The 144,179-nt window shown below is 39.3% G+C and overlaps 4 protein-coding genes and 1 pseudogene across 9 annotated transcripts; all 5 read left to right on the top strand.

Moving 5' to 3' along the window:
• The first annotated feature begins 2,061 nt into the window (after window positions 1-2,061).
• Window positions 2,062-4,455, top strand: LOC131236740 (12-oxophytodienoate reductase 2-like; annotated as a pseudogene).
• Window positions 4,456-19,376: 14,921 nt separating this feature from the next.
• LOC131236738 (putative 12-oxophytodienoate reductase 11) lies at window positions 19,377-31,063 on the top strand. The gene is made up of 5 exons (XM_058234136.1): window positions 19,377-19,518; window positions 23,615-23,755; window positions 25,450-25,580; window positions 29,035-29,211; window positions 30,228-31,063. The coding sequence occupies exons 1-5, from the start codon at window positions 19,460-19,462 to the stop codon at window positions 30,818-30,820; spliced, it is 1,101 nt and encodes a 366-aa protein (XP_058090119.1). The 5' UTR covers window positions 19,377-19,459; the 3' UTR covers window positions 30,821-31,063.
• Window positions 31,064-40,224: 9,161 nt separating this feature from the next.
• Window positions 40,225-97,100, top strand: LOC131236731 (putative 12-oxophytodienoate reductase 11). 5 transcript variants are annotated; one of them, XM_058234122.1, is made up of 5 exons: window positions 40,225-40,373; window positions 92,487-92,627; window positions 93,793-93,923; window positions 95,120-95,296; window positions 96,309-97,100. In XM_058234122.1, exons 1-5 carry the CDS (start codon window positions 40,240-40,242, stop codon window positions 96,899-96,901), a joined length of 1,176 nt encoding a protein of 391 aa, XP_058090105.1. In that variant the 5' UTR covers window positions 40,225-40,239; the 3' UTR covers window positions 96,902-97,100. The 5 variants fall into 5 exon arrangements, with proteins under 5 accessions (XP_058090105.1, XP_058090104.1, XP_058090103.1 ...); XM_058234121.1 differs by lacking the exon at window positions 92,487-92,627 and adding an exon at window positions 43,428-43,568; XM_058234120.1 differs by lacking the exons at window positions 92,487-92,627; window positions 93,793-93,923 and adding exons at window positions 43,428-43,568; window positions 54,939-55,069.
• Window positions 97,101-112,318: 15,218 nt separating this feature from the next.
• LOC131236732 (putative 12-oxophytodienoate reductase 11) lies at window positions 112,319-120,283 on the top strand. Of its 2 annotated transcripts, XM_058234125.1 has the most exons (5): window positions 112,323-112,518; window positions 115,056-115,196; window positions 116,373-116,503; window positions 118,224-118,400; window positions 119,442-120,283. In XM_058234125.1, exons 1-5 carry the CDS (start codon window positions 112,460-112,462, stop codon window positions 120,032-120,034), a joined length of 1,101 nt encoding a protein of 366 aa, XP_058090108.1. In that variant the 5' UTR covers window positions 112,323-112,459; the 3' UTR covers window positions 120,035-120,283. The 2 variants fall into 2 exon arrangements, with proteins under 2 accessions (XP_058090109.1, XP_058090108.1); XM_058234126.1 differs by lacking the exon at window positions 115,056-115,196 and having other exon boundaries at window positions 112,319-112,518.
• Window positions 120,284-130,072: 9,789 nt separating this feature from the next.
• On the top strand, window positions 130,073-132,122 carry LOC131236736 (putative 12-oxophytodienoate reductase 11; the record flags this gene model as incomplete). The annotated part of the gene is made up of 2 exons (XM_058234135.1): window positions 130,073-130,262; window positions 131,281-132,122. Coding segments are annotated over 2 exons (783 nt in total), but the record flags the coding sequence as incomplete, so codon positions are not given.
• Between the last annotated feature and the right edge of the window lie 12,057 nt (window positions 132,123-144,179).

Here is a 144,179-nt window from a genome sequence, read left to right as displayed (position 1 = left end):
CACAACTGTTTAGCCTTGGAGATCTACATATTATGGGGTCTTATAGATCAATAAAACAACAAACAAAAGATCTAGAAGATGTTAAGATAAGATCAAGATTTAATGTACCAATAGTAGTTGGTTTACATCTGCTACATTGCCCGATCCAATGATCATCTCAACCTTTCAGTTATGATGTCGTTTTCCTTCTTCATCATTGTCATTTTCATTTTCATCATCATAGCATTGTCCCAGGCATTTGGGGTCAGCTTTGTCGGTTTTGTTGTCCTAGTGCAAAGAAAATAAGGGGTAGGATCAGTTAGTCTAAATTTCTCAACTATTGAAAAGATCATTGGAGAAATTAATCCCTTCAGTTCCCGAGAACTGTGGAAACTGCTTGTAGGCTGCTGAAACTTACCAATTTGAATAGCTTTCATTGATGGGGTAGAGATACACTTGATTATTTATATCGGCTGATATTCCCATGTTCTTCAGGATTAGAGAACTTTAGAGGATCTCATTTGTAAATATTTTTGGTGTTCCCAACTGTATATTTCTTGAATTCTAAGAACCTCGGAATCTTTTGTCAACCATCACTAAAGTGAGCTATTTGTGACTTGTTCACATTATATGCTAATCCTTTCTTTGTTTGTGATTTTTTTTTTTTTTTCAAATCTTTTTACTTAAAGAAATATATGTGGTGCCCATGTACAAGTTCTAGACAGTTCGTCCAATGGCCAGGATGAGGAGATGCCAATTTGCCACAAACCACACTGATTTGCTGGTGTGGATCATACAATGGATAGCCTACAAATGGAAATCTAACAGCAAATATTTGAATGAGCAGCAGTCCTCATTCAATGGGCAGAAACTCATCACTTAGCCAGGATTTAGCAATTTGATTTTGGGCATCCTAAAAATGGTGGGCCCCACAGAATTAACAGTTTAGATCTCTTACATGCATGCCAATGTGTGTGGTTGTAAATCAAGGGCAGCACATTTTGTGACACACAAGTATAGCCCTTTATTTTTTTACTGTTTTTTTCCCCTTATGTGAAGGCGAGGATGGATCAAATGAAGTGGAACTATCTACCTTGTCGGAGTCAACAATGCCCAACTCAAGAAACTCTTTCCCTTTTTTTCTTTTTTTTTTGGCAGAATAGCTTTGGCTCTGTTGACAAGACAGAGATCTTATGGAAATGTCCCGCAACCACATGCCATCTTGTTTTACTCTCAGAGAACCACCGAAGGGGGACTTTTAATAACTGAAGCCACCGGTGTTTCTGATTCAGCTCAAGGGTGAAACTTGAAGTTGCAACTTATCTTTTTATTTTTTGTGTTTGCTTCTGATTTATTTGGAGGCAATGATCTTGTATCCTGTGTAACACGAATCTGTACATAAACCACCTCTACCATCTGACAATGCACATACTCCTTGACTAATGGATGGACATCTAATTGGTGAATTTTAGGTATTGTCATCCAATAGGTGGCCATTAATTTCATTATCCAGATTCACAGGCATATGCAATGGTTGGACAGAGGAGATGGCTTACATATAGAGGTTCATGCATAGTTTATAGTTTATACTTTGCACAGTTATAACTATAACTGCATTTCTATGTCCTAGTGGATTTTAATTAGTTCAGGCCCTGTTTGGCAGACACCTAAGAATGAGTTTATCTCATTTTATTTATTTAACAGTAATTATATATTTGAAATCTTCATCTCTATTACATAATTACTGTTAACTAAAATGAGATGAATTCATTTTTAGGCATCTACCAAACAAGGCCTTAGTCTTCATATCATGGGACTAGGCTCCAAACTGCAATTACATTACTTTCAAGTTGGTCTTGAAAAGAAGGTGCTCTACTTTGAGGGTTGCTTCTTCATTATGAATACTAGAAAACACCTACAGTTTGTTCTTTTCCTTGCGAATGAACTGAGTGTTTACAGCTCAACTCATGGAGAATTATTGGATCTCTTACACGTCACAATGCAAATAACTTCCTGATGTTCCTGTTCCGTACAAGTGGGGCTCATGTTTCATTGATCTCATGATCTCGTCGGATCCATTGCAAATGGGAGATGACCCGAAAATCTGCCATATTGGAAGATCATAGTTATCAACCCATTGGATTTTTTTTGGGGCCATTGTTGCATTTTTGTTAACCATCTATTTGTGGGCTGAAATAATCAAAGTGACCCGATGCAGAGAATGGACCACAATATATGGTCTGGATGACTGGAACAGACCCCATTTGCATATAATGGTGCATTAGGATACCATTCACGTTCCGAGGCATCAGAACTTTATGGCTCCTCTTCAATTCATTTGATCATCCAAATGCAGCCCAAGTTTTTTTTTTTCCTGATCTCTCTGTAATTTTCTTCCCTATCTTGAAGGGATGCAAACACACCTGGGATTTGGACAAAAGAGCAGGTGGAAGCCTGGAAACCAATTGTGGATGCTGTTCATGAGAAGGGTGGCATTTTCTTTTGTCAACTTTGGCATGTGGGGAGGGTTTCTAATTATGGTGTGGTTGAGTTTTTTAATCTCTTTATCATCTTGTTTTTCTTGTTTCCCAAAACGACCATGTGCCACAACTCCTGAAATAGAAATCACTGTTTTTTGAGGAAAACCGTGGAAATGGAAATCAATTTCCAGTTTTCCAAAGATAAATATGTTCTCGCAAACAGTGGAAAACGTCACATTTGTGGAAATCAATTTCATTTCCATGGCTTTTTTCCATAGGATTCCACCAATCCAAACAACCCCTTGTTTCTTCCTCCTTGCAAATGTGGTCATTTCAGGAAACCCATTCCTTGTTTGATCCATTTGTTAGTTTAGTAGGACTACTAAGGCCCGCCCCATTTCGTTTGTCATTGAAATATTTTTATCTAATTCCTATTTATAGGATTTTAGCCTAATGAGCAAGCTCCAATGTTGTGTAATGAGAGGCCAATGTCACCTCCGTTTCATGACAATGATTTCAGAATTGAAGAGATCTCACCTCCACGACGGTTGAGGGCAGATGAAATTCCTTTAACTCGTCAATGATTCTAGAGTTGCTGCAAGGAATGCTGTAGAAACAGGTACGATTTTCATTTCATACACAGCATGAGATAAGAATTTCAAATTCCACAACTTCAGTTTGTCTATACATTCATCTTGGATTGAAGAGTTATGTCATGTCAATCAATCGTGGATGGGACACAGCTCATTAATCGTTCACAATAAACCTCTCTTGTTGGTATGAGCAAATGGGCCATTAAAAACAAATACAACTGACTCTTCAATCCAGTGAGCCCTTGTCCATCAGATGGTTATGGTTATCCGATATGTATTGTATTTGGATCGTGGCCTGAAAAATGTGGCCTGTTAAGTAAACAGGCCAGGCTGATTGCCCCCAACCCACTTATAAGAAACTTATAAATTGTAACAGACTAACAGGTGTTTTGATATCAAAAATGTCTTTATCAGTGCCATTGGGCCTCAAAATGAGGAACACAAACTAAATGGGTCAAGCCAAGTGGAGCTTGGCCTTCATAAATTTTTTTTTTACAGCTCGGGCCATGGGCCTAAATTATAGACCAGTTTAGTAAATGGGTCTAGTTTGGGTTGCTGGGAGGTCAGATGCCAAACCCCTCCCATTGTCACCCCTAGTTGATTAGTTCCTCCACAGTAGTAAAATGTGCACGCATGAGTCTGAATCTGTCTGCATTGTGAATTTTCTTTGGTATATACAGGTTTTGATGGAGTGGAAATCGCCGCAGCCAATGGTTTCCTAATCGATCAGTTCATGAAAGACCAAGTCAATGACAGAACTGATGAGTATGGTGGAAGCTTGGAGAACCGTTGCCGCTTTGCTTTAGAAATAGTTGAGGCCATTGCCAATGAGATCGGAGCTGATAGAGTCGGTATCAGGCTTGCTCCTTTTGCCACTTATATCGATTCGGGGGACTCAAACCCAGAAGTTATTGGCCTTTACATGGCTCAATCACTAAACAAGTATAAAATTCTCTATTGCCACATGGTCGAGCCAAGGATGGCCACGGTAGGTGGGAAGCCCAAAACTCCCCACAGCCTTTTACCAATGAGGAAGGCTTTCAAGGAACTTTCATTGTCGCAGGAGGCTATGAAGCTATTGCTAGTAATTACGCCTATCTAATTGCGTATGGCTGCTTGTTCTTGGCTAACCCTGACCTGCCTAAGAGATTCGAGCTCGATGCGCCACTTAACAAGTACGATAGAAGCAGTTTCTATAACCTGATCTCGTGGGGTACACCAACTACCCATTCCTTGAATCCATGGCCTAGATTTGCAGTTATGTGAGACAAGGGAGCTGCATTTTTGTTTTCCTGATGGTCTTACAGAAGGTTCTTGAGGTCACATGAATTGCAAGTTACAATAAAGCATTTAGTGTAAGTTGTTGTGTTTTAGATGATAGGCTATTGAGATTGTTTGTAATTGTATTTTTTTTCCTTTGGTGAACATACCAAGTAAATTGCAATGCATTTATGTGTATTTGTATATGTGATTCATGTCACACCTGATGGGCAATTCTTAGGGAGTAGATGTTGAAAAACTAATGGACTGTTTGGTAGATGCCTAAAGATGAGCTCATTTAACCACAATTATGCATAAGAGATCATATATCTTTTCAGTAAGGATTAAAAACAATCTTGATAACCAATAATAATTAGACGAACTCATTTTTAGGTGTCTACCCAACAGGTATTAAGACTATCCATAGCAAACTATATTGAAAGAAATTTCCTCATTGTGTGATAAATGTCAGAGAATTAAAAAAGGAATTTGGAAAAGAATGATTCTTCACTATGTTAAATTGTATTAGAATACATTGGAATTTATAAAGGGGATTGAATCAAATCCTCTAATCAAATCTTTAAATGGAGACTAAAATGGAATACAGTAAAAAAATACAATCAATAAAAAAGGAAAATAGGCAAATAAGGTAAGGGAGAGTAATGAGTAGCTTAATACTCTCCCTCAAGTTGGCGGGTGGAGATCTATAACACCAAACTTGCCAATTAAAAGTTGGAAGTGGTCCCTCCCAAGTGCCTTGGTGAAGACATCTGCAAGCTAATGCTAGGAAGGGATGTAGCATGTGCGGAGGATGCCAAACGATAATTTTTCCTAAACAATGTGACAATCAATCTCTTTGTGCTTGATGCACCGGTGGAAACATGATTATTGGCAATGTGAAAAGCAGCTTGATTGTTACAATAATGGGCCGTTTGATTTTCCAAATTCCCTGTAAATGCATTGTAAATGGGTAATAATTACTTCCTCAAGAAATTACCGCATTGTTCCCTATGCTGGATTTGACCCATACTTTTTTAACGCCAAAAACGAGGGCATTGTGAAATATGTGGGACCCACCATGATGTATGTGGCGTCTCCACACCCTCCATCCATTATGCCAGCTGAATTAAGGGCATGAGAAAAAAAATGAGAAAGATCCAAAGCTCAAGTGGACCACACCACGGGAAAAAGGAAATCAAACATCTACCATAAAAAACTTCTTGGAAACTATTTCCTTTGGTGTGGGCCACCTGAGTGTTGAATCTGCCTCATTTTTCGTCTTGTGCCTCAAAATGTTCTACTAAAATAGATAAATGGAGTGGATATATCATATATATCACAGTGGGGTCCACACATTTAAACAAGTCCTTTTGGATTGGTTTGCAAGCAGAAATACAAGCTACTTTTGAAAAAGGATGAAAAGGTAATAATTGCTTATTTACATGATATTTACAGAGGATTTGGAAAATCAAACAGGCCCTAAAAGGTCCAGGGGTTGAGAATGGTGAGCCCCGAGATCATGAAGAAGAGATTTTAGCCTAATGAGTTTTGATGTGGCATTGGCCATGGCTTGATATTCAGCCTGAGCAGATGACCATGAAACAATAGTATTTTTTTTTTTCCAAGAAAGTGGACTTTGGCCAGGCATAATGAAATATCCTATAATAGATCATAGTATTTGTGCACAACTGGTCCAATTGGAGTCCGAATTAGCGGAGATCTGAAGAGAGCAAGGTAGGTTGAGCTCCAAGATTACCACTGCCTTTGATAATGCCAAGAACATACTTGCATTGGCTTAAGAAAATTCCCTTAGGCAGCGGGTCACCTCAATGCCTAAAAAGTATTTGGTTCAAGATGTTTAATGTGGAACTTGGTATGGAGAAAGACTTTCAAGGTAGAAATGGCAAAGAGGTCATTCCTTATTAAGATGATATCGTCGACATAAACAAGCACTGCAGTAAAGCTAATTCTAGTTAAGCATGTGATAAATTTCAGAGAATAAAAAAGGATTTTGGAGAAGAATAATTTTTACTATGTTAAATTATATTACAATACATTGGAATTTATAGAGGAGGAGATTGAGTCAAATCCCCCTAATCAAATCTCTAATTGGAGACTAAAATAAAATATAATAAAAGATACAATCAATAAAAAAGAAAAATAAAGAAAGAATGTGGGAGAGTAATGATTTGCCTAATACTGTGTAACAATGTATTATGTAAGTAGGACGTATTTGAATGGCGATGTACTTAGTGGGGCTGTTTGGATGTCATCTACCACTAAAAAAGAATTGATGGGATTTGAAGTTAAACTGTGCAATGTGGGTTGCACTTGAGAGGTCAGATCCATCCATTTGTTGGGCTCTATTAAGGATTGCTTATGTTGAGAAGATCAAACCTAACAGAGGATCCTATCCATCACTTTTCTTCTTACCATTAACCATTTTATTTTCTATCATCATTTTAATGAACACCGATCAATGAATGAAAATGTCTGGTAATTGTATTTTTTGATACACATGCCATCCATTTTTTATACATAAGTACAATCTTTGAGTATTGGAATGCTGCGGGCCCTTTATTGGAGTGTTTGATTGCAATTCTCATAGGGCTTCTCTATCTTCAAAATTTGCAGGATGATCATGGCTTGATTATGGGTTGATCATAAGCAGATTCTTGTCTGTTTTTCTCAGTGTATTTTATCAAATTTGGGTTGTTCCCTTCTCTTTCTGGCAGATTTCGTGGTAGCTTTCTTAGATGATTTTTAGGGGCAGATTATGGGAAGCATGATGATATTTTGCTCACTCTCATTTTAGTGGCATGGACAAAATTCAGGTGGGCCTCACTGGGAACCCCACCATCAAAACCTTTCAAATTGTACGTGCAGCACACTGTATTTTTCATATGCCATCTATTCCATTCATAAGATGCATCCAACCAGTATGAATTAACACCCAACAATAAGGCCATTCCAAAACTCAGGTGGACCACAACACTGATTTTAGAGATTTCTAGGCATGGATTTACATGGTGTGGGCCGCCCGAGTTTTGTATCAACCTGAATTCTCGGATCCAAGGAGGATAGGAGGGGGAACACATGATGGACGGATTGGATTTCACTAAAACATTAGACTGGGCAGCACACTTCAATTTCTACATCAAGCTTATCCTAGAAACGTGTGAACTGGATCCAGCCTCTTATTCACGTGGGCTGCTCTTTTCGGTTTCTTTGATTCATTAGAGCCGCCCTCCTCAAAGATACCCTTGTTGGGACCTGAAACTCTTCTCTGGGCAATGGTTCATGGTCGGGTCCTCTTGGGTCTGGCCCTTTAATTTAGTCCCTTGTATAAGAAAGATTTGAATGCATTGTGAACTTTTTTTTACTATGGCCCATGTAACTCTAACCCAGCCAGACTCATGAACTTTTCTAGCTTAGACCCACCTGGTCCATCTACTAACCTAATATTTAGCAATTGCTGCAAGGATCTGGACAGGAAATTCCTTGGTGTACGGGTCCAAAGACCACTACAAAAAGTGATCTTCACCTTCCCACCATACACGTGTCACATACCTATTCAAACCCACCAATTGATGGGTGCACTTGGGATGGACCGTTGCAAGAAAACTGCACAAGTTGTTTTCTACCCCTCTTAGACAATCTTAAGCAGTTAAGCTGTCTCCTCAAGGTAAATGGTTAAGCGGTATGCGGCAACTGTCCATATTCAAATGAAAAGATCAATAGATTACTTGAATGGTGGTTGGGATCTCCCAATCTGATGGACATTGATGTGACCGAACCATGACGCCACTGTAGAATTGAAAACTCTTGTTTACTGTGGTTCCTTTGTATTATTTCTATCATTATCTGCATTGAATTAAAGTCAAACCTAAGCATTCTTCTAAAAAGAAAGCGATTTTACGAAGAACAAAAAACAGCGCATGTATTGATTGGAGAAGGGCCGGGGGTGGAAGTGGACGAGGCAAAGGCTGGGATGGGATGGCCTTGGCCTAACCTTAGTCCCCTTAGCTCTAGCCCCAGCTCGAACACTCCCTAATTAGGCTAAAAAGGCCTGGGTTCTACCACTAGCCAGGCCTTGTACTAAAGGAAAAGAGTGACATGGTCAAAGGTGTGAAATAGTCTAAACCCAATTAAAAAATAAAATTCAACATACCCTCCATCCACTAATTCTCATTTATGTGATTTTATTTATTTATTTATATAGAAACATGACCTTCAATCCAAAAGTACTTTTAAACTACATGAGTTGAACGAGATATCTCTCAAATGTGTCTTCAAATTATTCATTCTTTTATTTAACAATGACCCAACTTAATGATTGAACTAGGCCAACAGGCAAGTTAGGCCGGACTAGCTCGAACACCAAACCTAGATTTCAAGCTCAAGCCCAGCCCACAGGCCAAGGTACGGGGCCATTGCTAGGCCTAGATTGGAGAATCCTTTTGGATATTTTTGTTATCACATGGTTGTAAAACATGGTGATAAATAACCCCTTATTTCTTTAGCTTTTACTGAGTGAGAAAAGTTTCTTTTATTTTTAAGTCTTTTGTTTCCATAAGGCAATCATCAAGTTGATATATTATTGAGATTATATGAGAAAAATCAAATAAAATTTTATCATCGTCTAATAAATATGAAAATTTCATTTGTTCTAATTCAAACAGATACATAAAAATAAAATTCATTTTTTAATAATGTTTATGAACACAATCATATAATAATAATTATTTAATAAATATGAAACTTTTCTTGTATAATGATATAACATGCTTTGTAATCCTCAACCATTTTTATAGACTTGTTGGATACGAAGATTCTAAAATTGAAGACCTGTGTGTGCGCCAAGATGCTGGCAGCTGCGTATCATTAGCTCTCTCTGGAAAAAAGTTGTGGCCTTGTATGTGAATGGCTCATGCAATCTCATCCTTTTCTAACTGCACGCTTGCATTTAAATTCACAGAGCAGCATCACCATCATCACCAATTACAGGCATGCTTCATCTTGTACAAAAGGAGGCTGCTCCACTCATCAAGAGGGATGGCTGTGGGTCAGATAGGCCTCAAAGATACTGAAGCTCGGCCCGAAATGATGATAAGGGTGTAGTTAAAATGGGTGCCTTTGCGATTTGTGATGTTAGTTTGAGCCTGATAATTAATGGTTGGGATGTGTCTGTAGGTATACTCTACCCATATCCAAACTCGTGCCATGATTATATTATATTATATATTTCTATGCACGCCATAATAATAATAATTTATAGTTTTTAATTAACAAAAATTTAAAAAAAATGCTGATTCCATTACAATGTTGTAAGTTTAACATATTCTACAACACTTTGCACACGAGGCTCTCCATAGCGTGTGCAGCACTCAGCTGATCTAGCCATCATGTGGACAACCAAGCAAAATCAGAGGTTTTTGGGTGGTTGTTCATTATTTTTTATGGTGTGACCCATCTCAATTTTAGATAGTGCTAATTTGTAAGGCTACACTTGATGTGCAGGTTGGATGATATATACATGTGACAATGTGGCCAAAGTGCAAAGAGCCTCAAAAAGGAAATTGGAAAGTGGAGAGGAAAAACTCTATATTCTAGTAATGTGGTATGGATTGATGATTGTTCATTGTCCATAGTAATAGCAGTACGCATGTGTACCGTTTTCTCAAAGCATAATTCTACTTATATGAATTTGTTGTTTGTGGTTCAATAATTTTCAAACAATTCATTTGGGTAGCCTCATTTAATTAGCATTTTCATTTGTCCATAGTTTGACTTTGCTTATACATCAGCAAGGCGTTGTAGCTCAACTTGGCTTGATCTTGTTTGTATAGCCTTTGTTACAACTTCAACAAACAAATGGTCATTAATCCAAGGTTAGGATTGGTTAATCATGCTTTTCGATAATGATCAATCTATCTTGAGTCTACCTTGTAGGGAAGAGTGAAAAAATGAAGAGGAAGATCAATAAAACTCAAGTATTTTTATTGAATAATGTTTATTGTGAATGATTTCTCGAATATTCTACTAATAAATTAAAAAAAAAAACTCTAATTCAAAATTAATCAAAATAGTTAAATTCTAAATTTAATGGAAGTTCTAATTCACTTAGAACAGAACTTACCCAATAAGTTTTGTCAAAAATAAAAAGTTTTAAATTAACCTTACCAATTTGATTATAATCAATCTCTAAAAAAATTGAAAACCTAAAAATCTAATAAAAGAAATACAACAAAAATTAAAATTACTAAAACCAGTATTTTTTACTAAAATTTCAATTTTTGAATGGGAGTATGCGTTTTCTTGTGAAACAGATGGATACAACTATGTGGGTCGACTGATCCTAAATAGCCTGCTAGATAAAGATCAATAAGTCATGTGTGTCCTATAACGATACCTGAATTAAAAGTTATGATCAATTTATGATTTATACTTCAAATGACAATTTCTTTATATTAAGAATGATTTTTTTTTTTGTCAAACTGAATGTGTCTAGGCTTGGGTATACCCGTGTCCTATGTGATATTGGCCCGATTCTAATGGATTACTTTCACTTCTGTTTAACTTTTTTTCAGTCCAATCATGCTAAGAGTATACTTGTGTGCCACGTCCTACATCACGATCTCACATTTTTTATGATTTAACTTGAGTTAATATATGACAAATATAAAATTTTCATCCCAAGTACACTGTATTCACCCTTCATCTCAGCACAAAGTTTAAGAAAATTCCATGCCATAGATAACACTGTCCTTTGTACTGAGGTCAAACCCAACAATATTATGCAAGAAAGAAACAAAAAAAGAACTAAAAAGATAGAAAAGAGAAAACCTTTAATACTCTTAACTTGGGTGATGGATGATACACAGGCATATAAAATCTACCATTTGGAATACTACTCATTCAATTAAACTGTCCAAATTATGCTTCCGAGTTTAGATGTATCCTAACCTAAAATGCTTACCTCATCATCAGACCATTGGATTGGTGGACAGATATTGGATGGTCAAAATGAAAATATCCCATGGTCCAATGTCAACAAACAAGCATTCATAAAACAGAGGTTAGGATTGCTAGACGAATCTGATTCAGTACTACTCACCTCAGGGAGTTCCACGGTTACACTTTTGCCAGCTCATTTGTGATTGAACCATTAAAAACTTTCTGAGGCCCACTGTAAAGTTTATTTGCCATCCAAACCGTTGATTAGGTCACACGCATCTGGATGAAAGTAAACCACAAATATAGGCTTGATCCAAAACTTTTGTTCTCTCAGGAAGTTTTCAATGGTGGGCGGTTAATCACTACTGTTTCATGTTATGTGGTCCACCTGATATTAGGCTCATGCAATTAGTCTGGACGGTTTGGCTAGAACATATACACCGCGAAGGGCCGCGGATTTCCCGTGAAAGCCTTTAAGCAGGGAGTTGCTGCGCAAGGATACTGGGTGGGGCCACTGCAATTAAATGTATGTTAGAAATCCATCCCTTCCATCCGTTTTGAGAGATCATTTTAAGAGGTAAGACCACAACTTAGGTGGATACAAAACTCAAGTGGCTCACACGGGAGGTAAAATTGGGGAAAGAAATTTCTACCGTTGAAACCTCCCCGAGCTCAACCTTAATGTTTATATGCTATTCAAACCATTTATAAGGTTATTCCGAATGAGATGAAGTGAAAACACTAAAAATATAGCCTGATATAGAAAAAAAATTAAATAAATAAAATAAAATTGGCCATAGGAATCCTTCAACGGCGCTCACTTAATTCCCACTGTTTCCTCCCGTGTTGCCCACTTGAATGTTGTATACACCTAATTTTTTGTATCATTATAAAATGAGATCTCAAAGCGGATGGACGGGATGGATTTCTAACATACATTGTAGTAGGCCGATCTCAAAGCGGATGGACAGGATGGATTTCTAACTTACATTGTAGTAGGCCCCACACGACATACTTGCAAAGGAACTTCCCGTGAAAGGCTTTCGAGGAAATCCGCGTCACCCTGCTCTCTTCTTTACAGTGGGAACGGATTGACAACTCCCCTGCCACGAGCCTCGTAGCTGATGGTCCGTGCTTTGTGGACCCCACCAACCCCACCATGATGTATGTGTTTCATTCATTCTATTCATCCATTTTTACAGATCATTTTAGGAGTTGATCTTAAAACTGATAGGAGTATAAATCTCAGGTGGACCACACCACAGGAAAACAATAGTGATTGGATATCCACCATTAAAATCCTCTTAAGGTCCACTGTATTGTTTATTTGACATCCAATCTGTTGATTAGGCCATACAGACCCAGATGATGGGAAAAAAAACAAAAACAAGAAAACAAAGATCCCCTTGATCCAAAACTTTTATAGCCCCTAAAATCTTTTTAATGGCCGATGTTTATTCAACACTATTTCCTGTAATGTGGTCCACTGAGATTGGTATATATCTCATCTTTTTTAATCTCGTATCATAAAATGATATAGAAAAATAGATGAATGGCATGGATGAAACACATACATCATTTGAAGGCCACGTAGCACTGGACATCAGCCATTAGCTGGTGGCAGGGGAGTACCCAATCCGTTTCGGAAGCGGATTGGCTGGTGCACCACACACAGCTATATAGCTGGTGCATTGACGTCAGCAAGTTACGTGGGTTCCATCATGAGGTAGGTGTTATATCCAAACAGTTCATCTATTTTTTAACTCGTCATAAGCCTTCAAACTAAAAATAAAATATATCTAACAATCAAATGGACCACACAAAAAAGCAATGCGGGATTGCACGTCTGTCATTGAAACCAGGTCTTCACGACGTTATGAACAGATTGGATGTAAAATAAACGTTATGGTAGGCCCTACAAAATTTTCAATGGTAAAAATATTATCTCTGCTACTATTTGCGGTGTGGTCCAGTTGATCTTCGGGTATGATTAACTTTTGATATAGTACTCTAAAATGATTTGGATGAACGGTGTAGATATAATAAATACATCATTGTGGGCCCACGTAACTTTGATCTCCTTTGAACCGTTCGTACAACTTGTACCACCGCTATATTGGCTGGTACACCAGCTAATCCGCTTCCATCGGTTTCCCACCTGAAGGGACGCGGATTTCCAACGGAAGGTTTTCGCTGGAAGATCCTGCCCAAGGATATTGCGTGGGGCTGTGGAGATGTTTGTGAGAAATTTACCACGTTCATCCGTGATGAAATTCGATAAAAAAATGAGGTGGATTCAAAGCTCAAGTTGGTAATATGAAAGAGAAATTTGGGAAATGAAATTCCTAGCGTTAAAACCTTCCTGACATGCCATCCAAACGATTTACAAGGTCATTACCACGGGGATGAAGTGAAAAAAAATAATAATATATATATATATATATATATATATATATATATATATATACATACATGACACACAAATTTTATGGCCTTAGAATGTTTCAACGATTCACATTGAATTCCGCTGTTTCCTCTCATGTGACCCACTTAACTTTTAAATACTTATTGTTTTTTGTTGTGTGTCCTACAATTATCTTCTAAAGAGAATGAACGGGGTGGATTTCTCACAAACAATTTGGTAAACCCTACCCAACGTCCTATGGCAGGAACTTCCTGCGGAGGGACGCGGATTTCCGAGAAAGCCTTTAACAGGTAGTTTATCCTTAACGATGATGGGTGGTGCCCAGTACAATGTATGTTAGAAATCCATTCCGTCCGTCCTCCTTTACGAGAGATCATTTTTGGAGGTGATGCCAAAACTTAGGTAGATATAAAACTCAAGTGGGTCGCACAAGAGGTAAAATCGGGGAAAGAAATTCCTAACATTGAAGCCTTCCTAGCTCGACCTTGGTGTTTATATGCTATCCACACCGTTTATAAGGTCATACCCAATGGGATGAAGTAAAAACACTGAGAATATAGCCTGCTACAAAAAAATTGGCCATCAGAATCCTTCAACGGTGCTCACTAATTTCCCACTTTTCCTCTCATGTAGCCCACTTGAATTTTGTATACACCTAATTTTCGATCTCTCATTATAAAATGAGCTCTCAAAACGGACGAACGGACTAGATTTCTAACATACATTGTAGTGGGCCCACCCGGCATCCTTGCGCAGGAACTTCCCGGGAAAGGCTTTTGCAGTTATGTACAGCAACAACGCGTCGGTACACGACACAGATTGCGTCACCGTCCGGGCAGGGCTCTGCGGGGTCTAAAATGATGCAAGTGTTTTATCCATGCCGTTAATCGTTTTTCTCAGATCAATTTTAAGATATGATCCAAAAAGTGAGGCAGGTCCGAGGATTAAGTGGATCACAAGGTGAGTATTGAATGTACACCATTAAAAACTTCTTGAGAGCTGGAGAAGTTTTAGATCAAGTCTAAATTTGTGTTTTCACTTCATCCACGTCTAAGTGACCTTATTAATAGATTGGATAGTAAAAAAACATCACGTTGGCACTTAGAAAGGTTTCAACGGTGAGTGTCATTATAACTGCAACTTCCTTTGGTGTGGTCCACTGGAGCTGTATTACTGCTTCATTTTTGCAATTACGTCTTAAAATGATCTGAGAAAATCGATTAACGGCGTGGATAAAACACTTACATCACGATGGGCCCCACAGACCCCCGCCCACCCAGTGTGACGCAATCCGCGTCCGTCGGTTCAGAGGTCACTACCGAACCCGGGTTTCGTGGTTACCCATCATCATGTAGCTATGGGGAGCGGATTAGCTGTTACCCGGGCAACACCTACGAAGGTGTTACCCTTACCATTTGGGTCCACATTGATGAATGTATTCTATATCCACGCCACCCATCATTTTTATCATATCATTTCATAATTTTGTTCCAAAAATTAAGAAGATCCAAATCTCAGGTGAACCACATCACTGTAAAAAGTGGTGAATAATCATTAAAAGCTTTTTGTAATGCCAATAAGCTTTAGATCAAGCTGATATTTGTATTTTTCCTCTTTTACATTATTAACGTGTGGATACCAAATAAAAGTTATATATTTTCATAAGGTGGCCCAGGAAAGTTTTTAATGGCGAGCATTCAATCACCATTGTTTCTCTTGTTGTGATGTAACGCCCTAAAATTCGGGAGTCGAGCATAACTCAACTCCCGAGTTCCAAAACATCACTTATGCAACATATTGAATGATAGATGTATGTTGTCTGTATGAGTACATAAAACATGGAATAGATTAAGCCAAATTGCCAATATAATTCAGGGATAAGTGAAAGAACGCAAGCGGAAGACTTACCGAATCATAAGTGTACATGTGCAAATCCCTGAAGTACATATACATACCAGGTCATACTTACAAGTGTTACAAGTGTTACTATCAAAATTACAAGCATCAAATGACATCATCTATTCCCAAAAAGAAATCCCAGAATCCTACGTATCAGAATAAGGCTCACTAGAACTCTCCTGAAAACTGCATGAAAGAAAATACAGCCTCATCATCCTCGAACTCCTGCTCTGCCTCAGGGGTCGCGTCAATATCTGCATCTAAGACAGAATCTGGTGGGTGTTTAAACACCGTCCCAAAACGTGGGAGTGAGTGATCAACTCAGTGGAACAATAAAGCAAATGTTAACATGTTATCAATTCAATCAAGCAGTAATGATAAAGCAGAACAATCAAACATGTCCTAAATACTCTTGTTAGTGCAAGGATGTATATAGAATGATGCGTGCCCTCGCGCGTACACCCTCTTCGTCTTCATCTTACGTTATGCATGACACCACCTCAAGTGCTCCACCTCTTCCAGGCACATGCAAATGTGGTGCATGAACATGATTACCAAGTTGTTATTAGTCCTTTTTCATACAACAGGATTGGGAAGCTAAGGTACCTTCCTCATGTCACTATCCAAACAGTGATCCATTCTAGGGTTGTCAGCCCTAGATCATCTCATACGATCACATGGTTTTAGGTCGTTGCAAAGGGTTCGTCACCAATCAATGCACGCATATCATACCTTCATTACTACAATAAGGCTCGTCACCTCAATGCGGTATCCAGGTATGCTCGAGGTCACTACAAAGGGCTCGTCACCAATCAATGTAGGCCGACAGCACGAACATAGTGTCCCATACCACCATAATCGGCTCACGAGTTTGGTTCCTCACTGGTCACTACGGGGAGGCTTGTCACCCCAGCGTAGGCCGACAGCTCGACCACGGTGTCCCATACCACCATGTCCGGCTCATGAGTCTTAGCGGATCAGGGTACAATGGTTAACAGGATTTGCACTGGTAAGTTTGGTACCTTAGATTCATACAATAGCGTCCATACATGGTGAACATGCATCGGACAATCGAGTTACTTGACGAACTTGACTAGCGCGAGCGCACGTTGGGTTGAACGACATAGAATGCACAAACACTTCGCGTGGCCAAACCACTGCCGTCGACTCTAATACGATTCGGGTTCGTCAATTCACGTCTTTCGTGGCGAAAGCAACCTCAGCCACGAACTCAAGGCCGATTACCGATTTCCTGGACTAATTTATAGTCCCAAACATATTCCACTACAACAGATATTCATATCAACAATTTAGAATAGTAATGGAACAACAATTTCAACCATGTAGCATATGAGCATTTGAAGAATATCAACTTAACATGGATTTACACATAAGTAATACAGGAAGTTAAACAACAAGGAATATGACTTGCATGTAGGAAATCATACACATCAATAGGAGAGTTGAGAATCACTTCTCAACTCCCGCAATTAGGATCACATATTACACTTTAGATCATTCAGATATTTCTACAAACACTTAAGCTACATAGTTCAACATACATGACGCAAGTTGAAAAACACGCATTTAGACAATTCCTTTTGCCAAGGAGTTGTCACACATACATCTAGCACAAATACACGACAAATAATCATGGCAAACACATATTCATATTTTATACGTATACGGTACCTTCTACATATACATAGAATACACAAATCTCTACACAAAGCATATATATCAGAAATACAATACAAACATAACATTTGGCATGTGAAATTGCACCCACAACAAGAATAAACCATTATCTGACATTGAAAGCCTTGAAAACCATAACCTATACGATTAAAGTCCGCACCTTAAATCAGAAATAGAGCACCGAACTGATTCAGACGATATGTCTTTGTCAACGGCGACAGGATAACCTAAGACAAGAATAAAAATGATTTATGACAATACATATACTATTCGAAGCTCTAAAACAGATTAGGGTTAGGTTAACTTACTCAAGGATGAACTTAGAATCGCCGGAATAACGATTCAAAAGGGATGGTGTAAGGATGTAAAGTAATAGGAAAGAATCTAAGATGATTCACCAACTTCTCTCTCACTTTCTCTTTCTTTTCTTTTCTCTTTCTTAGCTAGGGTTAGGAAATTCGTATGGAAAAGAGAGTTAGGGTTTTAAGGTCTTTATATAGGCCTAATATTGATGAAAATAACCCCAGGGCCAAGGTATACTTAGGTTATAACCAAAACAAGCCTCTCTCGATCCAATGAAGTACTTCTGGTGGGCCTTTTTTCACGAGCGGTCGGACTTAAGCTCACTGACCATGGATCTAGGTTAGGCTGAGTTTTCGTACCAATCGGCTTTACAGATCAGCCATGGCGGACCACACTCAATTCAACGATCACCGAAACTCGATCAGGTCTGCAAGCACTATGACATGCCAGGGCCATCTTTCCTGATCAGATGGTGAAATTGGGTCAGAATCTAACGGTCAGATTGCTTAAAATCGTCGCGCAAGCGACACAACTCAGATTTCATAAAATCACGTTTAATTTTCACCATTCTCACACTCTTCACTCCGGACTCAATCAAATCGACCTAGAACATCATCTGGACTTGATTTTTGAGGTGATGACCAAGTCCAACATGGTGACAAATACTGACTAAAATCATCGCTATCGGACTTTCGACGTGTGGTCCAGGTCCGATCCAAAAATTCTAAAAATTCCTAAGAGCAACTGGATTTAGCGATGAATCCCAGATTTCAGAGTAACATAGCGCTAACTATTCTACACATTTTGAGTCATGCAGATCGAATTTAAAGTGATTTATGCTAATTTCACAAGCAATCGAGTTTAACGCTAATTACACCTCAATTAGCTTCTAAGGAAAATAGAGGTAGTATTCGGATCTTGGCATAAAATTTTCCGGGTCATTACATGTGATCCTTAAATCTGCTTAAATTTTAAGACCATGTGTTAAATTGTGCTTGCAAAACTAATAAAAAATTATCTAGGTGAGCCCACATTAACGGTAACACCCACCAAGCTGTTACCGGTAACATCACCAGTAAGCCTCTCGAGGAGCCGATTAACTCGTGTACCACACACCGGCTAGTTGTGTGGGTCTCATCATGAGGTATGTGTTATATTTAAACTGTCCATCCATTTGGCGAGCTCATCACAAGTCTTGAGACTAAAAATAAGATAGTTCTAAAGATAAAGTGGACCACACTGCAAAAAGCAGTAGAGGATTAAACGTCTACCCTTGAAACCCTTTTAGGGGTCACAGAAGTTTTGGATCAACATAAAATTTGTTTTTACTCTTCATACAATTATTTTTAACCTTATAAAAAGATTAGATAAGAAAGAAATGTTATGGTAGGCCCTAAAAATTTTTTAACGGTGAAAATCATGATCACCGCTGCTATTTCTGGTGTGGTTCATTTGAGCTTTGGATATGATTCATTTTTTGGCTAATGCTTTAAAATGATCTCGAAAAATTGATGAACGGTTTGGATATAATAAATACATCATTGTGGGGTTCATGTAACTTTGACCTCCTTTGAACCGTTCGTACAACTAAGAGCTCGAGGAGCGTCCGCGCTCGTCTTCGCACGACACGTATCTACAACAGCTATGTATCTGGTGTGTGGTACACTAGCCAATCCTCTTCCTCCGCTCCCGTAGCTACCCAGGTGTTGTCTGTGGCCAGTACTATGCTATAGCCTATATGTATTTGAAAGAAATTATATAAAAAGCATTCTTTAATGCTGATTCGAAAGAAATTATATCTAACCAAACACACCCAAAGTATATCCAAAGCTCAGGTAGACAAAAGCTAATTGTTAAGAAAGAAAATGTCAGAAATCCCCCTCTTAACTCCATACAAGATGGGAAATTTCCTTCTTTCTCACAGGTCTCTTTCAAATCCAACGCCTTATTTCCATGCAAACCAACTTCAAATTTTCGGTTGAATCTCACTTTCCTTCTTCCTTCTTCCTTTTTGGAAATATTTGGTGCTTCTTCTCTCTCGTTGCAGGATTTTCTCTTCTTCTTCTTATTTAACAGTTATTTGTACTTCGTACTATTGCTTGAATTTTGGAGAATGGTTGTTTTTACTCTTCTTTTGAGTAAAGGCAGATTGTAGGCCTTCTGATTTCTTGAGGCCTGGTCCACTGTTTCTTCGCAGATGGTTGATGATTCCTACCATCCAACAGATGGAGTATACAGTGGATCCACGGCTGTACAAATATCGCTTTATTTATTTTGTATGGTCGTTCGACAGGCGGTCTTTGGAAAGGGTAGTCATAGGCAGAGTGGTCTCTGGATCCATCTTCAATGTTGAGAATTATGTGTCTTGAATTGTCCCATATCTGTTTTATACAGTTGATTATCAGGTGGAGCCCACCATGTATGGGTCTACCAAGGGCAATCCAGCGGTTATGCCTATTGATTGCTCGTTGCTAGGCTGGCATTAGGTGGTTGTAATGTTCTAAATATTGGCGATATTATCGATCATCGGTATTGCCAGTCAGTGATATTTAAAATGCTGGCAGTTTGAAATTTTCTATTACAGTAATATTTGACGATTTTATCGATACTTGCGACATTTGAGAAGAATCTCTTATAAAAGTACCCTGTTATCGGTATCAGCGATACCATCGATAATATCCCTGATACCAGCGATAATATCCCCAATAACAGGGAAACGCTCATCCGTAAATAGGCAAAAATTGATAGAAAATTGGGAAAATTTAGAAACCCAAAAACTGTTCTTTTTTTCTTTTTTTTTTTTGATATTTTTTTTTTCTTAAAATTTTATTTTGTGTCTTAGGATATTTTGATCATTCTTGGTTTTTATTGAATCAAAATTTATCTTTCGGGATAATTCTTGAGTTGAGAAAAAGATGAGCTGGAACTCAAATTCATATATATATATATATATATATATATATATATATATATATATATATAGATATTGAATGTTAGCATGAATTGCAATGGAAATCATGTCTATGCGTGATTCTCATGAATTAACATAGATTTGGGCAAAAAAATAAATAAAATAATAACATTTAAGTGAAAAATAGGAAAAATCGGTGAATTCCTAAAATTTCCATTTTTTATATTTGAAAGTATGTGTTTTTTTTATTGTTAATTAATATGAAACTTTTTTATATTAATGACTATTAGCTGATCTATTGGTTGGCTACAAACTGTATCTATTTATTTTATACTAATTTGTTTGACAACATATGGTTAGGCCCCTATAAAATGGAAACTTACCATGTCTAGTTATTTTTTGCAATATTTAATTCTTACATGCATAAACATGTCTTTTAACATCTCCTAAATTTTCACTGCAAAATTCCACCTTTTTCCCAATGTTTTCCTCATACAACGATATTTTTTTGAGTATTGGCAATAATATCAGCGATACCGATACATGTTTTTGTATCCCCGATCTTTGATACATGCAGTGTTCGAAATATCGGTATCGTTTTAAGTATCACACCCTTGGGATACAGATATGTATCGGTTATCGCACGGGATATATTGTTTGTATTGGGTAATTTATCGCACCTTTTAGGGAACATGGGGAAACATTGGATTTTTCAATGAAACTTTAGGAATTGTTAAAAAAGACATTTATATACACTTTTAAATCATAACATCTTTAAAAAGAAGTGCCTATTTAAAGATGTGCCTATAATAGGTTTCCTTTGTATAGGGTCCTAACCAATGCACTATCTGACTGGACTACTGCAACTATATTCAAATTGAATGGATAACATCTAGAGTTTATGTGACGGTTATTTCATTAAACACTCCTAAACACTTCGAAATTAGTCTCAATTGATAGCTAGTTGAAGAAAATTATTGAAAAAAAAAACATGGAGAACATGAAGAACCAATGGATTTGTAACCATTTGACACTGATTTAAAATAATTTTAATAATAATAATAATAAAAGAGATCAAAAATTGAAAATGCTCACCAGATTGAACATATGGGATATATCGCCACTACCTGTGCATTTCGTATCGCAAAATTGGGATACAAGATATATCGTGGGATATATCGGTCGATATCGTTGATATTTAAAACATTGGATACATGTAACGATGCTAATACGCTAAACATTGGTGACCTTGTCTATGCAGATTGCCAGTGTATCATTTAAATGAGATTTTCACTTAACAAGCCTCCTTTCGGCTTTGATTTGCATGTTCTTCAATGATAAGATGAAATTGACTGAAATTTCTGGTTTCTACATTCGACTTTGTGAATATTTGTGGACTTGTTCTTGTCATGATTTTGTCCTCAATCACCTGAGGACAGTGGAATTCTACAGACTAAAGCTTAGTGTCAGAACATGATTAACTTAATGACCAAAACTGTAACAATCTGCCTTAAACCATGTCAACTCCTTGTCGGCTCATTTGGGAGGCATACAGGTTTGTGGGGGATGACTTGCTCTCTTCTCTACGAAAGCAATGCAACTCAGTTTTGGGCGAGTTTTGGTTCCATGGAAGAAGCATTGAATCTGGAAAATAGCCTTCCCAATCTCTTTTGGTTTTGTCTACTAGTTCTCAGAGTGAGAAAGCTTTTAGTTTTCAAATCTAGGGTTATACTATATACAATGCGTGGGCTGAGAGGCTGTACAAGGGGGCACACTTGGTTTGGTAACCAGAGCTGTTTATATGATTGGTTCTATTTTAGATGGCCAATGAATCAAACATCTCTCTGATGTGAAAATCCTAACCCTTCAATATGCCTGTGGAAACCGACCGCTAAGAAAGAAAATGCAGCAACATTCCACATTCAACCCAAACAGGGCCAGAGATTGATGGATAGTATCTTCAAATCTTGGAGATTTTCAGCACATGGACCATCCATGTGCAGACCCTTCATCATATAATTGGATCATTGAAGCATAGGCCTCACCTGTGCATACTGTAAACCCAAGCTCACTAGACAGCTCTTGGCCCAGGCATTTTCCTTGTTCACCACAATCGTTGTCATTGTCATGTTTTTCTCCCATCTATTTGAGGTTGCCTTTGATGTTTTCCTTGTTCTTCCAGAAAAAAGAAAATAAAAGAAACGAAAAGAGAGAAATGATTAAATCAGTTAGTTGAAGGTTCTTAACATTTGAAGAGATCAGTGGAGAAATTACTTTCTGAAGTTCCCGTGAACAATGGGAACTGCTCTTAGAACACTGAAGGTGGTACTTGAATAACTTTCAATGATCAATTTCACGTTCTGGGTCAAGATACACTTGATTATTTTATCAGCTGATGCCTCATGCTATCTAGGATAAGAGAACATCAAAGGACTTCTTGTTTTCTTCTTCTCTGATTTTGTAAAGGATTTTGGTGTTATAACTTATAAGCTGTATATCTTTTGAATTCTTCAAAACTTTGTCTTCTCTTGTCGACCATCACTTAAAAGTTCAGCTATTTGTTACTTGTTCACATTATAACCAGATTTTTTTTTTTTTTTTTTCAATTTTCCTTTTTTACTTAAAGAATGTATGTGGTAGTGTTACCCATCTATGAGATGTAGATGATTCTTCAGATGGACATACTGTGGAGATTCCATAGCCTGAAAATTGTGCCATTCCGATGATGAGGTCTGTCCAACGGATGGGTTACTTAAACGAAAATATGAGCTGCAGTCCGTATCCACTGGGAAAAGGTTCATCAATCAGACAGGATTTGGCTATCATCTCATTTTGGTGTGTCTACTCTAGACAATGATGGACCCTGCAGAATTAATTGTTTAGATCTCTTACATGCATGTCATGTTTATGGCTGTAGAGTGAGCCCCACCACATGTTGCGAAACAAAGTATTGCCCTTATTTTTACTGTTTTTTTCTTTCTTTCTTTTCTTTTCTTGTTAGAAGGCGAGGTTTGTTTGAAGGAAATGTAACTACCTAGTACCTACCTTGTTCGGGAATCAGTAATGCCCAACTCATGAAACTGTACTTTTTTTCTTTTTTTTTTTCCAGAATAGTTTTGGCACCATTGACGAGGCAGAGGTCTTATGGAAATGTCCCTCAACCACATGCCATCTTGTATTACTCTCAAAGAACCACCAAAGGGGGCCTTTTAATAGCTGAAGCTACTGTGATATCTGAAACAGCTCGGGGGTAAAACTTATCTTCTTCTTCTTCTTATTTATTTATTTACTGTCTTTGTTTTTAATTTGCTAAGAGTCAATGATCTTGTGTATATACAATATCACCGGATGCTGTATGTAAACCACATCTACCATCTGACCAGTGCATGTACTCGTCAATTAATGGATATCCCCAAAAATCTCATCAACTCAATATCCAAACCATCTGATCAATGGATTCATTTTATGGGTTGTCACCCTTAACTTCTGATGGTGCTCCAAAAGCAGGCTATGGTCAGAGTGTTAAGAGCATATAACTTATTTCGTTTAGGCTTTGTCATCAAATAGGTGGCCCATTGATTGCATGATCTGGATTCATGAACATGTGCACTGGTTGGACAGCGGGGATGGTTTACATATGGAGGTTAATGCATGTTTTATGCTTTACACAGGAATAAAAGTCTGTGTTTGGATGCGCCATTGGATTGCATTGCCTTTATTAGTTCAATAATGTGGAAATAGTCAAATTATAGTTGCACCCCTTACCATTCATTTAAAAGGACTAGGCTCCAAACTGCAATCACATTACTTTGATTTAGGACTTGAAAGGAATGTATCACAATTAACAGTACTAGAAAATAATATTACATTTACTCATGATTAAAGTGTTCACAATTCAACCCATGTGGAAGTGTTGCATCATGGTGCATCTGAAATTCAAAATCATCTTAAGCTGCAATTTTGGACAAGTGGGGCATATGGTTCATTGATTTTGTGGGATTCATTGCAAAAGGGCGATGAGCCAAAGCTTCGTCAGATTAGATTAGAAGATACTTGTCTTTGAACCATTGGCTATTTTTTGAACAGTAGCTGTATTTTTTCTTAACCTTCCATTTGTAGGCTACTCATCAAAACCATAGGGAACATCTAGTCTGGTAGAATTTTGAGGAATCCCCTATAACAGTATTGACCATAACACCAACGGTTTGGATGACCGAAACATGGGTCCCATTAAGTATATAATGGTGAATTAGGTCTCTACTGACATTTTGATGCACTGAGACTTATATTGTTCTTCCCAAACTTGTGCACCCAAATGCAACAAAGCATTTGTTTTTCTTGATGCAGATCTGGTGGTTTTGCCAGCACCACCCCTGGCGGAGGTGTGTCAATGTGTTGGGTGCTGTGGGCCGCTACATGATGTATGTGTTTTATATCCACACTGTATATCCATTCTTCTGCCCCCTCATTTTAGGGTGTGATTCCAAAAATGAAGCAAATCTGAAGCTCAAGTGGACCACACTATAGGAAACAGTGGTGATTGAATGCCCACCATTAAAAACTTCCTGGGGGCCACGGAAGTTTTGGATCAGGCTGATATTTGTGTTTGTCCTTCGTCCAGGTCTGAGTGACATTATTAACATGCTGGATGACAAAAGAACATTACGGCAGGCCCTAGAAAGGTTTCAACCAGGCGTGTCATTATCGCCACTGTTTGCTGTGGTGTGGTCCACTTGAGCTTTGGATCTGCTTCATTTTTGGGTTCATGCCCTAAAATGAGCCGGAAAAAAGATGGCCGGCGTGGATATAAAACACACACATCACATTGGGCTCCACAGTGCCCAACACATTCAACACAGCACTGCCTAGGGTGGTGTTGGCAACACCACCTAATCTGCATCCTGTTTTTCTGATGTCTGTGTATTTTTCTTCCCTATCTTGAAGGTACCCCGAGACACCTGGAATTTGGACAAAAGAGCAGGTGGAAGCATGGAAACCTATTGTGGATGCTGTTCATGAGAAGGGTGGTATTTTCTTTTGCCAACTTTGGCATGTGGGAAGGGTTTCTAATTATGGTATGTTTGAGTTCTTTTAACTTCTTTATCATCTTCTTTTCAATTGATTTCCATGACATGTAACCCAAAACTAGCCAAAGGATTACTACCGAAACTTGAGATGGTTTGCCAGTGCATGTGTAATTTATCAGTGAATGTTGGAAAAGACATGGCTTGATGGGCTTTTCATTGTTTTTTTTTTTTTGCCATTAGTTGACATAGGGAATTGATTAGAGCTGCCACTTGGGTTTGGGTTAACCCAAACTTGACTGACCCAACCCAAGTTTGGGTTGGATCAGGTTGCCAGGGTCTTTGGGTTGGGCTAGGGTTGGACAACTCCCAACCCAATTTGAAATTCAGTTGGGTTTGGGTTGAGAAAATTCGGCTCAGGTTGGTAATAATCGCATGTATTTGGGTTGGTGTTGGGTCTGTCAAACTGACAATGACTAACAAGCTTGAGATATTATTGGTGGAGAAAATTCCATGTATTTCATTGTCGCAAGTAGGGAATTTATACGAGAGAATACATTAGTACGCTGCCTAAAATAAGAGATCCTAATGATATATTGATATTACACAATATCCTAATGATATTACATAATATTATTTACTTAATGCATCTTTACATATACACTCTCCCTCAAACTGATATTGATTAAGCAACATTAGTTTGTCTACTAAGTAATCATGGCGAGCTCAAGTCATAGCTTTTGTAAAATATTGCAAGCTGTTCTTGAGAGGTCACATGAGGAAGGATGACCTCTAAGGGCAAGAGTTTCGCTTGAATGACTGAAATTGGCTGTAGGAATAACACCAATCAGAGAACGAAGAGGTGCAAGACTAACTCAATGGTGAGAACGGCTCTGTGGGAACGGCTCTGTTGGAAAAGAGCAGGTGGAAGCATGGAAACCTATTGTGGATGCTGTTCATGAGAAGGGTGGTATTTTCTTTTGCCAACTTTGGCATGTGGGAAGGGTTTCTAATTATGGTATGTTTGAGTTCTTTTAACTTCTTTATCATCTTCTTTTCAATTGATTTCCATGACATGTAACCCAAAACTAGCCAAAGGATTACTACCGAAACTTGAGATGGTTTGCCAGTGCATGTGTAATTTATCAGTGAATGTTGGAAAAGACATGGCTTGATGGGCTTTTCATTGTTTTTTTTTTTTTGCCATTAGTTGACATAGGGAATTGATTAGAGCTGCCACTTGGGTTTGGGTTAACCCAAACTTGACTGACCCAACCCAAGTTTGGGTTGGATCAGGTTGCCAGGGTCTTTGGGTTGGGCTAGGGTTGGACAACTCCCAACCCAATTTGAAATTCAGTTGGGTTTGGGTTGAGAAAATTCGGCTCAGGTTGGTAATAATCGCATGTATTTGGGTTGGTGTTGGGTCTGTCAAACTGACAATGACTAACAAGCTTGAGATATTATTGGTGGAGAAAATTCCATGTATTTCATTGTCGCAAGTAGGGAATTTATACGAGAGAATACATTAGTACGCTGCCTAAAATAAGAGATCCTAATGATATATTGATATTACACAATATCCTAATGATATTACATAATATTATTTACTTAATGCATCTTTACATATACACTCTCCCTCAAACTGATATTGATTAAGCAACATTAGTTTGTCTACTAAGTAATCATGGCGAGCTCAAGTCATAGCTTTTGTAAAATATTGCAAGCTGTTCTTGAGAGGTCACATGAGGAAGGATGACCTCTAAGGGCAAGAGTTTCGCTTGAATGACTGAAATTGGCTGTAGGAATAACACCAATCAGAGAACGAAGAGGTGCAAGACTAACTCAATGGTGAGAACGGCTCTGTGGGAACGGCTCTGTTGGAAAAGAGCAGGTGGAAGCATGGAAACCTATTGTGGATGCTGTTCATGAGAAGGGTGGTATTTTCTTTTGCCAACTTTGGCATGTGGGAAGGGTTTCTAATTATGGTATGTTTGAGTTCTTTTAACTTCTTTATCATCTTCTTTTCAATTGATTTCCATGACATGTAACCCAAAACTAGCCAAAGGATTACTACCGAAACTTGAGATGGTTTGCCAGTGCATGTGTAATTTATCAGTGAATGTTGGAAAAGACATGGCTTGATGGGCTTTTCATTGTTTTTTTTTTTTTGCCATTAGTTGACATAGGGAATTGATTAGAGCTGCCACTTGGGTTTGGGTTAACCCAAACTTGACTGACCCAACCCAAGTTTGGGTTGGATCAGGTTGCCAGGGTCTTTGGGTTGGGCTAGGGTTGGACAACTCCCAACCCAATTTGAAATTCAGTTGGGTTTGGGTTGAGAAAATTCGGCTCAGGTTGGTAATAATCGCATGTATTTGGGTTGGTGTTGGGTCTGTCAAACTGACAATGACTAACAAGCTTGAGATATTATTGGTGGAGAAAATTCCATGTATTTCATTGTCGCAAGTAGGGAATTTATACGAGAGAATACATTAGTACGCTGCCTAAAATAAGAGATCCTAATGATATATTGATATTACACAATATCCTAATGATATTACATAATATTATTTACTTAATGCATCTTTACATATACACTCTCCCTCAAACTGATATTGATTAAGCAACATTAGTTTGTCTACTAAGTAATCATGGCGAGCTCAAGTCATAGCTTTTGTAAAATATTGCAAGCTGTTCTTGAGAGGTCACATGAGGAAGGATGACCTCTAAGGGCAAGAGTTTCGCTTGAATGACTGAAATTGGCTGTAGGAATAACACCAATCAGAGAACGAAGAGGTGCAAGACTAACTCAATGGTGAGAACGGCTCTGATACCATGTCCAACTAACAATGGCTACTAAGCTTAAGAGATAATTGGTGGAGAAAATTCCATGTATTGCAATGCCCCAACAGGGGGAACTCACACAAGAGAGTACATTAATATCCTGCCTAAAAGATTCTAGTGATATAACACAATCTTATGTACTTAATGCATCTTTATCTCTAAAGGGTCAGGCCAGGTTCGGTCAGTTTAAGGTTGAGTACAGAGGAATTCAGGTTGGGTTCGGGTTGGGAACCTCAGGTTGGAATTCTGAATGCGTTGCGGGTTGGGTCCTCGTGAGGGCTTGTTGGGCTCGGGTTGAACCCGAACCAACCCTCCCAATTTGCACTCCTGGAAATTACATGCAGAGACCTACTGCACCTGGAGTGTATGCAGCAGATGTCCATTGGCCCTTAGATGGATCCTTTGTGAGTGGGTCTACTTTTTCTTTTCTTTTGAATGGTCCTTCATGGGCCTACTGTGAAGCGCTAATCAGTGCATTGAGCAACGGAACCCTTTTGTTTGGCTTCAACCAGTGGAAATGCCTCTATTTATTTCTCGTCTTCTTGCTACTTGGTCATCGGGTTGATGCTTTTTTTTTAAAAAAAAATTATTTATTAGGAACATGAAGGCCTCTTCCATGTCGTTCGTCTCTGAAATAATTTTATCTAATTCCTGTTTACAGGATTTCAGCCCAACGGGCAAGCTCCCATCTCCTGTACCGACAAGCCACTGACACCTAAGGTTCGTTCCAATGGTATCGACGTAGCAGAGTTCTCAACTCCACGGCGGTTAAGGATAGATGAAATTCCTCAAGTCGTCCATGATTTTAGAGTTGCTGCTAGGAATGCCATAGAGGCAGGTAAGAGGTTCATTTCATCCACAGTCGGTGGAGAATTTCAACATTCCACATTCAGTTTCTGTTTGCATTTTTGTTAATGTTTATGAAGGATCTGTACAGAATTGTTAAATTGAGTTATGGCTTGTTCAATCCAGTTGATAGTCCAGAGCTCTATAATCATGCAAAACAAACTTTTTTCTGATTGGTGCAAGCAAATGGGCCGTTAAAAACAAATTTGGCTGGCCGTTTGCATTCAATGAATCAAAGTCCACATGATGCCAAGGTCACCCAGTTGTTATATGATATTTGCATCATGGCCCATCAACATAGATATCAGATGAACATTCTGCCTTGCCAGACCATTTTGGCTACTTGTTTTTTACTTCATCTTAATTGCATTGCATTTGATCTTTAACATCCTGTAGTTTCCTTTACATGAGCAGCATAGTAATGTGACTGCAGAGTGCAGACACTATTCTAAAGGACAGAAATAAGCTTGCATCCTTTTCAGGGAAGCTGAAACTTAGACCATGTACGGCTGGCAATGTGTCTCTCTTGCTTCTTAGCCAGGTCAGGAGTTGGGAATGGGCCTGAAAATGTGGCCTGTTAGGTAAACAGGTCTGGCTCGGGCAAATCCTGCCTGACCACTTATAAGAAGCTTATAAATAATTATAGAAGGGTTTAATGTCGAACCTGCTTTGTCAGTACCATTGGGCTCAAAATGAGGGGTCTGCTAAGGTAAATGGGTTGAGCTGATTGCACCTTGCGCCCAGTAATTTGTTTATGGCTTCGTCCATGGGGTTAAATTCTAGACCTGTTTAGTAAATAGGTCAAGTTCGGGTCACGGTTTACTGATTGCAGTTGGGTCATGGTTTACTTTCTCTGTTTGGTAAATGGGTTGAGCCCGGGCAGACCCTGACATAACCCAAACCTGACCTCCACCTTTGCCACCACCCATCCATCAGTTCTCCCATCGTTGTATGATGTGCCCACACAAGTCTGAATCTTGCCCACATTCTTTCTCTTGATGCATACAGGTTTTGATGGAGTCGAGATACATGGAGCCCATGGCTACCTAATTGATCAGTTCCTGAAAGATCAAGTTAATGACAGAACTGACAAGTATGGCGGAAGCTTAGAGAACCGTTGCCGCTTTGCTCTAGAAGTAGTAGAAGCCATCGTCGATGAGATTGGAGCTGATAAAGTCAGCATCAGGCTCTCTCCCTTTGCCAATTACATGGAGTCAGGGGATTCAAACCCAGAAGCCCTTGGCCTTTACATGGCTGAATCACTAAACAAGTATGGAATCGTCTATTGCCACATGGTCGAGCCGAGGATGGTCACAGCAGTTGAGAAGTTTGAAACTCCCCACAGTCTTGTACCTATGAGAAAGGCTTTCAAGGGGACTTTCATAGCAGCTGGAGGCTATGACAGAGAAGAAGGGAACAAAGCTATTGCTAGCGGTTCTGCAGACCTAGTTGCTTATGGCCGTGTGTTCTTGGCTAACCCTGATCTACCTAGGAGATTTGAGCTCAATATGCCTCTTAACAAGTATGACAGAAACACTTTCTATACACCTGATCCGGTTGTGGGGTACACCGACTACCCTTTTCTTGAATCTACACCCTAGATCTTCATTTATGTGAGATAAAGGAGAGCTGCCTTATCGTTTTCCGACAATTCTTCCAGAAGGTTTGATTGAAAGTTGTGTTTTAGATATGGTATTGGAGATTGTTTGTAGAACTGTTTCCGTGATATGATATTGAGATTCTTTGTAATACAGTTTCTGTGAACTTATCTTGTGATACTTTGCATTTGCGTATATGATTCATGCCACATGCAACAATGAAGTCCTTGGTGGTTTTGCACTGTAGATGATCTCTTTGATTATATTTGCTAATGAAGATGTGGATCCAAGGCCATCCATTGCAGAGGATATTTTTATTTCTTCAATTACACTTTGTTAGAGGTTGGTTTGAGTTGGTTGTTGGTGACTAACAGTCCCGAACAGGTAAAATAGGAAGGGTCATTGTACATCTCAGAAATAGCCAATGGACTTGATCGATAAATCCAGAACCTGACAAATCAAATATTGGCTGATTATTCAGGCTATCTAAAAACCTTTATCATGCCTCATTCTGATAAAGTTGTCTCTGATTGACTCAGGAAGCATCGAAAGTTAAAGCGAGTCAAGTAAAAAGGGTCCCTAATGCCTCCCACAAACAACCAAAACACCCAACTGGCAGATCTGGAACCCGACAAACCACATCCTGACCGATTGTCCAGACCATCCAGAAACCTTCATCATGCCTTATTTCAATTAATTTGTCTCTGTGCGATTCAAAAAGCAAAAAAAAAAAAAACACTGAACTAGTCAAATAGAAAGGGAAAGGGTCCTTGGTAACAGAGATAGGGGGATGGGTCTGCGAGACAGGGAGTGAGAGTTTTAAGGTTTCTGGAGAGAGAAAATTCCTGATAGCTGTGATAGGCTGCCTAACTTAGTGGAGCACAATAGCCAGAGGAAGAAGCTACTAAAGTCCAGACTAGGGTTGTGATTGGAGATATTCGACCATCTCTTTTTATAGAAAAATAGTGTGGTCTCCCCCTTTCCTTCTGACATGTCAGATCTAAATCGCATTCCATTGTACTCACCCCGACAATATCTGCAATGCTTACTTCACTTTTACATGGCAATATTCTCTCATATCTAATTTTATTTTGTTGCTTGCCCTGAGCCTTAGGCTCTACAAAGTAAGGCTAAGTTCCTTTCGTCTCCTTTTATTGCCTGCTACTTGGAGCCTTTCGCTTTGTGAAGTAGTGCTAGGTTTTCTTTTCATTTTATTTGCCTATCCTAAGCCTCTTGCTTTGCGAAATAATGCTATATTGCACTTTCTTTATTGCTTGCCCAAATCCTATGGGTCCTTCGAAGCAATGTCAAATGTAACAACATTGGAATTCTACCAAATCCTCGAAAAACCTTAAAATTCTGTAAAGTAGAGACCATACAACATACGGGAACACAAGCGGAAAGGAGTATCTAACCTATTTCTGTTCCATCATTGAGGCCCTCGCTTGGAATCTATGATTGCAGGATAATTGCATGAGTCACTTGAGTTAAAGAATCTTACAATTTTCCGACTCTTAAGTGGTTCTACGGTTTTTAACCAATCATAGATTTTAAACTGAGAGAGAGAGAGAGAGAGAGAGAGAGAGAGAGAGATTAGGAAGTGGGTGTGCGCTATGCAGTGTTCACAACATTGATTGAGAGGCAGATCAATGCTTTGATAGTATATACATGCCACAATGTCATACAAAGGCTTGAAGAAGAAGAAGAGTGTTCCTTTTCAACACACTCGGTGCACAGGTTGGATGGTATATACATGCCACAATGTCACGTAAAGGTTTGAAGAAAAAGAAGAAGAAGAAGAAGAAGAACAGAAAGAGGAGAGAGAGAGGGAGAGAAAGAGAGAGGGTGTCGCTAACATGCAAACCCTAACCACCATTTTTATATTAGCCTAAACCATGTGAGAACCGTGTATGATCATTGGGATTTACTAGCTGGGCCGAACATCCACTTAAATCTTATTCAACTCCCTTCAATAGCTATTTAATTCTATACAAGAATGTCCTTTCCAACGCACCCAGTGCGCAGATTGGATGGTATATGCATACCACAGTGCGGTCCTAGTGCAAGGTGTGCCTCAAAAAGGAAAATGACAAGTGGAAATGAAAAACTTTCAAATTCTGGTAAATTGCAGGATTTACTGATGATTAATAGGTGACACTAGTTCATAATTCACAGTAATAGCACCAATACACATGTGTACCATTTATATTTTCTTGGAGCACAATTCAAGTAATACGCAACAATAGCTCATAATTCACAGTAATATCAGTACAAATGTGTACCATTTACATTTGGTCCATAGGCATTGTAGCTCGACCCGGCTTGATCTTGTTTCTCTAGCCAATGTTCCAACTACAACAAACAAATGGCCATTAATCAGGGGTTATTGTTTAATCGTACTTATAGACAATGATCAATCTACAATGTGCCCCACATTTTTATGGTTTAACATGAATTAATGTATGACAAATACAAGATTTCCATCCTAAGTATATTGTATACACTCTATTTCACATCTGTACAAAATTTAAGAGTATTTTCAGCCATGGATTTACTCTATTCTTTGTATCATTGCTCGCACCAAGGTCAGCCTAACCTTATCCTGCTGATAAGAAACAAAAGATTTTAACCTAAAAATTAAAAGAAGAGAAAAAGTTTGACACTCGGTGATGGGTGATGGTTGATACACAGGCGGTTAAAATTTACTTCTTAGTATTTGCAATACCAGTATTTCAAATTAGACTGACCAAATTATGGTTCCCGGTTTAGATGCATCATAACCCAAAATGCTTATTTCATTATTTAGATTGGTGGACAATTATTGGATGGTCAAAAATGAAATATATCCAACGGACAGATATCAACATACAAGTATTCCCAAAACAGAGGTTAGAATTGCTAAACGAATCTGATTTGGGACTTTTACTTCGCACTGTGAGTTCCACAACTCTTTTACTCGGCTTAACTTATGTTAATTTAGATGGGATTAGCTGGGATGGAATTGCATTTAGTTCGGTGCCAATTCCACTTAATGTTTGGGAAGAATGGAAAAGCTTAGAATTAGATTAGATGGAATTGGGTCCGTGCCAATTCCACTCAATGTTAGCAATGTTTTCTAGGTCCCACCATAATGTGTGGGCTACATCCACACTGTTAGCCCATTTTTTGAGATCATTTTAGAGCATGCGCCAAAAAATCAGGTAGATCTAAAGCTCAAGTGAACCCCACCATAGAAAGCAGCGGAGATTAAATACCTACTGTTGAAAACTTCTTTGGGGCCACATAAGTTTTGGATCTGCCTCATTTTTAGGCTCATGCCATAAATGAGGTTACAAAATAGATGAATGGTTTGGATATAACGCATGTTTTATTCTTAATAGTTTTAAAAGATGTTGAGTATACTCATCCAATGTACCACCATATTACAAACATAGTATGAAATTAAGTTTATCCCATGCTAAATGGGACAATCCCTGCGATATGTAATAATTATATTTTTTGAATCCATCCCACCTAATCCTTCCTAATACCATGCGCCGAACACCCTCATGTGGATAGTTCAATTCCGACCGCCCGCGTGTCAAGCGTCATGTGCGGAGCCGGAGCATCTAATAACTCCCACGAACAAAATACGGAGAAAAGACATTCCCTGTCCCTATCGCGGCTTTAGCCTCAACCCCGGAACAAGCGATGTGGTGAGACTCTTTACTACAGCGGCCATGTCGATGTATGCATTGTATATCCATGCCGTTCCTCTGTTTTTCAGTTTATTTTGAGATTATGGTCTCAAAACTTAAACAGATATAGATTTCAGTTGGATCACACCACAGGAAACAGTAGTTATAAGCCATTAAAAACCTTTTGTAGGCCAAAAAAGTTTTGTATCAGGCTTATATTTGGGTTTTTTTTTTCCTTTTTCAGGTCCATGTGACCTTATCAATATCAACGGGTTGGATGGTCAATAAACATTACACCGGATGCTAAGAAGTTTTTAATGGTGTGCGTTCAATGTGGTGTTATCTACTTGAAATTTGTTTCTTCGGTTCGGTAACGTATACTATAAAATAAGGACGCCGGACGAAGTTTCTACGCAAGGATGCTTTGTGGGACCCACCTCTATGTTTGTGAGAAATCTACTCCGTTCATCTGTTTGGCGAGGTCATTTTAGAACATGCGACCAAAAAATAGTCGATCTAAAACTCAATTGGGCCACACGAGAGGAAACGGTGAATATTCAGTGAGAACCGTTGAAACATTCATGTGGCCATAAAAGCTTTGCGTCAGGATAATTGTCTGTATTTTGACTTCATCCCAGTGTAATGACCTAATAAACTTTTTGGATGGCATATATATCAAGTTGGAGCTAGGAAGAATTCAACCGTACGTATTTTTCCCAAAATTTCCTTCTCGTGTGGCCCACTTGAGTTTTGGATCCATCTCATTTTTTTCTCACTTGTCTAAAATGAGCTCGCCAAACGGATGAACGGAGTAGATTTCCCACAAACATGGATGTGGGCCCCACCCAGCGTCCTTGCGCCGGAACTTCCGAAAGGCTTTCGCAGTAAATGTGGACGGTCTCGTTGACCAACTTCACATTGCTGTGGGCCTACGGGTCTCTGTCTCTGACTGCCTCCGTTGAATCGGGTAACGTGACATCCGCCGTGACGTTAGCCCGTTTTTGGTGGAATTATATTAGATGTCACCTGCATCTTTTTCAAACTTTACACGCTCTCTCAATTATGACAAGTGCGTCCATGCTTTGATAATCTGAGCCGTTGACCCTTTACATCTACGTCAAGGTTCTAAGTTAGACTGAAAAGGTACTAATATGGTGTATGCATGAACCTTAGTTTAATCGTACAGACAAAACATCAAAGAAAATAAAAAACTTTGATGGGCCCCACTAATTGGAACAATGTAAAACTACTCTTGAAACCTATAATCACAGTGTGACCGGCCTCATATTTGGATGAGGCTGGTTTTTTTATTTGCACTTCAACGTGGTTACTTGGATCTGATAATGGGTCTGGTGAAAGATCCCCATGTAAGTGACACCAAATAAAAATCTATTGTAGGCACTAGGCATCATATCTCATTGGTCCCTGTGGTGTGGCCCACCTGAGTTGTGTTTCTATCTGATATTGGTATGAATTGAGAACACAACCCGGTGAAAGAAGTGGATTTACGTATGAAATATGTTGAACACCCAAGCTCGGGTGTGTTGTATAAGCCTCTCGTAGCTTTTCGATGACCAACAGAACCGTAGAACCTCGTGCCCTCATGGTTGTAATTGAAAAGCTGCGTGTACAGGACGCGAATTGCTTTTGCCCATTTGAAAGAAAAAGTTGAAGGGGTAGCAATGTGGGCCATAAAGATGTCCCTGAAATATCTATTTGACCAGTCAGTTCCGTAAGCTCATGGAAGGATGGGATCTCAAAATTGAGACGATATTCAAAACTCAAGTGGATTACACTGCACGAAAAGTGGAGATTGAGCTCTCACCATTGAAACTTTTGTGGGGATAGTTTTGGATCAGGTTAACGTTTTTGTTTTCCCTTTATTTCAGTGGTAGCAACCTTATGAATAGGTTGGATGGTATTTTAAGGGGCATTTGGATGGTAAGTTATTTTAGCCAAGTTATTTATACATTAAATAACTCATATTTGTATCTTCTTAATTAGTAAAAATTAAGCTTGTTTGATAAACATTGGCCTTCTTTGTACAGGCACACCGATAGCCAAGATTACCGAACATTGGCCTCCTTTGTACAGGCTGGTGCATCAGAATTCAGGACGCTTCTTAGGTTCTGCCACATCCTCACTACAATTTCATCCATCCTGTTTTTTCGCCCTCCGGGGGCAATTAGATGGACGGCTATGAGTTAGAATGAATCAAGACGGATCTGTGGCTGCATTCCCAGCTGTACTCTTCTGTGGAGTATGATACGTTGGTCCGTAAATATTAGCTGTACCATTGAGTTTTGCATTTGACTCTTTTTTTTTTTTTTCGTGCTCTAAAGTTAGCTGGCGAAACTACAAGAACTTTCTTTTAGTTGGGGGCACAGGCAATTCTTGTTCTATCAATGGTTTTGATGGCAAATAAACATCATGGTGGACCAGGAAGGTTTCAATGGCAGGTATTTCTGTCCCTACTTTTTCCTGTCAGGTGGCCCATTTAAGTTTTGGATCTATCTAATTTTCGGGCTAATGTCCTAAAATATGCTGATGGAACAGATGACTAGGATGGATTTCACAAAAGATCGTGGTAGGCAATTTCTAGCGCGTGCGTATCATACACATTTTCAATTGAGAGTAAGTGACGTACAGGGTTTGGTAATCCACGCTACCGTGCATGCTGTGTCAGACTCTGGATGTAATATAGATCCGGTTCTACCTGTCTACTTGATGGGACGTTCTCAGCCGTACGGCAGACACGTCGGTCCTGAGGCAAAACATAACAATGGTCTATTTTCAATTTAAAAGGATCCAGGTATGGGTCACCGGCATCTTTCTGAGTTTTCCAGGGGCGTGTTTGGCGGGGCCGATGGGAAGGGATTAAATGGTATTAAAGTGGATTGTATCACTTTCAAGGTAATGATGGCTGCGTTAGTGGATTGGTGCGAGATCCATGGGATTGCTATATATCCTGGGATTAGATCACCGAAACTGTTTAGCCCGCCTATCTAATCTCAGGATTGCACATTTTAATCCCTTTTAATCCGTTGGACCAAACACATCTAAGGCAAAATTGAATAGGATTAGGGTGGATTGGATGGATTTTAAGGTATTGATGGTGATGTCAGTGGATTGCCGATAATTCTATAGGATTGTTATATCCCAGGATCAGAATCCTACGTCTGTTTGGCGTGCCTGGCCAATCCTGAGATTTACCTTTCAATCCCTTCCAATCCCTTTCAATCCGTTCGGCCAAACAGGCCCTAGGTTTGACTATGGATTTAAAATGCCTTATATTAGAAATCTTTTCCAACCGATGGTAGAAATCTGTCCCTATTACGTTTAATTTGGATTCAGAATCTATTGTAAATCAAAAGTAGCTCTCCATGGTATATTTATGGGAATTTGAATTTATTTACTAAATCAACTTTAATATTTATAATTAGTATATGTATATAATATTTGATACAATAATTGTAATTTGAAATTCCAAGTCTCAAATGATTGCAAGTATAAGATCACATCCAAGTGAATAACTAATGATTTTTAAAGATGCATATCATCCTGTTAAAATATTTGTAGTGACGTAGTTGATAATTTAATTATTTTAAGATATTATCAGTAGCCATATGCCCAATAAATTAATAGCCTAGTGACACATCATGTGACTTTTGAAAAGATTTTAGGTGTAATCCAGACTTTTGCCTCATATTTCAAATCCTTTATATTTGAAACCCTCAGTTGTAAAATATGAAATCCTCTCAAATGGCTTCAAAATCTATGGCGACAAACGACCCCCAGCATTAAAGTTGTACATGACTTGAACCATCAGAGCTTGGCCCAGCTCCGCTCAGCTTGGTCGGCAGCCTACTCTAACTCGAACTCAGTTTAAACCGGTCTTCAAGTCTGATTTGGCAGCTCGACTCAGCTCCTTTAACAGCTTGGCCAGCTCGAGCCAAGTTGAAGCCAAGCTTGAATTCGATTTTTCAAGCCAAGTTCAAATTCAAGCGAGCTGAGTTTGAATTTAGGTTTTATGGTTTTTTTATATATATAATATAATTTATTTAAATATATAAATATATACAAAATATTTATATTAAGTGAGCTGATTTAAATTAAATCAATTCGAACCAAGTCAAATTTGAGTGTCTTTCTTGGCCAGGACACGCCCACAGCGGGCCCATCTGATTAACGTATGGATCTCTCGCGCGTGTGACAATTCTAAGCCGCACGTGTATCACTGTTCATTTTTGTGATTTTCAAACTAACCATCCTGATGAATAGAGCAGCCCGTTTTTGGAACCGCAACACATATATGGTGGAGCCCAACAGATGAACGGATCAGATCTGCCGCACATGCGACAATGACGGAGAGCATGACCAAGGGCAGTCTCTGCCTTTGCATTTGATGGTAGCAGTTGATCGAAACGCCCCAATCACGTTCCCACTACCTCTCTTACAAGGGCTAGGCCAATATAATGGGCAGCGGATTGTGGGGTCCACTGAGATTTGTATATTTTATCAACTCCTTCCATCCATTTTACTAGATAATTTTAGGGCCTGGGTCCAAAAATGAAGCATATCCAAAGATTAAATGGACCACACCATATACACAGTGTGAATTGAACATCAACATTTGAAAAATTCTTGAGGGCTAAAAGAGTTTTGGATCAAGTATATATCTGTGTTTTCCCTTTATCCATGTTTTAACGTTCTTATGAACAGGTTAGATGACAAATAAACACCAATCTGGATCCGAGCATGGGTTCAACGGTATAAATCATTATTAACACTTTCCTGTGGTATGATCCACTTGAACTTTGGATATGCTTCAATATTGGGCTAAACCACTTAAATGAGTTGAAAAAACGGATGGACGGTGTGGATAAACCACGTACTTTCACGGTGGGCCCAACTGAGTTTACTCATTAGGCAATCCGATTTCAATACAATCATTAATTAGTTGGGCCCGCGCTGCCGGTGGCGCAAAGATACGATCCTGATTGGCGGGCGCAGCCGGACGCGGATTGCTTGATGACCACAGACCGCGCAGATACGTGATGTGCGGACATTGTGTCACCATCGTGATGAATGTATTTTATCCAAGCCGTTTATCCGTTTTTAAAGATTATTTTAGAGCATGAACCCAAAATTGAAGCATATCCAAAGGTCAAGTGGACCACACCATAATAAACAGCGAAAATTAAACGTTTATTGTAAAAACTTCTCGTGGATTATATAAGTTTTGGATCAAGCTTATATTTATGTTTTACATTTAATCCGGGTCCGTGTGACCTCACGAACAGGTTAGATAACAAATAAACATAGGTTTCAACGGTGAATGTCACTTTCCCCACCTTTTGCTTTGGTGTGGTCCAATTGAACTTTGGATATACTTTAATTTTGGGATCAGACCCTTAAATTAGGTGAAAAAACGAATGGACGGCGTTGAACGTCACGTATCACGTAGTGTGGAGTTCACCACTCAATCCGCGGTCTTTTCTTTCAGGTTCCTACCTCTTTTGAAAGAAAACGGATCCTCTGTTTGCGTCAAGCAGGAGAATCACGGTTGTTGCAATTTAACTGGACGGTATCATTATATAGTGTCATTGCTGACGGACTGACATGAACCAAAATGATGATATACGAAAGCAGAAATGTCATGCTTTTGGCAAACAGAGGATCCGGACTCTTTCAAGAAAGTGGAGACCGGAGAGGGACATCTTTCGATGGGAGCGCTCTTTATAAATGGATCTTCCCGGGAAAGACGCAGGCGCATTGAAACAGACAGAAGGTAGAGAAAAGATACTAGTAAGAAAGAAGATGGCTGAAATCCCTCTCCTAACTCCATACAAGATGGGAAAATTCCTTCTCTCTCACAGGTCTCTTTCTAATCCAATTCCTGCATTTTCATTTCTTTCCTTCCTAACCAACTTCAGAGTTTGGTTTGAATCTCTTTCTTTCTTTTGAAATCTTTGGTGCTTCTTGGATTTTCTGCTCTTCTTCTTATGTTTTTTTACAGTCTATTTATACTTATTACTATAGCTTGAATTTCGCAGAATGGTTGTTTGTATTTGTTCTCTCCTTCAATTATTTATTTAAGTAAAACTAGATTGGGGGCCTTTTGATTTCGGAGGCCTGGCCCACTGTTTCTTCACGGATGGTAGATGATCCTAACCATGCAATGGGTGGGGGATACAGTGGATTCACAACTGTACAAATATAGCATCTTTTTATGATCATTCAATTGGCGGTCTTTCGAAAGGGCAGTTGTAGACAGAGTGGTCTCTGGATCAAGCTTCAATGTTGAAAATTAGGCGTCTTGGATTGTCTGATCTCTGTTCTGTACAGTTGATTATCAGGTGGGGCCCACCATGTATGGACTGGCTAACGGCAATTGATTGATTACACTCAACAATTGCTCGTCTCTAGGCCGGCCTTAGGTGGTTAACCTTGTCTATGCAGATTACCAATGTATCGTTCAAATGAGATTTTTGCTAAACTAGCCTATACTAAGGCATTGTTTGGATGTCTGTAAGTTCTGTAAGTGGAAAGTCACAACCTGTAACTCACTTATAGGCAGAACAGCCAGGAAACCTCATGGGGCTGGGGGTAGAAGTCACTTCCCTGTAAGTGACATACAGCTGAAAGTCACTTTTAAGTGAAGGTTACTCGCAATTTAAAAGCTTACAGTCATCCAAACAAGCCCTAAATGAAATTAGGAAAAGCTTTCATCTTTTCGGCTTTGATTTGCATGTTCTTCAATGACAAGAATCAATTGATTGAAATTTCTGTTGATTTTGTGAATATCTGTGGACTTTTCTTGTCATGATTTCGTGGGAAGCGGATTGCGTACTAAGAGCGTACTGAGTAAACTCCGTGGGCCCCACTGTCATTTATGCATTGTATCCACTCCGTCCATCTGTTTTACCACATAATTTTAGAGCCTTATACTAAAAATGGAGTATATATAAAACTAAATTGGACCACACCACCGGAAATAGTGTGAATTGAACATCTACCATTGAAAAATTCTTGGGGGCAACCGAAGTTTTAGATCAAGCTGATAATTGTTTTTATCCTTCATCTATGTCTGTCTGATCCTACGAAGAGGTTGGATGACAAATAAACATCATTGGAGGCCTTAGAAAGTTTTCAATGGTGGAAATCAATATTTCTACTTTTTCCTGTGGTATGATCCACTTGAGCTTTGTATATGCAACAATTTTGGGTTGAACCCCTAAAATGATCTGGAAAAATGAATGGACAGCATGGATAAGCCACATGCATTCTCGGTGGGCCCAACAGAGTTTACTCAGTACGATAAGAGCACACTGAGGCAATCCAATTTGATTTTATTTTATTTTGTTGGGTTAGCTTGTTAGTACACACCCATGTCAGTACACACACTCCATGTTAGCCACCCCCGCTGGGGATCGATACCAAGACCTCAAGTGTTGAAACGAGGTATATCCACTCAGTCTGCCAGTTGAGCTAGGGATCTGGGTGTACACAATCCAATATACGGTGGAATTGAATGGACTAAAACTCGGCATCAGAACATGGTTCACTTGAGGACCAAAACCGTAACAACCTGACTTAAACCATGTCGATCTGTTGTCGGCTCATTCGGGAGACGTAAACATTTGTGGGTGGTTACTCGTTCTCTTCTCCAGGAAAACGAGTCAACTCAGTTTTCGGCGAGTCAACTCAATGCTAGAGAGTTTGTACAGTACACTTATTTTTTCGGTTTGTACAAGGGGGCACACTTGGCTTAGTAACCAGAGCTGTTGATATGATTGGATCTGCTTTAGATGGCCAATGTGCCGGACATCTCTCTGATGTGAAAATCATAGCCCTTCAGCATGTGTGTAGAAATCGACGGCTAAGAAAGAAAATGTAGCAACAGTCCACAGTCAACCCAAACAAGGCCAGAGATCGATGGATAGTATCTTCAAATCTCAGGGATTTTCAGCGCATGGACCATCCATGTTGAGACCCATCGTCGTATAATTGGATCATTGAAGCATGGGCCTCACCCGTGCATACTGAAAACCCAAGGTCTGTAGACAAGCTCTAGGCCTGGGAATTTTCCTTGTTTGCCACCATTGTTATCATTCTCATAACTTTCTCCCAGCAATTTGAGGTTGCCTTTGATCTTTCCCTTGTTCTTCTGGAAAAGAAGAAAAGAGAGAGGATTAAATCGATTAGTTGAAATTTCTGAACATTTGAGGAGATCAGTGGAGAAATTAATCCCTCGAGTTCCCGAGAACTATGGAAACTTCTCATAGAACATTGAAGCGTTTCTATTTGAATAACTTTCAATAATCAATTTCTTGTTCAATATACTTGATTCTTGTATTGTCTGATGCTCTCATGCTATTTAAGATAAGAGAACATCAATGGACCTCTCATTTTCTTCTTCTCTAAAATTTTAAAGGCTTTTGGTGTTTTAAGCTTTATTTCTTTTTTCAGAACTGGTCTTCTTTCATGGACCATCACTTAAAGTTGAGCTATTTGTTTCTTGTTCACATTATAAGCAATTTCCCCCCTTCTCACTTAAAGAATGTATGTGATACCCAAACTTCGAGACCTAGATGGTTCTTCAGATGGCCATGCCGTGGAGATTCCATAGCCTGAAAATCGTGCCATTGGGAAAAGGCCCATCAATCAGACAGGGTTTGGCTATCATGTCATATTGGGCTTGTCTAGACAATGATGGACCCCACAGAAATAACTGTTTAGATCTCTTGCATGTGTGTCATGTGGACGTTTGTAGAGTGAGGGGCACCACATGTTGCAAGACACAAGTATAGCCCTTATTTTTACTGTTCTTTCTTGTGAGAACGTGAGGATGGATCAAAGGAAATGTAATTACCTACCTCGTTTGGGAATCAGTAATGCCCAACTCAAACTCTTTTTCTTTCTTTTTTCAGAATAGTTTTGCCACCATTGACAAGACAAAGGTCTTATGGAAATGTCCCTCAACCGCATGCCATCTTGTATTACTCTCAAAGAACCACCAAAGGGGGCCTTCTAATTGCTGAAGCCACTGGAGTATCCGACACAGCTCAAGGGTAAAACTCAAAGTTGCAACCTATCCTTTGTTTATTTATTTATTTTGGTCTTTGTTTTTAATTTACTAAGAGGCGATGATCTTTTGTATATACCATATCACCAATTCTGTACTTAAACAGCCTCTACCATCTGACCAGTGCACATACTGGTCAATTAATGGATGGCCCCAAAAGTCGCACCAATTCAATATCCAAACCATCGATCATTGGATTCATCACCCTTAAGAGCATCTAACTGGCTACATTTAGGGGGTGTTTGATTTTTTGAATCCTATTGTAAATACAGGTAAATAGGTTATTATTACTTCCAACCCATGTTTGCAAAGAGATGGGAATGGGTGGGTATTTTTTATCGAAAATTGGTCCAAAAGGGCTCAATTAAATTTATGGGCCCCAAATTAATGTATGTGACCTGTCCACGCAGTCCATGATTCATTGATTTTGTGGGATCCATTGCAAATGGGAGATGAGCCAGAGCTCTGCCAGATTAGATTGTAAGATCCTAGTCATTGAACCATTGGCTATCTTCTGAACCGTAGCTGTATTTTTTCTTGACTTTATATTTGTAGGTCACTCATCAAAACTATAAGGAACATCTAATTGGCAGATTTTTTAGGAATCCCCTATGACATAGATAAAGAGAAAACACAAATATCCGCTTGATTCAAAACTTCTGGGGCCCCTAAAAGTTTTCAACGGTAGGCGGTCGATTCTCACTGTTTCTTTTGGCGTGGTCCACTTAAACTTTGGATCAGCCTCATTTTTTGGTTGATGCCCTAATATGAGCTGGTGGAAAGGATGGATGGTGTGGATAAGTCACATACATCACGGTGGGCCCCACGCAATTTACACATTTTGTGTCAGGTGACTGTATTTAAAAAGTCTACCAATCAACATCACATTGGGAATAATGTTGCAAATGAAAAAGTAAATCATCATTATTCATTTATTGGTATTTACTGGATTTGACAAACCAAACACTCCCTTAGGCTTTGCGAACAAATAGGTGGTTCATTGATTGCATGATCTATATTCACAGTGGGGATGGTTTACACATGGAGGTTCATGTGTGTTTTATGCTTTGCACAGGAATAACTAGGTCTGTTTTTGGATGCAGCATTGGGTTGAATTACCTTTATTAGTTTAATAATGTGGAAATGGCCAAATTACAATTGCATCCTTATTATTCGTATAAAAGGACTAGGCTCCAAACTGCAATCGCATTACTTTCAATTAGGGCTTGAAAGGAATGTACCAGGGTTATTTCTGAGAGATAATTGTTTGGGAAAAATCTACAAGTCCAAAAATCGGCTTATGGAATGGACCAACCCTACTGAATTAGCCTGAGCCCATGAAAACTCGAACCTGATAAGGCTTCTACGTCTAAAAGCAGGCCAGGCTTCAAGAAGGATAATGCAAATGCAATGACACTTGAAGAGCTTCTCAGCTCACACAAGTGGTTGAAAGACCAACCTAGTTCATATGTCGGCTAAAGGATGGTTACGGATTGCCTATAAACCAACCACATGTTGATTACGGATCGACCATAGCTCGATCATCAATCGATTACAGAATGGCCATAATAGTTTAGTCATAGATCGGTCATAGATCGACTATAGATCAGCCATAGGACGATCGCAGACCGATCATAGCTCGGTTATAGACCGGCCATAGTTCGGTTATAGATCGGCCATAGATCGATCATACATCAGTGGGAGGATGATCACAGACCAGCCATAGCCCGGTCATAGATCATCATAAACTAAACGACGCCCCTGGCAAGGTCAAGAAGTTCAAAAAGTTACAATTAACTCCCTCCCAGACTTGCCTAACCACTAACAAGACCCACCACCCTCAAAGCCATCCAGCCTGGACTGTGGCTCAAATTACAGAAGCATCTTCCATTCCTTTCTTCCCATGACACCCATTGACCGGCCAGCAAGCAGAGATGCCATACTATCATATGAGGTCCTTTCCAATTGCCACAGCCATGCCATCCCATAAGGGATTGGCCAATGGAACACAGTGAAACCCAAGAAATATGAATCTTAGAGAGTTGCCCATTCCACATAGAGGAAGCAAACAAGCAAGGGATAAACAAATGATCAATTGATTTCGAGCTAGCCATACACATTAGACAAACGTTTGGAAGTATCATTCGCCATTTCTGAAGATTATCCACAATCAACATCCTTCTCTACCAACAAGTAATGCGAATGCTGTGGAGGGGCACTGTAGAACCAAACATGCTTGGTATATATGGATTACCCAGTTAGTCCCTGCTTATGGAGCATCTAATAAAAAGACCGCACTAAAAAGCACCCAGATTTATCCCTACGCCATATCATCCTATCCTTGTCTTCACTGGCCAGGCAACATAAATGGATATGACTCAGGAGTGACGCCAATTCTACCACCTCGTCATCCCCCCATAGCTATTCTGATCACTACCGTGCCTACACCCGTCCGGGCCACTCGTCCCGTCGAATGTCCTGAGCGACATGAGAGCCGCCGTGGCTCCCTGCAGCGTTAGGCCACTTTGGGATCGAGTCGAGGTGATCAGTAAAGGCATGGTAGGGGCGGTCAACGAGACACTCTCTCTCGAGAGGTTGGAGAGATCAGGGCCGACGTAGGCTATTTGAAGCAAATGATGGAAAAGATGTAGCCTCAACACGTCCATGAGCCCGATCACCAAGGGGAGGGACAGTCAAGCTATGTTCGACCCTGCGTTAATCCTCCTCAACCCTCGGTCGTACATGTCGCCTCGCAACCGGACCCTCAACCTGCCCCCGTCGAACCCGTTCTGTCTCACTTGTCAAGAACAGTTCCACTGCCTGCCTCGGACCAGCGGTATGAGATAGATAAGTGGAGGCACAATAGGGCCCTAGTTGAGGCCACCACCGACAGCGAGGAACCTTGGAGGACCGAGCTACAGAGCTTACAGCGACAAATCGCCGATATGAAGTAGACCTACCAAGGCAATATGACTACTCCGGAAGAGACAGAATCCTCATTCACAATCGACATTATGCGGGCGCAACTGCTGAATAGGTTTTGACTGCCTCAAATCACCCCCTACACAGGGAACACTGACCCAACAGAGCACATGGAGTTATTCTGAACCTACATGAAACTCCACAACACGTCTGATGCGGTCATATGCCGAGCCTTCTCATTGACTCTGGCCGACGCTGCTCGACTTTAGTTTAAACAGTTAAAACCGAGGTCCATCAGATTATTCTTTGAGCTTAGTGAGGCCTTTGTCACCAATTTCATTTGAGGAAAGAAGAGACTCGAGGCGCCGACCCATCTCATGAATATAGTTCAATCTGGAAGCACTGCAAGTGCGAAAACACTCGGACAAAACCACACTGAACGTCATCATGACCAGGCTGAGAGACAAGTCGTTCCTCTTCTCTTTGGATAAGAACCCTCCTACTACGTTGGCGGAGTTCCTGAACCAATCACAGAAGTATGTTAATGTCAAAGAATCTTAGATCTTACAAGACGTCGTTCAAAACAAAAGTTCTGCGATCAAAGAACAGGCGAAGAAAGACCAGACTCGACCAATGTGAGCAAAAAACGAAGGGATGATCGGTCTTGAGATGACTGTAGGTCAAGCAAACAACCTGACAGCAAGTTCACCGCTTACACCCCTCCAAACAAACCTCAAGAGCAGATCCTGATGGAAATAAAGGATGAACGCTTCATTTAGTGGCCGAATAAGCTACAAGGCAATCCCGACCGAAGAAGCAAGAACAAGTATTGCTACTTTCATCGTGATCATGGGCTAATACGAGTGATTGTTACCACCTCAAACAGGAGATCGAAAAGCTTATTCGGGGAAGGCCACCTCGGCGAGCACATAGATCAAAGGGGAACTGGACCACGGCGATTGAGGAACAACCGATCAACAACCAGCCAACCAGGGAGATCCGAACAATTTTTGGAGGCCATAAAGGTGGAGGTGATTCGAACAACGCCCGAAAGATTCATGCAAGGAGCATCGGACGCCCAGAAGCGGAAATCAAGGTCCTTACCCGACCCTTGAAAGAGAGAAAATTAGAAAGGTACAATGTGACTTTCACCGATGAGGACGCCCGAGGTGTTCACCACCCTCACGACGACGCATTGGTAGTCACTGTTTCTATAGCTAATCGGAAGGTTTTCTGAATTCTTATCGATACAAGGTCGTCGGCGGACATACTTTTCCTCCAGGCCTTCAATAAGATGGATGTTGGTCGGGCTTCACTTCGAGCAGTAAAAACTCCTCTGATCGGGTTCGCTGGGGGTCAGGTTATGCCTGAAGGGCTATCCAGCTTCCACTTACAACCGAAGACGACAAAAATCAGACCATCGTGATAGTCGACTTCCTATTGGTCGATCAATCATCCGTCTACAATGGTATCCTTGTTTGACCGTCATTATACCTCCTCCGAGCGGCAGTATCGACCAACCACTTCGCTATAAAATTCCCAATCGAACACGGTGTGGGAATTGTCAAGGGCGACCAACAGAATGCTCGACAGTGTTATGCCACGGCTTTGAGGGTTCCCTGTCAAACAATGATGATTGAGTCTTTGGACCCACGAGAGGAATCCCAAGCACGCGGTCGACCTATGGAAGGCCTTGTTTTGATCTTTCTAGACGAGTCTGATCCCTCCAAGGTAATACAAATTGGATCGTCCCTGACACCACCATTGCGAGACAAATTGGTAGCCCTCCTCTGATGCTTTGTCGACATTTTTTGCGTGGTCCCATGAGGACATGCTGGGCATTGATCTCGCCATCATGACGCATCGACAGAAGCGATGTGCTCTTGGCCCAGAAAGATACGCGGTAATTGGAGAAGAGGTTGGCAAGCTCCTCAAGCCCGGCTTCATTGAAGAAATCTACTACCCGGAATAGGTGGCCAACGTCGTACTGGTTAAGAAAGCTAATGGGAAGTGGTGTGTCTGTGTAGACTACACCGACGTAAACAAAGTCTGCCCCAAAGACAACTTTCCTCTTCCCAGGATCGATCAGTTAGTCAACAGTACCGCAGGACACGAACTGCTTAGTTTTATGTATGCATATTCAAGATACAATCAGATTGTAATGCACCCAGTAGATAAATTTAAGACCACCTTTGCCACTGACAAAGGTCTTTATTGTTACCGCGTGATGTCTTTCGATTTAAAGAATGCAGGAGCGAGCTACCAGAGGTTGGTCAACAAAATGTTCGCCCGCCAGATAGCCCAGACCATGGAGGTTTATATCGACGATATGCTCGTTAAGAGCATAAGAGTCACAGACCACGTGGTTGACCTAGGGGAGATGTTCCTCATTCTCCAAAAATACTAGATGAAACTAAACCCGAACAAATGCGTTTTCGGTGTAGACTCGGGAAAGTTCCTCGGGTTTTTGGTCAGCCAGCGAGGGATCGAGGCCAATTCCGAAGAGATAAAGGCCCTTCTCGACATGCAATCTCCAAAAATGATCAAAGACATACAGAGACTAACCGGAAGGGTAGCTGCCCTCAACCGCTTCGTGTCTAAAACTACTGATAAATGCCTCCCTTTCTTTCAACAGTTGAAGGGAAGGCAGATTATCGAATGGACTGAAGAATGTGAGATCGCTTTCCAACAGCTCAAGGAATACCTAGGATCGCCGCAGTTACTCTTTAAACTCGAGCTAGGCGAAACACTGCTGCTGTATTTAGTCGTGTCCGATGCAGTAGTCAACTCGACATTAATAAGGGAATATGAGAGAAGACAACTGCCGGTGTACTACGTCAGTAAAACATTAATTTCAACAGAGACAAGATATCTGACCTTGGAAAAATTGGCTATAGCCTTAGTCACATCTTCCCGACGTCTATGGCCATATTTCCAAGCTCACTCAATCGTCGTCTTGACCGATCACCCACTTCGCCAAGTCCTGTAGAAACCTGAAGCCTCGGGCCGATTGACTAAGTGGGCAATCGAGCTAAGTGAGTTTGACATTAAGTATCGGCTACGAATCGCAATAAAAGGCCAAGCAATAGCGGACTTTATTATCGAACTAACACAATCGCCAGAATAAGCGCCGACCGAAGACCAACCCTTGGCTGACTTATCCGAATCAGGGCTTCTCCCTTACCAGTAAGTTGCAAAGCCACCCAATGTCCACACACTCCTCAACCCACTACTCTGGACGCTTTGCGTTGATGACTCATCCCAGTGGGATCGAGATAGTATTAAAAACTCTAGATCAAGTTTGTATTCAATTTGCCTTGAGATTTGGATTCCAAGCTTCCAACAATGCAGCAGAATATGAAGCTTTACTCACCGGACTTAGGTTGGCGGCCGCCATGGGAGCCTAACACCTTGAATTTTTCAGCAATTCACGGTTAGTCTTCAATTAAATAGCCGAAGAAAACTAAGCTACAAAGGAAGGCCTATCTCCAAAAGGCCAGGAAATTGATAGGAAATTTCCAAAAGTGTAGCACCGCTTTGATTCCGCAGGCGGAGAATACCAAAGCTGACATGTTGGCGAAGCTCGCTACAGCAAATGAGGATGAAATCCCTAGATCCATCCCGATCGAGTTCTTGGTTAGACTGAGCATCGACAAAGTCGACCCTACGTTCATCCTTCCAGCTAGTTTGGAACCAATGTAGATAGATCCGATTGTCTAATACCTTGAGAGCGGTGAACTCCCTGAGGATTCAGTGAAAGTGCGACGAATGAAAGTCAAGGCCACCCGATATGTCATGTTTAACGGCGTGCTCTACAAAAAAGGCTTTTACCTCCCCTACTTAAGATGTGTCCAACCACAAGAAGTAGAGTATGTCTTAAAAGAAATCCATGAAGGAATTTGTAAAAATCACTCAGGAGGACGCTCACTGACACACAAAGTTATCCGACAGGGATATTACTAGCCGACCATCCAGCACGATGCGCGAAAGCTCGTCTAAAGATGTGATAAATGTCAAAGATTTGCAAACATTCCTCGACAACCACCAGAAGAGCTCACGCCAGTGGCCGAGCCTTAGCCGTTTGCTCAATGGGGAATCGATATTATTGGGCCACTCCCTATAGGCAAAGGCCCGACAAAGTTCACCGTAGTGGCAGTCGACTGCTTCACCAAGTGGGCAGAAGCCGAACCATTAGCAAAGATAACTAAGCAAAAGATCACAAATTTCGTTTGGAAAAATATAATATGTAGGTTCGGAATTCCTCAGACTATTGTCTCTAACAATGGAAAATAATTCAACAATAAGCAATATCAAGAGATGTGTGAGAACCTCGCAATTCGTAACGTCTACTCATTGCCACGACATCTTCAAGCGAATGGGCAGGTAGAGGCAGTCAACAAGGTCATCAAACACCATCTTCGGACCAAGCTCGATAAGGCTAAAGGAGCGTGGGCAGAAGAACTTTGCAAGGTTCTATGGGCTTACCAAACTACTACTGGGACTGCCACCGAAGAAACCCCGTTCTCTCTAGCATACGGAGCAGAGGCAGTTACCCCAGTAGATATCGAATTGCCTATGGCTCGGACAAGCTCGTTCCACAAACCGACCAATGACGAACTTATGTCCCTCAGTCTTGACCTCTTAGAAGAACGAAGGGAGTAAGCTCGACTTCGGACCGTTATTCACCAGCAGCAGGTATCGCGGTTCTACAACGCACGAGTTAAGATCAGAAGGTTTTGAGTTGGAGATCTGGTTCTCCGAAAGGTGTTCTAGAACACCACATAAGAGGAAACAGGGGCCCTGGGTCCGACTTGGGAAGGGCCCTATGTGGTATCGCATACAAGCTGACCCGGATCGTATCGACTAGAAGACCTCGGTGGCCAGTTGCTCCCACACCCTTGAAACGCCGAGCATCTGAAGATCTATTACCCATAGGCAAACCAAAATGATACTCGTTTTTCTGTATTAGTCCAGAGTAATATCAATAAAATCACTTGTTCTCTACCCAATCTACATCCAGCCAAGATCTGTCGAAAATCTGACTAAGATTCATTCAGCTATAACGATCTTAGCTAGCGCTAGATTGATGCCTAAGCAATGGCCCGATATCAGTCCGACCAACAACGACAAAGTTAGAAAAACGACTCTAATGGGTCAGTTCAAACACACAAAGATCGACAAAAATGGAATGTTTTTCATTGAAAGAACCAAAGATGGTCTGATTACATTGGCTTTACATCAACTACAATGTCAAGTTTTGTACATCGGATAACGAACAAAATCTTAAAGAGAGACGACGCTGGGTGTGCCAGAAGAGCTTAAAAAGGAAGACAACGCTGGATATGCCTGAAGTACTTGAAGCTCAAGCTCCTGGTGTGCTTGAAATGCCTGAAGCCGAAAAGCTATGCAAAATTAACTTCAAGACTAGGGCAGCAGCTTGCTGAAGAGGGTATATCTCTCGTCCATGAACGCCTGGGAGGACACGAATTGACGGACGACCTCCTCCTAAGCTCGAGGGATGAGGGACTGCGTCGGTTCTGAGTCGGCCGTCTCCCAGCGTCCATAGATCCAGAACCACTTATCGCTCCAATGCTTATTGGAGGAAGGAGAGTCAATTATCAGGGCCCCACCAGTGTCTCGCCACGCAGAGAGGTAGTACCAGACAGGCTGAAGGGTGTTCGGCTTCACCTGATACAAGTGAAGGAACTCATCTACTGATAGCTCCGGCTGCTTTAGCTCAGCCCATAAGATTGCATAGCCGAACAAGTCCCTCCACCCGTTCGGGGTTAACTGCCTCGAGGCCAAGCCGAACAGGTCAGGAGACGCCAGACGATTCCCTGAAGCGGGAATCGCAAGTCGCATTGGAGGGCGACCTGAAAAATTGTCATTGCCCCTTTGGGAGGTCGGTCCGGAAGTTCGTCCGCTAAAGGAAGCTCGAAAATCACAGACTTGAGAATGTGGTACCCGAGCCTTATCCAGGCTACCTCATCCTCCATTAAGGACGAAGGCACCGATCCCCTCAGACCATCGTCAGGCGGATCACGTGCCTCAGCGACTTGGTCGGTCGCCGAAGACACATTCAGCCCTTGCGACCTAAGTGCCCTCTCATGCTTAGAAGATAGGTCCAATGCCCTAGCAGCGGGCATCGGTCTCTGTACTGGAGACCTCTCCTCTACCCTTCTTGACGACGAATACTGGAAAGCGGCATCCGCCATTACTACCAATGGCGAAGGTGGGTTTGACATTACCTTAAGGCGACTGCTCGCCGCACTTTCGCCACCAGAAATCTCCTCCCGCGAGCTCCTAAAACCAGACATTGAATAGAAAAATAGAAGGGAAAAGACAAAAGGAGCTCATCGAAGTTGGGATTGGTGGATCTCTAACTGGAGTGTGGCGGAAATGGTCGCCACAATGCATGTAAGAAAAACAGGGAAAATAGAAAGGGGGAAGAAGATGGAGCGCAGAGGTGAAGAGCCTTAAGCGTTAAGGCTCTCCTTATATAGTCGTGCCACGTGGCAATGGATTAACACGCACATTAACTCCACGCCGTATGAACGCCTCTTCAGCTACCCCAACTCGCCACGTATCATGATTCAACACGCCACTCATCCCTGATATCAAGTGCGATGCCACGCGTCGCGATCTCATTGGGTTGTCATCGAAGCAACAGCTTGACGCCCCACATGACCTCGAGCCACGCATCGACGTGTCATGATTATAGGCGAACGACGCTTCGATTGTCATGCTGGCCGCCTTACATGACATTAATGACAACGCGACTCGACTTGGTCCACACATAACCTGACTTAGCAATGGCTAAGCTTACTTTCTGAGCTCTGTTTAGAAAGCAAGGGGGGCTCACTGTTGGGGAAAAATCTACACATCCAAATATTAGCTTATGGAATGGACCAACTCTACTGAATTAGCCTGAGCCCATGAAAACCCGAGCCTGATAAGGCTTTAACATCCAAAAGCAAGTCGACCTTTAAGAAGGATAATGCAAATGCAAGGACACTCGAAGAGCTTCTCAGCTGACACAAGTGGTTGAAAAACCGACCTAATTCATAGGTCGGCTAAAGGACGGTTACAGATCGCCTATAAACTAGCCACATGTCGATTACGGATTGATCATAGCTGGGTCACAGATCGATTACAGACTGGCCATAGTTCAGTCATAGATCGGTCATACATCAACTATAGATCAACCACAGGATGATCATAGACCGGCCATAGCTCGGTTATAGATCGGCCATAAATCGATCATAGATCAGTCGCAGGACGACGATCACAGACCTGCCATAGTCTGGTCATAGATTGCTATAGACTAAACGATGCCCCTGGCAAGGTCAAGAAGTCTCAACACCCGAACAAAGGAAACATTGTCCTTCCGGCTTACCTGACGAACAAAAGTGAATGCCGATCTGTCGATCAGGACAATATCATTTAGTTCCAACTCTGCGACCACTTTGGGACCCGACCTAAGGCCGAATTACAGGCCTAAAGAATCCTCACAGAGGCTCGACGGTCTCTCCCTCGAGATCTTCGAGAGATAAGAAGGGATCCCGGCGATCTTGGGATTCCGTAATCTCAAGGAGATTGGAGATTGTAGATCACGTTAAATCTCTAAGATATTAGGGGGAGATCTCCCTCCAAAACGGGAGCCTTTCTTCCCTGTAAATAGATAAGCATTCCCCCACCATGAGAGGTACATTCACAAAAACCCTAAACATTCGACTGATCTCTTTTCTGGAGATCCTACTTCTAAGAGCATGAGCTTGACTTAGGCATCGGAGGCTCCAAACTGCAATCACATTACTTTCAATTAGGGCTTGAAAGGAATGTACCAGGGTTATTTTCGAGAGACAATACTAGAAAATATTTTTATTTTCACCCTTCAAAATGAAAAAAGAAAGGAATACAACTATTTCATTTCCTCATGAGTAAACTAGTGTTCACAATTCAAGCCATGTGCAACTACTGAGTCATGATGCATCAGAACTAGAAAATTATCCTAAGCTGCCATTTTGGACAAGTGGGGCACATGGTTCATTGATTTTGTTGGATCCATTGCAAGTGGGAGATGAGCCAAAGTTCTGCCAGATTAGATTGGAAAATCCTAGTCATTGAACCATTGGCTATCTTCCGAACCGTAGCTGTATTTTTTCTTAAGCTTCTATTTGTAGGTCACTCATCAAAACTATAAGGAACATCTAATTGGCAGATTTTTTAGGAATCCCCTATAACAGTATTGACCATAAGATCAACGGTTTGGATAACCGAAACATGGGTCCCATTAAATATATAATGGTGAATTAGGTCACTGTTGACATTTTGATGCACTGGGACTTCATAGTTCCTTCCAAACTTGTGCATGCAAATGCAACCAAAGTTTTGTTTTTCTGATGTCTATGAATTTTTCTTCCCTATCTTGAAGGTACCCTGAGACACCTGGAATTTGGACAAAAGAGCAGGTGGAAGCCTGGAAACCTATTGTGGATGCTGTTCATGAGAAGGGTGGTATTTTCTTCTGCCAACTTTGGCATGTGGGGAGGGTTTCTAATTACGGTGTGTTTGAGTTCTTTAACTTCTTTATCACCTTCTTTTCCTTTAATTTCCATGAAATATAACTCGAAACTAGCCAAAGGTTACTACAGAAACTAGAGATGGTGTGCCTCTGCATGTGTGTGTATTTTTGGCAATGAATGTAGGAAAAGACTTGGCTTGATGGGCTGTTTTTGGTGTTTGTCAACATATTTTAACGAGATTTGAAAATCCACATACGCAAATGGGCGGTGTAGAATAATCAAGTTCTCTATTTAGGATGAAATTGATGCTTTTATAAAATTATAATTGTATAACGTGCAACCTTCCATTATATGGTTGCATGCATCATTTGGTGGAGGAGAATAAACTCCCACTCAGGTTATACACAACCTTTATATTTAGGGAGCATTTAAGCACTAAGTTTTATATTTTCTAATGAAAAAATAAGGAGAGCTTAGATCTAAACACATCAAGCCTAATTATATCACACTTATAAACATCATCATAAAAAAAAAAGGAAGTGCTTAAATATGAAGAGAGTTCAATCTTCACTAGTGATCATGTCCATTAGAGATAGATTTGATCATCACCGTTAATGATCATTGTTGATGGTGGATCCTTTCATCAACATTTTGAGTCATAGCTTTGTAAATATATAGCAAGTTAATTCTTAAGAGGTCACATTGAGGAAGGATGACTTCTTGGGACAAGATCCCTTTTTTCTTTTTCTTCTTCTTCTTCTTTTAACAACAAATTTATTAACAGAAAGAGCATTGAGGAGGCAAAAAACTATACAAAGAAAAGAAACAACAAAACCCGACAGAAATTACATCAAAAAGTTACAATTAACTCCCTCCCAGACTTGCCTAACCACTAACAAGACCCACCACCCTCAAAGCCATCCAGCCTAGACTGTGGATCGAATCACGGAAGCATCTTCCATTCCTCCGAACCCATTGACACCAGAGCAGTCTCAAGTCTCAATGCAAGCTCATCAAATGGATGGCCGAATGAAACACGAACCTAAATATGATTTCAGTCTCGTTAATAATGATTACACATGATGAGGACTTAAGTTATGAAATCCAAATTGCACTATTTATATGTTCACTAAAAGTCAGTGACTTATAAACTGATTATAGTAGTGGAGATGCTATTATTTGTGGTAAATTATCTCAGAAGTTCTAAACGTCAAACTTACATAGAAAGTCTTACGTAAGTCACTGTATGATACCTATTCTCTTTTCATGCTTTGGTCTCTTCATTGGTCTTAATGGTTATTCATATTTGAAACTTGGTATTTGGATTATCCCTTATATTTGTTTACGTCTTGTTTGATAACTGACTCGAATCTGTCTGTTCTTGAATGTTGATCTATTCAGTATTAGTAATGTAATCATGGGGGCTTTTATGCATCGGTACATTGTTATGACAGTGAAGATACATGAGTGTGCTGATCATGCGAAGTTCAACTGTCAAAATGTATTAGCATCTATTCATGAAGACGCGCATCATTTGCATGCTCTTTTGAAATATATTTGAAAGGGCTTAAAGCATTGTGAGAGTGTACTATCTGATCTAATGCTATCTAACTTAGGCTGTCTTCGAATTTCCTGTCTTCACTTCTACATTGATAATTAGCTTTTATAATACGAACTTTGTTGAACTGCCTTTTTCATGAACTTTCTATCGGTTCAGTTTTACAATGTTATAATTCTATGGCTATCAATCTAATTTTTCTAGCCTTGAAGTTATACGTATGTATTAGCTTAATTGTCGGGACTAACTGGACTGTATACTACTTCTTAAATTAGAGCACGTTAACTCTTTGGCTGGTTTCTGTATCTAGAATTTTATAGCATATGGATGTGATCGGTTTTAATAATGAATGCATTTATAATCGTCATGTCGAACATTGAGGTTATCTTCTGATTTATCTTAATTGTTTGTAATGGTGATTCCATGTGAATCGGACGACAATTGATGATTCATTCAACATTTGTACCCTTTAATACCCAATGTAACTTGTTGTTCATGTTCGACATATACATCTGAGGATTGTTCTACATTGTAACTGGCCTTCATAGGATACTAGGAACTGTTATGATTGAGCTTAGAGAATAGCAAGGGAATCTGGAATACATAGCCATGGAATCATTATCAAGTGCAATTAAAGTAGTTTTAACGGTAGAATTATAGAAATTTACTCTTTGGCCTTGAAGAAATTATTAATGTTGAGAATTCTTTCATTTGACTTTTTCTATATAGCAATTTGGACAGTTACTTAGGCATTTCTTTGTTGCCTGTTCATCAAATTGTCAAAATTTTGTGTTATCTGAATCAATCTTTAATTTGAAGCTAATGAATTAACACCTGATCCAACGTGAAATTACATGTACATAATTCGGACAATTCTTGAAAGCATTTAATTATCTGCTTCAATCTAACTGAAGTTGATTGACTAACAAACAATGCTTAATTATTGAATTTTCTTTTCTATTGATAGTGGTTTAGATATTTTGTTGAATTCGAAATTTTGAAATTTATGTACAGCATCTGTGCTTATGTACGCCTATTTTGATTTGATTATCACCATTTTGTTTTAACAGTCAGATGATACTCTGTGCTATATAGTACATTTTCATTTAGCACTCCCATGGATGCAAACTAAGCTTGCACTGTTTACAGCAATCCCTTAAGAGATGAGTAACAGCATGAACACAGGATGCTCATGGTCTAATGGACTAACAATGGACCAAGAATTACTGGGACAATGCTTATAGACATCTGACCTATTTTTCTTTTATTGGCATTTGTTGAGTAAATGATGTGCATTATTCTTTGTCTCTCGAAAGAAGAGCATGAAGGATATCAAGAAATTCAATTAACCTTTGGATATATCAACTCAAGGATCGCATCTGTTTGATACTTAATTGTTATGCACTGAACTGTTTGTTGCTTAACTATTAAACGACAAGCTCTTATATGATTAAAGCATCAAGCTTCTTGTATACTTGTCAAATCCAAAGGCTCAACTGTAAGCATAAGAATCTAAGTAAACCAGTAGTACTCATCATTTTATGCCTTTGTATTACATACATGTAGCATAGATAGTGCACTGTAAACTGCTTCTTGAAACTAGCCTGACATTGCTTGACTTCTGCCAACATTTGCAATTATTTGTCAAACTGTTCCTGGTCAAAGCCAATGTAGTCAACTGGATCACTTAAATCATTGATTTCAGGTACTTTGGATTATCCATAAATTTGTAGCTATTTGTATATTTCAATATCAGCATAAGGTCGTTAATTTTAATCCATTCATAAGACTGTATAACTAAACCTATGTTTGTAGAGCATCGCGTAAGTACCAATCTATTTGATGAATTTTTTTAGGCTATCAACGGTCTTGAATACGCCATTCATGCTGATCTAAGTACATTTACTTTCAATTAGCACAGCAATGATCAGTCAGAATCATTACAGCTGTCAACCAGAAGTATTGCATCCAGGCATTGTCATTTTGATCTTGAAAAGCTAATTGCATAACAGTTTCAAGTGTATGTATTCAAATGTCAAAGAATTATGCCTTGAATCAAACCGTATTAGTCCTAATTTTCTCCAGATTTAGTGAGGGCCAATTTGCAACGTATCGCCCTTATGTTACATTACATTAGGCCATTATCGTTGTAGGATATAGTGCAATTACTTGCATGTGAATGCCACAAACTCTCTGTGTTCAATGAATGTATCAATTGGAAATCAATCTCATGAAATTAACGAGCTCCTAATTACAGCTCAATTCCAATAGTGTCTATACTATTTATCGACCATTGGAACAATCACTGTTGAACTAGTTGTTTTATTTATAGTTGCATGATTTATTTAGTTAAGTGATTGATTATCAATATCATTTGTATAAGCTATTACCATTGAGTAATGTTTCAATTGCAATGAAGGCCAATCCTTCATTATAAATGGATCCAATTCAATTGAACTAGATCTTCAATGGCTCAGCTGATCTAAGCTTGCATCATTGAATATAGGCTTTATGGTTTTAAAAGTCAAAATGATTGCTTATATTCACAATATTGAACAGAAATGAGAATGTATTATTCTATGATTGAAGTCCAATTAAATTATGTCACATGAAATGCAGATACATCATTTGCCATAGAAATGCATCATTCGATTGAACGCATAGCAGATGAAGTTTTTCATGTCATTAAATGCCCATGATTGATTTAGATCATAAGGTATGACATTTCAATGAAAGTATTTCATTCAATTAGACTATTAACGCTAGAATATCAGATCATCTTCATATTGGCTAGTCAAAGTTCAAGAACATGTCCTATGGAACTATAGCTGGTTGCCGATTGTTCTCATCGCATGTGGTAATGCGAACATGGCTTGCACATGTATGATCTGTTACTATTGGATCAACTGCACTGAGAAAAAAATGTTCCTACAAATTGGCCTAATTTAAGGAATAATTCAATCTCATGAACACTATTTGGTTCTATGTAAAATTGGCAACTATGGTTTGACTGAAATAAACACGACCACTTTGTTTGAACAATAGTGAATTCTTGATTATACACTCATGTAATGGGCAGTTTAAACTGGTTCTGGTTAATAGTCCTTCATCCATAGGATATTCAATTACGTTCTGATGTCATTGGAGTTACATTCTTAGCAGTAAGTCGTATTAGGCATGATTGATCTTAATTAATTCGAAGACTAATGTCACTTGATAGATGCACCAATTATTTTAGAAAGGTTGGTTTGGAAATCACAAGTTATTCTCTTCAAAAAAAAGGGAAAAATTTCAATCCATATTTAAATACTACGATAACTCAGACCAGCCTAGGCCGACATATGTTGCATCAACATGAGAGCATTGCGAAGATGAGGAATGACATGATTCAATGGCCTACTCAAATGGTGACGACTAATAACATACAAATGGGATTAGTCCTATACCTACGTGATACAATCCAATGATGGTCAATAAGTCATTGATCCGTCATAGTCCTACTGTAGATCGACTAGTGTCGCCGATGGCTACTCCCCCTGCCACCAGCCCCGTTGCTAGTGGTCAGTGCTCTGTGGTGTATATGCTTCATCCATTCTGTTCATTCATTTTTACAGATCATTTTAGAGGTTGGTACAAAAAATGATAAGAATATAAATCTCAGGTGGACCACACCATACGAAAACAATAGTGATTGGATATCCACCATTAAAATCCTCCTAAAGCCCACTGTACCGTTTATTTGATATCCAATATGTTGATTAGGTCATACAGACCCAGATGAAGAGAAAAAAACAAAGATAGGCTTGATCCAAAACTTTTATGGCCTCCAAAAAGTTTTTAATGGTTGAAATTCATTCGACACTGTTTCCTGTAATGTGGTTCACTTGAGATTGGGATATATCTCATTTTTTCTCTCATGTAATAAAATGATCTAGAAAAATATATGGACAGCATGGATGAAACACATACATCATGAAGGGGCACACATAGCACCGACCACCCGCCATTGCCTATTGGCAGGGGGACTAGCCAATCCGTTTCCCTTCTTGTCCGCCTCCAGCGATTCGGGGAGTGCGACATTTGCCGTGACGTTAGCGTATCTTTATTTTCAGGGCAGGTTAGTAAGATGTGACCTGCATCTTTTTAGGACTTTACACGCGCTCCCTATTGGAAGCGGATTGGCTGGTGTACCACACACCAGCGATATAGCTGGAAACGGATTGGCTACTCCCCCTAACACCATCCAACCGCTGGTGGTTGATACTCTTTGGGGCCCACCATGATGTATGTGTTTCATCCATGCCATCAATCTATTTTTACAGATCACTTTACAGTATGAGACCAAAAATGAGGTATATTCCAATCTCAATTGGACCACATTACAGGAAACAGTGTTGAATGAGCCTCGACCATTAAAAATATTTTGGGGGCCATAAAAGTTTTGGATCAAGCTGATTTTTGTTTTTTCCCTTCATCTAGGCCTATATGACTTAATCAACAGATTGGATGTCAAATAAACAGTATAGTGGGCCTTATGAGGATTTTAATGGTAGATATCCAATCACTATTGTTTTCATGTGGTGTGATCCACCTAAGATTTATATACCTCTCATTTTTAGGATCAAGCTCTAAAATGATCTTTAAAAATGGATGAACGGAATGGATGAAACACATACATCATGGTGGAGCCCACAGAGCACCAACCACCAGCCATAAGGCTGGTGGAGTAGCCAATCCGTTTTCGATATAGCTGGTGTGGGTACGTGTCGTTCAAAGACGGGACACGGATTGCGTACTACCCCCGCCCGTCCCTAGCTCTGAACGGGCAGGTCTGTGGGTGGGCCCACCGTGATGTATCTGTACATCCAAACCGTCAATCCCTTTTCTCAGATTATTTTAAGGGATGAACACAAAAATGAGTCAAATCCAACGCTCAAGTGGACCACACCAGATAATAAGCTTGGTCGCATTAAAATGCACAAAGCATTTAATGTCAGTTGCATTAAATGCAAGAGTCATCTGTGGTGTGGTCCATTTGATTGCTGGATCTGCCTCATTTTTGTTTTGATGCCTTGAAATAATCTGAGAAAATCTTTGAATGCAGTAGATAAAACATTTAGATCACGTTGGGCCCCACGGAGCCCCGCCCGTGCGGAGTAGGACACGCGTTACTAAAGGAAGTGGATGTAGGCGGAGTAGATACTGGGAGGCGGATTGCGTTGCGTCGTACCCCGCACGTCTCTAGCCCCGAACAGGCAGTTCTGTGAGTGGGCCCACCATGATATATCTGATTATCCAAGCCATCCATCCCTTTTATTAGATCATTTTAAGGCATGAACAAAAAAAATGAGGAAGATCTAACGCTCAAGTGGACCACACCAAATAATAAGCTTGGTTGCATTAAAATGCACAAAGCATTAAATGTCAATTGCATTAAATGCAAGAGTCATCTGTGGTGTGGCCCATTTGACTGTTGGATCTGCTTCATTTTTGTTCGGATGCCTTAAAGTAATGTGAGAAAAGGGATAGACGGCTTGGATGTACATATACATCATGGTGGGCCCGCCCATAGAATTGCCCCTTCGGAGCGAGGGACGGGCAGGGGTAGTACGCAATCCACCTCCACGTGGATTAGCTACTGAACTCGACAGTAGCAGTCTCACTACTGAAGTAACGACACCACGTTCAACAGCCCCATGATTTATGTGTTGTATCCGGTCCATATATTTGAAGAGATCATTTTAGGGCATTATCCAAAGAATTAGATAGATCCAACTATCAAGTGGACCCATTGTAGAAAACAGCGGGGATTGATTGCCTACCACTAAAAAAATCTTTAGGATATAGAAATTTTCAATCAAGATCAGGTTTATGTTTTCGCTGATTTCATGTCTGAATTAACTTATAAACAGGTTGGATCTCGAATCAACATCATTATGGGCCCTAGGAAGGTTTCAACGGTGGGGTCACTGTCCCCACTCTTCTCTATGGTGGGTCTACTTGAAATTTGGATCTTCCTGATCATGTCTTATTCCCTAAAATGATCTCTTCAAAATGTATAGATGGTGTGGATACATCATGGTGGAGCCCAAAGAACTTAGTGGCATCACTTCTGTAGCCAGACTCGCTACTGGTTCAGCAGCTGATCCGCGTCCGGAAGACGAACGCTGATGCTCCTCTAGCTCCAATTAGAAGAACGGTGCAAATGAGATCAAAGTTACATGGCCCCAAAATGATGTATTTATTATATCCACACCGTTCATCTATTTTTGGAGATCAATTTAGAACATGAGCCAAAAAATGAATCATATCGAAAGCTCAAATCGACCACATCACAAATAGCAGTTGGATAATGATTTTCACCATTAAAATATTTGTAGGGCCCACCATAATATTTATTTTCTATCCAATCTATTCATTAGGTCACAAAGAGCTGGATGAAAAGGAAAAAAACAAATATCACATTGATCCAAAACTTCTATGACCCCCAAGAGGGTTTCAATGGTAGACGTTCAATCTCCGGCTGTCTTTTGCAGTGTGGTTAACTTTGATCTTTATATCCATCTTATTTTGCAGATCAAACCTTACTATGAGCTCGCCAAATGGATGGACAGATTGGATATAACACATACCTTATGATAGAACCCACAAAATTTGCTGACATTAAACATCAGCTATACCCCTGGTGTGTGGTACACCAGCCAATCCGCTTCCCTCTCTATTATGGCAAGTGGGCCATTCTTTGACCTTGTGAGCAGGTTGGACGGCAAATATGCATCACCATCGTCCCTATGGCGGTTTTCATTTCAAGATTAAGTGCACAGGCATTGAGCTGAAGAGATGAGACTATGACCAAACATTTAAAGTCCTCCCAACCACCAATATTTGTATTAAGGTGATTTATGAAACGATGAGGATTAGTCCTTCCAAATGTGTTCAAATGATAGACGTAGTTTATTGACTTAAGAACTTATTCTTTCACGGCACTCCCAATTCAATATTTCTAAATTAAAATGTTAAAATATTATCAATTTTATTAATATTTAGAAATGATGCTCATTACAATTAACAAGTTATGGGACAAACAAATGAATAGACAAAAGGAAAAATGACAAATACATGATATGTCTATTGGAACAGATGATCGAGGTGGGTGTGATCAACTAAATCAAAACTTAGATGATTATAGTCATACAACTTAAGGTTGTAAAAAAATTATTACTCATATAGTACAGTAGGATCTACTAAGCATTAGTTATGTAAAATTAGGCTAGATTAAGCTATGCTAAGAAAGATAAATGAAAAAGTAAAATAAAAGGTAAATTGATGTGTTTGACATAGGGTATCGAGTTGTTATTCGATTGCTCCTTTTATAAATTGTTGAGGTGGTAAAAACCATCATTGGGGTTTCTTTGCTAATCCTAGATCCTTAACTTACGTTATGGGCTTTCCGGATAAGAAAATCTTCTTGGCGGATCCGTAACCTCATAATAAAGGTCTCCGAAAAGTCTGAAGCCACCTGATCTCAAATTTTTACTCCTATATGTAAATGCTCTCCTATAGGATCCATGTTGGTTAAGGGAGTATCCGACCCTAAGATTCATCACGATACTTGATACAGATATGTTATCGGAGATAGGTTAGATTCGTCAAATCGAGATCTCCCATTCTTTTGATTTCAATGGGACTATGGCCTCTAGTTTGGATCACCCATTAGGGCATCTGGGTGATTTCTCTGCCTTTTCTAATCTTTTCGATGAATGGCCCAGATTTGCATACCTATCCATTATCAAATAGATCATATCCTTCTTCATGCCCCATTCGTGTTCTTTTTATTCCGATCGAGGCATGGCTTCGCGCCCAACCATGCCGATGTTTCTATTTATCCTGACCTAGGCTAGGTTCGCTTGGACATCGGTCTGATCTTCGGATCTTTGGAAGCTTCTTAAATGCTACATCCACTCCGGGCATTAGTGGGGAGATCTCCTATTTTGAAAGGACTGTGAGTGACACCAAATTTGTGATACATCCGTTCTTTCGGCGAGTCTCTTATAGATATGTTGGGTCTATTACCTCATTAATAGGTATGATAAATGTGGCCATGCGGCATGCACTAATTTGTTTTCCTAAAGACGGGCATAAGAGTTTGTGCCTTCGCATTTATAACCAAATGTGTATCATTGAAGGAAGTTCAACCAATGATACTCTCGGATGAGAGTGTATTTCACGCTAGTTGTGGTCGCGTGGCGACTCTTGATTGGTCCATGTTGGGGCACCCAAAATGAGTGTGAACACCTTGGATTTGCCTATCTGTAATGCTCCAGTTTTCGAAATCCAAGTATATGATCTGTTTTCCAAAAAGTCGAGTGTTAACCTCTAAAGATAGCCAAATTTCACGTACATATATATATATATATATATATATATATATATAATCTTTTTCAAAATTTGCAATTTAACAAAAGAGTAACAAATCAAGCATAAAAGGAAAATCCAAATATAACATTCAAATACCCAAGTGGCTGCTCAAAGACTTATACATACCAATGTCTCATAATCATAATTACAAAAATAAAATAAAATAATTCAATATAAGGAACAAGATAAATTGCAACTGATCTTAAATTTTAAGATCACGCAGCAGCTCTTGGGGTAGATTTTGTACCCTGCTCCTCATCCACCTGAACATGAATATTATTTAAGCCACTAGCACGATTATATATTCAAAGTATGAGTGGTCAGATCAGTGTAAATTCCCCTCAAGATTATACACCGTCGTATTAGTTAAGCATTGTTTAACAAGAATATATACAAGACAGTCCATGATGCAATCTTATTTAAATGCATTATAATACCCTGGATTTTTGGGGGTCGAGCAATACTCGACTCCCAAGTTCCTGGGTGTTACTTATATCTTAAGAGTTAGAAATTTCGGGTATAAATCAAACGAAATGAGCAATAGAAGGATCAAATGGATCATAAACCACAAACCACAGCTAAGCTATTGAAATAAAACACGGTTAAGTAAGTGCAGATTCAACAAGAGAATATCATACGGGACGTACGAGGCAATGCCCGACAAAATATACAAAATGTCAAGTCCAAAAATGGTATGCAACTATCCCCTCGCCCTAACGGCCCATCGTTAATCCTATGCGGTCTATGGGAACCCGCCCAAAAACTGGAAGTAAGAAAGCTCATCTTCCTCATCTATGCTCGCCTCGTCCAACGCGTCGAGCTTCGCGACACCTGCATCTAAAGAAAGGGTCTGGTTGGTGTTTTAAAACACCGTCCCAAAGTGGGAATGAGTGATCAACTCAGTGGGTGTCATTACCAATGAGTTACATAAAATATCAATTCCAAAGGCAAGATTAATGAAAAGCATACAAACACCAATACGTAACAACTTTTGTTAGTGTATATGCATGTATTATGGAATGATGCATGCCCTCACCAACAACACTCCCTTAAGTGACTCCATCTAACAATCGCAAATGACAAACACTTCCTCAATGCCACCTCAACTGCCGAGTCGCCAACCTAATTAATGCAATGCGTGAATATTCATGTTAGCCGAGTATTTAATTAAGTCTGTTCATCCATCAAGATTGGGGAAGCTGAAACACCTCCATTTGATCAATGGTCTTATCTAGATCACTTGGCCCAGGGCAGCTTTAGCGGCTCTGAGCCTGCGATCCTTGATCCAAATTTAGGTATTATCCCTTTCTCTCACAAATCAATAATTCTCAAGGTAAGGCATGATACCTAAAGGTTTGAGGATCAACTCGGTATGGGTCGTCACCCAACACCGAGTATGATCACTCAGTTTCGAGGTGTGGACTTGTCACATAACCAAATCACTATAAGGGAAAGGGCTGGTCACCCAATTCTGTTCATGCCAAGGTCGTTCGAACGGTACTTTGACACGGAATCATCGACCAGGTAATTTAACGGGGGCCGATCAAATAAGGACCTATCACCCCTTGTGCTCGCTGGCTACTACGGTAAGGCTCGTTACCCCAACATAGGCCGACAGCATGAACACAATGTCTCATTCCACCATACCTAGCTCCTGAGACTTCGTTGCTCACTGGTCACTACGGGGAGACTCGTCACCCCAGCGTAGGCCGATAGCATGGACACGGTGTCCCATTCCACCATGCCCGGCTCATGAGTCTTGGGGATCATATCATTACAATTAATAGTGGCCTCTCAAAGGTATGAGGTGCTTTAGATTCAGATAGGCGTGACCATACATGGTGAACATACATGGTTGGCCAACTGGTGGACTAATTCTACCGACTCAGGTGAAGTACGGCGCAACCGGCACTAGATGCAAGCATCCCGCGCAGTCCGACTACTGTCGGTTGTCTGTCTTTGGCCTGGATCGGTCGGATTAGCCCAAGACAACCGATCTAATGGGGCTACCCTTGCGAATATTTTTGATTTTGCTAGCCAACCCAATTAATTAAATAACCACAGTCAATCAATAATACTAATAATCAATTATGCATCTATAGAAATGGATATATGTAACAAATCAGGTAATTCTAATCGATTAGGCATTTTAACGAACATGCAAGTCACATTACAACTAACATAGCAATTTATGTGAGGTGAGGCATATTGAGTACATAGGAAGGTGAGTAATAAGAAGCATGCATTTAATCATGGCCTAGTTTGCAAGGTACCAAAGGGAATGCGAACTACTCCGAATGGCAGTAACTAGACATGCATGCATACAGGGTTAGATTTCCTAATAATAAAGAAAGGATCACATGTTACTCTTAATTGCAGGAAATTCAGTCATGCATGCAACAAACAGCGAACATTCGAGTAAAATCTGATGCATAGACAAACATGCAGCACAATTTCCAAGTTCAATCAAATTTGGGGATGATCAAACTTCAATCATTCATGAAAAGAAGAAAAATTAAGGGAGGAGGGCAATGTTCAGTTCAACCTAGTCCAATTGACTTGAAATTGAGCATTGATTTCCCCTATGCATGATTAGGCAAACTATAAGGAGAATTCCTTAATGAAATTTCTATAAATCACACATGCGCAGCAATTTCAACAACCACAATCATTAACTTCATCCTAAGATTGATAATTAGCTACTTAAAGATAATGGTCTGCGCCTATTTGTCGACCGGAAGCTCTTGTGGTCGCTCTAGTGGCGTCGGGTCGGTAAACTTGACATGCCGAGGCCCTATGTTACACGGACTTCGTGTTAAGATGCATACATGTGGCTCTAACTAAGGAGAAACGAAAGGAAGCTCAAATTCTTACCTTGGATCGGACGTAGCTCGCCTTTACGGCAATAGGGTCGAGATTCCCGACAATGTGGAGGTGGGAGTGCGGAAATTCCAATTTCCTAGCTCCCTTGCACATACACCCTCATCCTCTCTCTCTCTCTCTCTCTCTCTCTCTCTCTCTCTATCTCCCCCTCTCTCAGCTGTTGAAAAGTCAGTGGGAGAGGGGTTTAAGGATTTTATACCCTGGAATTAAATCATTTGGCCCTGGGTTCCATTAATTGCTTCAAACGGCCTTGTGGGACCCATTTCTGGCTGTTAGGCCTGCCCTGATAGCCCCCTGACCCATCTAATTTATGGGATAGGTGCCCTATGGTCCGATGAAGGGTTGTGCAAAGTTTGATGGCAAACGGACGTGGGGTTTTATTGTAAGGGTCCGATTTGTGATCAATGGTCACCATTTTTCGATCAGGGGTCGGATTTGGCAGACGAGTGCAGGAAAATATCTTCAGCCTTTAGTGTAAATTTGGATGAAATCCAACAGTTGAAATGTTCTAATTTATTGTCCTGGCGGGGTCATTTGTTTTAAAATTCAAATTTTTGGCCAATACTTGAGAGTTTTGTATTTTACAAGTGACGGCTGGGCGGCACAAATTGTCCATTCCCAGGCGTTGTTTGAGTCCATTTCCCATGATGGGCCACAAGCCCATTGAGATGGACATTACTCTAAAATTTAGAACTAGTGGCCCACCAACGAGCGGTCTAGAGCTTGTTCGGGTAATCGGGATATTTCTACAATAAATTGGGTAGGGTGATTTCTTGGGCGTAGTGGTTAAAGTCTGGATTAAATAAGTTCACATTATGGCCTATTCAAAATTAAAGGAAATGGTGATTCGATGATCACTCTAAACCGTCGATTTTAGGCTAAAAGAGTAACTGAGTTGATTTGGTTTATCAATTAAGGTCAGGTCCATAGCTGACTCGGCTTTGGGTAGATTTTTAATTTAGTTACGATTGTCTTGATTAATCAGTGGTAGGTCGATTAGATTTTGGGCCCTATGTGAACAAATCATAGGGATAAACTTAATGTTTAAGTGATCGGTTGCGTTCATTGGTTTTCTATGTTTGATCAATCCTATTTGTACGGTTCTTTATTGGTATCAGTCGTGTATAAGCTCACCTCGAGCGTCAATAGTCCGTAAGTGATGATGTGGCTAGTTATTAAAATAAATTTTAAAGGATTTTTGGCAAATCCAAAATAACGAAAATTCGGGGTGTTACATGCATGAATGCGTAAATGCATACACATCAACTGGGGATGCACATCCAGTTGGTCAAATGAATGGACCTTTCAAATAGTTGGTCCATTCATACAAGAGAATAAACCTTTCAAACAGTCGGCTCATTCATATATAGGAATGACCATTTGAAACAGTCGGCTCATTCCTAGTAGGAGGATGAACCTTTCAAACAGTTGGTCTATCAAACAAGAGAATGAGTTTTTCAAACAATCGACTCATTTAACTTGCAAAGGAACAAGTCTTTCAAACAGTTAACCTACTCAAGTAAGATAGTGTGCCTTTCAAATAGTCGACTCAATTAAGTAAAGAATGAGCCTTTCAAACAGTCGGCTTATTCATGTATGTGGATGTGCCTTTCAAACAGTCGGCTCATTCCAAATAAGAGAATGAACCTTTCAAACAGTCAGTTCATTTAGGCAAGAAAATGAATATTTCAAACAGTCGAATCATTCAACTTACAAAGGAACGGATCTTTTAAACAGTCAATTCGCTCAAGTAAGATAGTAAGCCTTTCAAACAATCGGTTCATAAAAAAAGGAAAAAAGGAATGGGTCTTTAAAACAGTTAACTCATTCAACTTACAAAGGAATGAGTCTTTCAAATAGTTGACTCGCTCAAGTAAGATAGTGGATTTTTCAAACCGTCGGCTCACTTAAGTAAGGAATGGGTCTTTCAAACAATCAGCTCATTCATGCATAGGGATGTGCCTTTCAAATAGTCGACTCATCCCAAATAAGAGAATGAGCTTTTCAAACGGTTGATCCATTTAATCAATCCACAAGCATGAGAAGATATATAACATATAAATGTTCATACAAAATAAATGTTGAGTATGCAATTTGATAATTAGATTCAATAACTAACATAAGTAATCATAAATTAGAGATACCAAGCATTAATTGAAATAAAAGTTTGACTATTACTGAAACTAACATGGAAAAGGAGAACTCAAGGAGAAGAAGTCATCACCTTATGAGTTGAATCACCTACTAGTGTCGTTAAGAGGTATGTATACCCTTAGACTCGGGTCCTACCATGAATTATAAATTATATGGTTAGATTCAAGTTGCGCACTGTCTAGGGTTAAGCTCATAACCTAACGTCAGGATTACTTAGATTTATAGTTTCATCCTAGAGTTTAGGTCTAGGTTTAGATTTTAGGATTCAAGTTTTGAATGAAATGACTTACCTAACTTAAACCCGATTTCAGCAAGTCGACTCAACTAGACTCGATAAGGACTCGAGTGCAATTCGAGCCAACCCGATGTATGGTTGCTCCCCAGCTCTAACTCAAACATTCCTACTATTGTTGAGCTAGAATCAGCTAGAAGTTTGCATGACTCGGCCCTGACTTGGTTCAATGAGTCGATGACCTGCCTGACTTGTTAGCAACCACACACCCCCTCTCTCTTTCTCATTCTTCTTCTCTTCCCTTTTCTTTCTCCTTTTGTTCTTCCCTACTCCTCCTTTCTTTCTGTTGGAGGACATCCATCAATGGACTCGACTGACTTGGCCTGACTCAACTAGAGGTGGGCATCGAGCTGCATCGAGTCGAGGTGGGCCAAGCTCGGCTCGGCTTGTCCATGCTCTATTTGAGTTCGAGCTCGAGCTTGAGCTCGGCCTCAAGCTCAACATTGAAGCTTGGCTTGTTTGCCAAAGTTGTCGAGTTGAGTTCGAGTCGAGCTAGTGGTTCGACTCGAGCTAGTGGTTCGAGTCGAGTTGAGTTTACCTTAAGTCAAGCTCGAGCTTAGCTTCTTTTTTTTTTCTTATCTTTTCTGCGTATGTGCGTGTGTGTAATGTGTTTCTAGAATCCATGCTATCCTCATGGCATGGGCTAGGGACCACGGTTTACAGATTCCTATGCAGCCAACACTACATGCATTCCTTTATCGTGAAAAGAATCAGAAAAGGCTTTAAATTCTATTAATTACATAGAGAACATTTTGGAAGAAAATATATTCAAGTAGCTTTGAGATGATGTACAATAAATTAGTCAATCTTAGCACAATTTTGTCATAAGAATATTTTCATCAAAATCAGATATCATATTTTCCAAACAATTTCGGCGTATGTTAATATGATAGATCCATCAAACAGTGAAACTTTTAAGCCCTTAAAAGTTTTCATGTCATCAGGTAAAACAGTATTTCGACCGAGGCAACTTCACCTTTGCAAACTTCCATTCTAAGAGGTACTCGTTTTCATGTCCTCCTTTCTTTCTGTTGGAGGACATCCATCAATGGACTCGACTGACTTGGCCTGACTCAACTAGAGGTGGGCATCGAGCTGCATCGAGTCGAGGTGGGCCAAGCTCGGCTCGGCTTGTCCATGCTCTACTTGAGTTCGAGCTCGAGCTTGAGCTCGGCCTCAAGCTCAACATTGAAGCTTGGCTTGTTTGCCAAAGCTGTCGAGTTGAGTTCGAGTCGAGCTAGTGGTTCGACTCGAGCTAGTGGTTCGAGTCGAGTTGAGTTTACCTTAAGTCAAGCTCGAGCTTGGCTTTTTTTTTTTCTTGTCTTTTCTGCGTATGTGTGTGTGTGTGTAATGTGTTTCTAGAATCCATGCTATCCTCATGGCATGGGTTAGGGACCACGGTTTACAGATTCCTATGCAGCCAACACTACATGCATTCCTTTATCGTGAAAAGAATCAGAAAAGGCTTTAAATTCTATTAATTACATAGAGAACATTTTGGAAGAAAATATATTCAAGTAGCTTTGAGATGAAGTACAATAAATTAGTCAATCTTAGCACAATTTTGTCATAAGAATATTTTCATTAAAATCAGATATCATATTTTCCAAACAATTTCGGCGTATGTTAATATGATAGATCCATCAAACAATGAAACTTTTAAGCCCTTAAAAGTTTTCATGTCATCAGGTAAAACAGTATTTCGACCGAGGCAACTTCACCTTTGCAAACTTCCATTCTAAGAGGTACTTGTTTCTATAGGAAAATAATTCTAGACTGCAAGATGCAGTATTACTGCTCGTCTTGTTCTTGTATCAAATTCAAATCACATGAGGTATGGATTACCTGCTAATTGGGGTCAGTTTTGCTATTGCTGTTTAACTAACCATTTCATCTTCTTACAACTGGTTGATGTTATTTCAGAAAATTCTTAGGTGCAGGTGTAGAATTCTCAAAGGCAAGTCATTCTTAGATATGTACTGAGAAGTTGATTGGTTACCAGTTTACTAGAAGATTCTAAAGAACATAAGCAGTCCATTTTACTAGCATGTGCTGAGAAACTTCAAGCAAAAGGATAGCAAAGTATTTTGGAATTCGGGGAGCTGAATTGAAGTGCACACTGGAAATTGTACGTGGTATAGGAACGAGTTGGACATAATTTGTTTGAGAGAAAGTGAAGCATCCTACAGAAGATGCCTTCTAATATTGAAGTTTTAAATAAATATGGGAAATATTAGTATGAGTAGAAATTTTCAGCGATGCCTACTGACAAGCTGAGCTACATGCAATATTCTATTGCGTGTCAGAGAACTGAAGAAAGGATTCCTTTGGAATCTCGCATCACCATAAAATGATTTTGACAAACTAAAGCAACATAACAGACCATGATTACCAAAAGGACCTAAACTTTGGTAGATCAAATGATAAGATATTCGATAACCATAAAAACTAATACACACCACTCATACATTGTTCCGTAAAATGAAAATATCTTATAAAGGCAGTGTGGATATAACCCATACATTATGTGGGCCCACTATCTAAATAGATGGACAGCATGGATACAACGGATACATTAGGTGGGCTCATTGTCCAAACACGCTCGAACAAAACGATGTGGCTGAACGAATGAATCGAACTCTCTTGGAGAGGGCCCGATACATTTTAAGTAATGTTGCGTTGGGCAATGACCTATGGACAGATGCTGTCAACACGGCCTGCTATTTGGTGAACCGGTCTCCTTCTACAGCAATTGAATGTAAGATCTGAGAAGAAGTATGGAGTGGTCATAAGTTGGACTACTCAAATTTGCGTATATTTGGTTGTGAGGCTTACTCTTATGTACCGTCAGTTGAGAGAGATAAGCTAGACCATAGAACCAAAAAGTATATTTTTGTTGGCTATGGTATTGGTGTGAAACGTTACAGGTTATTCGACAAGGTTACATGCAAAGTTGTCACTAGATGTGACATCAAATTCGATGAAAGTTCCTTATTCCGTAATAATGATCAGGAGGAGCAAAAGGAACCTAAAAGGTTAATCGTAGACGTCTAGATTCACACAGATGATACTCAGACAAAGACAAATACGCAGACAAAAGTACAAGAGTAGGTGGAGCAACCACCTGTGAGAAGGAATCCACTGCGTGATCGCAGGTTACCGACAAGATACAAGGATAACTCTAATATCGCATAAGCCCTCATTACAGATGAGAGAAAACCGTCAACTATTCAGGAGGCTCTTGATGGGCTTGATGCAGAAAAGTGGAAGGTGGCTATGGATGATGAGATGGACTCGTTGCACAAAAATCATACTTGAGAGCTGGTGGAGCTTCCAGTGGGCTTAAAAGCGATCGAATGCAAGTGGTTATTTAAAAAGAAACAAGATAGATATAAAAGCGAGGTTGGTAAAGAAGGGATATGCTCAAAGAGAAGGAATTGACTTTATAGAGATATTTGCGCCGGTGGTTAAACAAGTATCCATCAGATTCGTATTGGCGCTGGTTGCTTAATACGATCTCGAGCTGGAACAGATGGATGTCAAGACTGTATTCCTGCACGGGGAGTTAGAAGAACAAATCTATGTGAAACAACCAGAGGGCTACGAAATTAAAGGGGCGGAGAAAAAAGTTTACAGGTCAATGAGGTCGTTGTATGGCTTGAAACAGTTGCCTAGGCAGTTGTATAAGAAATTTAATTCTTTCATGTTGAGTTAAAAATTTACTCGGAGTGAATACGATCACTGTATCTATTACAAGACACTGAGTGATGAAAAATTCATCATCTTAGTATTATATGTTGATGATATGTTGATCGCCAGTCATGATATGTCTAAAATCAACTTACTGAAGACTCGGTTATCAGGTACATTCGAGATGCAAGATCTGGGGGCTACAAAGAGGGTTCTCGACATAGATATTCATAGAGACGGGAAGAGGGGCAGACTTTGGTTATCACAGACAGAATACCTTGAAAAGGTGATGATCAAATATAGGATGGACCAGGCAAAGCTACTGAGCATTCCCCACACGACTTACTTCAAGCTTTCCTCAAAACAATGTCCTAAATCAAATGAGAAAAAACAAGTTATGTCTCATGTGCCTTATTCGAATACGGTTGACAGTTTAATGTATATCATGGTCTGTACAAGACTAGATATTTCACAGGCAGTCAATGTTATGAGCAGATATATGTCAAACCCCGACAAGAAACATTGGGAAGCGGTGAAATGACTACTACGATACATTCGAGGTACAAAAGAATACGTCTTAACTTTTGAGAAGACAGGGGCAAAGTTAGTAAGGTATGTGGATCCAGACTATGCAGACAGTGTGGATTCCAAAAAGTTAACTTCAGGGTACTCGTTTGTACTAACGGATGGAGCAATTAATTGGATGTCGAAGCTTCAGTCCGTGGTAACACTTTCCACGATCGAAGCAGAATATATGGAAGTGATGGAAGTGTTTGGTTAAGAGGCATGATAAATCAGTTGGGGCTTCAGCAGGAGGCCGTGCCGGTTAATTGTGATAGCGAAAGCACTATTAATTTGACTAAAAATTTTGTTTATCACTCTTGTACAAAACACATTTATGTTCGTCACCTTTTTATCTGATAGGTGCTTGAGGAAGGAGGTGTAACTCTGGAGAAGATTTATACCAGCGTGAATCCAGCTGACATGCTCACCAAGGTTGTTCCTACAGAGAAGTTCAAGTTCTGTGTAACTTCTCTGGGCTTGGCGATGACATAAAAGGAAGACTGAGTGTGCACGAGAAGCATTGATGAAGCTATGATGTGAGGCAAAGATAAGAGAAGAGGACAAAGAGCTACACATTTGAAGATTGAAGACATGGTGGAGATTGTTGTATTTGATGTTTTAAATCTAATCAGATTCTGCGCAGATTTTTCGCGTAACTGCGAAAGTGCGAGATTTGTTTCCGATTTCATTTATGATTTTTTCTGATTTTATTTGGGATTCTTTCTAAAACTATATATGTGGGTGTAAACAGGATTGGGAAGTATTATTCTAAGGGATTCTAAGGCTTCCTAAAAGGGTTCTAGGGTTTGTAAAGGGTGTAGCAAGGCTGAGATTCAAGCTTGTTTGAATCGGGTAAGTCTTTTCTCTTTGTAATTTTGGCTTTTATAGTGAAGATTTGTCGCTTTGTGCTGTAATTTTTCCTCAAAAGGGTTTTCCTCGTTAAATCTTTGTGTTCTCTTGTATTTGCTTAGTGCTCTTGGATTGCTATCCCAGATCCATCTCTGTGTGATTCTGCAGTCCAAAACCCAATAGTCACGTGGTTCACTTGAGTTTTTTTTATGCAGGGAAAATATTAAAAGTAGGATTGAAATTGAAATGAAACCAAAAATGAAAATAAATTTCAAATCAGGCTATGGTGAATAGATTCCAAGATATGACAAGTCTTAATGGTTCTGCCTACAACAATTATGAAAAAATCACATAGAAACTTTGGTATATAAATTTCCAATTTGAGCAAATTGTGTTTTGCAAATAAATAACCGAACAGTTATTTCTATAACTGTTCAGAATGGTTATGTATATTCATTTTGAAAGAAAGATGTGAATTGACTTAGATCAGTCATACCAATTGACTGATTGGCTAAACTAACTGTTGTAACGACCGTTGAAAAGAGCAAAGTGCAAAATACATCATCAAACTATGTACTGCTCAGCCAATGAAGGAACGCGAACAAGACTTGCTCATGTGTGTGTGCCAACTATTTACATCCATTTTCAGTGTTGTAACATGAACTAATAGAAAGCCACCACATGTTGACACTACAACTTTAGTACTCACAGAAATCATACTCGCACCCGAAGATATATTCGTTTGAGCTTTCTTCAGTGATACGCATTCCGTTATTAATACAGTGGCACAAACCCTTACGCATGCCTTTAAGGGGAATGAACTGTCGCATGCCACGTGGCCACGATTAGCGAGCCAATTAATCAAATAACGTGCCCGACACGATTATAAAGACCCATTAAGAGAACGAATCCTATCACGGATCTGACTATGATACACTCGGTAAAATTGTCTCTCACAGTCCTTCTAAAATGAGAGATTTTTCTAGAGACGTTAGGAGAGTTTGCGAAGATCACAAAGATCCCAAATATTCTAAGATCAGACTTGCATTTAAACAAATCTGGTTGCAAATCGGACTCACATCAAGGGAGGATGAACACCAAGTGAATCGTATATCGATCCATACAATAATCGAAATTAAGATAACGGAAAAGCTCGATGAAAAATAGAGTCCGACTAATTCGATGATTGGATGGGAAGAACATTGGAGATAGCTCCGATCGAGCTAATTTTTATGGAACTATCTTGAACGATCTAACCCCTCCAGGACCATGATTAGAAGAGAAAGAGTTCAAGGTACTATAGGAGATGGTTTGATTAGGTCATCAAGATACATGACCATGATAGTTTAATGTCCAAGATCAATGATAAAGGTTCCCCTAATGGATCTATTTTTATATGCAGCATCATTCAGGAGACCATTTTCCTAAAGATCCAGGAGTCAATGGTCCCAGATGCGCACGGAAATTATACCAAATCTATATGCAATTGTTTCATATAGATGATCATCCACATAAAAGTGGAGACCTTCCAATTTGGAATACATGCGGTCAAAATCATGAACGATCCAGGATCAACAAGGAAACCCTTGATAACCTATAAAAAAAGCACACGATAGAGAGCTCAATGCCTTGTGCCAAACACAAATCTATATTCTTTACATTTATATTTTTGTTTATCGTAGCATACCATAATCTTATCATAAATCACTATTGTCCAACGCTACCACTATAGTACTGTAGAATTATATTAAATGTCCTGAGTTATTGGATCCCGATCAATTAAACTCTTATTTAGGTAATCATATCTCTTTGGTTACATCCTGTTAACCGTTCGTCTCAATCATATACTCTTATAAATATATTGGGTATTTATTTCTTGCTTGTTTATTTTTTATTTTATTTTTACTTTATTTTGATACTCTTTTGATGGCAAATGAGCCATATATTCAATTATTAATAAAAACCGGCAATGTTTAGCCTTTATTTATTTATTTATTTGTTTATTTTTATTTTTTTTAAAAAAATAATTACAATTATTGGTGAAAGAAAAATTGCGAAATTTTAAGTAAAAGAGAATCCGTTACAAAGGACTAACGCGCACCCTTTCATAAATCACCCTATCCTTGATCTTAAATGGTGGCCAATTCGATAGCTAGATTTTCAAATTCACTCATTGGCTTTGATTTTGGTACAGGAGGCAGCAACATTTAACCGAATATTGAGTTGAATACAACTTTAGCATGCCTGCGTGTCAAAACCGTATACAAATCTAAATACATGCTCTCACTTGCCGCGTGTGGCTCTGTGTTTGATTAAATCTGCACCAATAGCGCGGCGAGTCCTCCCCAGTAGGGCAAGATTATTCGGTAATATTTCTAACCGTCCATTTCTTCGGCCAGGGCATCTCCACGGCCGCCCCATCTGATTAATGTACGGATCCCTTGCACGTGTGAAAATTCTAAGCCGCACGTGGGCTGTTGTTCATCATGTGATTTTCAGTCCAAGCACCATGTTGAATTGAGCGGACAGTTTTCGGAACCGCCACACATATATGGTTGTGGGGTAGCCCGACAGCTGAACGGTCCAGATATTTCGCACATGCGACCCTGACAGCTAACATGACCGACGGCAGTCTCTGTTTTTGCATTTATTAGTAGTTAAGAACCGAAACGCCCCAAATTGCGTCCGCACTACCTCCACGTAAGACGAGTACAGCCATAAATCGGGTGGGCCCAAGGGCCCAAAGATACAGGGGTGGATTAGTTGCGGCCCTCACGTGGGGCCATCTTGATGCATGTATTCTATATCCACACCGTCCATCTGTTTTTTCAGATCATTTATGGGCATGAGACAAAAATTGAAGCAGATCGAATCACAGGTCCCATATTATAGGAAACAATGGTTATTAATCATTAATGGGCTACAAAAGTTTTGGATTGTTCCCTTCGTCCAGGTTTATGTGAGCTTACCAACAGGCTAAATGGGAAACAAATATTACGGAGACATAACGGTGGGCCCTGGGAAGTTTTCAAATGGTAAGGCGTTCAATCAACACTGCTTCTCATGGTATGGTCCACCTGAGAATTAGATCTGCTTCATTTTTAGGCCATGCCCTAAAATGATATGAATAAACGGATGGATGGTGCGGATATAGAATAAATACATCCAGGTGGGCTAAAGTGCGGATATAGAATACATGCCTCCAGGTGGGCTGCAGTGCGGGTATAGAATAAATGCATCCAGTTGGGCTACAGTGCGGATATAGAATACCAAATCGGATTGCGTACGGAGTTACTCAATGGACTCTTATCGCAATGAGTAAGTACTGAGTTACTCAGTACGCTCTTATCGTACTGAGTAAACTCAGTTGGGCCCACCACGAATGCATGTGGTTTATCCACGCCATCCATTCGTTTTTCCAGATCATTTCATAGGTTCAACCCAAAATTGATGCATATACAAAGCTCAAGTGGGCCATACCACTGGAAAAAGTGGAAGGATTGATTTCAACCGTTGAAAAATTTCTAAGGTCCCCAGTGATGTTTATTTGTCATCCAACCTGTTCATAAGATCAGAAGGACATGGATGAAGGGAAATCACAAATATCAGCTTGATCTAAAACCTCTGTTGTCCCCAAGAATTTTTCAACGGTAGATGTTCAATTCATACAATTTCTGGTGGTGTGATCCATTTGAAAAATTGATATAATCCATTTTCGGTATAAAGTCTTAAAATTATGTGTTAAAAGAGATGGACAGCGGGTATAGAATAAATGCATCCAGTTGGGCTACAGTGCGGATATAGAATACCAAATCGGATTGCGTACGGAGTTACTCAATGGACTCTTATCGCAATGAGTAAACTCTGTTGGCCCGCGGTGATCGCATCTGGTCTATCCATGCTGTCCATCCGTTTTTTCATCTTATTTTTGTGGTTGAGACTAAAATTTAAGCATACTCAAAGATTAATAGACCATGTAAGGAGTTACTCAATAAACTTTTATCGCACTGAGTAAACTTTGTTGAGCCCACCGTGAATGTATCTATCTATGCTGTCTATCCGTTTTTTCATCTTATTTTTGAAGTTGAGACCAAAGTTTAAGTATACTCAAAGATCAAGTGAATCATGCCATTGGAATCAGTTGGAATAATGACTTTTATTGTTGAAACCTTTCTAGGGCCCACAGTGATGTTTATTTCTCATCCAACTTGTTCGTAAGATCACACATATATGGATGAAGGGAAAACACAACTAAAAGCTTAATCCAAAGCTTCTGTGGTCCTTAAGAAAATTTCAACGGTAGATGTTCAATTCACGTTGTTTCCTATGGTGTGGTCCAATTTAGGCTTGGATATACTTAATTTTTAGGTCGAAGAACTGAAAGTATCTGTTAAAATGGATGAACGAAGTGAATAAAATACATAAATCACGATGGACCCCACTGAATTTTCCGGTACGCTAAGCGTACTGAGTTACTCAGTACGCAATCCGCTTCTATGGAATACATGCCTCCTGGTGGGCTCCATGTTAAGGGCCGCACCGTATCGGGTGAGGCCCCCAACGATGCGTTCATGTAGAAATCGGTTGGACCTACCATGAATGTGTGTGGGTTATTCATGCCGTCCATCCGTTTTTGCAGATCATTTTAATTATTTAAATGAAAATTGAAGCATGCACAAAACTCAAGTGGACCACACAACAGGAAACAGTGGGAATAATGAATTCTACGGTTGAAACCTTAGTAGGGACCATAACGATGTTTATTTGTCATCCAACTTATTCATAAGATCACACAAATATAGATGAAGGGAAAATACAAATAACAGATTGATCCAGAACTTCTGTGGTCCCCTAGGAATTTTCAAAGGTAGAATTTCAATTCATACTGTTTCCCGTGGTGAGGTCCACTTGAGATTTGAATATACTTCGATTTTGGGTTAGAGTGTTTAAATTATCTGTTAAAATGGATGGACGGGATGGATAAAATATGTAAATGATGGTAGACCCTACAGAGTTTACTCAGTACGCTCTGCGTACTGAATTACTCAGTACGCAATCACCGTCCGTTCATGTAAAGCGGGCGCCACCGGAAGCAGATTGCACGATGGATTGCCTACTAACAGTGTCAGTATCCAGGTGGCTACTGACAGTGCTCCGCGAGGCATCATGATGTTTGTGTCCTATTCACGCCATCTATCGATTTTTCTTGACATGATTTCAAAAACGAGTAAGATATGAATATCACATGCACTACGCTGTAGAGAAGAGTAGTGATTGGACACTCACAGGTAAAAACTTTTAAGAGGCAACAAATGTTTTGGATTAAGCTGATATCTGTGCTTTCTCTTCATCCACGTATGCTAATCTAATCAGCAGGTGGATGATAAATAAGCATTGAAATCGGATTGCTTACTGAGTTGCTTGGTAGGCTCTGATCCTACTGAGTAACTCTTTTAGGCCCACGGTGAATGCATGTGACTTATTCATGCCATCCATCCGTTTTCCCATATTAGGATTAAACCAAAATTGAAGCACATAAAAAGGTCAAGGTCAAGGGGACCATAGAATCCTCAAAATCCTTAAAATCTTTAAAATCCCTAAAATCCCTTCCTCAAATTCCCAAAATCTCTAAAATCCCTCCATTAAATTCTCAAAATCCCTAAAATCCCTCCCTAAAATTTCCAAAATCCCTAAAATCCCTCCCCTCAAATCTTCAAAATCCCTAAAATCTCTAAAATCCCCATAATCCCTCCCTCGAATCTTCTAAATCCCCAAAATCCTTAAAATCTCTCCCTAAAATCCTCAAAATCCCTAAAATCTCTAGAATCCTTCTCTCAAATTTCCAAAATCCCTAAAATCTCTCACTCAAATCCTCAAAATCCCTAAAATCTATAAAATCCCTAAGATCCCTCCCTCAAATCCTCACGATCCCTAAAATCTCTAAAAACCCTCCCTCAAATCTCCAAAATCCCTAAAATCCCTCCCTAAAATCCTCAAAATCCCTAAAATCTCTAAAATCCCTAAAATCTCTCCCTCAAATCCTCAAAATCCCTAAGGGCCTGTTTGTTTTTTGGGCTCAAGTGTAATTACTAGGTAAATGGGTAATAATTATTTACTTAGGTAATTATGCATCTTTCCAATGCAAATGTAACAAATTATTTTTTTAACACTTAAATCGAGAAATTTACAACATCAATTTGGGGGCCCATTGAGATGTATGTTACTTATCTACACTGCTCATTTGTTATGCCAGCTGAATTTATGGCATGAGCAAAAAAAATGAGGCAAATCCAAAGCTCATGTGGACTACACCACAAGAAACAATGGGAATCGAACGCCGATAATTAAAAATTTCTTGAGGCCCTTTAAAGTTTTGGATCAAGCTTATATTTGTGTTTTCCGCTTATCCATGTCTGTGTGACCCTATGAACGGGTTAAATAATGAAAAAACCTCAACATGGGCCCAGTGAAGAAAATAACTTTTAATGGTGGACGAATTACGACCATTGTTTCCTTTCGTGTGGGCTATTTCAGTGTTGGATTTGTCTTATTTTTTGGTTCATGCTCCAAAATATTCTAATAAAATAGATGGATAGTGTGGATATATCATATACATTATGGTGGGGTTCATATATTTAAGTCAACACTTTTGTTTCAATTTTTGAGGTGGAATCACTCTCATGTTTTCAAACAAGGTGAAAAAGTAATAATTACTTATTTACCATGATTTACATATATCATGGAAAATCAAACAAGCCCTAAAATCTTTAAAATCCTTCTCTCAAATTCCTAAAATCCCTCCTCCTCTCTTTCTCTACTCGAACAAGCAGCCATCTCGATCATCAGCATGTTAAGATCAATCATACATTAAATTTCAACACACTAGATCAGGTGACCTTCCCTGTTGAAAATTTTAGGTTTATATATATATATATATATATATATATATATATATATATATATATATATATATAATATATATATATATCTATATATATATATAATTTTACTAATATTTTGAAGCGGTAGCCCACCATTTTTATTTAAAATTTTTCAAAATAAAAATAAAAATCAGAATCGATCCGAACCATACCTAATCCGATCCGACTCGGTTTCTCTGACTGAGTCGAACTCGAATCAGACTAGGCCAGCAGTGGTCCGAATCGGATTGAGTCGAATGACCAGGACTCGGTCCCAGACCGGATCGAGTTCGGGTCAAGCCATGTAAATTTTGGACCGAGTCGAGTTGGACTGAATCCGATCCGACTCGACTCGATGCCCAGCTTTAACTGTAGGTACGCAGTCCGTGTCCCAACACCGGGTAGCTACGTGGTGTTAGGAATCGGTGGGCTACCATGATTTATGTGTTTTATCTATGCGGTTCATTCAATTTGCCAGCTTATTTTAGGCATGAGCTCAAATTAAATCATATTCAAAACTTAAGTGGACCACACCATATGAAATAGTCAGTATTAAACATGTAACAGTAATCACAAATAAACATCATTGTAGCCCTAAAAAGTTTTTATTGTTCCAGTGTTTCTTACAATGCGGCCCACTTTAACTTGGATGCGCTTCATTTTACTGCGAGGCCAGTGCGATGTTTTATAGTCACAACTTTCGTTCGTTTTTACAAATCATTCACACCACGGGAAACAGATAATTGACGTTAGAAACTTTTTTGGGGCACAAAAGTTTTGGATTTAGTTGATATTTGTGTGGTCGGGCCCTAAGAAGTTTTCAACGGTGGGCATTCAATCACCACTGTTTCAATGGTGGGCATTCAATCACCACCGTTTCCTTGCGTTTGGCTGGTAACTTAAAATGAGTTGGAAAAGTGGACGGTGTGGATATAAGACACATCAAGCGGCCCCTCAGACAGGGATCCACCGGCCTCGGTGGATACAGGTATCAAAGAAGCCGCGTCCTAAACTGAGCTGAAAAAACGGATGGACGGCATGGATAAAATCAAAATACATCACGGTGGCCCACAGAGTCCTTACGTGGTGTTGACGTCACCACGTACGTTATCAGCATGTCTTTCACGGTTCTTCCGTCGTTGAAAAAGGACTCGGGCTGCATATTCTTTCGGGCGCGGATTAGCTACTGACAGGTTGAGTAGCGGGACTCGCTACTGAAGTGACGTCATCAAGTTCCGTGGGCCCCACCATGATGCATGTTTTGTATCCACACCTTTCATCCATGTGGAGAGATCATTTTAGGAAATGAGTTAAATCCAAAGCTCCAGTGGACCCCAGCACAGAAAACATTGGGACAGTGATGCCCACCATTAAAAACTTCTATAGGCCACAAAAGTTTTAGATCAAGCTGATATTTGTGTTATCCCTTATTTCATGTCTTTTTTAACTTTTGAATAGGTTGAATTTCAAATAAACATTATGGTGGGCCTAGGATAGTTTGAATGGTGGGAATCACTCTCTCCACTGTTTTCTGCGGTGGTGTCCACTACAGCCGTTATTATCTGCCTCATTCATTGGCTCATGCCCTAAAATGATATTTTAAAATGGATGGACCGTTACTTCAGTAGCCGACTCGCTATTCAACCTGTTAGTATCTAATCCGCGTCCTTCGTTCAGGCTTCTAACCACCCTGACATCTTTCGATAGGGAGCGCTCTATATAAATTAGTATCTACAGGGAATAGGCAGGCGCAGTGAAACATTTCAGAGTGGGAAAGCACCCAAGGAAGAAAAAAGCTCCTTGTAAGAAAGAAGATGTCTCAAATTCCTCTCATGACTCCTTACAAGATGGGAAAATTCCTTCTTTCTCACAGGTCTCTTTCTAATCCAATTCCTGCATTTTCATTTGTTTATTTCGAAACCAACTTCCGATTTTGGATTGATTCTCTTTCTTTCTTTTGAAATCTTTGCTGCTTCTCCTTTCAATCTCGTTACAGGATTTTTTCCTCTTCTTCTTTTCAGTCTGTTTGTACTTATTACTTGTAGCTTGAATTTGGTAAAATGCTTGTTTGTTCTGATTCTCTTTTTCTTTTTCTTTTTTCTTTTTTTAATAAAAAAAAAGAAGTAAAGATAGATTGACGCCGGCAGCGAAGGTCGCTGGAGGAATCGAGCACACTGAAATCATCCCTCCTCTTCCACCCAGGGAACGGATGATTTTCGACGGGAGAGTCGGGGACGGGCTCTCATTTATAGTGTGTTGGGTTTGGCGGTAGCACGGAATCTTGATCTGTTTGATTCCTTCACACGTATGGTGCTCCGATGGGGTATTATGTACTGTGTACGCTCCAGACACTTGTGGGCCCCACCTGAAGCTCATCACGTGATCCAAACTGTCCATACCCATGTTGCTTCACTGATGAAAACTAGGCGTCTTGGATTGTCCGATCTCTGTTCTGTACAGTTGAGTATCAGGTGGGGTTCACCATCTATGGGCCGGCCAAGGGCAATTTATCGTTTATGCCCAACGATTGTTCGTTGCTAGGACGGCCTTAGGTGGTTGACGGAAGCGGATTGGCGGCTGTACCACAAACCGGCTTTATAGCTGCTGTAGGTACGTGTCGTGCGAAGACGGCGCTCCTCGAGCTCCATGTTGTACGATCGGTTCAAAGGAGATCAAAGTTACATGGGCTCCACCGCGATGTATTTATTATATTTACACCGTTAATATATTTTTAGATGAGATCATTTTAGAGCATTATCCAAAAATTAAATCATATCCAAAGATCATCTGGACCACACCACAAATAGCAGCAGCGGAGATTATGATTTTTACTGTTAAAAAATTCATAGGGCCCACTATAGTGTTTATTTTCCATCCAAACTGTTAATAAGGTCATAAATACCTGAATGAAGAGGAAAAACAAATTTCATATTGATCCAAAACCTTTGTGACTGCAAAAAGGGTTTCAATAGTAGAGGTTCAATCCCCACTTCTTTTTGCATGGTGGTCTACTTAGATCTGTCTTATTTTTCTTCTAAAGCCTTAAGACGAGTGCGTCAAATGGATGGACGGTTTGGATATAACACATACCTCATGACCAGACCCACAAAACTTGCTGGCGTCAATGCAGCAGCTATATAGCCTCCGTGGCTGCCATGTCTATGCAGACTGCCAGTGTATCGTTTCAATGCGATATTTGCTTAGAGTAGGGATCCTCTGCCTCCAGGAGGCAGGAATTCCCAGCCTCAAGCGTTTTCATTGGTCAACGTCACTTAACATAACGGAGACGTGAAACGGAAGCTGTTCGTGTGCTGAGTAACTCAGTACCGTAAGCTAAATGAGTAAAGTATGTGGAGCCCACCATCATTGTCATTCGTGCAGTGTATCAAATCCATCCATCTCTTTTATCATCTAATTTTAGGGTTTTACAACAAAAATTAATCATATCCAAAGATCAAGTGGACCACACCACTTGAAATAGTGTGAATTGAATTCTACAGCTGAAAAGTTTTTGGGGCACATGGAAGTTTTATGTCAAGATGATATTTGTTTTTTCCATTCATCCTTGTCTTTGTGATCGTATCAACAGTTTGGATGAAAAATAAAAATCATTGGGTGCTTAGAAACACTTCAATGGTGAAAATCAATAATTCCATGGTTTCCTTTGGTATGGTCTACTTGAGCTTTTGATGTACTTTAGTTTTGGGCTCAACTCCTAAAATGATCTGAAAATATGGATGGACGGCGTGGATAAACCACATGAATTCACAGTGGGCCCAATAGAGTTTACTCAGTACAATAAGACTTGGTACGCAATCCGATTTCATGTTAGACACAAATTTTCTGCCAAAGCCTTTTGCAATAAGACCCTGCATAAGGATTCCGGAGAGGACCACTGTGACATTTGTGATAAATTCAACCCGTTTATCCATTTTTAGATATCATTTTAGAACATCATACCAAAACTAATGAATATACAAAACTCAAATGGGCCACACGAGAGGAAACAGTGGGGATTTAGTGTCCACCGTTGAAATATTTATATGGCCATAAAAGTTTTGCATCAGTCTAATATTTTGATGTTTTCACTTCATCCTAGTAAAAATTACTTTATAAATAGTTTGGATGGCATATAAACATCAAGAGGCCCAGGAAGATTTCAACAGTAGGAATTTCTTTCTCCACCGTTTCATCTTGTAGGGCGCAGTTGAGTTTTTGATCATCCTAATTTTTTGTTACATGTCTTAAAATGAGCTCAAAAAATGAATGAATGGATTGAAATTCTTATAAACATTATGGTGGACCCCACCATACATCCCAGCGCTGGAACTTCATGCAAAAGGCTTTCCCTAGTGAATCCGTGTCCACGGTTTCCATTGGAAACGTATTGGCTACTCCCCTGCTACTTAGTGCTATGTGGACCCACCATGATATATGTGTTTCATCCATGCCATCCATCTATTTTTTTAGATCATTTATGGTCCGAGACCAAAAATGAGGTATAACTCAATCTCAAGTGGACCACATTACATGAAACAGTGTTGAATGAACATTGACCATTAAAAAAATTTTGAGGACCATAAAAGTTTTGGATCAAGCTGATCTTTGATTTTTCCCTTTACCTGAGTCTTTATAACCAAACCAATAGATTGGATGTCAAATAAACAGTACGGTGGGCCTGAGGACTTTAATGATGGATATCCAATCACCATTGTTTTCCTATGGTATGGTCCATATGAGATTTATTTCCCTCTCATTTTTGGGATCAACCCCTAAAATTATAAGTAAAAATAAATTAACGGAATGAATGAAACACATATATCATGGTGGGGAAGTGATGTCACCCATTTATATGGGTCCCACTATGATGTATGTTTTGTATTCACACCGTTCATCCATTTGGAGAGATCATTTTAGGGCATGAGCCAAAGAATGAATCGGATCCAAAACTCGAGTAGACCCCACCATAGAAAACAGTGGAGAAGTCACGCCCACCATTTATTATGACTGAATCCAATCCAAACTTCGTCACTTTGTCTACTGAACCCCGTCACTTTGTACTGCAATCCCGTCACTTTGTCTACTAAACCCGGTCACTTTGTACTGCAACCTCGTCACTTTGTCTAGTGAACTTCGTTACTTTGTACTGCAACCCCTTCACTTTGTCTATTGAACTTCATCACTTTGTACTGCAACCCCGTCACTTTGTCTACTAAACTCCGTCACTTTGTACTGCAACCCCGTCACTTTGTCTACTAAACTCCGTCACTTTGTACTGCAACATCGTCACTTTGTCTAATATACCCCGTCACTTTATGGTACAACCTCGTCACTTTGTCTATTGTACCCCGTCACTGTGTTGCAATCTCGTTACTTTGTCTAATGAACCCCGTCACTTTGTACTGCAACCTCGTCACTTTGTCTACTGAACCCCGTCACTTTGTAATGCAATCTTGTCACTTTGTCTATTGTACCCCATCACTTTGTACTACAACCCGGTCACTTTGTCTAGTGAACCCCGTCACTTTGTACTACAACCTCGTCACTTTGTCTAGTAAACCTTGTCACTTTGTACTACAACCTCGTCGCTTTGTCTAGTGAACCCCGTCACTTTGTACTACAATCTCATTACTGTCTAGTGAATCTCGTCACTTTGTCTAGTAAACCCTATCACTTTGTACTGCAACCCTGTCACTTTGTCTACTGAACCCCATCACGTTTCAATCGACATCGTCACTTTGTTCATCGATCGTCACTTTGTTTCATCGAACCCATAACTTTGTAGCAACATCGTCACTTTGTCTATTGTACCCGATGCTCATTCTACTTTGCTACCTCGCTTTAACTTCCGTCACTTTGTCTACCTTTACCTCAAGTCATGGGTTATGGTTGAAAGTATCCCGTCACTGGTTTGAATGATGAGGTTTTACTAGACAAAGTGATGGGATTTAATGGGGTTCTTGGACAAAGTGATGGGGTTAAGTAATGGGGTTCTTGGACAAAGTGATGAGGCGTTAGGTGCGGTACAAAGTGACTGGTTCAGAGACAAAGTGACGAATTCATGCAGACAAAGTGATGTGGTTCAATAGACAAAGTGATGGGGTTCAGCAGACAAAGTGACGAGGTTGCAGTGAAAAGTACAGGGTTCAACAATAGATGACAAAGTGACGGTTTATAGACAAAGTGGCAGACAAAGGTATCACTAGACAAAGTGACGAGTTCAAGAGACAAAGTGACGAAGTTCGATAGACAAAGTGCGAGTTGCGATACAAAGTGACGAATGATAGTGACAAGCGACGAGGTTGCAGTAAAGTAATGGGGTTCAAGACAAAGTAACGAGGTTGCGAGACAAAGTGACGGGGTTACTAGACAAAGTGACGAGTTGCAGCACAAAGTGACGGGGTTCGGAAGCAAAGTGACGAGGTTTGGATTGGATTTAGTCGTAATAAATGGTGGGCGTGACTCTCTCCACTGTTTTCTGTGGTGGGGTCCACTTGAGTTTTGGATTTGATTCATTCTTTGGCTCATGCCCTAAAATGATCTCTCTAAATGGATGGACAATGTGGATACAAAACATACATCATAGTGGGACCCATATAAATGGGTGACATCACTTCCCCACCATGATGCATGTGTTTCATCCATTCCGTTAATCTATTTTTACATATAATTTTAGGAGTTGATCCCAAAAATAAGAGGGATATAAATCTCATATGGACCACACCACAGGAAAACAATGGTGATTGGATATCCATCATTAAAGTCCTCTTAAGGCCCACCGTATTGTTTATTTGACATCCAATCTATTGGTTTGGTCATAAAGACCCAGGTGAAGGGAAAAATCAAAGATCGGCTTGATCCAAAACTTTTATGATCCCTAAAAAGTTTTTAATGGTCAACATTTATTCAACACTGTTTCATGTAATGTGGTCCACTTGAGATTGGGTTATACCTCATTTTTAGTCTCAGACTATAAAATGATCTAGAAAAATAGATGGATGGCATGGATGAAACACATACATCATGGTGGGCCCACGAGCACCAAGTGGCAGGGGAGTAGCCAATACGTTTCCAATGGAAACCGTGTATGCGGATTCACTAGGGAAAGCCTTTTGCATGAAGTTCCAACGCTGGATGTATGGTGGGGTCCACCGTGATGTTTATAAGAATTCCAATCCATTCATCCATTTTTAGAGCTTATTTTAAGACATGTAAACAAAAATTAGGATGATCAAAAACTCAACTGGGCCATACAAGATGAAACAGTGGAGAAAGAAATTCCTACCGTTGAAACCTTCCTGGGCCTCTTGATGTTTATATGCCATCCAAACTGTTTAAAAGGTCATTTTTACTAGGATGAAGTAAAAACACCAAAATATTAGACCGATGCAAAACTTTTGTGGCCATATAAATATTTCAACGGTGGACACTAAATCCCCACTGTTTCCTCTTGTGTGGCCCATTTGAGTTTTGTATATTCATTAGTTTTGGTATGATGTCCTAAAATGATATCTAAAAATGGATGAACGGGTTAGATTTATCACAAACGTCGCAGTAGGCCCATCTGGAATCCTTGCGCAGGATCTTATTGCAGAAGGCTTTGGCAAGAAATCTGTGTCTAGCATGAAATCGGATTGAGTACCGAATCTTATTGTACTGAGTAAACTCTATTGGGCCCACTGTGAATTCATGTGGTTTATTCACGCCATCCATCCGTATTTTCAGATCATTTTAGGAGTTGAGCCCAAAGTATATCAAAAGCTCAAGTAGACCATACCAAAGGAAACCGTGAAAGTATTGATTTTCACCATTGAAGTGTTTCTAAGCGCCCAATTATTTTTATTTTTCATCCAAACTGTTCATAAGATCACAAAGCCATGGATGAATGGAAAAAACAAATATCATCTTGATATAAAACTTCCGTGGGCCCCAAAAACTTTTCAATGGTAGAATTCAATCCCCAAAAACTTTTCAACCATAGAATTCAATTCACACGGTTTCAGGTGGTTTGGTCCACTTGATCTTTGGATATGATTAATTTTTGTTGTAGAAGCCTAAAATTAGATGATAAAAGAGATGGATGGAGTTGATACAATGCAGGAATGCCAATAACGGTGGGCTCCACGGACTTTACTCATTACGTTTACCGTACTGAGGTACTCAGTGCGCAAACCGCTTCGGTTTAACGTCTCCGTTACGGTTCTTATTAAATGTATTTTTTAATATATTTAAAAAATTAATGACGTGGCACTTACAATGACGTTGACCAATGAAAACGCTGGAGGCAGGGAGTTCCTGCCTCCGGGAGGCAGAGGATCCGCACTCATTCGCTTAACTAGCCTCTAACTAAAATAAATGAAAAACTGCTTTCATCTTTTTGGCTTTGATTTGCATGTTCTTCAATGACAAGATTTTTTACTTTTATTTTGGAAGCAAGCAAAACACTCTTATTTCTTATTTCTACATTCGATTTGGTGAATATCTGTTGATTTTCCTTGCCATGATTTTGTACTTAATCACTCGAGGACAGTGGAATTCTACAGACTAAAACTCAGCCTCAGAACATGATTCGCTAGAGGACTAAAACTGTAACAACCTGCCTTAAAGGCCCATTTGGGTGTGTGGGGGGAGGCTTGTTCTCTTCTCCAGGAAAAGGAGTCAACTCAGTTTTGGGCGAGTTTTGGTTCCATGGAAGAAGCATTGAACCTGGAAAATAGCCTTCTCAACTCTTTTTGGGTTTTGTTTACTACTTATTCTCAGAGTGAGAAGGCTTTGAATTTTCAAATCTAGGGTTGTACTATATACAATGATTGGGTGGAGAGTTTGTTCATTATACTTATTTTGTCCAGTTTTTACAAGGGGGTTCACTTGGTTTAGTAATCAGAGCTGTTGATATGATTGGATCTGCTTTGGATGGCTAATGAGCCAAACATCTCTCTGATGTGAAAATTGTAACCCTTTGTACGCTTGCAGAAATCTTCTGCTAAGAAAGAAAATGTAACAAAGGTACACAGTCAACCCAAACAAGGCCAGAGATCGATGGATGGTATCTTCAAATCTTGGGGATTTTCAGTGCATGGACCATCCATATTGAGACCCATCATCGTATAATTGGATCATTAAAGCATGGGCCTCACATGTGCAAACTGAAAACCCAAGCTCACAATACAAACTCTTGGCCCAGGCATTTTCCTTGTTCGCCACCATCCTTGTTGTTGCCATGACTTTCTCCCAGCTATTTGAGGTTGCCTTTGATCTTTTCCTTGTTCTTCTGAAGAGAGAGAGAGAGAGAGAGAGAGAGAGAGAGAGAGAGAGAGAGAGATCAGTGGAGAAATTAATCCCTCGAGTTCCCAAGAAACTATGGAAACTTCACATGGAACACCGAAGCTTGTCTATTTGAATAACTTTCAATAATCAATTTCTTGTTCTGGGTAAAGATACACTTGATTCTTGTATCAGCTGATGCTCTCATGCCATTAGGATAAGAGAATATCAAAGGACCTCTTGTTTTCTTCTCCTCTAAAATTTTAAAGGACTTTGATGTTTTAAGGTATATCTTTTTTCTTCAGAACTTTGTCTCCTCTTGTGGACCATCACATAAAGTTGTTCACATTATAAGCATTTTTTCCTCTCTCTCTCTCTCTCTCTCTCTCTCTCTCTCTCTCTCTCTCTTTTTTACTTAAAGAATGTATGTGGCACCCAAACTAGGAGATCTAGATGGTTCTTCAGATGACCATGCTGTGGAGATTCCATAGCCCGAAAATCGTGCCATTCGGATGTTGTGGTTTGTCCAATGGATGGTCAAAAGCAAATATGAGCATCAGTCCACTTCCACTGGGAAAAGGCCCATCAGTCAGACATGAATTGGCCTATAATGTCATATTGGGCTTGTCTAGACGATGGACTAAACAGAATTAATTGTTTAGATCTCGTACATGTGTATCAGGTGTATGGTTGTAGACTGAGGGGCAACCCATGTTGCAAGACACGAATGTAGCCCTTATTTTTACTGTTTTTTCTTGTGAGAAGGTGAGGATGGATAAAGGGAAATGTAACTACCTAACTTGTTCAGGAATCAGTAATGCCTAACCCAAGAAACTGTATTTTTTTTTATTTTATTTTTTTCCAGAATAGTTTTGGCACCATTGACGAGGCAAAGATCTTATGGAAATGTCCCTCAACCACATGCCATCTTGTATTACTCTCAAAGAACCACCAAAGGGGGCCTTTTAATAGCTGAAGCCACTGGTATATCTGACACAGCTCAAGGGTAGAACTCAAAGTTGCAACTTATCTCTCTCTCTCTCTCTCTCTCTCTCTCTCTCTCTGGTTCCTTTTGTTTCTGTCTTTGTTTTTAGTTTACTAAGAGGCAATAATCTTTTGTATATACCATATCACCAGATTATGTACATAAAACCACCTCTACCATCTGACCAGTGCACATACTTGTCAATTAATGGATGGCCCGGAAAATAACATCAATTCAATATCCAAACCATCATATCAATGGATTCATTTCGTGGGTTGTCATCCTTAACATCTGATGATGCTCCAAAGCAGGCTATGATCAGACTGTTAAGAGCATCTAATTGGTCTCGTTTAGGCTTTGTCAACAAATTGGTGGCCCATTGATTGCATGATCTAGATTCATGAACATGTGCACTGGTTGGACAGTGGGTATGGTTTACCCATGGAGGTTCATGTGTGTATTATGCTTTATGCGGGAATAACTGAATCTGTGTTTGGATGCTCCATTGGATTGAATTGCGCCTTTAGTAGTTCAATAAAAGGACTGGGCTTCAAACTGCAATCACATTACTTTCAATTAGGACTCGAAAGGAATGTACCATGATTATTTCTGAGAGACGGTACTAGAAAATACCATTATATTTCACCCTCCAAAATAAAAAGAAAAAAAAAATACTGTTACATTTGCTCATGATTAAACTGCGTGTTCACAATTCAACCCACGTGGAACTACCGAGTCTTGATGCATCAGAACTAGAAAATTATCCTAAGCTGCCATTTTGGACAAGTGGGGCACATGGTTCATTGATTTTGTTGGATCCATTGCAAGTGGGAGATGAGCCAGAGTTCTGCCAGATTAGATTGGAAGATCCTAGTCTTTGAACCATTGGCTATCTTCTGAACCATAGCTGTATTTTTTTTTCTTAACCTTCTATTTGTAGGCCACTCATCAAAATTATAGGGAACAACTAATCTGGCAGATTTTGAGGAATCCCCTGTAACAGTATTGACCATAAGATCAACGGTTTGGATAACCGAAACATGGGTCCCATTAAATATATAATGGTGAATTAGGTCACCATCGACATCATTTTGATGCACTGGGGTTTATATTTTCTCACAAACTTGTGCATCCAAATGCAATTTCTTTTTCTGATGCCTATGTATTTTTCTTCCCTATCTTGAAGGTACCCCGAGACACCTGGAATTTGGACAAAAGAGCAGGTGGAAGCCTGGAAACCTATTGTGGACGCTGTTCATGAGAAGGGTGGTATTTTCTTTTGCCAAATTTGGCATGTGGGGAGAGTTTCTAATTACGGTGTGTTTCAGTTCATCTCCTTTTCCTTTAATTTCCATGACATATAACCCAAAACTAGCCAAAGAATTACTACAGAAACTAGTGATCGTCTGCCTGTGCATGTGTGTGTATTTTTGGCAATGATCTTGGGAAAAGACTTGGCTCGATGGGCTTTTTATTGTGTTTGTACCATTAGTTGACCTATGGAAATGATTGGAGCTGCAACTTGGGATCAGGTCAACCCGAACCAGACTCACCCTACCTAAGTTTGGATTGGGTTGGGTCAGGTTGTCGGGGTCTTCGGGTTGGATTAGGGTTGGATGATTCCAACCTAATTGGGAATTAGGTTGGGTTATGTCAGGTTGGGAATAATCTCATGTATTTGGGTCGGTTTGTTTTGGGTATGTCAGGTTGAGAATATATTAGTATTGCTGCCTATAATCAGAGATGGTGAAAGATCCTAATGTTATTACACAATACCATGTACTTAATGCATCTTTATCTATGCAGGGTCGAGTCGCATTGGGTCAATTTGGGTTGATTATAGAGGAATTAGGGTTGGGGACCTGAGGTTGGAATCCTGGTCGGAGTTAGGTTGGGTTGCGGGTTGGGTCCTCTTGAGGCCAGGTTAGGCTCTGGTTGATCCTCAACCTGACCCAACCCATCCAAGTTTCACTCCTAGAAATGATATGCAGAGACCTGCACCAGGAAAGTATGCAGTAGATGTCCGTGGCCCTTAAAATGGATCCTTGATGGTTGGGTCTACTTTTTTTTTTTTTTTTGAACGGTCCTTCATGGGTCTAACGTAAAGCTCTAATCAGCATGAGCTGGGTCATCTTGAGGTTGGTTTGGGCTCAGGTTGATCCTCGACCCAGCCCAACCTTGCCCTGTTGCACTCTAGAAATGATATGCAGAGACCTGCACCTGGAAAGTATGCAGCAGATGTCCATGGGCCCTTAAAATGGATCCTTCTTCTGTGGTTCTCCTTTTTTTTTTTTGGAACGGTCCTTCATGGGTTTACTGCAAAGTGCTAATCAGTGCAGTGAGCACTGGAACCCTTTCATTTCCCTTCAACCAGTGGAAATGTTTGTACCTTTTCTTTCCCATCTTCTTGCTACTCAATCACTGGGTTGATGCTTTTGTTGGTTTAGTAGGACGTAAAGGCCTCCCCCATGTCATTTGCCTTTGGAATAATTTTATCTTCTTCCTTTTTACAGGATTTCAGCCCAATGGGCAAGCTCCCATCTCCTCTACTGACAAGCCATTGACACCTCAGCTTCGTGCCAGTGGTGTCGATGTTGCAGAGTTCTCACCTCCGCGGCGGTTAAGGACAGATGAAATTCCTCAAATCGTCCAGGATTTTAGAGTTGCCGCTAGGAATGCCATAGAGGCAGGTAAAAGGTTCATTTCATCCACAGTGGGAGAAGAGAATTTCAAAATTCCATATTCCGTATCTGTTCATGGTCATATTAAAAAAGTCTATGGAGGATCCCTATGGTATTGTTAAATTGAGTAGTTATGGCATGTTCAATCCAGTGGATGGGACCAAGATCTATAATCATGCAAAACAAACTTTGTCTGATTGGTGCAAGCAAATTGGCCATTAAAACCAAATATGGCTAGCTATCCACATTATCTGGATCAAAGTCCACATGATACTATGGTTATCCAGTTGTTATATGATATTTGCATCATGGCCCATCAACATAGATATCAGATGAACAGTCCCACCTTGCCAGACCATTTTGGCCACTTGTTTTTTGCTGCATCTAGAATAATCGCATTTCGTTTGATCTTTAACGTGTTGTAGTTTCCTTCACATAAGCAGCATAATAAGGTGATGCAGACACTGTTCTAAATGTCAGAAATAAGCTTGCATCCCTTTCATGATTGCTGAAATTTGGACCATGTATGCCTGGCAATGTGTCGTGTCGGCCTGTCACTTGTTACTTATCCAGGTTGGCTGCACTTATCTGGTTGGGAGTTGGGATCAGGCCAGAAAATGTGGCCTGTTAGGTAAACAGGTTGGGCTCAGGCGGATCCCACCTGACCACATATAAGAAGCTTATTAATAGTTATACAGGGGTTTAATCTCCAAACCTGCTTTATCAGTACCATTGGGCCTTACGATGAGGTATGCTAAGGTAAATGGGTTGAGCTGATTGCGTCTTGCACCTAGTAATTTGGCCATGGGTTTAAATTCTAGACCTGTTCGCTAAATAGGTCAAGTTCGGGTCATGGTTTACTTCCTCTGTTTGGTAAATGCGTTGAGCCCGGGCAGACCCTGATGTAACCCAAACCTGACCTCCACCTTTGCCACCACCCGTCCATCAGTTCTCCCATTGTTGTATGATGTGCCCACGTGAGTCTGAATCTTGCCCACATTCTTTCTCTGGATGCATACAGGTTTTGATGGAGTCGAGATACACGGAGCCCACGGCTACCTAATTGATCAGTTCCTGAAAGATCAAGTTAATGACAGAACCGACAAGTATGGTGGAAGCTTAGAGAACCGTTGCCGTTTTGCTCTAGAAGTAGTCGAGGCCGTCGTTGATGAGATTGGAGCTGATAAAGTCGGCATCAGGCTCTCTCCCTTTGCCAATTACAGCGAGTCTGGGGATTCAAACCCAGAAGCCCTCGGCCTTTACATGGCTGAATCACTGAACAAGTATGGAATCCTCTATTGCCACATGGTCGAGCCGAGGATGGTCACATTAGGTGAGAAGTTCGAAACTCCCCACAGTCTTGTACCTATGAGAAAGGCTTTCAAGGGGACTTTCATAGCAGCCGGAGGCTATGGCAGAGAAGATGGGAACAAAACTATTGCTAGCGGTTATGCAGACCTAGTTGCTTATGGCCGCTTGTTCTTGGCTAACCCTGATTTGCCTAGGAGATTTGAGCTTAATGCGCCTCTTAACAAGTACGACAGAAACACTTTCTATTCACTAGATCCGGTTGTGGGGTACACCGACTACCCTTTTCTCGAATCTACAGCCTAGATTTTCATTTATGTGAGATAAAGGAGAGCTGCATTATTGTTTTCCGACATTTCTTCCAGAAGGTTGGATTTAAAGTAAGTTGTGTTTTAGATGATATGATATTTGAGATTGTTTGTTGTACTGTTTCTGTGATGTGATATCGAGAATGTTTGTAATACAGTTTCTGTGAACTTATCTTGTAATACTTTGCATTTGCCTACATTATTCATGTTACATGCAACAATGGAGTCCTTGGAAGTTTTACGGTGTAGATGTTCTCGTTGATGATCTTTGCTAATGAAGATGTGGATGCACAAGGCCATCCATTGCAGAGGATACTGTTATTTCTTCCAATGCACTTCGTTAGAGGATGGTTTGGGTCGATTGTTGGTGAGTTTGGGGATGTTGTTTTGAAATACCCCAGTGCAAAACATTAATCTAATGTCCACATTGGATAAGGAGAGGGAGTGAGAAGTGCTTATAAAGCATTTTCACTCGAACCTTTTAAAAAGTACTACATTGTGTTCAATTCCTCAAGCATGTGCAAGGCCAGCCTTTAGGGAAAATCAGTTAAATGGGTGCGAATGCATGGTACTCATGCGCGGTGGTGTGCGCGGATCCAACAATGATAAGCTTAATCGGATGGGCTTAATCTTGTCAGAGTCACTTGCATAAGACTGCATCCATTTTTGAGAAACATCTCTTGATTTTTGGAGTGCGTCCACATTATGATAACAAGCGGTTTTGTAATGAGCAATTTTACACTTAAGATTGGAAATTTTTAACCCTCCTCTCTGATAACTAAGTATATGAAGGAAGAGTGGTGGTGTTAGGTTTTCTATGGCTTGTGCATGCCGGGGATTAAATATAGGCTAGGTGTTGTATCCTAAGGATAATGCATAAAGAGCCTATTGTATCGGTCAAAACAACTAAGATCACAAACTATCTCAAAGACAATGACTACGTTTGTGTCTCATTCTAGCTAGAAATTTAGATATATGGGCAATTTTCTATTGCTTTTGCAATCATCAAAGAGTGTGAAGTTCTAAATCTTCATTGATTTATTTATGTTTGAGTTTATTTCCCTACATTTGATTCGACAAGTTTGAAGATAGATGGCTCCTATGAGCTTAGGAAACTCCTCGAACTACAATAAGTTGATTCATTTGGAAATTTTCGATGGGCAACATTATAAAAGGTGGAGGAAGAAATGTTCTTCTACCTCACCACTCTTCAAGCGACTTATGCAATAAATTCCTGAAGCTGGATTTGCATGAATTGGAGCTATTTGTTGTCCGTTAGAAGTGGGATAAAGATGATTATCTATGCAAAAATCCCATAGTCGTTGCACTTTCGAATCCACCATATGACGTGTTCTGTAATTATTCTACATCACTAAAATATGGTTTCTTTGAAAAGGAAGTATAAAACATAAGAAAACAGGCTAAAAAAAATACGCAGTTAGTAGGCATACCAAATGGTAGATGACAAGTGTGTAACTTAGCAAACAAACAAATTGAATTTGATAGTTCATTAGATCATATGTGAGGGGATTAAACTAGATAAACTCCTAATGATGGTAGTTATTGAAAAATTATATCCACATTGAAAAGATTTTAAAACACTATTCATCATAAAATTAATGAGTTATCCATAGAAAGCATCTTAATTCATCTTCGTATCGAGGAAGAAGCAAGGATATAGGATAAAAATAACGAATTAAATGATGTTTCGAAAATTAACTTAGTGAACATATCAGACAGAAGAAGTGGGTGTGAAAAAAAATGCAATTAGGGAGCATTTTAAATACTGAATGGTAGATGACAAGTTTGTAATTCAGCAGCCAAACAAATTGAAATTGATAGTTTATTAAATTATCTGTGAAGGGATTAAACTAGATGAATTCCTTCAAGTGGCTGCAATTATCTAAAAATTACCCTAATCTTAAAAAGATTCTAAAACCACCTTTCATCATTCATCTTCATATCGAGGGATAGGCAAAGCTTTAAGATAAAAATGGGTAATCAAATGATGAAGTTTCAAAAATCAAATTGTTGAACGAGAAGAATTAAAATTTTAAGTTTAAGGGAAAACTCAATAACCTAAAACTAACTCAAAACAATCAAAGTAAAAAAAAAAAAAAAAAAAAACCATATCTCAAGTAAATCTAACCGAGGAGCACCACCTATTGTAGTAGTTATCACGGAGGTTAATGTGATCAAATTGAGACCATGAAATGGGTGGTGGATTAACATGGGTGATAATATACATGTGTGTTATGATAGACACTAGTTTAAATCCTACGAAGAGGGTACAACCTACAGTAAGATTCAGATGGGCAACACTGTTACTACAAACGTGGTTGGATAGGGAAATGTGGAATTTATATTTACCGTAGGAAAGGCTATTACATTAGCCATTTTTCTTCATGTTTCGGACATCTACAAGAACTTGGTCTTAGTCTAACTTTGAACATGGAGAAGTTGACATATATTTATGAGTTGATCATTATTACAAAGGATTAGATTTATACAAATCATGAACTTGGTATGTTCAAACTAAATGTTGAATTGAATAAAATTATTTCTACTTACATATTGTATTTGTCTCTTTGTGGTATAGTAGACGTTATATGGATGTCAAATCTATTAGAAATATAACTACTTATGGTGTATTCCCTAGTTTAGAAAACAATGCATTTGAGAAGTATGAATCTTGCTTCCAGTCCAAGGTAAGCAGATTTTTTTTTTTTTCCTAATGTATAAAGAAATTATGAGTTATTAGGATTAAATTACTATGATATATATGATCTTAAAGAAACTCTAATTAGATAAGGTAAAAAATATAGTATTATCATTTCCCATTAATTTATATGTGTATGTATATACTTGATAAAATTTAAAGATAGAGCACTTTCTAAATTCATTATTTTTAAAAATGAAGTAAAAAATCAATTGAAAAGAGTAAAAGTCCTTAAAAGTGAGGTGGTGAATGGACTTTGAAGGATTCTGATAATTTTTGTGAATGTAATAAAATTATTCATGAGGTACTACTCCATATTCTACTCAACATAATGGGCAGTAAAATATTAAAATAAGACTAATTAATATTGTGAATACTATGTTGCTTAGTTTCAATTTCTTTAATTTGCCTCTTATATTTTAAATTCAGTTCTTGCAAATAAATTTAAGATAATCCTAATGCATTGTGGAAAGATAGAAAACCCACTATTAGTTATTGTGGTTTTTAGGGTTGTTTTGCCTATGTTACGTTAATAGATCTTTAAAAAGTTAAATTAGGCATCGGAATATCTTAGTATGTACTTGTAGGGTATTAATGTAATAATTGCTTGCAAATTCCTAGATATTGGTGAAAACATTATAATGGAAGATAAAAGATGTAGAGTTTTATGTAATAATTGCTTTATTTATAGATTAAAAAACAATATGGGTTCCTCTTCTGTAAAAATAGATGAGTTTTCTTACTCGAATCCTATAGGCCTAGAAGAACCTCATTCTAAACCAAAAATCAGAAAAAGTATATGGCTTAGGGTTGTCAATGACCATGGTTTTGATTTTCATGTATTTCTAACCTAACTAGAAGGTAACCCTGTCACATTTGAAGATACTAGGTACTCACATGATGCTATATTTTAGAAAGAAGCAATCACAAATGAGATAAAATCTATTAGAACTAATAACATGTAAAAATTAATTGACCTATCTCTTAAAGAAAAAAAATTTAATATTAAAAAAGAAACATAAGATTGATGAATTAATTGAAAAATATGCGTCTAAGTTAGTAGCTAATAGTTGATCACTTTGATTCATACTCTCCTACTTCTAAGATGATATCCGTTCATATTTTGATTGTCATTACTTTTATTAAGTATTCTAATTCACTAAATGAATGTTAAAACTATATTTTTAAATGGTGAATTAAAATATAAAGGTTTATAGAATCATATCAAAAGTATAAAATATATAAGCTTTTAAGGTTCTCATATGGACTTAAACAATCCTCTAGCTAGTGGTATAAAAAATTCAACTAAGTGATGATGTCTAACAGATTTATGTTCAATGTAAAGTATGCCTTCATTCTAAGGTATTTGAAAACTCTCAGTGGAAGTACATTATTGACATCCTTTGTCGAACTCATATGAATGAATCAAAGTCAATCTCCACTCCTATGACACTATCAACCAAATTATTTGTCACATCTGATGAACCCCTTAATGATAGCACACTATATAAAAGTGCTGTTGGGGCCCTATTATACTTGACACTTACCCAGCTGGACATTGCATATAGTGTAAGCAAAGTTTGTCAATTCATGCATTGGTTCACAATTCACCGGACAACAATTAAGAGAATCTTTTGATATCTAAAAATTACATTAACTTAGAGTCTATAATTTTATCTAAACAACTCTCTTCACTTTTCTTGCCTACTTGGATGCAGAATAGGTCAATTGCCCTAATGATCATAAATCTATTGGAGATTATACTATCTTTATGGACTCTAACCTTATATGTTGGAGTTTCTGTGAATAACAAACTATTGCATGCTCAAGCACAAAAGTTGAGTACTATGTGGTTGCAAGTGCTACAACCAAATTAACTTAGTTGTAATCTCTCCTTGAAGAACTTAGTATCTTTCTCCGAAAGCCACCGATACTTCTGTGATAACATTGGCGTAACATATTTTACAACCAACTCAAATTTTCATGTTCAAACCAAGCATGTTGAAATGGACTTTCACTTTATTCGAGAGAAGGTTTCAAAAGTAGCTTTTGATGTCTGATTTATCTCCACAACGGACGAACTTGTTGATGACCTCACAAGAGTACTGTCAATCATTAGATTTTATGATGTTTGGTTTAAAGTCAATATTCATATTCATGATAGGATATTGGGTTGGATGGGGCCTGTAAAGAGATGAGACAATTCAAAATCAAATATTCAAAACCACCTTCATTTTTATTGTAATGAAATTCTCATCTAAATCATTTTTAGTATGTATTTATAATTTTATCTATATAAAAAAGTCTCTACTCTCTATTAGGGTGTGAGAGAGAATTCACATTCTTATTACTATTTTAGGGTTGTCACCTATTCAGCACCAATAACTCCTCTCTAAAAAAAAAGGTTAGGGCACGTATGCGAACGACTTATGTGTAATCTCATCTTTTTTCTAATTGTACTCTAATGCATTTAGATCTATACACACACACACACACACACACACACACACACACACACACACACATATATATATATATATATATATATATATATATATAACATCATAACTAATTATACATATGGACAACTTGTAGGTATGGGCAATATGTAGGCCGCTCTACTCATCAAGAAGGATGTCAATGGGTCAAGTAAGCCTCGAAGACATTGGATCTTGGCCTTATATGGCTAGGTATGGGTATAACTAAAATGAGCGTGGGTGCATTTGTGATGTTAGTTTGAGCTTGGTTAGTGATTGGGTGGGTTTGCGAGTATGCACATATCCAACTTGTGCTATGATTTTGTGTGTGTGTGTGTGTGTGTGTGTGTGTGTGTAGGGAAATGTAACTATGAGGTCGACCTCATGGGAGCTTCCCAAGATTGAGCCATGTGGCCCCACCATGATGTGTGTTGGAAATCCACACCACCAATCAGATGCACCATTCCTAAAAATAAGGTCAATCCAAGACATAAGTGGGCCACACCATAGAATAGTTTAGGGTTACCCACCCATTGAAAACTTCATGATCAATTATAGGACCACACTGAGATGTGGTTCAAACATCCAGACGATCCATTGTTTGTCCCACTTGGACGAGAGGTCATACCAAGTTTCAATCATATCTAAAACTTGTATTGTTCCCACAAAATGCTTTTAGATGTTTTAGATATGTTTCACATAGTTTTAGATGGTGCGACCCACCTGAGTTCCATATAGGACTGACTTTTGAGATATCCCATAACCTAGAGGGGACCCACCAAATCCATGGTGTGGATGTCTAACACATAACGGCGGCCCCACACGTGTGGATGTCTAACACATACCGTTTAATCCTTACTGTGTGGTCCACTTGAACCTTGGATCTACTTCATTTTTGGGCTTTTATCCTAAAGCGATATGACAAAATAAATAGACAGTGTGGATGAAACCCATACATCACAGTGGGGTTCAGAACCCTTGTCCCTTCCTAAGTTAGGGACACGGTAGTGCCCAATCCATGTATGAGGATTCCGGTCCGACTTGTACTCTGATTTCTAACGGAAGTTGGGTGGGGCTCATTGTGATGTTTTAAAGAAATCCACACCTTCCCGTTTCTCTAAATCATGTTTGGGCATGAGTCCAAAATGAGGCAGATCCAAAATTAAAGTGAACCGCATGATGGAAAATAATGATGATTGAATGTCCACCATTGAAACATTCAGGGGAGAAAAAGTTTTGGATCAAGTTAACATATTTGTATTTTCAATTCATACCATTATAAATAACCTTATGAATGGTGTGAATGGCATATAAACATCATAATAGACTCGAAGGAGGTTTCAAAAGGGAGGTTTCGAGGGTGGATGTTTATGTTAATTTTTATATATGGTTTAACAATATAAAATTCACAGGATATAGGCTTGATGCATTTGAGAAAATGAAGACCAAAGAGTTGTACAAATTAGAGAGTGTACCTTGCACCATTGAATTAGACGATGAAGAAGCTTGATGTTGATGAGCCATCGCTTTCAACGATTTAGGTCTTCTCAACTTTGCACAATGACTAAGATCAACTAACTCTGATCTTCTCTCTCCTTAACTCTCTTTGATGTGTGAATGGAGACGGGAGATCAATTGTAAATGTTGAGTTGGAGAGGGGGACCAGGAGCCTTGAATTTATAGATGATTTGGTTCCAACCCATCAAAGGAACTAAGAAATTACATAACTCTTTATCTTTTCCAATTAATTAGAATATTCAATGCCATTACATAATTCCAAGAGATGGGAATGGGAAAAGTTACTCCTAAGAATGTGAAAAGTCATTCTTGGAATGCGGAGAGACACCCCTTAAAAAATGAAAAGGTGTGGAATATGAAAAGTTATTTTCTAATACAAAGGTTGTGGTCATAAGTGGACCACTCTCTTTATATATTCCAACATTCTCCCACTTGGCCCATATGACCACATCATGAGGGCTTTTCCCTAGATTTGAATTTTATATATATATATATATATATATATATATATATATATATATATATATATATATATATATATATATTGATTTTATAAAAAAATGACTTCTTTTGAATTTGGACATTTGAAAAAATACTTCCAATGGCTCCACACTAGAAATGACATAATACCTTGATTAAATGAAACTACTAATGTGAATCATGGCGGTCATACATCATTTAGCGACATACTCCCTTCCATGTATTACACCACTAGCAATTCACATCTAATCCAGTGCTAAATGAGAAGATTAACAGGCTAAGCATAAGGCCGGTTAAACATAATGGTCCAACAATTATATCTAACTTACATCCACCATAAATGTATATACGTAATGATAAATAAGAATGCATGAAAATATGATTTCATATCAATATTGTCGATTACATCAAGTTAATGACCGAGGTACATCATATCCTAACTAGGCCCATTTCAGCTGCATGACCCTTATAGGTATTTGGCAGTAATCCTTTGGTCATTGGATCCGTAATCATCTAGTTTGTCCTTACATGTTCACTAGACACTAAATGATTTTGAACATTTTCATTGACAAAATTATATTTAACTCCAATATACTCTGCTCGACTAGAACGCTTATCATTTTTGGAGTAACAAACTGCTGTGGTATTATCGCAATAAATTCTCAGTGGCTTCAAAGTGGTGTCGACAACCCGAAGCCCTAAGATGAAGTTCCGCAACCAAATTGCTTGGGTAGTGGCCCAAAGCATGCCACAAACTCCGCTTCCATTGTAGAAGTAGAGACACAAGTCTACTTAACATTTTTCCACGAAATAGCCCCGTTAGCAAGCAAAAAGACATAACCAGATGTGGACTTTCTATTATCAATGCATCCTGCATAATTGGAGTCAGAATATCCAATCACTTCTAACTGATCGGATCCTTTATATGTGAGCATATAATCATTGGTTCCCTATAAGTAGCGCATGACTTTCTTTGTAGCTTTCCAATGATCCATTCCAGGGTCACTTTGATATCTACCTAACATTCCTACAACAAAGCTAATATCGGGCCGAGTGTATGTTTATGCATACATAAGGCTCCCTACAGCAGAAGTATAGCGTATATCTTTCATCTGTGCTCGCTCTACATCGTTCTTTGTTCATTTGTCCTGACCGAATTTGTCTCATTTAACAACAGGCGCATCACCAACTCTACAGTTCTTCATACTGTCTTTCGAGAATCCTATCAATGTAGGCTCTCTGAGATAGTCCAAGCAATCGATGTGATCTTTCTCGATATTTCTCAATGTTGATTATGAAAGTAGCCGCACCCATATCTTTCATTTCAAAATTCTTGGAGAGAAAATTTTTAGTTTCACGTAACATGCTTAGATCATTTGTGAGACCCATATGCTAGCCCATACCGTTCTGTAGGCTTCCGTAGTTCCCCCGGTCGAATTCCGGCAACCTTCGACCTTTATCCGACATTTGCGCGCGATCCTGAGTTGTGTCCTGTATTCCAGAGTCAGCTCGACCAGATTATTGTACCCTTACGACTGCGCCGTCGCCACGTCTCGCGCGCCGATGCGATACCCAAGCCAGGAGATGTGGGCCCGCGATCAGTTCAAGAAAACGCTGCGCGTTTGTAATCTCAAGATCGGAATCTGGCATATGGACATTAGGAGCTGAGAATGGGGTACTACGGAGGCTGTCGGCACCAGATTCGGCAATCGGGATTCCTGTGAATCCGATCTCCAGGTTTGGGGCATGACATCATTACTAGTAAGCAAAATATCATCCACATATAGGACCAGAAAGATAAACTTACTCTCACTGACCTTCAGATATATGCACCGATCTGCAGTGTTTTCTTCAAAATCGAAGGTAACTATTATGTGGTTAAACTTGAGATACCACTGTCTAGAAGCTTGTTTAAGTTCATATATGGATTTCTTTAATTTGCATACTAGTTGTTTATTACCATAATCAAAAAATTCCTCTGGCTGATTCATGTAGACTTCCTCATGTAGGTTCCCATTTAAAAATGTCATTTTCACATCCATCTGATGTAACTCGTGATCATAATAAGCAACTAGTACCAAAATGATTCTGAGTGAATCCTTTATAAATACTGGAGAGAAGGTTTCGTGATAATCAATACCTTCTCTTTGAGTGAATCCCTTGGCAACTAATCTGGCTTTATATCGTTCAACCTTACCCTTTGAGTTGCACTTGATTTTATATATCCATTTACAACCAATTACCTTAAAACTTGTGGGAAATTGAACGAGTTCACAAACTTTGTTGTCGTTCATGGATTTCAACTCATCTTTCATACATCTAGCCACTTATCAGAATCCTTATCACTTATGGCTTGTGAAAATGTTAGTGGATCATTTGCGACTCCTATATCAAATTCAGATTCTTAGAGGTAAACAATATAATCATTCGGAATTGCTGATCTCCTTACTCTATGAGATCTTCTCCGTACTTCTGGTTGAGACATTTCGTTTACCGGTTCTTCAACATTTTCTTCATGGAGTGGTCCATTTTCGAGCTATTGTTCCTCATTGTTATGAACAATGTCCTGGGGAATAACAATATCGTTGTAAGGTACGATTAATGAAATTGATACCCATTTTTCTTCTAATACCACGTTACGTGGTTTATCACTCCCACTATTATCACCATCTTCCAAGAATCTAGAAGTTCGAGTTTCAACGATCTTGGTACTATGGTGAGGACAGTAAAACCTGTAGCCTTTTGATATCTCACAATATTCGATGAAAAAACAACTCACGGTTTTAAGATCAAGTTTCTTTTCTTGTGGATTGTACAATTTAACCTTTGCGAGACAACCCCAAATGTGTAGATGTCTCAAACTAGGTCTCCTTCCTGTCCATAACTCGAAAGGAGTCTTAGGGACAGCCTTACTAGGAACCCAATTTAAGATATACACTGTTGTTTTCAGAACTTCACTCCACATGGATTTAGGCAAAGAGGAATTACTAATCATACTATGCACCATATCCATGAGTGACCAATTACGCCTCTCAGCAACACCATTTTGTTGAGGCATACCCAGTGTCATATATTGAGGAACTATTCCTTTTGATTTGATGAAACTGACAAATGGGCCTTCACTTTGACCCAAGTCAGTATGTCTACCATAATACTCACCACATTTATCTGACCTCATAACTTTAATGTTTCTGTCTAGTTGATTCGTCACTTCGGCCCAAAAATTTGTGAAAGCATTTATGGCCTCTGACTTTTCTTTTAGTAAATAGACATAACTGTATCGTGAATAGTCATCGATAAAGGTGATAAAATATTTATCTCCAGTAATAGAATATAGAAATTGTCCACAAATATCATTATATATTAATTCAAGGAGTTCTTTACTGCGTGTTACACTTTTCTTGTTAATTTTAGGTTGCTTTCCTTTTATACAATCTATACAGATGCCGAAGTCTGTTAAGTCAAGAGTAGCCAGCACCTCTTCCCTCACTAATGTCATAATTCTATCTTTAGATATGTGACCCAAACGTTGGTGCCACAACAATGAGGAAGTATTATTAGGCGGGCCACGTTTCGATCCAATATTCCCATGTAGAGTAAGGAGAGATTCCTCAAATATGGAATCTAAGTTTAATTGATAAAGATCACTATTCAAAAATCTAGTACCAACTAAAATATTATCCATATATAAACTAAGATGATTGTTTGTAAAATGAAAGCTAAAGCCTTCTTTGTCCAATCTAGATAAAGAGATAAGATTTCTTGATATAGATGGTACAAATAAAATATTTTTTAAGTCCAATTGAAAGTCAGTTTTCAAAATGAGTCTACAGGTACCGATTGCTCGTACTTCAGACTCCAACCGGTTTCCCAGATAAACATTCTTCTCTCCATCACTTGGATTTCAGCTTGAAAGGAATCCCTGCATTGAATTTGAAACATTGACAGATGCACCTGAGTCAATCCACCAACTATTTAAAGGAACACCGACAACATTGGTCTGAAAACATACGGAGGTTAAATTATTACCTCTTGATTCGAACCAATTCTTTTGCTTTTGACAATCTTTCTGCAGGTGTCCCTTCTTTTTACAGAAGAAACATCTCACTTTGTTAGAGTCATTGTTATCCTTGGCTGCATCAGGTGTGGGGTTATTCTTCTTCTTTGGTGGACCCCTCTTGCCCTTTTCAAAATTTTCATCTTTTACTTTATTCTCCTGTGATATAAAGTGGACGATATGTTCTCTCTCTTGTCTAAGTCGTGATTCCTCTTGCACACACATGCTTTGTAGTTCATTAAGATTCCATTTATCTTTATTAGTGTTATAATGAATCTTAAATGGTCCAAACTACTGAGGAAGTGAACTTAGAATAAATTGTATAAGGAAAGGCTCATTAACTTTCATATCTAAGACTTCAAGTTGCACTGCTATGTCCGCCATTTTAAGAATGTGCTCTTGCACACCACTCAGCCTATCGTACTTCATAGTTGTTAGCTTTGCCATGAGTGTTCCAGCAAACGATTTGTCCGTCGACACAAAACGTTTTTTCACAAATGTAAGATATTCTTGTGCCTTCATGGACGATGGTATGGATCCACGAATATGTTTTGGCGATCGACATTTTTATATACATAAGACTCAATCGGTTCGATCGCTCCTATTTTTCATATAAAATTTTAGTTTCAGGAGAACTTTTAGCTGTGGGTTGAGTTGGCTCATCAATGCGCAAGGCCAAGTCCAAATCCATAGAGCCTAATGCAAATAAAATTTGCTCATGCCAATCCGAGTAATTAGGTCCAGTAAGCATAGAAATGTTATAAGGAATTAAAGTTGAGGTGAGACCTGTTTGGAAAAAATTACCATGCTCACTTATTACTTAAAATGCGTTGAGATTCATACTAATTCAGTAATTTAGAGTAATTCTAAAAAACGTTTGTAGACTTACTCTGAAGAGCGACTCATTGCATCATTATAATCCCTCCTTTGGGTCGTGCTATTGGTCCACTCAAGGATGAGCAACATCACCCATAGGGCTAAATAATCAATCATGGAGATGGGTTTATACCTTCGGATATTCCAACCCAAATCCAATCAGAATGATTTATTTCATTACCCTATACCAGTTTTGCAATTACTTAAAGATGATCGTACTTTTGGGCTACCAATCCATGATATCTGAATGGAAAAACCGCGATTGCGATGCTATTATTCTTGAAATTATGATTTCAAAGATCAATAATTCCAATTGGATATTCATAAATATTTCTGGTTAGATCACTTTGGTGACTACCAAACTATTCCAAGTTATGAATTTCTAATTAGAGTCAATAACATCTACATAAGTGGCCTAAGAGAAACTTAAGCGATTGTTGGATTATGGTGCCATTAAAGGCCCACTGTATCTATTTTGGCCAAATAACAATGATTTGAGCAAACTACTACATGTTAGCTCAGGAGCCAAAAACATACATGATGGGCCTAATAAGATGATAATCATAATATGAATAATGCCAAAAACATGATTCCATATGATAATATGATGACTATTATATACATGCATATGCATATCAAGGGTGCAAGATTAAGTCATTGAATGTGAGCCCATCAATTCTTTTTAACTGGTGAACCATCATATTTAAGTCATTCGAATATTTTGCGTTGTCGATCGGTGAATCCTAGATGGCATGATTCTACCAATAAACCGCACAATTGCATTAATATTAAAAATTGGCTATCTATCATTATGGTTCAAGAAAATATGCACTTGATATGCAAGAAGGCAATCTTATGTTAGATGACAATCAAATCATCATATGGATAGTTAATAAAGATTGTTTGCCAAATACATCAGTCTGAACCTAAGCTTTGATACTACATGTTAATTTTTATATATGGTTTAACAATAACATAAAATTCACAGGATCTAGACTTGATGCATTTGACAAAATGAAGACCAAAGAGTTGTACAAATTAGAGAGTGTACCTTGCACCATTGAATTAGACAATGAAGAAGCTTGATGTTGATGAGCCATCGCTTTCAACGGTTTAAGTCTTCTCAACTTTGCACAACGACTAAGATCAACTAACTCTGATCTTTTCTCTCCTTAACTCTCCTTGATGCGTGAATGGAGATAGGAGATCAACTGCAAATGTTGAGTTGGAGAGAGGGACCAGGAGCCTTGAATTTATAGATGATTTGATTCCAACCCATCAAAGGAACCAAGTAATTGCATGACTCTTTATCTTCTCCAATTAATCAGAATATTCAATGCCATTACATAATTTCAAGAGATGGAATGGGAAAAGTCACTCCTAAGAATGTAAAAAGTCATTCTTGGAACGTGGAGAGACACCCCTTAAAAAATGAAAAGATGTGGAATATAAAAAGTTATTTTTTAATACAAAGGTTGTGGTCATAAGTGGGCCACTCTCTTTATACATTCCAACAGTTTAATACTTGTCGTTTCCTTTATCACGTGGTTTCACTTGAGTTTTTTTTATGTAAGAAAAATATTAATAGTAGGAGAGAAACAGAAATGAAACCAAAAATCAAAATAAATTTCAAATCAGGCTGTGAAACATGTATTCGCTGTGCCTTGTTTGCTGGTGAATAGATTCCAAGACATGACAAGTCTTAATGGTTTTGCGTGCAACAATTATAAAAAAATCACATAGAAACTTTGGTAAGCAAATTTCCAATTTGGGCAAAATGTGTTTTGCAAATAGATAACCGAATAGTTATTTCTCTAACTGTTTAGAATGGTTATGTACATTCATTTTGAACGAAAGATGCGAATTGACTTAGATCAGTCAAACCAATTGATTGATTGGCTAAACTAACTGTTGTAAGGACAGTTGAAAAGAGCGAATTTGCAAAATACATCTTCAAACTATGTACTGCTCAGCCAATGAAGGAACCTGAACAAGACTTGCTCATGTGTAAGTGCCAACGATTTACATCCATTTTCAATGTTGTAACATGAACTAATGGAAAGCCGCCACATGTTGACATTATAATTTTAGTACTCATAGAAATCATGCTTGCATCCGAAGATAGATTCGTTTGATCTTTGTTTGGTGATACGCATTCCGTTATTAATGCAATGACACGGACCCTTACGCATGCCTTCAAGGGGAATGAACTATTGCATGCCACATGGCCACAATTAGCGAGCCAATTCAGATAAGGTGCCCGACACGATTATGAAGACCTACTAAGAGAATGAATCTTATCATGGATCTAACTATGATACACTCGGTAAAGTTGTCTTTAGGGGTGTACATCGAGTCTAGCTGGCCTCAGCTCGACTTGGCTCGAACACTGGCTGACCTCAACTTGGCTCAGTCCTTGAGCTTGATTGGCCAGCTCGGTTCCGTTCGGTCAGTAGCTTGGGCCAGGTTCGTCATTGAGGCATTTCCACGTACACCTGAACTACAACTTCCTTGCTTGCCCGTGCAAACAAAACTGTCTTATATGTGAACTTGCTGGTTTGATCCAGATCCTTATTTTAGGCATGAGCTCAAATTAAATCATATTTAAAACTTACGTGGACCACACCATGGGAAATAGTCCGTATTAAACATGTACCAATAATGACAAATAAACATCATTGTAGCCCTAAAAAGGTTTTATTGTTCCACTGTTTCTTACAGTGCGGTCCACTTTAACTTTGGATGTGCTTCATTTTACTGTCAGGCTGGTACGATGTTTTTACAAATCATTTTACTACGTCAGAAAAAAAACATAAATAAATAAATCAGCAGATTAGATGGACCAAACCATAGGAAACAGATAATTGACCGTTAAAAACTTTTTTGGGGCACAAAAGTTTTGGATTAAGTTGATATTTGTGTTGTCGGGCCCTAATAAGTTTTCAACGGTGGGCATTCAATCGCCACTGTTTCAATGGTGGGCATTCAATCACCACCGTTTCCTTGCGTTTGGCTGGTAACTTAAAATGATTTGGAAAAGTGGACGGTGTGGATATAAGACACATCAAGCGGCCCCTCAGACAGGGATCCACCGACCTCGGTGGATACAGGTATCAAAGAAGCCGCGTCCTAAACTGAGCTGAAAAAACGGATGGACGGCATGGATAAAATAAAAATACATCACGGTGGCCCACAGAGTCCTTACGTAGTGTTGACGTCACGACGGACGTTATCAGTATGTCTTTCACGGTTCTTCCGTTGTTGAAAATGGACTCGGGCGGCTTGTTCTTTCACGCTTCTAACCGCCTTGACATCTTTCGATAGGGAGCGCTCTATATAAATGTCTCTCCAGGGAATGGGCAGGGGCATTGAAACATTTCAGTGTGGGAAAACACCCAAGGAAGAAAAAAGCTCCTTGTAAGAAAGAAGATGTCTCAAATTCCTCTCCTAACTCCTTACAAGATGGGAAAATTCCTTCTTTCTCACAGGTCTCTTTCTAATCCAATTCCTGCATTTTCATTTCTTTATTTCCAAATCAACTTCAGATTTTGGATTGAATCTCTTTCTTTCTTTTGAAATCTTTGCTGCTTCTCCTTTCAATCTCGATGCAGGATTTTTTCTTCTTCTTTTCAGTCTGTTTGTACTTATTACTTGTAGCTTGAATTTCGTAGAATGCTTGTTTGTTTTTCTTCTCTCTCTCTTTTTTAAAAATAAAAAAATAAAAAAAGTAAAGATAGATTGACGCCGGCAGCGAAGGTCGCTGGAGGAATCGAGCACACTGAAATCATCCCTCCTCTTCCACCCAGAGAACGGATGATTTTCGACGGGAGAGTGACAGGGGCTCTCATTTGTAGTGTGTTGGGTTTGGCGGTAGCACGGAATCTGTCGCCCACACGCCTCCCTTCCCGGAAGGGAGAGAGAGACATTGCTCTGTTTGATTCCTTCACGCGTATGGTGCTCCGATGGGGTATTATGTACTGTGTACGCTCCACACACTTGTGGGCCCCACCTGAAGCTCATCATGTGATCCAAACCGTCCATACCTATGCTGCTTCACTGATGAAAATTAGGCGACTTGGATTGTCCGATCTCTGTTCTGTACGGTTGATTATCAGCTGGGGCCCACCATGTATGGGCCGGCCAAGGGCAATTTATCGTTTATGCCCAACGATTGTTTGTTGCTAGGCCGGCCTAAGGTGGTTGACCTCGTCTATGCAGACTGCCACTTTATCGTTTAAATGAGATTTTTGCTTAACTAGCCTCTAACTAAAATAAATGAAACTGCTTTCATCTTTTTGGCTTTGATTTGCATGTTCTTCAATGACAAGATTTTTTACTTTTATTTTGGAAGCAAGCAAAAAACTCTTATTTCTGATTTCTATATTCGATTTGGTGAATATCTGTTGATTTTCCTTGCCATGATTTTGTCCTTTTTCACTTGAGGACAGTGGAATTCTACAGACTAAAACTCAGCCTCAGAACATGATTCGCTAGAGGACTAAAACTGTAACAACCTGCCTTAAAAGGCTCATTTGGGTGTGTGGGGGGAGGCTTGTTCTCTTCTCTAGGAAAATGAGTCAACTCAGTTTTGGGCGAGTTTTGGTTCCATGGAAGAAGCATTGAACCTGGAAAATAGCCTGCTCAAATCTTTTTGGGTTTTGTTTACTACTTGTTCTCAGAGTGAGAAGGCTTTGAATTTTCAAATCTAGGGTTATACTATATACAATGATTGGGTGGAGAGTTTGTTCATTATACTTGTTTATTTATTTTATTATTATTATTTTTTTTTTTTCAGTTTTTACAAGGGGGTGCACTTGGTTTAGTAATCAGAGCTGTTGATATGATTGGATCTGCTTTGGATGGCTGATGAGCCAAACATCTCTCTGATGTGAAAATCGAAACCCTTTGTATGCTTGCAGAAATCATCTGCTAAGAAAGAAAATGTAGCAACAGTCCACAGTCAACCCAAACAAGGCCAGAGATCGATGGATAGTATCTTTTAATCTTGGGGATTTTCAGTGCATGGACCATCCATATTGAGACCCATCATCGTATAATTGGATCATTAAAGCATGGGCCTCACATGTGCAAACTGAAAACCCAAGCTCACAATACAAACTCTTGGCCCAGGCATTTTCCTTGTTCGCCACCATCCTTCTTGTTGTCATGACTTTCTCCAAGCTTTTTGAGGTTGCCTTTGATCTTTTCCTTGTTCTTATGAGAGAGAGAGAGAGAGAGAGAGAGAGAGAGAGTTAAATCGGTTAGTTGAAATTTCCAAACGATTGAAGAGATCAGTGGAGAAATTAATCCCTCGAGTTCCCAAGAAACTATGGAAACTTCACATGGAACACCGAAGCTTGTCTATTTGAATAACTTTCAATAATCAATTTCTTGTTCTGGGTAAAGATACACTTGATTCTTGTATCGGCTGATGCTCTCATGCCATTAGGATAAGAGTATCAAAGGACCTCTTGTTTTCTTCTCCTCTAAAATTTTAAAGGACTTTGATGTTTTAAGGTTATCTTTTTTCTTCAGAACTTTTGTCTCCTCTTGTGGACCACCACATAAAGTTGTTCACATTATAAGCATTTTTTTCTCCTTAAAAAATAAAAATTAAAAAATTAAAAAATTAAAAAAAAATTAAAAAAAAAAAAAACTTAAAGAATGTATGTGGTACCCAAACTATGAGTTCTAGATGGTTCTTCAGAGGTCAAAAGAAAATATGAGCAGCAGTCCACTTCCACTGGGAAAAGGCCAATCAGTCAGACATGAATTGGCTATCATGTTATATTGGGCTTGTCTAGACGATGGACGCTACGGAATTAATCGTTTAGATCTCTTACATGTGTATCAGGTGTATGGCTGTAGACTGAGGGGCAACCCATGTTGCGAGACACGAATGTAGCCCTTATTTTTACTGTTTTTTCTTGTGAGAAGGTGAGGATGGATAAAAGGAAATGTAACTACCTAACTTGTTCAGGAATCAGTAATGCCTAACCCAAGAAACTGTATTTTTTTTTTTCAGAGTAGTTTTGGCACCATTGACGAGGCAAAGATCTTATGGAAATGTCCCTCAACCACATGCCATCTTGTATTACTCTCAAAGAACCAGCAAAGGGGGCCTTTTAATAGCTGAAGCCACTGGTATATCTGACACAGCTCAAGGGTAGAACTCAAAGTTGCAACTTATCTCTTCTTCTTTTTTTTGGTTCTTTTTGTTTCTGTCTTTGTTTTTAGTTTACTAAGAGGCAATAATCTTTTGTATATACCATATCACCAGATTATGTACATAAACCGCCTCTACCATCTGACCAGTGCACATACTTGTCAATTAATGGATGGCCCCGAAAATAACATCAATTCAATATCCAAACCATCATATCAATGGATTCATTTTGTGGGTTGTCATCCTTAACTTCTGATGATTCTCCAAAGCAGGCTGGTGATCAGACTGTTGAGAGCATCTAAGTGGTCTCATTTAGACTTTGTCAACAAATTGGTGGTCCATTGATTTGCATGATCTAGATTCATGAGCATGTGCAATGGTTGGACAGTGGGGATGGTTTACACATGGAGGTTCATGTGTGTTTTATGCTTTACACAGGAATAACTAAGTCTCTGTTTGGATGCGGCATTGGATTGAGTTTCCTTAATTAGTTCAATAATGTGGAAATAGCCAAATTATGGTCACATCCTCATTATTCATATATAAGGACTGGGCTTCAAACTGCAATCACATTACTTTCAATTAGGACTTGAAAGGAATGTACCATGATTATTTTTCAGAGATGGCACTAGAAAATACCATTATATTTCAGCCTCCAAAATAAAAAGAAAAAAAATACTGTTACATTAGCTCATGATTAAACTGAGTTTTCACAATTCAACTCACGTGGAACTACTGAGTCATGATGCATCAGAACTAGAAAATTATCCTAAGCTGCCATTTTGGGCAAGTGGGGCACATGGTTCATTGATTTCGTTGGATCCATTGCAAGTGGGAGATGAGCCAAAGTTCTGCCAGATTAGATTGGAAGATACCATTGGCTATCTTCTGAACCATTGCTGTCTTTTTTCTTAAGCTTCTATTTGTAGGCAACTCATCAAAATTATACGGAACATCTAATCTGGCAGATTTTGAGGAATCCCCTGTAATGGTATTGACCATAAGATCAATGGTTTGAATAACCGAAACATGGGTCCCATTAAATATATAATGGTGAATTAGGTCACTATTGACATCGTTTTGATGCACTGGGGCTTTATAGTTTCTCCCAAACTTGTGCAGCCATATGCAATTTGTTTTTCTGATGTCTATGTATTTTTCTTCCCTATCTTGAAGGTACCCCGAGACACCTGGAATTTGGACAAAAGAGCAGGTGGAAGCCTGGAAACCTATTGTGGATGCTGTTCATGAGAAGGGTGGTGTTTTCTTTTGCCAAATTTGGCATGTGGGGAGGGTTTCTAATTACGGTGTGTTTCAGTTTTTTTTTTTTAACTTCTTTATCATCTTTTTTTCCTTTAATTTCCATGACATATAACCCGAAACTAGCCAAAGGATTACTACAGAAACTAGTGACTGTGTGCCTGTGCATGTGTGTGTATTTTTGGCAATGAACTTGGGAAAAGACTTTGCTTGATGGGCTTTTCATTGTGTTTGTACCATTAGTTGAACTATGGAAATGATTGGAGCTGCAGCTTGGGATCCAGTCAACCCGAACCAGACTCACCCAACCCAAGTTTGGGTTGGGTTGGGTCAGGTTGTCAGGGTCTTCGGGTTGGATGATTCCAACCCTATTGGAAATTAGTTTGGGTTACATCGGGGTCCTTACTCTTACTCCGGTGGTAGACTCCTAGGAGTTTCAACATGTGGTTGAGGGTTCGAGTACCCATAGGTGGTGAAATCCCACCATGGCGTGAGTGTGTGTGCGTGTGTAAAAAAAAAAAAAAAAATGTATTTGGGTCGGTTTGTTTTGGGTCTGTCAAACTGACAATCACTACTATTGGTGGAGAAAATTCCATGTATCGCAATGTCCCATTGGAGGGAATTCATACAAGAGAATACAGTATTCTACCTAAAATAAGAGATAATAAAATATCCTAATGATATTACACAATATTTTTTACAAAATGCATCTTTATCTCTACACTCCCCTATAAATTGATGTTGGTTAAGCAACATTAGTTTGTCTACTATATAATCACGGCGATCGCAAGATATGGCTTTATAAATATATAGCAAGCTGTTCTTAAGAGGTCACATGAGGAAGGATGACTGTTTGGGAGAAGAGTTTCCGCTTTGATACCATGTCAAACTAAAAATGGCTACTAAGCTTAAGAGATAATTGCGGAGAAAATTCCATTTATTGTAATTCCCCAATAGGGGGATTTACACCAGAATATAATAGTATTGCTGCCTATAATAAGAGATCATGAAAGATCCTAATGTTATTACACAGTAACATGTACTTAATGCATCTTTATCTCCGCAGGGTTGAGTCGCATTGGGTCAGTCTGGGTTGATTATAGATGAATGCGGGTTGGGGACCTGAGGTTGGAATCCTGGTCGGAGTTACGTTGGGTCCTCTTGAGGCCAGGTTAGGCTCTGGTTGATCCTCAACCTGACCCAACCCACCCAAGTTGCACCCCTAGAAATGATATGCAGAGACCTACTGCACTAGGAAAGTTTGTAGCAGATGTCCGTGGCCCTTAAAATGGATCCTTTGGTTGGGTCTACTTTTTTTTTTTTTTTCTGAATGGTCCTTCATGGGTCTAATGTAAAGCTCTAATCAGTACGAGCTGGGTCATCTTCAGGTTGGCTTGGGCTCAGGTTGATCCTCGACCCAACCCAACCTTGCCTTGTTGCACTCTAGAAATGATATGCAGAGACCTGCACCTGGAAAGTATGCGGCAGATGTCCATGGGCCCTTAAAATGGATCCTTCTTCTGTGGGTCTCCCTTTTTTTTTTTTTTTGAACGGTCCTTATGTGTCTACTGTAAAGCGCTAATCAGCAGATTGAGCTCTGGAACCCTTTTGTTTCTCTTCAACCAGTGGAAATGTTTTTATTTTGTGTATTTCTCATCTTCTTGCTACTCAATCATTGGGTTGATGCTTTTGTTGGTTTAGTAGGACATGAAGGCCTACCCCATCTCATTTGTCTTTGAAGTAATTTGATCTAATTCCTGTTTACAGGATTTCAGCCCAACGGGCAAGCTCCCATCTCCTCTACTGACAAGCCACTGACACCTCAGCTTCGTGCCAGTGGTGTCGATGTTGCAGAGTTCTCACCTCCGCGGCGGTTAAGGACAGATGAAATTCCTCAAGTCGTCCACGATTTTAGAGTTGCTGCTAGGAATGCCATCGAGGCAGGTAAGAGGTTCATTTCATCCACAGTGGGAGAAGAGAATTTCAAAATTCTAGATTCAGTTTCTGTTTATAGCCGCATGAAAAAAGTTTATGAATGATCTGTATAGTATTGTTTAATTAATGACTTATGGCATGTTCAATCCAGTGGATGCGACAGAGCTATATAACCATGCAAAACAAACTTTGCCTGATTGGTGCAAACAAATTGGCCATTAAAAACAAATATGGCTGGCCATCCACATTCAATGGATCAAAGTCGACATGGTGCTTTACTGTTATCTGGTTGTTATATGATATTTGCATCATGGCCCAAAAAAATAGATATCAGATGAACAGTCCCGCCTTGCCAGACCATTTTGGCCACTTGTTTTTTGCTGCATCTAGAATAATCGCATTTCGTTTGATCTTTAACGTGTTGTAGTTTCCTCTACATGAGCAGCATAGTAATGTGACTGCAGACATTGTTCTAAATATCAGAAATAAGCTTGCATCCCTTTCATGATTGCTGAAATTTGGACCATGTATGGCTGGCAAAGTGTCATGTCGGCCTGTTCACTTGTTTCTTATACAGGTCGGCTGCACTTATCTGGTCGGGAGTTGGGATCAGGCCTGAAAATGTGGCCTGTTAGGTAAACAGGTTGGGCTCAGGCAGATCCCACCTGACCACATATAAGAAGCTTATTAATAGTTATACAGGGGTTTAATCTCCAAACCTGCTTTATCAGTACCATTGGGCCTTACAATGAGGTATGCTAAGGTAAATGGGTTGAGCTGATTGCGTCTTGCACCTAGTAATTTGGCCATGGGTTTAAATTCTAGACCCGTTCGCTAAATAGGTCAAGTTTGGGTCATGGTTTATAGGTTGCAGTTGGGTCAAGGTTTACTTCCTCTGTTTGGTAAATGCGCTGAGCCCGGGCAGACCCTGATGTAACCCAAACCTGACCTCCACCTTTGCCACCACCCGTCCATCAGTTCTCCCATTGTTGTATGATGTGCCCACGTGAGTCTGAATCTTGCCCACATTCTTTCTGTGGATGCATACAGGTTTTGATGGAGTCGAGATACATGGAGCCCACGGCTACCTAATTGATCAGTTCCTGAAAGATCAAGTTAATGACAGAACCGACAAGTATGGTGGAAGCTTAGAGAACCGTTGCCGTTTTGCTCTAGAAGTAGTTGAGGCCGTTGTTGATGAGATTGGAGCTGATAAAGTCGGCATCAGGCTCTCTCCCTTTGCCAATTACAGCGAGTCTGGGGATTCAAACCCAGAAGCCCTCGGCCTTTACATGGCTGAATCACTAAACAAGTATGGAATCCTCTATTGCCACATGGTCGAGCCGAGGATGGTCACAGTAGGTGAGAAGTTCGAAACTCCCCACAGTCTCGGACCTATGAGAAAGGCTTTCAAGGGGACTTTCATAGCAGCCGGAGGCTATGGCAGAGAAGATGGGAACAAAACTATTGCTAGCTCTTATGCAGACCTAGTTGCTTATGGCCGCTTGTTCTTGGCTAACCCTGATTTGCCTAGGAGATTTGAGCTTAATGCGCCTCTTAACAAATACGATAGAAACACTTTCTATTCACTAGATCCGGTTGTGGGGTACACCGACTACCCTTTTCTTGAATCTACAGCCTAGATTTTCATTTATGTGAGATAAAGGAGAGCTGCATTATTGTTTTCCAACATTTCTTCCAGAAGGTTGGATTTAAAGTAGTTGTGTTTTAGATGATATGATGTTCGAGATTGTTTGTATTAATGTTTCTGTGATATGATATTGGGGTCGTATGTAATACAGTTTCTGTGAACTTATCTTATAATACTTTGCATTTGCCTATATGATTCATGTTACATGCAACAATGAAATCCTTAGCAGTTTTATGGTGCAGATCTTTTTTATTGTCTTCGCTAATAAAGATGTGGATGTGCAAGGCCATCCATTGCAGATGATACTGTTATTTCTTCGATTGCACTTGGTTAGAGGATGGTTTGGATCAATTGTTAGTGACTTTGGGGGTGTTGTTTTGAAATACCTCAATGCAAAACATTAATCTTAATCTCCACATCGGATGAGGAGAGGGAGTGAGAAGTGCTTATAAAGCATTTTCACTCAAACCTTTTAAAAAGTGCTACATTGTGTTCAATTCCTCACACGTGTGCAAGGCTAGCCTTTAGGGAAAATCAGTTAACTGGGTGCGAATGCACGATACTCATGCGTTGTGGTGTGCGCGGATCCAACTACATTATGGTAACAAGCGGTTTTATGCATCTTAAGATTTGTAATGAGCAATTTTACACTTAAGATAGGAAATTTCTCTCCCTCTAGGGTTAACACAACGAAAAAAAAGAAAAAACTCCTCTTTTACAATAAATCCTTTCCATCCTTTCTGATAACTAAGTATATGAAGGAAGAGCGGTGGTGTTGGGTTTTCTACGGCTTGTGCATGCCGTGGATGAAATATAGGCCAGGCGTTGTATCCTAAGGATAATGCGTCTGGGTTTTCTGCGGCTTATGTATGCCGGGGATGAAATATAGGCTAGGCGTTGTATCCTAAGGATAATGCGTCAAGAGTCTACTGTAACAGTCAAAGCAACTAAGGGCACAAACTATCTCAAAGTCAATGACTACGTTTATGCCTCGTTCTAGCAAGAAATTTAGATACATGGGCAATTTTCTATTGCTTTTGCAATCATCAACGAGTGTGAAGTTCTAAATCTTCGTTGATTTATTTCTGTTTGAGTATATTCCCCTACATCTGATTCAACAAGTTTGAAGATAGATGGCTCCAATGAGCTCGCGGAACTCCTCAAACTACAGTAAGTTGATTCATTTGGAAACTTTCGATGGGCAACATCATAAAAGGTGGAGGAAGAAATGTTCTTCTACCTCACCACGCTTCAAGCGACTTATGCAATAAATTCCCAAAGCCGGATTTGCATGAATTAGAGCTATTTGTTGTCCGTTAGAAGTGGGATAAAGATGATTATCTATGCAAAAATCTCATAGTTGTTGCACTTTCGAATTAACCATATGATGCAGGACAATTAACCACTTACTCTAAAAGCTCGAACTATTAAGGCATGATGAATTAATCTCTTTATCTCATATCTCAGGCTCCACATCTCATGGGTTAGGACCTTGGCCGAACCCCCCTTGTGGGCCCCAAATCACATGTGTACTGCCTCACACTAGCGACCCACCTCACACGGGGCGCCCCCCTGAGTGTGTCCCCGCATCCCACAGGCTACCCCACTCGAGCCCGGTATGAAAATGCCCCTACATTACCATATGACATATTCTGTAATTATTCTACATCACTAAAATATGGTTTCTTTGAAAAGGAAGTACAAAACAAAAGAAAACAGGCTGAAAAAATACGCAGTTAGTAGGCATACCAAATGGTAGATGACAAGTGTGTAACTCAGCAAACAAACAATTTGAATTTGATAGTTCATTAGATCATATGTGAGGGGATTAAACTGGATAAACTCCTAATGATGGTAGTTATTGAAAAATTATATCCACATTGAAAAGATTTTAAAACACTATTCATCATAAAACTAATGAGCTATCTATAGAAAGCATCTTAATTCATCTTCGTATCGAGGAAGAAACAAGGATATAGGATAAAAATGAGGAATTAAATGATGTTTCAAAAATTAACTTAGTGAACATATAAGACAAAAGAAGTGGGTGTGAAAAAATTGCAATGACAAGTTTGTAACTTAGCAGACAAACAAATTGAAATTGATTGTTTATTAGACTATCTATGAATGGATTAAACTGGATGAATTCCTTCAAGTGGTTGCAATTATCTAAAAATTACCCCAATCTTAAAAAGATTCTAGAACCACCTTTCATCATAAAACCAATGTGCTATTCATAGAAAGCATTATTGTTCATCTTCATATCGAGGGACAGGCAAGGCTTTAAGATAAAAATGAGTAATGAAATGATGAAGTTTCAAAAATCAAATTGTGGACATGCAAGGCTTTAAGATAAAAATGAGTAATCAAATGATGAAGTTTCAAAAATCAAATTGTTGAACGAGAAGAATGAAAAAGTTAAGTTTAAGGGAAAACTCAATAACCTAAAATTGACTCAAACAATCAATGTAAAATAAAAATAAAAAACTGTATCTCAAGTAAATCTGACTGAGGAGCCATCTATTGTAGCAGTCATCATGGAGGTTAATATGATCAAATTGGGACCATGAAATGGGTGGTGGTTTAACATGGGTGCTAATATACAGGTGTGTTATGATAGGCACTAGTTTAAAACCTACGAAGAAGGTACAACCTATAGTAAGATTCTGATGGGCAACATTGTTACTACAAACGTTGTTGGATAGGGAAATGTGGAATTTATATTTACCTTAGGAAAGGCTATTACATTAGCCATTGTTCTTCATGTTCCGAACATCTGCAAGAACTTTATCTTAGACTACCTTTGAACATGGAGAAGTTCACATATATTTATGAGTTTGATCGTTATTACAAAGGATTAGATTTATACAAATCATGAACATGGTATGTTCAAACTAAATGTTGAATTGAATAAAATTATTTCTACCTACATATTGTATTTATCTCGTTGTGGCATGGTAGACCAGGTCATGCGAATGTCAAATCTATTAGAAATATGACTACTTATGGTGTATTCCCTAGTTTAGAAAACAATGCATTTGAGAAGTATGAATCTTGCTTATAGTCCAAGGTAAGTAGAAAATCTTTTTCTAATGTATAAAGAAATTTTGAGTTATTAGGATTAAATTACTATGATATATATGATCTTAAATAAACTCTAACTAGAGAAGGTAAAAATTACAATATTATTATCATTTCCGATTAATCTACATATGTGTATGTATATACCTGATAAATTAAATTTAAGGATGGAACACTTTCTAAATTCATTATTTCTAAAAAGAAGTAAAAAATCAATTGAAAAGAGTAAAAGTCCTTGGAAGTGAGGTGGTGAATGGACTTTGAAGGATTTTGATAATTTTTGTGAATGTAATAAAATTATTCATGAGGTACTATTTCATATTCTACTCGACATAATGGGCAGTAAAATATTAAAATAAGACTAATTAATATCGTGAATGCTATGTTGCTTAGTTTTGATTTCTTTATTTTGCCTCCTATATTTTAAATTCAGTTCTTGCAAATAAATTTAAGATAACCCTAATGCATTGTGGAAAGATAGAAAACCCATTGTTAGTTATTGTGGATTTTAGGGTTGTTTTGCCCATGTTGCATTAATAGATCTTAAAAAAGTTAAATTAGGAATCAGAATATCTTAGTATATACTTGTAGGATATGAATGTAATAATTGCTTGCAAATTCCTAGATATTGGCGAAAATATTATAATAGAATATAAAGATGCAGAGTTTTATGAAAGTACATTTCTTTATAAATTAAATAACAGTAGGGGTTATTCTAATAGGGGTCCCTCTTCTGTAAAAATAGATGAGTTTTCTAACTCGAATCCTGTAGGCCTAGAAGAACCTCACTCTAAACCAAAAATCAAAAAAAGTATATGGCTTAGGGTTGCCAAGGACCATGGTTTTGATTTTCATGTATTTCTAACCTAACTAGAAGGTAACCCTGTCACATTTGAATATACTTATACTATGTACTCACATGATGCTATATTTTAGAAACAAGCTGTCACAAATATTGAGATAAAATCTATTAGAACTAATAACATGTAAAAATTAATTGACCTATCCTTTAAAGAAAAAAAATTAATATTAAAAAAGAAACGTAAGGCTGATGAATTAGTTGAAAAATATGTATTTAAGTTAGTAGCTAAGAGTTGATTACTTTGATTCATACTCTCCTACTTCTAAGACGATATCCGTTCATATTTTGATTGTCTAATTAATTAAAAAATATTTTGATTGTCGAAATTAGTAGGTAAGAGTTGATCATGTTGATTCATACGCTCCTACTTCTAAGTTGATATCCGTTCTGTGGGGAAGTGCGGAAGGTGAGCCCTTAAGATCTGACGGTCTACATGAGTTTTGGAACCCTCGCAAAGTAGAAGATTAATGCTTCAACGGACCGCCTATCTACTACTGGAGCAGATGGATCTATTCACACCTCTAATCCAACGGTATAAATAGCCCCGGATCACGATCTATGGATTAGATCGTCCCAAGGACAAGCCAAAATGGACAGATTACTGTGCACACTATATCTCTCTCAGTATACTCTCGGTATTTCTTATGATTGATTACCTTTTACGAGAGAAAAGGTATCCCTTTATATAGGAAAGGAAGGAAATATGATGAGACCAGATTATCCAGTCCTCTCCCCATCTCCTATCCAAAATCAAATTCAACAATGAATTTGAAATCTCAACAAAAAGGAAAAGGCCAGAAGAAGCCTAAATATATGGGACCCACCCACTAGTGATTGCTCACCAGTGGGCCCCATTGGCCTACGTCTAACACGTTCATATTTTGATTGTCATTACTTTTATTAAGTCTTCTAATTCACCAAATGAATATTAAAACTGTATTTTTAAATGGTGAATTGAAATATAAGGGTTTATAGAATCATATTAAAAGTATAAAATATATAAGCTTTTAAAGTTCTTATATGGACTTAAACAATCTTTTAGCTAGTGGTATAAAAAATTCAACTAAGTGATGATGTCATTTATGTTCAATGTAAAGTATGCCTTCATTCTAAGATATTTGAAAACTCTCAATGGAAGTACATTGTTGACATCCTTTGTCAAACTCATATGAATGAATTAAAGTCAATCTCCACTCCCATGGCACCATCAACCAAATTATTTGTCACATCTAACAAACCCCTTAATGATGCTACACTATATAGAAGTACTGTTGGGGCACTATTATACTTGACACTTACCCAACTGGACATTGCATATAGTGTCAGCAAAGTTTGTCAATTCATGCATTGGTCCACAATTCACCGAGCAACAATTAAGAGAATCTTTTGGTACCTAAAAACTTCATTAACTTATAGTTTATAATTTTATCAAAACAACTCTCTTCACTTTACTTGCCCACTTAGATGCAGACTAGGTCAATTGCCCCAATGATTTTAAATCTACTGGAGATTATACTATCTTTATGGGCTCTAACCTTATATGTTGGAGTTTCTGCGAATAACAAACTATTGTGCGCTCGAGCACAAAGCGCACAATAGCTGAGTACTATGTGGTTGCAAGTGCTACAACCAAATTAATTTGGTTGTAGTCTCTCCTTCAAGAATTTGGTATCTTTTTTCCGAAGCCACCTATACTTTTGTGATAACATTAGCGTAACATATTTTATGACCAACCCAATTTTTCATGTTCAAACCAAGCATGTGGAAATTGACTTTCACTTTATTCGAGATAAGGTTTTAAAAGTAGCTTTTGATGTTCGATTTATCTCCACAACGGACCAACTTGTTGATGACTTCATTAGAGTATTGTCAATCACTAGATTTCATGATGTTTGGTTTAAAGTCAATATTCATATTCATGATAGTATATTAGGTTGGATGGGGCATGTAAAGAGATGAGACAAATTCAAATTCAAATATTCAAAACCACTGTCATTTTTATTGTAATGAAATTCTCGTCTAAATCATTTTTAACATATATTCATAATTTTATATATATAAAGAGGTCTCTACTTTGTATTAGGGTGTGAGAGAGAATTCAAATTCTTATTACCATTTTAGGGTTGTCACCTATTCAGCACCAATAACTCCTCTCTAAAAAAAAAAAGAAAAAAAAGAAAAAGAAAAGGTCACAGGCATGTATGTGAACAACTTATGTGTACTCTCGTCTTTTTTCTAATTGCACTCTAATGCATTTAGATCTATATAGCATCATATAACTAATTATACAAATGGACAACATGTAGGCCGCTCTACTCATCAAGACGGATGTCAATGGGTCAAATAGGCCTCAAAGATATTGGATCTCGGCCTGATATGGCTAGGTATGGGCATAGCTAAAATGGGTGTGGGTGCGTTTGTGATGTTAGTTTGAGCTTAGTTAGTAATTGGGTGGGTTTGCAGGTATGCTAATCACATATCCAACTTGTGCTATGATTTTGTTTGTGTGTGTGTGCGCGCGCGCATATGTATATATGTGCAGGGAAATGTAACTATGAGGTCGACCTTATGGGAGCTTCCCAAGATTGAGTTGTGTGGCCCCACCGTGATGTATGTTGGAAATCCACACCATCAATCAGATGCACCATTCTATGCTGGGCCATGAGCCTAAAAATAAGGTCAATCCAAGACATAAATGGGCCACACCATAGAATAGTTTAGGGTTACCCACCCATTGAAAACTTCATGACCATTTATAAGATCATTGAGATGTGTTTCAAACATCCTGACGATATAGTGTGTCCCACTTGGACGAGGAGTCATACCGAGTTTCAACCATATCTAAAACTTGTATGGTCCACCAAGTGCTTTTATATGTTTTAGATATATTTAACACCATTTTAAATGGTTTGACCCACCTGAGTTTTAAATGGTGTAAATACACAGTAATCATTAAGTGAGAACTTTTATTTAACTGTACGTACAAAACAGAATGCTTTAATGTGTTCGGCTTCATTTTTTGCTTCATTTTTTGAAGAAGCTGGTTTCTTTTATTTGTGCTTGATCAAGGTTGGTCCAAAGGGTTTGATGAAAGATACACACCCTAGTGACCCCAATAGAAATTTATGGTTGCCATCTCATCCCATTTTACCCAATGGTATGGCCCACTTGAGGCAGATCCAAGACTCAACCGAAAAAGTGGAGATTAAATGGCCACCATTGAAACCTTCTCTAGGTCACAAAAGCTTCAAATCAATCTAAAATTTTTGTTTTCATTTCGTTTCAATGGAAATAACCTTATAAACATTTTGGATGGTATTACATAATGGTGGGCTCCAAGAAAGTTTCAACAGTTGGGAATTTCCATTCTTAGCGTTTACAGTTGTGTGGCCCACCTGAGTTTTAGATCTTCCTAATTTTTAAGATCTCATGCTACTATTACCTTAAGAAACCGATGAACGGAGTGGATATATATGTCACTAACATCATAGCGGGTCCCATATAGCCTCTGCCAATCGAAACTTCCTGCAGGGGCATAGGTAATTCGCCTTGTATATGCGGCGAGATGCCGGTTGCGTATAATCTTCCTATTATAAAAGATTGTGTGTGCATAATCTGCACCGTCAGATTTAATTGAAGAATACAATTTCATGGCGCCGGTGTATCAAGCGTCGTACACGCAGCCATAGTATGTAATGACTCCCCACAACAAAAATACCCGGTAGTGTGACGTTGGCCGTGACGTTAGCCTATTTCATTCGCTCTTTATATCTGCCTCAGTCAACTTCCACGTTAGACTGAAAAGGTCCGCCTGGGATCTTTCTCCCTTGGGGCTCGTTAGATGGACAGCGATGGGTTAGAATGAATCTAGACAGATCTGCGGCTGCATTCACAGCAATACTCTTCTGGGGTTCTGAATCTGTCACTTTTTTTTTTTTTTTCTCTCTTTTCTGTTTTGTGTCCAAAAGTGAGCCAGCGAGACTACAAGATTTTGGACGCCGATTGGCTAGTGATCGGTGCTCTGTGGCCCTACCATGATGTATGTGTTTTATCCACACTGTACATTCATTTTTAAAGATCATTTTAGGGCTTGATCCCAAAAATGAGGAAGATCTAAATTCCATTTGGGCCACACCATCGGAAAACAGTAGAAATTGAATGTCCACCGTTTAAAACCTCCTAGGTCGAGTGTAGTGTTTATTTGACATCTAAAATACGTATCAACTTGATCCAAAACTTTTGCAAACCCGAAAAAGTTTTTAATGGTAGGAGTTTAATCAAAACTATGCGGTCCACTTGATATTTTGATTACCTCATTTTTGTGCTTATGCCATGGAAAAACGGAGGATGGCATGGATGAAACACATACATCATGGTGGGGCCATGGAGCACAGACCACTAGCCAATGGCTAGCGGCAGGGTCACTAGCCAATCCATAATTCCCAAGATTTTCCAGTTGCGGGCCCAGGAAATTTGCATCATGGTATGAATGGTTTGGATGGCATAAATATCATGTGGACTAGTTCAAGAGAGAAATGGATGGACAATGTGAATTTCTTACCAAGCAACCTTTAAGCAATTTCTAGCGTCTGCGGTCTGACTGCCTATCACGCCGAATTTCTGCTGCAAGAAGTGACGTAAGAGAACGAATACTTCAGTAATATTTTCTAACCGTCCATTTTTCTTGACGAGGGCATGTCCTCAGCGGCCACATCTGATTATTGTACGAGATTTCTCGCACGTGTGATAACTCTAAGCGGCACGTCGACTATTGTTCATTTTTGTGATTTTCAATCTTAGCATCCTGTGTTTGGAACCGTGATACATGTACGGTGGAGCCCAACAGGTGAACGGTCCAGATCTTGGGCACATGCGACACTGACGGCGAGCAGAGTAAGAGCGGTCTGTCTTTGCATTTAAACAGTAGTAGTTAAGAACCGAAACGGCTGAACCACCACCTCCATTTTGGGAAAGATGCAATTCAGTAAGGCGGGCCCTGCTTGATGCGGATTGCATGGAGACCCCAACACCAGGTAGCTACGTGGCGTCAGCACTCCGTGGGGCCCACCATGATGTATGTGTTCTATTCATGTTGCCATACTTCTTGCGGCTCATTGTAGGGAATATACCTAGAATTAAAGCATATCCAAAACTCAAGTGGACCACACTACCACACTATGGGAAACAGCCGGGATTGAATGCTTACCATTGATGACTTTTGAGAGTCGTATACGTGTTGGATGGTATTTGTGTTTTCCCTTCATTTAGGTCCGTGTAACCTAATGAGTCCTTGCTATTGTTGAAAATCAGTTGTTTTTTGGAAAAAAAAATATATTAAATTTTCAAATTTTTGTGAATTTCATGCCAAAATGCTTTTTGAAAATTTTGAATGTAAAACTGCAGTGTGTGCTTTGTCCCACATTGGAAATGTAAAAAAAAGAAATTTGTGATTTATATAAGAACGTGTGAAGAGTACTCTTACTTCAAGTGTTTCAAGGACGTGATACTCGGGTTGCATGTTCTAGCACGTGGGCAGTATAGTTGTAGTGGTGGTAGATGACACACTTTGCACTTTGCACGTACTGCACCAGGAAAGTATGCAGCAAATGTCCGTGCCCTTAAAATGGATCCTTAATGGTTGGGTCTATTTTTTATTGTTTTTTTGAACGGTCCTTCATGGGTCTAATGTAAAGCTCTAATCAGCATGAGCTGGGTCTTCTTGAGGTTGGTTTGGGCTCCGGTTGATCCTCAGATCCAACCTAACCTTGCACTGTTGCACTCTAGAAATGATATTGAGAGACCTGCACCTGGAAAGTATGCAGCAGATGTCCATGGGCCCTTAAAATGGAACCTTCTTATATGGGTCTCCTTTTTTTTTTTTGAACGGTCCTTATGTGTGTACTGTAAAGCGCTAATCAGCAGATTGAGCTCTGGAACCCTTTTGTTTCTCTTCAACAAGTGGAAATGTTTCTATTTTTTGTATTTCTCATCTTCTTGCTACTCAATCATTGGGTTGATGCTTTTGTTGGTTTATCAGGACATGAAGGCCTCCCCCATCTCAATTGTCGTTGAAGTAATTTGATCTAATTCCTGTTTACAGGATTTCAGCCCAACGGGCAAGCTCCCATCTCCTCTTCTGACAAGCCACTGACACCTCAGCTTCGTGCCAGTGGTGTCAATGTTCCAGAGTTCTCACCTCCACGGCGGTTAAGGACAGATGAAATTCCTCAAGTCGTCCACGATTTTAGAGTTGCTGCTAGGAATGCCATAGAGGCAGGTAAGAGGTTCATTTCATCCACAGTGGGAGAAGAGAATTTCAAATTTCTAGATTCAGTTTCTGTTTATAGTCGCATTAAAAAAGTTTATGAATGATCTGTATAGTATTGTTTAATTAAGGAGTTATGGCATGTTCAATCCAGTGGATGGGACAGAGCTCTATAACCATGCAAAACAAACCTTGTCTGATTGGTGCAAACAAATTGGCCATTAAAAACAAATATGGCTGGCCATCCACATTCAATGGATCAAAGTTGACATGAAGCCATCGTTATCTGGTTGTTATATGATATTTGCATCATGGCCCATAAACATAGATATCAGATGAACAGTCCCACCTTGCCAGACCATTTTGGCCACTTGTTTTTTGCTGCATCTAGAATAATTGCATTTCGTTTGATCTTTAACGTGTTGTAGTTTCCTCTACATGAGCAGCATAGTAATGTGACTGCCGACATTGTTCTAAATGTCAGAAATAAGCTTGCATCCCTTTCATGATTGCTGAAATTTGGACCATGTATGGCTGGCAATGTGTCATGTTGGCCTGTTCACTTGTTTCTTATCTGGTTGGGAGTTGGGATCAGGCCTGAAAATGTGGCCTGTTAGGTAAACAGGTCGGGCTCAGGTGGATCCCACCTGACCATTTACAAGAAGCTTATTAATAGTTATACAGGGGTTTAATCTCCAAACCTGCTTTCTCAGTACCATTGGGCCTTACAATGAGGTATGCTAAGGTAAATGGGTTGAGCTGATTGCGTCTTGCACCTAATAATTTGGCCATGGGTTTAAATTCTAGACCCGTTCGCTAAATAGGTCAAGTTCGGGTCATGGTTTATAGGTTGCAGTTGGGTCAAGGTTTACTTCCTCTGTTTGGTAAATGCGTTGAGCCCGGGCAGACCATGATGTAACCCAAACCTGACCTCCACCTTTGTCACCACCGCCATCAGTTCTCCCATTGTTGTATGATGTGCCCACGTGAGTCTGAATCTTGCCCACATTCTTTCTGTGGATGCATACAGGTTTTGATGGAGTCGAGATACATGGAGCCCACGGCTACCTAATTGATCAGTTCCTGAAAGATCAAGTTAATGACAGAACCGACAAGTATGGTGGAAGCTTAGAGAACCGTTGCCGTTTTGCTCTAGAAGTAGTCGAGGCCGTCGTTGATGAGATTGGAGCTGATAAAGTCGGCATCAGGCTCTCTCCCTTTGCCAATTACAGCGAGTCTGGGGATTCAAACCCAGAAGCCCTCGGCCTTTACATGGCTGAATCACTAAACAAGTATGGAATCCTCTATTGCCACATGGTCGAGCCGAGGATGGTCACAGAAGATGAGAAGTTGGAAACTCCCCACAGTCTCGTACCTATGAGAAAGGCTTTCAAGGGGACTTTCATAGCAGCCGGAGGCTATGACAGAGAAGAAGGGAACAAAACTATTGCTAGCGGTTATGCAGACCTAGTTGCTTATGGCCGCTTGTTCTTGGCTAACCCTGATTTGCCTAGGAGATTTGAGCTTAATGCGCCTCTTAACAAGTACGACAGAAACACTTTCTATTCACTAGATCCGGTTGTGGGGTACACCGACTACCCTTTTCTCGAATCTACAGCCTAGATTTTCATTTATGTGAGATAAAGGAGAGCTGCATTATTGTTTTCCGACATTTCTTCCAGAAGGTTGGATTTAAAGTTGTTGTGTTTTAGATGATATGATGTTCGAGATTGTTTGTATTAATGTTTCTGTGATATGATATTGGGGTTGTATGTAATACAGTTTCTGTGAACTTATCTTATAATACTTTGCATTTGCCTATATGATTCATGTTACATGCAACAATGAAATCCTTGGCAGTTTTATGGTGTAGATCTTTTTTATTATCTTTGCTAATGAAGATGTGGATGTGCAAGGCCAACCATTGCAGAGGATACTGTTATTTCTTCGATTGCACTTTGTTAGAGGATGGTTTGGGTCGATTGTTAGTGAGTTTGGGGATGTTGTTTTGAAATACCTCAGTGCAAAACATTAATCTAATCTCCACATTGGATAAGGAGAGGGAGTGAGAAGTGCTTATAAAGCATTTTCACCGGAACCTTTTTCAAAGTACTACATTGTGTTCAATTCCTCACGCATGTGCAAGGCCAGCCTTTAGGGAAAATCAGTCAACTGGGTGCGAATGCACGATACTCATGCGTGGTGGTGTGTGCGGATCCAACCATGATAAGCTTAATCGGATGGGCTTAATCTTGTCGGAGTCACTTGCATAAGACTGCATCCATTTTTGAGAAACATCTCTTGATTTTTGGAGTGCGCCCACATTATGATAACAAGCGGTTTTGTGCATCTTAAGATTTGTAATGAGCTATTTTACACTTAAGATTGGAAGTTTCTCTTGCTCTAGGGTTAACACATTCCATCGTCTCTAATAACTAAGTATACGAAGGAAGAGTGGTGGTGTTAGGTTTTCTATGGCTTGTGCATGCCGGGGATTAAATATAGGCTAGGTGTTGTATATATCCTAAGGATAATGCATAAAGAGCCTACTGTAATGGTCAAAACAACTAAGAGCGCAAACTATCTCAAAGACAATGACTACTTTTATGTTTCGTTCTAGCTAGAAATTTAGATACATGGGCAATTTTCTATTGCTTTTGCAATCATCAAAGAGCGTGATGAAGTTCTAAATCTTCATTGATTTATTTATGTTTGAGTTTATTTCCCTACATTTGATTCAACAAGTTTGAAGATAGATGGCTCCTATGAGCTCAGGAAACTCCTCGAACTACAATAAGTTAATTCATTTGGAAATTTTCTATGGGCAACATCATAAAAAGTGGAGGAAGAAATGTTCTTGTACCTCACCATGCTTCAGGCGACTTATGCAATAAATTCCTGAAGCCGGATTTGCATGAACTGGAGCTATCTGTTGTCCGTTAGAAGTGGGATAAAGATGATTATCTATGCAAAAATCCTGTAGTCGTTGCACTTTCGAATCCACCATATGACGTGTTCTATAATTATTCTACTTCACTAAAATATGGTTTCTTTGAAAAGGAAGTATAAAACATAAGAAAACAGGCTAAAAAAAATATGCAGTTAGTAGGCATATCAAATGGTAGATGACAAGTGTGTAACTCAGCAAACAAACAAATTGAATTTGATAGTTCATTAGATCATTTGTGAGGGGATTAAACTAGATAAACTCTTAATGATGGTAGTCATTGAAAAATTATATCCATGTTGAAAAGATTTTAAAACACTATTCATCATAAAATTAATGAGTTATCCATAGAAAGCATCTTAATTCATCTTCGTATCGAGAAAGAAGCAAGGATATAGGATAAAAATAAGGAATTAAATGATGTTTCGAAAATTAACTTAGTGAACATATATGACAGAAGAAGTGGGTGTGAAAAAATGCAATTAGTGAGTATTTTAGATACCAAATGGTAGATAACAAGTTTGTAACTTAGCAGACAAACAAATTGAAATTGATAGTTTATTAGATTATCTGTGAAGGGATTAAACTAGATGAAATCCTTCGAGTGGCTGCAATTATCTAAAAATTACCCTAATCTTAAAAAGATTCTAAAGCCACCTTTCATCATTCATCTTCATATCGAGGGATAGGCAAGGCTTTAAGATAAAAATGGGTAATCAAATGATGAAGTTTCAAAAATCAAATTGTTGAACAAGAAAAATGAAAATTTTAAGTTTAAGGGAAAACTCAATAACCTAAAACTGACTCAAAAAAATCAAAGTTTTTAAAAATTTTTTTTTTTTCTTTTTAAAAAAAAAAAAACATATCTCAAGTAAATCTGACCGAGGAGCCACCTATTGTAGTAGTTATCATGGAGGTTAATATGATCAAATTGGGACCATGAAATGGGTGGTGGATTAATGTGGGTGATAATATACGTGTGTGTTATGATAGACACTAGTTTAAATCATATGAAGAGGGTATAACCTATAGTAAGATTCAGATGGGCAACACTGTTACTACAAACGTGGTTGAATAGGGAAATGTGGAATTTATATTTACCTTAGGAAAAGCTATTATATTAGCCATTGTTCTTCATGTTCTGGACATCTGCAAGAACTTGGTCTTAGACAACTTTGCACATGGAGAAGTTGACATATATTTATGAGTTGATCACTATTACAAAGGATTAGATTTATACAAATCATGAACTTGGTATGTTCAAACTAAACGTTGAATTGAATAAAATTATTTCTACTTACATATTGTATTTGTCTCTTTGTGGCATGGTAGACGTCACATGAATGTCAAATCTATTAGAAATATACCTACTTATGGTGTATTCCCTAGTTTAGAAAACAATGCATTTGAAAAGTATGAATCTTGCTTCCAGTCCAAGGTAAGCAGATTTTTTTTTTCTATTGTATAAAGAAATTCTGAGTTATTAGGATTAAATTACTATGATATATATGATCTTAAAGAAACTCTAACTAGATAAGGTAAAAAATATAGTACTATCATTTCCGATTAATCTATACGTGTATGTATGTACTTGATAAAATTTAAAGATTGAGCACTTTCTAAATTCATTATTTCTAAAAATGAAGTAAAAAATCAATTGAAAAGAGTGAAAGTCCTTAAAGGTGAGGTGGTGAATGGACTTTGAAGGATTCCGATAATTTTTGTGAATGTAATAAATTTATTCACGAGGTACTACTCCATATTCTACTCAACATAATGGGCAATAAAATATTAAAATAAGACTAATTAATATTGTGATTACTATGTTGCTTAGTTTCAATTTCTTTATTTTGCCTCTTGTATTTTAAATTCAGTTCTTGCAAATAAATTTAAGATAACCCTAATGCATTGTGGAAAGATAGAAAACCCATTATTAGTTATTGTGGATTTTAGGGTTCTTTTGCCCATGTTACGCTAATAGATCTTTAAAAAGTTAAATTAGGCATCGGAATATCTTAGTATGTACTTGTAGGGTATTAATGTAATAATTGCTTGCAAATTCCTAGATATTGGTGAAAACATTATAATGGAATATAAAGATGTAGAGTTTTATATAATAATTGCTTTCTTTATAGATTAAAAAACAATATGGGTTCCTCTTCTGTAAAAATAGATGAGTTTTCTAACTCGAATCCTATAGGCCTAGAAGAACCTCATTCTAAACCAAAAATCAGAAAAAGTATATGGCTTAGGGTTGTCAATGACCATGGTCTTGATTTTCATGTATTTTTAACCAAACTAGAAGGTAACCCTGTCACATTTGAAGATATTATGTATTCACATGATGTTATATTTTAGAAAGAAGCAATCACAAATGAGATAAAATCTATTAGAACTAATAACATGTAAAAATTAATTGACCTATCTCTTAAAGAAAAAAATTTAATATTAAGAAAGAAACATAAGTTGATGAATTAATTGAAATATGCGTCTAAGTTAGTAGCTAATAGTTGATCACTTTGATTCATACTCTCCTACTTCTGAGATGATATCCGTTCATAATTTAATTGTCATTACTTTTATTAAGTCTTCTAATTTACTAAATGAATGATAAAACTGTATTTTTAAATGGTGAATTAAAATATAAAGGCTTATAGAATCATGTCAAAAGTATAAAATATATAAGCTTTTAAGGTTCTCATATGGACTTAAACAATCCTCTAGCTAGTGGTATAAAAAATTCAACTAAGTGATGATGTCTAATGGATTTATGTTCAATGTAAAACATGCCTTCATTCTAAGGTATTTGAAAATTCTCAGTGGAAGTACATTCTTGACATCCTTTGTTGAACTCATATGAATGAATCAAAGTCCATCTCCACTCCTATGGCACTATCAACCAAATTATTTGTCACATCTCACGAACCCCTTAAGGATGCTACACTATATAGAAGTACTGTTGGGGCCCTATTATACTTGACACTTACGCAGCTAGACATTGCATATAGTGTAAGCAAAGTTTGTCAATTCATGCATTGGTCCACAATTCACTGGCCAACAATTAAGAGAATCTTTTGGTATCTAAAAACTACATTAACTTATAGTTTATAATTTTATCTAAACAACTCTCTTCACTTTTCTTGCCTTCTTGGATGCAGACTAGGTCAATTACCCCAATGATCATAAATCTACTAGAGATTATACTATCTTTATGGGCTCTAACCTTATATATTGGAGTTTTCGCGAATAACAAACTATTTCATGCTCAAGCACAAAAGTTGAGTACTATGTGATTGCAAGTGCTACAACCAAATTAACTTGGTTGTAGTCTCTCCTTGAAGAACTTGGTATCTTTCTCCCAAAGCCACCGATACTTTTGTGATAACATTGGCGTAACATATTTTACAACCAACCCAATTTTTCATGTTCAAACCAAGCATGTTGAAATGGACTTTCACTTTATTCGAGACAAGGTTTCAAAAGTACCTTTTGATGTTCGATTTATCTCCACAATGGACGAACTTCTTGATGACCTCACACGAGTATTGTCAATCACTAGATTTCATGATGTTTGGTTTAAAATCAATATTCATATTCATGATAGGATATTGGGTTTATGGGCCTATAAAGAGATGAGACAAATTCAAAATCAAATATTCAAAACCACCTTCATTTTTATCATAATGAAATTCTCATTTAAATCATTTTTAGTATGTATTTATAATTTTATCTATATAAAAAAGTCTCTACTCTCTATTAGGGTGTGAGAGAGAATTCACATTCTTATTACCATTTTAGGGTCGTCACCTATTCAGCACCAATAATGCATTTATATATATATATATATATATATATATAAAACTAATTATACATATGGACAACTTGTCGGTATGGGCAATATGTAGGCCGCTCTACTCATCAAGAGGGATGTCAATGGGTCAAATAGGCCTCGAAGACATTGGATCTTGGCCTCATATGGCTAGGTATGGGTATAACTAAAATGAGCGTGGGTGGATTTGTGATGTTAGTTTAAGCTTGGTTAGTGATTGGGTGGGTTTGCAAGTATGCTCTGCACATATCCAGCTTGTGCTATGATTTTGTGTGTGTGTGCGTGTGTATGTATATGTATGTATGTGTAGGGAAATGTAACTATGAGGTCGGCCTTATGGGAGCTTCCCAAGATTGAGCCATGTGGCCCCACCATGACCTGTGTTGGAAATCCAAACCACCAATCAGATGTACCATTCCTAAAAATAAGGTCAATCCAAGATATAAGTGGGCCACACCATAGAATAGTTTAAGGTTACCCACCCATTGAAAACTTCATGATCATTTATAGGACCACACTGAGATGTGGTTCAAACATCCAGACGATCCATTGTTTGTCCCACTTGGACCAGAGGTCATAAGAAGTTTCAATCATATCTAAAACTTGTATTGGTCCCACCAAATGCTTTTAGATGTTTTAGATATGTTTCACACAGTTTTAGATGGTGCGACCCACCTGAGTTCCATATAGGACTGACTTTTGAGATATCCCATAACCTAGAGGGGACCCACCAAATCCATGGTGTGGATGTCTAACAAATAACAGTGGCCCACACATATGTGGATGTCTAACACATAACGTTTAATCCTTACTGTGTGGTCCACTTGAAACTTTGATCTACTTCATTTTTGGGCTTTTATCCTAAAGCAATATGATAAAATGAATAGACAGTGTGGATGAAACCCACACATCACAGTGGGGTTCAAAACCCTTGTCCCTTCCTAAGTTAGGGACACGGTAGTGCCCAATCCATGTATGAGGATTCCGGTCGACTTGTAGTACGATTTCTAACGGAAGTTGGGTGGGGCTCACTGTGATGTTTTTAAGAAATCCACACCCTCCCGTTTTTCTAAATCATGTCTGGGCATGAGTCCAAAATGAGGTAGATCCAAAATTAAAGTGAGCCGCATGATGGAAAATAATGAGGATTGAATGTCCACCGTTGAAACATTCAGGGGAGAAAAAGTTTTGGATCAAGTTAATATATTTGTGTTTTCAATTCATACTATTATAAATAACCTTATGAACGGTGTGAATGGCATATAAACATCATAATAGACTAGTAGGAGGTTTTAGAAAGGAGGTTTCGAGGGTGGATGTTTAATCCCCGTTGTTTCCTTTGTCACGTGGTTTTACTTAAAGGTTTTTTTTATGCAAGAAAAACATCAAAAGTAGGAGAGAAACTGAAATGAAACCAAAAATCAAAATAAATTTCAAATCCGGCTGTGAAACATGTATCCGCTAGCTGTGCCTTGGTTGCTGGTGAATAGATTCCAAAGACTTGACAAGTCTTAATGGTTCTGCGTGCAACAATTATGAAAAAATCACATAGAAACTTTGGTAAGTAAATTTCCAATTGGGGCAAACTGTGTTTTGCAAATAGATAACCGAACAGTTATTTCTATAACTGTTCAGAATGGTTATGTATATTCATTTTGAATGAAAAATGCCAATTGACTTAGATCAATCAAACCACTTGACTGATTGGCTAAACTAACCGTTGTATCGACAGTTGAAAAGAGCAAATTTGCAAAATACATCATCAAACTATATACTGCTCAGCCAATGAAGGAACGTGAGCTAGACTTGCTCATGTGTGCATGCCAACGATTTACATCCATTTTCAGTGTTGTAACATGAAATAATGGAAAGCTGCCACATGTTGACACTACAATTTTAGTACTCACAGAAATTATACTCGCACCCGAAGATATATTCGTTTGATCATTCTTCGATGATACGCATTCCATTATTAATACGGTGACATGGACCCTTACGCATGCCTTTAAGGGGAATGAACTATCGCATGCCACGTGGCCACAATTAGCGAGCCAATTAATCAGACAAGGTGCCCGACACGATTATAAAGACCTACTAAGAGAATGAATCCTATCACGGATCTGACTATCATACACTCGGTAAAGTTGTCTCTAGGGGTGTACATCGAGTTGAATCGAGTCTAGCTGGCCTCAGCTCGATCGACTTGGCTCGAACACTGGCTGACCTCAGCTCGGCTCGGTCTTCGAGCTTGACTGGCCAGCTCGGCTCAGTTCGGTCAGCAGCTCGGGCCGAGTTCGTCATGGAGGCATTTCCACATACACCTGAACTGCAACTTGCTTGCTTGCCCGTGCAAACAGAACTGTCTTATATGTGAACTCGCTGGTTTGATCCAGGATCCTTATTTTAGGCATGAGCTCAAATTAAATCATATTTAAAACTTAAGTGGACCACACCATATAAAATAGTCAGTATTAAACATGTACCAATAATGGCAAATAAACATCAGTGCAGCCCTAAAAAGGTTTTATTGTTCCACTGTTTCTTACAATGTGGCCCACTTTAACTTTGGATGTGCTTCATTTTACTGCAAGGCCAGTGCGATGTTTTATATTCACATCTTTCGTTTTTTTTTATGGATCATTTTGCTACTTTAGTCCAAAAAAAAAAACATAAGTAAAAAAATCAGGAGATTAGATGGACCACACCATAGGAAACAGATAATTGACCGTTAAAAACTTTTTTGGGCCACAAAAGTTTTGGATTAAGTTGATATTTGTGTGGTCGGGCCCTAAGAAGTTTTCAACGGTGGGCATTCAATCACCACTGTTTCAATGGTGGGCATTCAATCACCACCGTTTCCTTGTTTGGATGGTAACTTAAAATGATTTGGAAAAGTGGACGGTGTGGATATAAGACACATCAAGCGGCCCCTCAGACAGGGATCCACTGACCTCAGTGGATATAGGTATGAAAGAAGGTCCTAAACTGAGTTGAAAAAACGGATGGACGACGTCGATAAAATAAAAATAAATCACGGTGGCCCATCGAGTCCTTACGTGGTGTTGAGTAGGGGTGGGCATCGAGCCGAGTCGAGTCGAGGTGGGCCAAGCTCGGCTCGGCTTGTCCATGCTGTACTCAAGTTCGAGCTCAGCCTCAATCTCAACATTGAAGCTTGGCTTGTTTGCCAAAGCTGTCAAGTCGAGTTTGAGTCGAGCTAGTGGTTCGAGTCGAGCTCGAGCTTGTTGGGTGAGAGAGTAATGGATTTTGTTCTTGATCCTCCTCCATTGATTCAGGAGAGAAGCTAAATAAAAAAATTTTAAAGATGCATTTTACATGACGCTTTGGCCCGACAACTGAAACAGAGTGTAGTCCATTTTTCAGCAATCCAGAAAATCCATCTGCGTTGGCCCTATGATAGAAGAACCATGGGCCAAAAGCATCCTCAAATGTATGTTCTGAATTACCCATCATGAAGGCTGTTGGGGATAAAAGATACAGAGTTCGGAGACTCGGACTTAATGCCTCGGGTCGCCAAAGGATGTGTCAGATCCGAGGCATGGTTCACTAAACCGAGACAGAAGTTAAGTCGGTTCGGACGACACATCAGCAATCCGGGCATGCATCGGGCCGATCTTCTTATCAGATCGGCCAGCGCAAGATAAGGCGCCTCATCCCGAATATCTTGGGATAAGATCCCCGACCCCGAAGCTCACGGGATCGGATGAAGGCTGGAGATGGGCACGATCCTGTCTCCGTGATACCAGGAGAGGATCCCGCCCACGATATCAGGAGAAGAATCCTCGTACGATTAAATGCTCCAGCAGCTATAAAAGAGGAACCTCCATCGTCTTGTGAGGTAAGGCAAAAATTCTTTCTCAAAACCCCTCAATACATTTAGACCCAGAATCCAGGCCTGACTTTGGCATCGGAGGGTCCCCTGCTCAAGCCAGGGTCTCCTTTGTCCTCTTTCCGTGCAGGTATACGAAGGTCCAAGAAGACAAACCAGATTTTTGCATCAACAGTTTGGCGCCGTCTGTGGGAACCGTACAAAAAAGCCATCTCATATTTCTATATTAAATTTCATGGTGATGACTAGAAGGACGGTCCCAGAAGAAGATTTGAATGAGATTGCGATTACAGGGCCAGCGGGTCCAGTCGCGGTCCCCGCAGCCCAGAACCCACCTAACAACCGCCAACGAGGAGCGGCCAGAACAAGCAACAATCAGCGGGGTCGCAACGATGGGCGGTTGGACCAGGAGGTTTAAGAAATCCGATCCGATATGAATATGATGAAGCAGATCTGGAACGAATGTATCAGAAGCAAATGCAACCACTCCCGCATCCTCAAGGGGAGACAGCGCACGCACGTCGGCGGCGGTTGATCCTCAACCTTCGGCGCCGCAATCTTTCCGGCCGAGCCAACCCCAAGGCGAATCAGAACCATCTAGCGCAGTCGGCCCACGCTTCCCTGCCCCCGACCGATCTTCGATACGAGATAGAGCGAAGAAGGCGCAACCGCCCTTCCATGAAAGGCACGGCAGAGAGCAGTGAACCTTGGAAAGCCGATATTCAAAATTTTAAAAGAGAAGTGCGAGAAGAAATGGCGAAAGAGATGGCGGACATGAAGCATGGCCGAATATGTATTCGACCATATCCGAAGCAAAGGCGTCCCCCTTTGTGGACTCGTAATGAAGGCTCGGTTGCACGAGAGGTTTCGATTACCTCAAATCACCCCCTACAGACCGACCCGACAAAGCATATCGAATGCTTGAACCTATATGGAGCTCCACGATGCCTCGGATGCGGAATGTGTCGGGCCTTTTCTCTTACATTGACCGATGTAGCTCAACCTGTGGTTCAAACAATTGAAACCAAAGTCCATCAGCTCATTCGTTGAGCTGAGCGACGCCTTCCTCACCAACTTCATCGGTGGAAAAAAGAAATTGAAGCCCCCTGCACATCTGAACAACATAGTTCAAAAGCAGGGAGAACTATTGAAAGATTATATCAAGCGTTTCAATTTCGAATCCCTTCAGGTTCGAAAACATTCAGAAGAAACGGCTCTCAATGCGCTCATACAAGGAGTTAGAGATAAGCCATTCCTGGCTTCTCTAGACAAAACTCCGCCCGATACTCTAGCAGAATTTATGGCACGGTCGGATAAGTATGGAAACGCCGAAGAAACGGAAATTCTGCGTGAAACCAAAACTTTGGTCAAAGAGTCGGCCAAAAAGGAAGCCGACTCGGCCGGAGGAAGGAAGCGCAAGGATGATCAAGCGCGTGATGAGCGAAGGTCAGGCAAACGACCAGATCGAAGATTTTCCACATATACCCCCCTGAACAAGACTCAGGAACAGGTATTGATGGAAATAAAAAGCGAAGGCTTTGTCAACTGGCCCAGTAAGCTCAGGAGTAATCCTAATCGGCGGGACAAGGATAAATACTGCCATTATCACCGTGATCACGGGCATAACACAAGTGATTGCCGTCACCTAAAAGAAGAGATCGAACGACTCATAAAGGACGGACGACTCAAAGAACATGTGGTTAAAGCTGGAATAGCTGAGGGACGTCCGACCGAGAGTCAGCCTATGGAAGAAATCCGGACAATTATCGGCGGTCCGCGAGGTGGGGGCGACTCAAACAATGCTCGAATGAATCATGCGAGAAAACTTAGTCAGCCTAAGTCCGAGCTTATGATTATAGATTGGCCACCAAATGAGAAGAAAAGGGAAAGATATTGCATTTCGTTCACAGAGGAAGATGCCCGAGGTATCTATCACCCCCACGATGACGCGTTGATTGTCACCTTGACTATTGCTAACCGAAAAGTGTTCCGGATACTCGTCGATACGGGGTCATCTGCAGACATGTTGTTTACTCAGGCGTTCGACAAAATGGAGATCGAACGATCCATGTTACGCCTAGTTCGGACCCCGTTAATCAGTTTTTCCGGAGGACAAGTACTGCCCGAAGGGATTGTCTCGTTACCACTCACCGCTGGTAGTGCCCCACATCAGACGACGATGATGGTCGAATTCTTGGTCGTCGATCAACCCTCAGTATACAACGCAATACTCGGCCGACCTTCATTGAGTCTCCTCCAGGCCGTGGTATCCACATACCATCTTTCAAAATTCCCGACTTAATCGGGAGTAGGAATTGTCAAAGGAGACCAACAAAGATGCGAGGCGTTGTTACATGATAGTAAAGGGAACCGCCGACAAAAGTCCGATCAACATATCAACGATCGAACCCCTCGGGCAGATCATGAACGAGGGCGGCAAGATCTTATCTCCCCCTTGGTGAAACAGATGGATCCAAGGGTCAATTGGCTTGTCTTTAACCCCCCTTGAAAGAAAACGATAACCCCGCTCCGTAGGTACGCCGACGTATTTGCTCGGTGTCATGAAGATATGCCCGGATCGACCCCTCGTGATGACTCACCGACCAACATCGATCCGCATATCGACCGATCCGACGCGCCCGGGCCCTGAACGATACGCCATCATTGAAGAAGAAGTCAACAAACTCCTCCAGGCTAATTTCATAGAAGAAATACACTATCCAGAATGGGTCGCGAATGTCGTGCTTGTAAAGAAATCCAACAGGAAGTGGCGAGTCTGTATTGACTATACTTAAATAAAGCCTGCCCAAAGGATAGCTTTCCGCTTCCGAGGATAGACCAGCTAGTAGATAGTACCGCCGGACATGAGCTCCTTAGCTTCATGGATGCATATTCAGGGTATAATCAAATTGCAATGCATCAAACAGATAAATCAAAAACTACCTTTGTCACCGACAAAGGCCTTTATTGTTACCGAGTGATGCCATTTGGTCTGAAGAATGCCGGCGCAACTTATCAAAGATAGACCAGCTAGTAGATAGTACCGCCGGACATGAGCTCCTTAGCTTCATGGATGCATATTAAGGGTATAATCAAATTGCAATGCATCAAACAGATAAATCAAAAACTACCTTTGTCACCGACAAAGGCCTTTAGTGTTACCGAGTCTGAAGAATGCCGGCCCAACTTATCAAAGATTAGTTAACAAAATCTTTGCTCGGCTTATAGGCCGAACCATGGAAGTATACATTGACGACATGCTCGTCAAAAGTATACACGCGGCAGATCATGTGAATGATTTGGAAG

Source organism: Magnolia sinica, chromosome 2 (assembly GCF_029962835.1).
Source record: "Magnolia sinica isolate HGM2019 chromosome 2, MsV1, whole genome shotgun sequence".
NCBI classification, from domain to species: domain Eukaryota; kingdom Viridiplantae; phylum Streptophyta; class Magnoliopsida; order Magnoliales; family Magnoliaceae; genus Magnolia; species Magnolia sinica.
This window is presented reverse-complemented; position numbering and strand designations above follow the sequence as displayed.

Bases quoted from the DNA above. Each gene is read 5' to 3' on its own strand.
- LOC131236738 (XM_058234136.1), top strand. From the start codon at position 19,460: ATGTCAGAAATCCCCCTCTTAACTCCATACAAGATGGGAAATTTCCTT. The intron at 25,581-29,034 runs GTATGTTTGAGT...TCCTGTTTACAG, and splicing joins GGGAAGGGTTTCTAATTATG to GATTTCAGCCCAACGGGCAA. The intron at 29,212-30,227 runs GTAAGAGGTTCA...TGATGCATACAG, and splicing joins TAGGAATGCCATAGAGGCAG to GTTTTGATGGAGTCGAGATA.
- LOC131236731 (XM_058234122.1), top strand. From the start codon at position 40,240: ATGGATCTTCCCGGGAAAGACGCAGGCGCATTGAAACAGACAGAAGGT. The intron at 40,374-92,486 runs GTCTCTTTCTAA...ATTTTTTTCCAG, and splicing joins AAATTCCTTCTCTCTCACAG to AATAGTTTTGGCACCATTGA. The intron at 93,924-95,119 runs GTGTGTTTCAGT...TCCTTTTTACAG, and splicing joins GGGGAGAGTTTCTAATTACG to GATTTCAGCCCAATGGGCAA.
- LOC131236732 (XM_058234125.1), top strand. From the start codon at position 112,460: ATGTCTCAAATTCCTCTCCTAACTCCTTACAAGATGGGAAAATTCCTT. The intron at 112,519-115,055 runs GTCTCTTTCTAA...TTTTTTTTTCAG, and splicing joins AAATTCCTTCTTTCTCACAG to AGTAGTTTTGGCACCATTGA. The intron at 116,504-118,223 runs GTGTGTTTCAGT...TCCTGTTTACAG, and splicing joins GGGGAGGGTTTCTAATTACG to GATTTCAGCCCAACGGGCAA.